The sequence below is a fragment of the Cibotium barometz genome, chromosome 34 (assembly GCF_041138505.1).
Source record: "Cibotium barometz isolate CiBa-2024 chromosome 34, ASM4113850v1, whole genome shotgun sequence".
NCBI lineage: Eukaryota > Viridiplantae > Streptophyta > Polypodiopsida > Cyatheales > Cibotiaceae > Cibotium > Cibotium barometz.
In genome coordinates, this window is record NC_141079.1 from 37591353 (window position 1) to 37735531 (window position 144179).

The 144179-nt window shown below is 41.9% G+C and overlaps 1 protein-coding gene across 2 annotated transcripts; it reads right to left on the reverse strand.

The window, feature by feature from the left end:
* Positions 1–21918: 21918 nt before the first annotated feature.
* LOC147618986 (uncharacterized) lies at positions 21919–75431 on the reverse strand. 2 transcript variants are annotated; one of them, XM_086774194.1, is made up of 6 exons: positions 75089–75431; positions 23320–23370; positions 23199–23246; positions 23049–23099; positions 22435–22966; positions 21919–22333 (listed from the first exon to the last, which is right to left on the reverse strand). In XM_086774194.1, the coding sequence occupies exons 1-6, from the start codon at positions 75161–75163 to the stop codon at positions 22023–22025; spliced, it is 1068 nt and encodes a 355-aa protein (XP_086630320.1). In that variant the 5' UTR covers positions 75164–75431; the 3' UTR covers positions 21919–22022. The 2 variants fall into 2 exon arrangements, with proteins under 2 accessions (XP_086630320.1, XP_086630321.1); XM_086774195.1 differs by lacking the exon at positions 23320–23370.
* Between the last annotated feature and the right edge of the window lie 68748 nt (positions 75432–144179).

A 144179-nucleotide genomic window follows, 5' to 3' on the forward strand; every position in this document is an offset into this window, starting at 1 on the left:
GTATGCATAAAAGTTGATTATTTTATTATAAAAGTGTTACTTTTATCACAATTGAATTTCATGCATAGAGGTATGCATAAAAGTTGATTATTTTATTATAAAAGTGTTACTTATATCACAATTGAATTTCATGCATAGAAGTACGCATAAGAGTTGATTATTTTATTATAAAAGTGTTACTTTTATCATAGTTAGATTTCATGCATTAGAAGTATGCATAAAAGATATTCTTTTTATACTAAAAGTGTGATTTTCATCATAAAGAGATTTTATGCATAACTTAGATGCATAAGAGAAATTCTTTTATTCTAAAAGTGTAATTCCTACCAAATTGAATTTATGCATAGGAAGATGCATAAAAGATTGATTCAAAAGTATCATTCTCATCTAAATTGAATTCATGCATATGAAGATGCATAAAGATTGATTTTTAATTCAAAAGTATCATTCTCATCTAAATTGAATTTATGCATAGGAAAATGCATAAAAGATTGAATTTTAATTCAAAAGTGTCATTTTCATTTAAAATGAATTTATGCATAGGAAGATGCATAAAAGATTGATTTTTACTTCGAAGGTATTAATCTCCTTAAATGGAATTTATGCATAAATAAATGTGTAAAGAAATCTTATATCAAATATAAGAATTCTCTTGTATTCTATAAATAGATATGAGATGTGATAGGATGTGATAAGAGGTATATAAGATGTGATAAGAGGTGATAAGATGCTTATGAAATAAGTTAAGAGGTCATAAGATGAATTAAAATGTGTTAAGATGTGTATGGGATGAGGTAAGAAGTGTATGTGATAGGATAAAATGTATATGGGTTGTGATAGGGCGAGAATGGATGTGATGTAAAAGATTAGATGTGAAGGCATATGGGGTTATATGAATGGGAATGTGAAAATGGATGTATGTATGTGGATGTGTGGATGTGGAGATGGAAGTGTGGATGTATGAATGTGAAAATGGATGTATGCATGAAGATGTATATGCATAGATGTGAATGTGGATGTAGATGTGGCTGTATAGATGTGAATGAGGAATGTGGATGTGGATGTATGTATGTATGTGGATGTAGATGTGGATGTATAGATGTGAATGAGAATGTGGATGTGAATGTATGTGAATGTGGATGTAGATGTGGATGTATGTATGTAGATGTAGATGTAGATGTGGATGTAGATGTGGATGTAGATGTAGATGTGGATGTAGTTGTGGATGTAGATGTGGATGTGAATGTATGTGAATGTGGATGTAGATGTGGATGTATAGATGTAAATGTGGAATGTGGATGTGGATGTATGTATGTATGTGGATGTAGATGTGGATGTATAGATGTGAATGGGAATGTGGATGTGGATGTATGTATGTATGTGGATGTGGATGTATAAATAAGGACGTGATAGTGGATGTATGCATGTAGATGTGGATGTATGGATATGGATATGGATGTGTATGTATGAATGTGGGTATGGGATGTGTATGTATAAATGAGGATGTGAAAATAGAGGTAAACATGTAGATGTGGATGTATGGATGTGAATGTGGATGTATGGATGTGGATATGGATGTGGATGTATGGATGTGAATATATGATATGTAATGTGAAGGAATCTGAAGTGAAGAGATGGAAAATGATGTGATTGGATGAGTACACATATAAATGGAATGTGGAATAAGTAATGTGGATTAATGAGGGATAATGTGGAAAAATGAGAGTTAATATAGAAATTGTATTTGTAAACTGTTTGTAAATGCTGTTTGTAAATAGCTGTTTTATGTCAAGAATGCTGGGGAAGCATTTTGACCGTCTTGTGATTATGGTCGTGGAGACCTAACTGATAAAGTTGCAACTGCTAACGGAGAGTCAATGGAGGACGTCTCGCGTAGCAAGGTCGGTCGAGGTCTTGACTAGCCTCGGTTCGATTAAAATGGTGAGCTTCCGGTACGGTGGATGAGGAGCCAAGGAAGCGGCCTATGAGTGAAGCGCTAGGTCACTTGCGAAGGATCCTAGAGGGTGCTGACCATACGGTGCTCGGGATCTGGGTCGCCTAGGATACCCACGCGTACGTCGAAGAAGATATTGGAACAAGGAGTAAGAGTTGTTTTTTTAAACCGGGCATGGATCTGGTTGATTGACCTTGCTGGTCTTCAATGGATGAGTCCATGGCTCTTTTTATGGATCTGTTGGTTGATCTTGCTGATCTTCAACGAGAGTCCATCTTGATTTTTATAAGTGATTATATTGCCGAGTATTATGGGCTAGAAACTATTGAAAAGGCCCCTGAGTGGACAGGTGGTGAGCGTTCTAGTTGCCAATGATGCCATAGATACTCTGATGAAGGAATGATGGGAAATTATGAATCAACCGGATACATTGGAAGATTGTGATCAGTGGTACTATGGTTTCATTAAAGGATTGTTTTAAAGTTAGCTGATGCTAAGAAAAAGGCAATTTCATATTGGGTGTGTAAGTGGTGTGGCTAGTTTTATATTTGCATGAATTTTCGGCTAGGGGACCTTGGAACTCTTTTCCTTGGTACACCCGGGACAAAACCTGACCAAATTCCAAATTGGATCCCATCACTACAGTGGTTGGCTAACCCATGGGATCGGATGGGGTTAGGCTCGACTGATGGATCCGTAAATCGAGACTCAATTTCTGTTATTTCGATAGATGAAGTAAGTCCCGGATAGTAATTGTTCTATGGATAGGAATCCGGCTGTGCCTCTTGATGGGGAAAAAAGCGTTGATCCCAATGATCCAAGTGCAAGTTTCTTCCTTGATCTGACCGAGTATCTTTATAGGTGCAGTCGGATCAGTTTGATCACTAATGGTCTTGACTACGTTAGAGTAAAAAGTTATCCTGGAGGAATCGCCCGTGCTTTCCAGATAAGGGAAGTTTTTTCGGGTTCGGTTGTTTTGGAAAAACCGACGGATTAGTCTTTTGTCCGGATATCCGTGGGGACGAGGCCCCCGAGTGTGGGACCCTGTCTCGCGCAAGAAATGCTACTTCCGCTGCTAGTACCCCGAATCCGTTGCGTGGTGGGAACAGGGATCTCACAGTCACAGTTGGTATCAGAGCGAATTGGTTAATAAAGATCAACTGAGAAGCCAAATATGTCAAAACTTTATCAAGAAGCACAAAAAGGTTATAATTGTGTGATATAATTCATACAATTTGATATTCAAACTGAAATTCGTAATTTGGTAATTGGGTCTTCAGATGGAAGTACCGCAATTATATAGAATCCCTGACTTGCTTGAGGCCTAGACATGATGGTATTTACCTTATAATTCCAAGGGCCGTGACTACCCGTATATACCGAGAGTATAACTGCAGCTCTTTACTGACAGTATATACGAGTAAATCTAAGACTTGAAATTATAAGCGTTAATGCTATCCAGAGGATGATTTCGAATGTGGTTGATATGATTTTTAATTCTGTTTGAGAATTGATGAATTGATTTGAAAAATGATGATCCCTGAAAATTAGTTGAAATGTAATAAGCTGAGCGAAACCTCAATGAGGAGGATGAATGGGACGAGTCCCTGTGATGATATTCATAACTGGAATGATGATAATGATTTCAGCAAATCACTATGAGATTAGTGGATTGTGCTGTCAAAGTGCTACTGTTAACACTTGACTCGGTATATCAAGTTAAGGGATGACAAATTGAGAACTTGCTTGACTGAAATTCCCGTAGAGGAATGTTCAGAAAGAAAATTTTTTGATCTAATGGACCATTATCATGTTAAAGATATGAATGATATGATCTGAAATGAATTGTTATTTAATGATGAGTTCTATACAAGGGATATTTATCCCCGTATTCTGTTGAGTTGACCAGAATATAAGGAACCCCAGAATAAATTGGATCTTAAGAAAAAGAGTTGACCTCTACTTTACGAGATGAGGACATCTCGCACTTTTTAAGTGGGGTAAAATGTAAGATTCCTCCCCCAGCCTTCGAGGTATGCAGGAGTAAGAACCTCCCTTTCTGATCTTATAATTATTCCCTCTCTAAATAAAAGAAAAATTCTGTTTAAAAAAGGAAGACCCTTTTCCCAGAATACTTCTCAAAAGTCCCACCTGTTTTAAAGATTATGAACGATGAGTTCAGAAGTGAGAACCGGTGTTTTGGATGCCAAGGTTTTGGTCATCAATTAAAAGACTACCCAGGATCGACAGAAGCAGTATGAAGATAAAAAGAGGGCAGTCAGAGAATTCAAAGAAGCAGATATGGTCTTCATTCGAGTACGGCCCACCAAAAGAAGTTCTTTATCTCTTAGGAAGTATAAGAAGTTATCTCCCAGAATTTTGTGGGCCATATCGGATTTCAATGAAAGTAGGTGACTTAGTCTACGAGCTTTTTCTACCTCATCATCTCAAAGTTCATAATGTATTTCATATGAACCTTCTATAGAAATATGTGTCAAACCCAAATCATGGAGAGACGGTAAAACTTCAGTGGCAAGAAACCCCGGTGGCTTCTAGGTTACGCTAGTTCCTTCTTTATATAAGTCATAACTCTTACTTGTCGCTCGCAGTAATCTTACTTCCATCGATCTCCTTTCTTTAATCTCCTTTATGCTTGGCAGCGGGAATTGGTTTTATCCATGATGATTTCTCACCTTCAAGACGCAAGTGAGTCTGTGAAGAAGGATTTTATAGAACTGTATGAGCACTCACTTTTTCCTCACTTGGGAACTTCTGTAGCTCAGACCAAATGGCGGACCTGTCGAGATATAACTAGGGTAACACCGTGGGGGCGACAGCACTTTCGTAATAATGTTTGCTTTGGCGATGGTTATTGAAGCCTTGGGTTTGGGTCCCCGATACTACTGCGTGATGAGATCAAGGCATGGTGGATTTTCTGAGCGGGTCTTCTTACCGGCGTGTTTTCTTCCTCATCAGAAGATATGCCTTTATCCCATTTTTGGCTTGCCTCTCAGAGGTCCTTTCAATAGGTCACCTCATACCAGTGAGATAGGTGCGGCAATAACCAGCCGAATTATTCCCATAGATGAGTTACCTTATACATGCGCAGCTTGTGTGAGTGCTGCTTTTGTGACCATATAATGGACGGGCTTATGGAAGTGTAAAAAGTTCTTCTATCTTTATTGTATATGTTCCAAGAATGAATAAAGTTAAAATCTTTGTTCTTGTCTTGAGTCTTGCTCTCTTTGAGACTTTTCTTGGTGGTTAATCTTAATTAAAAATTTTCTCTCAATCCCATATTCGTGCATCTTGCGAAATTACCCCCAATTTGCGAGATGAGGGCATCTCGCGTTTTTCAAGTGGGAGAGAATGTAAGATTCCTCCCCAGCCTCTCAAAATGTCCAGCATCTTCTCCTGTAATCAATCCCCTCTTCAGAAATATAAAAGATCTTGACTCTGTCTATTTTGACATAGAGAGAGAAAATATTCTAGAGAGAGAATATTCAGATTTTGAATATTTTTGGATAGAAAATTATCTCATCTTATTAAAATAAGTTCCCCTGAAACAGAAATTCAAAAAGAACTTCCAATGTGCAATTGGAATTAAATGGAAATGGGTATAAAGGACCTTACCCTAAGGGTCTAGATTTTCAGAAATTTTTGGATTATGGTCCAATTAAGGTTCCTATGGACCAATAGCATCAATCCATGTGTAGGGAGGAGATAAATCCAATTTTGTAAAAGAAGATACTCAAAAATGAGTAAATGCTCACATAAGATGAAGAGTTGAAAATGTACAAGGTTTATTAGTAAAAAACTATGAGCAATATTAAAAATATGAGATATTTTGGGTATCCAAAAATGAGTAAATGCTCACATAAGATGAAGAGTTGAAAATGTACAAGGTTTATTAGTAAAAAACTATGAGCAATATTAAAAATATGAGATATTTTGGGTATAATGATTCCATTTTGACACATATGTAAGGAAGGGGAGTTCTTTAAAGGAGGTGCATATTTCACATAAGATGAAGAGTTGAAAATGTACAAGGTTTATTAGTAAAAAACTATGAGAAATATTAAAAATATGAGATATTTTGGGTATCCAAAAATGAGTAAATGCTCACACAAGATGAAGAGTTGAAAATGTACAAGGTTTATTAGTAAAAAAAACTATGAGCAATATTAAAAATATGAGATATTTTGGCTATAATGATTCCATTTTGACACATATGTAAGGAAGGGGAGTTCTTTAAAGAAGGTGCATATTTCACATGCTTGAATGAGTTTTAAACTCAAAAATAATGTGATATTTTTATCTCTCCTCTCTCTTCAACCAAACCAAATCAAAATGAAACCAAACCGAATCAAAAAGTAACCAAACTAGGTCTAAATCTAGTCCAAATTCAACCAAACTGAATTTGGAAAATTCTAGAATTCAGTTAGCTTTGGTTAGAGCTTCCCTCTCCTATAAATAGAACATGAGTCCTTTGAAAAAAAAAGGAAAGAATTTTACTATACTAGAGTTATGCTGAAATAATGCTAATTTCTACTATTCTTTAAAATTCTCTCAAAATTGAAGAAATTGGAGCTTCCCTCTTTCTTCAATCCCCATTGGTGGCTCCATCAACATACTTAACCAATTGATTGGTTGGGGGCCTCTACCGTGAACAAAGAATCAAGCAAATTGTAAGGTAAATGGTGAATTTTGATCTTTCTATAATTTCTCAATGCTTCTCTCTTCTCAAACCCTCTCAAGCTTGAGAAGCTTAATTGGAATGGTTTTTGAATGCTATTGAAGTTAATTGATGAATGGTAGTGAAGAGTTACATAATTTGATGAATGCTATTGAAGTTAATTGATTAATGATAGTTAATCAATTTGATGAATGCTATTGAAGTTAATTGATTAATGATAGTTAATCAATTTGATGAATGCTATTGAAGTTAATTGATTAATGATAGTTAAAAATTACATAAATTTTCATTTATGCTTAATTCAAATGGTTTTTATGTAAATTCTCTCTCACTCAAGAAATGGTTATACTCATGACCCATTCTCAATCCAAATGAAGCTTTTCATAAAGCTTTTCCTTAATCCAAGATTAATCTATGCTTGAGGCCAAACTAATGGCTTTTTTCTATGCTTTTAGTTTATGTATATTGATGATTCAATCCATTATGGATTAATGATCCAATTAGGGATCATTCTAATTATTTCTTTAATGATAAGCTTTATCCCTTAGAAAAATTGAGATTTATCAGTTATAGCAGTGGAGCTATGGCAAAATTTTTATAAAAATTACGCATAAAATAATTTCATTCAAAGCATAAAAAGAGGACTTCCCTACCATATTCTAAGAATTATCATCCTAGATTAATTAAAAGATATTCATTGTAATCATAGAGAAATTGATTTTTATATTATGCATAATTGATTTTTATGCATAGAGGTATGCATAAAAGGTTATTATTTTAACATAAAAGTGTTACTTTTATCATAATTAGATTTCATGCATAGAGGTATGCATAAAAGTTGATTATTTTATTATAAAAGTGTTACTTTTATCACAATTGAATTTCATGCATAGAGGTATGCATAAAAGTTGATTATTTTATTATAAAAATGTTACTTATATCACAATTGAATTTCATGCATAGAAGTACGCATAAGAGTTGATTATTTTATTATAAAAGTGTTACTTTTATCATAGTTAGATTTCATGCATAGAAGTATGCATAAAAGATATTCTTTTTATACTAAAAGTGTGATTTTCATCATAAAGGGATTTTATGCATAACTTAGATGCATAAGAGAAATTCTTTTATTCTAAAAGTGTAATTCCTACCAAATTGAATTTATGCATAGGAAGATGCATAAAATATTGATTCAAAAGTATCATTCTCATCTAAATTGAATTCATGCATATGAAGATGCATAAAGATTGATTTTTAATTCAAAAGTGTCATTCTCATCTAAATTGAATTTATGCATAGGAAAATGCATAAAAGATTGAATTTTAATTCAAAAGTGTCATTTTCATTTAAAATGAATTTATGCATAGGAAGATGCATAAAAGATTGATTTTTACTTCGAAGGTATTAATCTCCTTAAATAGAATTTATGCATAAATAAATGTGTAAAGAAATCTTATATCAAATATAAGAATTCTCTTGTATTCTATAAATAGATATGAGATGTGATAGGATGTGATAAGAGGTATATAAGATGTGATAAGAGGTGATAAGATGCTTATGAAATAAGTTAAGAGGTGATAAGATGAATTAAGATGTGTTAAGATGTGTATGGGATGAGGTAAGAAGTGTATGTGATAGGATAAGATGTATATGGGTTGTGATAGGGCGAGAATGGATGTGATGTAAAAGATTAGATGTGAAGGCATATGGGGTTATATGAATGGGAATGTGGAAATGGATGTATGTATGTGGATGTGTGGATGTGGAGATGGGAGTGTGGATGTATGAATGTGAAAATGGATGTATGCATGAAGATGTATATGCATAGATGTGAATGTGGATGTAGATGTGGCTGTATAGATGTGAATGAGGAATGTGGATGTGGATGTATGTATGTATGTGGATGTAGATGTGGATGTATAGATGTGAATGGGAATGTGGATGTGGATGTATGTATGTATGTGGCTGTATAGATGTGAATGAGCAATGTGGATGTGGATGTATGTATGTATGTGGATGTAGATGTGGATGTATAGATGTGAATGGGAATGTGGATGTGAATGTATGTGAATGTGGATGTAGATGTGGATGTAGATGTAGATGTGGATGTAGATGTACATGTGGATGTAGATGTGGATGTGAATGTATGTGAATGTGGATGTAGATGTGGATGTATAGATGTGAATGTGGAATGTGGATGTGGATGTATGTATGTATGTGGATGTAGATGTAGATGTATAGATGTGAATGGGAATGTGGATGTGGATGTATGTATGTATGTGGATGTGGATGTATGAATAAGGATGTGATAGTGGATGTATGCATGTAGATGTGGATGTATGGATATGGATATGGATGTGTATGTATGAATGTGGATATGGGATGTGGATGTATAAATGAGGATGTGAAAATGGAGGTAAACATGTAGATGTGGATGTATGGATGTGAATGTGGATGTATGGATGTGGATATGGATGTGAATATATGATATGTAATGTGAAGGAATCTGAAGTGAAGAGATGGAAAATGATGTGATTGGATGAGTACACATATAAATGGAATGTGGAATAAGTAATGTGGATTAATGAGGGATAATGTGAAAAAATGAGAGTTAATATAGAAATTGTATTTGTAAACTGTTTGTAAATGCTGTTTGTAAATAGTTGTTTTATGTCAAGAATGCTGGGAAAGCATTTTGACCGTCTTGTGATTAAGGTCGTGGAGACCTAACTGATAAAGTTGCAACTGCTAACGGAGTCAATGGAGGACGTCTCGCGTAGCAAGGTCGGTCGACCAGCCTCGGTTCGATTAAAATGGTGAGCTTTCGGTACGGTGGATGAGGAGCCAAGGAAGCAGCCTATGAGTGAAGCGCTAGGTCACTTGCGAAGGATCCTAGAGGGTGCTGACCATACGGTGCTCGGGATCTGGGTCACCTAGGATACCCACGCGTACGTCGAAGAAGATATTCGAACAAGTAAGAGTTGTTTTCTGAAACCGGGTATGGATCTGGTTGATTGACCTTGCTGGTCTTCAATGGATGAGTCCATGGCTCTTTTTATGGATCTGTTGGTTGATCTTGCTGATCTTCAACGAGAGTCCATCTTGATTTTTATAAGTGATTATATTGCCGAGTATTATGGGCTGGAAACTATTGAAAAGGCCCCTGAGTGGACAGGTGGTGAGCGTTCTAGTTGCCAATGATGCCATAGATACTCTGATGAAGGAATGATGGTGAAGGAATGATGGGAAATTATGAATCAACCGGAATTCCAAATTGGATCCCATCACTACAGTGGTTGGGCGGTTGGCTAACCCATGGGATCGGATGGGGTTAGGCTGGACTGATGGATCCGTAAATCGAGACTCAATTTCTGTTATTACGATAGATGAAGTAAGTCCCGGGATAGTAATTGTTCTATGGATAGGAATCAACGGCTGTGCCTCTTGATGGAGAAAAAAGCGTTGATCCCAATGATCCAAGTGCAAGTTTCTTCCTTGATCTGACTGAGTATCTTTATAGGTGCAGTCGGATCAGTTTGATCACTAATGGTCTTGACTACGTTAGAGTAAAAAGTTATCCTGGAGGAATCGCCCGTGCTTTCCAAATAAGAGAAGTTTTTTCGGGTTTGGTTTTGGAAAAATCGACAAATTAGTCTTTTGTCCGGATATCCGTGGACGAGGCCCCGAGTGTGGGACCCTACCTCGCGCAAGAAATGCTACTTCCGCTGCTAGTACCCCGAATCCGTTGCGTGGTGGGAACAGGGATCTCACACTCCCTTACATTGAAGGAAGAATGGCACCACTACCCTTCTCAATGCCTTCCATCCCATCAACTTGAAGGGGAAAATGGTAGTACTACATTCAAGAAAGAATGGTAGTGGTGCCATTCTCAAGGCCTCCCATAACCTTGATTGATGGGGAGAATGGCACCACTACCGTTCTCCCTTGGGAATGGCACCACTACCATTCTCCCTTACAATCAAGGGAGAGTGGCACTACTTCCATTCTCCTCAAGGTAGTGGTGCCATTCTACCCTCCAAGAAATATATGCAAGGGAAATGGTAGTGGTGCCTCTCTCCCCCCTTACAACAATTTGATTATGAGGAGAATTGCACCACTTCCATTATCCCTTTATTATGGCTCACCCTAACCCTCCTTGAAACACATCCAAAAAGAGATTACTTGGTGAACCGTAACTATCGTGAGGATTTTTCAAATGGCCGAGCTCGTAACCCTTGAGATCTCCAAGCTCTACAACTCCTTGAGAAGCAATTCCACCGCATCTCTCCCGCAAGCGTTGTCACACCGCTACATTGCACTCTACGGTCCTCGTCCCTCCTCTCACCTCACTTCACTCACACACACTCACTAAACTAGCATGCATTAGGGAGAGAGATTAGCAAGAGGATTAGCAAGATCAAGACTCAATTACACAATGGGAGAGTATGTTGTATTATGAGAGAAATTCACTTATATACATGGCCACACTTACTTAAATTGTGGCCGGCTGGGTACTTTAGGCTCATAAGAGGCCTAATGCTATTACAATGACTACTCTCATAATATATCCATGAAGTACATCCTAACTTGCTACCACACACTCTTGAAGCGGAAATCACCATAAATACTCCGTCACACCATTACGGGCGCCCGCCTAAGTTGTAGTTTTGGACACTATTGCTTCATATCTTGAATGTATGACTCTTTGGTGTATCTACCATGACTCCTTGATGTAAAATAATGGCAGTAGATCTTGTTAATCCTAGAATTAGATTAACACCCTTTTAATTTAATGAATTCTTATCTTAAGAATGTTTATTGAATTTATTTGGGATATATGAGTGTTTTATCTAATTTTAGTTTTCCTTACAAAATAAACAGGGACCATGGCATTTAGAGGTGGGGACAAAATAAAGATTCTAGTAGGTAATGAAGTTGTTGCAATTGGTGCAGTATGTGTAACTAACCCAAAGGGCTATTGTAGTGGTTTGAAAATAGGGATAGACAATGTATCTCAGTGATAATGGAAAAGGGTATTAATAATGATGTGCTATTACCTTTCTCCACTATGGATGCAATGACAATTGGTGAAGCAATTTAGAGTGTTGTCAAATGGCCGAAGACCTCTCTCCAATGTGTTGGTGTAGCTTTGGATGAGGCCATGGGTGAAGAGACTATAGAAAGTGAGTCCATGCCCCCTTATGTTGAGGCAATGCCTGTTTCATCATTGGAAAATGATAACAAAAGTGAGTCGTGGTGGAGAGATAAAAATGTGACCTTGTGGAATGAGAGCATGATTGAGACCATTGGGAAGGGTGTGATCTTATATGTTTATCCCTATGATTCCGTAAACTTTGTTGTCTTGGGAGAGGATTTTTTAGGTGTGGTAATAAACAAGAACAACTAGAACCTAAGGACCTCAACAAGCACTATACAAGAGATTGGTAGTGTAAGCTTGGTTAAGTGGCCAATCAAGCAAACTACCATGATAGATGGAAGCCCATTGTGGAGATATGTGTCCATGGAATATGATGACAGTATACATAATGTTGTAAATGGTGCATTGGCAAAAGATGTTTCATCTTTAAGGAAACGAAGGTATACTTTCATTAAAAGAAAGCCCAAGCAAAGAGAGCCATCGACATCAATGTTCAAAATGTCAATGGAATCAGTGCTACAAGTTTCCTCGATTGATTGTTGTGAGTGCAAGTGTTGTCAGCATGCTGATCAAGATATGTTAATGAAAATGCGAAAGAATTTTTGGGGCAACTCTCTAGAATCTCACACAAACTATCCTCATCTCGCAAACTTGGGATAATTTCGCAAGATGCACGAATATGAGACTTAGAGAAAAAATTTAATTAAGATTAACCACCAAGAAAATTCTCAACGAGAGTAAGATTCAAGACAAGAACAAAGATTTCAACTCTATTCATTCTTGGAACATATACAGTAAAGATAGAAGAACTTTTTACACTTCCATAAGCCCGTCCATCATATGGTCACAAAAGCAGTACTCACAAGCTGCACACGTATAAGGTAACTCATCTATGGGAATAATTCGACCGGTTATTGCAGCACCTACTACCTCAGTGGTATGAGGTGATCTAACAAAAGGACCTCTGAGAGGCAAGCCAAAAACGGGGTAAAGGCATATCTTCTTATGAGGAAGAAAACACGCCAGTAAGAAGACCCGCTCAGAAAACCCAATATGCCTTGATCTCATCACGCAATAGTATCGGAGACCCAAACCCAAAGCTTCAATAACCATAGCCAAGCGGACATTGTTACGAAAGTGCTGCTGACCCCACGGTGTTACCCTAGTTATGTCTTGATAGGTCCGCCATTTGGTCTGAGCTACAAAAGTTCCCAAAAGTGAGGGAAAAGTGAGTGCTCATACAGTTCTATAAAATCCTTCTTCACAGACTAGCTTGCGTCTTGAAGGTGAGAAATCATCATGGATAAAACCAATTCCTGTTGCCAAGCCACCATGAAGGAGGTTAAGAAAGAAAGGAGATCGATGGAAGTAAGATTACTGTGAGCGACAAGTAAAAGTTACGACTTATATAAAGGAAGGAGCTAGCGTAACCTAGAAGCCAACGGTATCTTGGCACTGAAGTTTTACCGTCTTTCCATGATTTGGGTTTGGTACATTTTTCTTTCGAAGGTTTACATAAAATACATTATGAACTTTGAGACGAAGCTAGCGTAACCTAGAAGCCAACGGTATCTTGGCACTGAAGTTTTACCGTCTTTCCATGATTTGGGTTTGGTACATTTTTCTTTCGAAGGTTTACATAAAATACATTATGAACTTTGAGATGATGAGGTAGAAAAGGCTCGTAGGCTAAGTCACCTACTTTCATTGAAATCCGATATGGCCCACAATATCTGGGGGATAACTTCTTATACTTCCTAAGAGATAAAGAACTTCTTTTTGGCCGTACTCGAATGAAGACCATATCTGCTTCTTTGAATTCTCTGACTGTCCTCTTCTTATGTGCATACTGTTTCTGTCGATCCTGGGCAGCTTTTATATCTTTTGGGTTTAGGGTGAAGTCAAAGGACACTGATTTTGCTTGGTAATTACAAGTGTCTCTAATTGGAATGATTACTCATGGGCATGGTCATTATGGACACTTCACTGTAAATGGTTTGTGGCCCTCGGATCTAAATCTCACAATTGGCTCCCTTGCATTGTGTTTGCGCAACTTCACTGTAAATGGTTTGTGGCCCTCGAATCTAAATCTCACAGTTGGCTCCCTTGCATTGTGTTTGCACAACTTGGAGAGGATGGACATGCATGCAATTGGGGACCTAGCTACTAATGGGATCCAAGAAATGGTTTGTGGCCCTCGGATCTAAATCTCACAGTTGGCTCCCTTGCATTGTGTTCACTGTAAATGGTTTGTGGCCCTTGGATCTAAATCTCACAGTTGGCTCCCTTGCATTGTGTTTGCGCAACTTGGAGAGGATGGACATGCATGCAATTGGGGACCTAGCTACTAATGGGGTCCAGGAAAGCAACAATGTTCCATTACTAAATGCTCTAAACTCAAGAAGTGCCTTGGATTGTCATTATGCTTCAGAAGGTAAGAAACCTCTCCAAAGTGGTGGGTCTGTAGGTTTATTATAGGAAAGTGTCACTAATGCAAACTCAAGGGATATAAATGCCACAACTTCTACTACAGATACTATAGCAAGCACTGCCTCCTCATTTCGTAAATTGCCAGAGAACTTACTGCTACAACTAGATAATTGTGCATCAGAGAACAAAAGTCCGTACTTATTTGCATACCTTTCTCTACTTGTTGCAAGAGGTGTCTTCAAGACAGTTCAATTAGGCTTCTTGATGGTAGGGCACACACATGAGGACGTTGATGCAATGTTTGAGAGTGGGCCAAACATTCACGTTTCCACATCTAATGGATACATTTAGATGCTCTTCCGAAATGCTCTTCCGAATCCAAACCAGCACCATTTCTTCTCAAAAAGGATCCTCAAATTCAAGAGTTTCATTGACAATTATCTTAATTATGGGCAAGATATTCTTGTGGGTCATTCTAAACCATTGCAATTTCGTTTCTTCATGCTTGAAGAAAAACCTGATGATGCAATACAAAGTGCATATCCCAATTCACCTGACTAGATGCAATACAAAGTGAATTGGGATGATACAATACAAAGTGCATCCCAATTCACCTGACTAGATGCCTAGAGAAGGAGGCATTGAGTGTGGAAGAAAAATTCTGATAGATGGTCACTTCTTCTAACAGGTTTTCTAGACATGCTACCAATGGCTGAATTTGTAAGGGATCACTTTTGCAAGTAATGGCAGGTATAAAGGACTACATTAGGTTTTGGGAGAAGTGTGCAGATAGAAGGGGTGAGACAACATCATATGAAACCTATATAAGACTAGTCATAGATTATACTGGAAAAATGTGTTAGAGGAACTTGAGCATCCAATTTTATCAGAGACAAGTGTGTACTCAAATTTTTGGCCAAAGATACAATTACCAGATCATGTGGATAACTTTGATAGGCACAATAATGAGTTCATAGGGTATGAGGAATGGAACAATCACTATTGAGGTCCTTTAAGTGGTAAGCCAAGGGAAGAGTTTAGCCCAATGATAGATGTTAAGAAATGAAACTTTGTCTTGGTGAGGCCATCTGATCCAATTTATCATATATCACTTGGTGTTTCCCAATCAAAAATTGAGATAGATGAAATATCACCTAATTTCAATAAGGTACTAATTCAATATTGGGCACCTTGTGCTAAGAAAAAGAAAAAAGAACTAAGTGATGGAGAAGTTTATGAGAGGATTGTTGGAGCAAGTTTTGGGTAGAGAATAAGAAGGATCCCCAAGTTTGGGAATGTGTTGATACAGTTGTATGGTCATGGATGTCAAAAGTCACAAATACTAAGAGGATTAAGATTCCACAGAATGTGTGTACAAAAGCACAAGAAGGCTTGCTTAGCAATGGAGACTTGCAAAATCAAATGACTTATCTGGTAATGTGTTCTTACGTTTACATTTCTCAAATTCTACATAATTCTTGTATACATTTTAAAAAAAAGGATTGTCATTGATTTTATTGTTGGTGCAGGAAAGCATTGTAAACGCCTCGGAGAACATATATTAAATGGTGTTTATAAACACCACCCATTTGTGTAATTATCAACTTGTATTAAAACCTTTTGTGCCCCTAAATGGTGTGAAGAAAAAAATCCATTGTTTGATCATTCAATCTCCCAAAGTTGTAGAATTTCACCCAAATTTAATGAAATTCATCCAATCTCAAATTCCCAGAAGGCTTGCTTAGCAATGGAGACTTGCAAATCCAATTACTTATCTGGTAATGTACAAATTCTACATAATTTCTAGTACATATTTTGAAAAAAGGTCTTTCATTAATTTTATTGTTGTGGAGGAAAGCATTGCAAAACCTTGGGAAAACATATATTAAAAGGTGTTTATAAACACCACCCATTTGTGTGATTATCAACTTGTATTAAAATCCATTGTATCCCTCAATGGTGTGAAGAAAACCATCTACTGTTTGATTATTCAATCCCTCAAAGTTGTAGAAATTTACCCAAATTTAATACAATTCATCCAATTTCAAATTCCCAAAATGTCTCCATTCGTCCAAATTATCTAATATGGCCTTATGTGTGCAATAGATGCTAAGAGGCAGGCATTGAGTATATACTAACACCCCCCTCAAAGATGAAATATGTTGGTCCTTCCCAAGGGATTTAGTGAAGATGTTGCTACAATTCTACTTTGTAGAGCAATACTCCAGCTCTACTATCTCATCGTCAATCAAATCCCTGACATAATGCCCTAGATTGGGAGTCATGGAGAAAGTTTCGGTTAAATCAAATATTGGCAGACCATTAGCCCAAATAGCTTCCATGGTGCATATGCCAATGATCCATTCATCTTAAATGAGAGTCACATAATGAATGAGAGAGAGAGAGAGAGAGAGAGAGAGAGAGAGAGAGAGAGAGAATATCCCACCATTATTCCATTATGTAAGTGAGAGATTGCATGACTTCTTATAGGAGCTAGAGGATGCTTTAGATGACATCATTGATGAGGTTTTGACAAAAGAATCTCCTCCTAGCATATCTCCGTGATTTTGACCTTTTTGACTAATTTTACACTCGTAACTTATGTTATGCATGTGTTTACATCATGATTTTGACCTTAGGATTGGTACCATACTTTATATGTGCTTCTAGGCTAGTTAGGGCACAGATTATTGCTTGTTTTCATCAACAATGAAAGGTGGAAAAGCCTCAAGATTGGCTATGAAAACCTTGATAGTGATAAAAGACTAGAGGGGCCTTCACGTAAGTGCCAGAAGCCAGCTATGATCATTCATGGTACATAAGCTACCAACTTTAGTGTAGCTTGCTCTTGAGCAAGTTGAAGGAAGCATTCTTTTTGTTTTCATTCCCTTTACTATTTGTATTGGTTGTTATAAAAAACTAAATGAAGTTGTTGAATGTGAGCTAAAGACTATGAGGATATTTTGGCAATAAGAACTTTCTCAAACTCCATTCAAATTTATGCCAATTATCTTTCATTTTGAGGAGAATATTTTTCTAGATTTTTACAAGACTCGATTGTCTAGAAAAAGGTTTTAAAATAATCACTTATAAGTTTGTTTGCAATATCATATATATATATATATAAATTAATGCACATATGTAGTGGCGACCATATGTGAACTTTTAGCCGTAATTTCAGCCAAAACCCTAGAGTTACGATCTTATTTTTAGCCAATCTGGTGATATATAGCCAGAAAACAATTGCATTGTTTGAAGGAAGAACTAATAAGTGCACACTTAACTCAAGGTTCTCTTTCCTAACTCAAAAATAGGTACACTAGTCTTTAAGAGTTGAAAGAAGTAAGATTATTTTCAAAATCCCTTACATGGTAACATCAAAAGAGCATTCACTAAGACTAGAAATATCCTCAAATATTGGAGGTAGATAAGAATGGAGGCAAAGTGTATGTGGGGGGATAGTCATATTCTCATGTTTCTTGAAACCATTTATCAATTCCTTTTTCCTAACTCTTGCTCAATTTCTAATGATCATTTCATTTTTACATCTTGTTCTACAAATAACCTACATGTCCACTCTCTATACAGAAATTCACCATTCTAGTTTGTTGTAAAGCACTAGCCTAGCAACCACCTTTTGCCTATTGGCTCTACATTATGTTATTCTTCCCCAAGGCATGTACACAAAGTAAAGAGAAATGCACATATAAACCTCGTAATCCTTTTTGTTTCAGGAAAGTGCCCAAAAGGAAATATAAACAACTCGCAACACACCCACACTTAGGGCATTTTACACTCGTAAGGTTGGGCCCCTTGATTTTTTCCATTTTTTGCACTACGATAAACTTGAGCAAGAGTTTAAACCTCATAATCTTAAATAATGGATATTAATATTGCGAGAAAACAAATAAATAGCTTTATGATGAGACAAGATTATATAAATTCCCATTCATGGGCAAAGAAATTCTTATTCTCTGATGGATTCTAAAGGTATATGTGTATGCTTTTATGTTATATTCTTTGCATGCATGTAACACATAACTTTGCCCTAATCAAGACTCACAAGCCACTTACTTCAAACTTGAAATATTTAGTATTTTCTTGAATGGAAACTCTAGAATTATCTAGTTGGTGGACTTTTTATATCGTCAAATTTCATGTAATGTATTTGTCCAAAGTTTTTTTCTTCTTTGAATCCATTTCAAGATGGATTGATGGGGTGGTAGGGATGCTCTTCTTTTCCTTAGATCCTTCTTAATGCAGACTCTCCTTTGTTGCTTCCCGTTCTTTTGTTCCCATACTCAACGCAATTGGCCTTCTCCCTTGTCATTTTAACTATTTATTTCCCAAACTTTGTCTTTTGCTTAGTATGGTTGTGCATTATTTTGAGCTCCTTCAGTGGCTTTGCACATCTCTAAGTCTTTTGGAAATTCGTATTTTGATCTCTCATTCGTTCTTTGATATACCTCCTCATTCTTAGCCTCTCATCCTTGGCAAGCACTCTTGGTTGAGAAGTTTGGGTGTTCCTCTTCATGAGCTAACTCCCTAGTTGTCGTTTCACCTAACAAAAGATGTTGCTTTACACTCTCCTTGGCTACAAATGCAAATTTCCTTCATCTATTTTCCCCTATGTGTGCCAAAGTGGTTCCTTGTAGGCACACCAATCTAGATGTATCCTTTTTCTAGCATGTGTCAAATTTATGATTGTTACCAAGGTTGTCAATGATCTTGCAAAGAGGTTCCTTGTAGGCACACCAATCTAGATGTATCCTTTTTCTAGCATGTGTCAAATTTATGATTGTTACCAAGGTTGTCAAATTTATGATTGTTACCAAGGTTGTCAATGATCTTGCAAAGAGGTTGGGGTTAATTAAACATGTTAATGAAAAGTGGTAGAGGAACTAAAATTAGGTTATAAATAGGCCCCTCTGTGTATTGGAGCCTTACTTCTCCATGCATGGTAATGTAGGGGAGGAATTTCTTACATTTCAACATCCTTGCATATTTAAGTTGGAATGGGAATGGTGGAAGCTTGTTCATGCTTGTCGTTTGTTCACTTGTTTGTTGTTTATATTACAACATGACTTATGCAATACATGGCTTGTCGTTTGTTCACTTGTTTGTTGTTTATATTACAACATGACTTATGCAATACATGGCTTAGTAGAAGTAAACCATATGGTGTGTAACTTTGCCCTTTTTGGAAGCTTGTTTATGCTTGCCATTTTTTCACTCGTTTGTTGGTCTATCTATGGCATTTATGAAATATTCACATGCATGGCTTAGTAGAATTAAGAGATATGGTACGTAACTTTTCCCTTTTTGGTATAGTGACTAACCCCATGGAAAAATTCAACTAAGCCTACCAGTCTAAACGTGTAAACATAAAGAAGGCTTAGCTATCCAAAAATGGAAACGATAACTATGCCTTGTGTGTACATGGCTTCAAGAACTTATTGTTTAGCTTGTGGAGGGCTTCTTGAAAAGTCAGAGCGTCTCTAGAGGGCTTCCTAAAGAGTCAGATCATCTTTTTTTAAGTGGAATTATTGTCAGTGTGAATGATGGAAGCAATCAATTGGGTCTTAGCCACAAAAATGAAAGGTTAGCATATGAAAAGTACTCTTTAAAAATAAATGCCTTATTTATCATGGCTAAAAATGGTATTCTAACAAAAATGAGAATGGGAAGTGAGTTTGGAAAATAAAAAATTCACAATGACTAAACAAGTGACTCTTAAACTTGAAAAGCTAGAAAGGCAATACGCAAAAACCCTTACAAGTCCTTCTTTTGTCACGTTAGAATCGTGTGATCGTCCAACCTCCACCTTTAGAAATGAATGCATGCCACTCATGCATGTTTACATGTTTAATAAAAGATCAAATAGAAAGATGTTTAATATCATTCATATGACATTTCGACCAACCAAAAGCATATAAATATTTATATACCATAAGAGTGTTACCCTTATTCTTTCAACCATTATGTTAATCCAAAAGCATATAAGAAATTTTAATGTTTCTTTATTATAAGAGTGGTTCTCTCTTTCTTTCAATCATTAGGTTGTGTGTTCTTAAAGCACTCAATGCATGCCACCTATTCTTTGTCGCACATTGACATGTCTTATAGCAAATCAAATTGAAGGCATTTCAAGTCATTAGTTTTGACATTTTTCTACCATCTCAATTATTATGAAACAATTGAATGTTCCATAGAATGTGTTGCTTTTTCTTTCCATATGTTTTTGGTAGTACAACCAATTGAGAAATTTTGGTTGAAATCTTAAGAGGACATCCTTCTGTGGTGTCACCCATGCTAAGAGAGCATTTTTAACGTAGTAGAAATAATTTCAAGATGCCTTAAAGGCATAATCACAATCCAAGTTTTGAACCCAAGTGGACTAACTTGAAAATTTGAAAACTCTTGCACTAACCACATCCGCAAGCTAATATAGCATCACGCAAATACAATTTGAATATTTTAAATATGAAAGTGACATGACATTCGAAAAGAAAATTGTGCTACAAGCTAGCTAGCATTCTTGCATATGTGTATGCACAAGCAAGGTTGGAGAGAGAGAGAGAGAGAGAGAGAGAGAGAGAGAGAGAGAGCTTGTGGACTTCATGACATCATATCACAAGAAGCTTTGGATAGTTACCCACTTAAATTTCCTCTTCATAGATGACATCATCATCGTGAGTTGCACCCCATAAGGCACCGTAAACCTAGTTAGGTGTAAGGAGAGCATCACAATGAGGTAAGCCTACCCCCTCCCCGCAGCGCCACGCGCCCCGGGGTCCCGGAGGCCAAAACCTGGTCACCTCGACAATCCCTAGCCTCCATCACACCTAGTTAGGCATGTGATGCCTTTAAAAAGTTCATTAAGTTATATACCGAGGAGAGGGAGAAAGAGACAGACAGGTCTATTTTCCATAAGAGAAGATGCGAAAACCGCATTTACAAAGACATCAAGTTACATTTAGCATAGCTTACATTTTATGTAATCACTTGTGCATTCGATATGAGCACACAAGTGACACAACATATATACACATGCAACATATGTCAGCAAATTACACGTGTATAAATAAGAGTGAACATAAATATACATACATTCGTAGAGACACACATGTACCTTGCACATAGCACAAACATAATGCACACATGTATTTTACACACACGATGACAAAGCCACAAGTCCAAACACATAGGCATGGTCCTCATGCATCTAACTGAATACACACTATGCAACAAAAGCATGTGTGCACATACACATGCATGTGCAAATTATCTCATCTACATGTTCATAGCACGACGGAATGCACATGGACATGCACTACCTCGACACCTAAAAACAACTTGCAACAAAAGCATATACACACGTACATATGTTTACATGAAAGCTAGCTTGTTATGTATATTGCACAAGTTCATGGTTTGTAGTGATTGCTACCTACTATTCGTGCGAATGATTGGTGTAGATAAACAAACAATTACTTGTTTTGTGACCATATTCAACATGAAGCAACTTATAAATACATTAATAAACCTAAAGCGATCTAATTAGCATTTGTTTCAAAAAATAATCAACCTTCAACATGGCCACAAACCAAAGCCCACGATTATGCAATCTACATAGTTCATGTAAACTCTTTTAACTTACACAACTAGAAGCAGTCATGTGGCCAAAACCCATGATTATACAATCTACATCGTTCATGCAAACTGTTTACAGCAAATCACCTTACACAACTGGAAGATATCATGGTTACTAGCACTCTAAAAGTTCAAAATGGGATGGCAGTGCTATCCATTTGTATAGGTATGAAAAAATCAGGTAATGTAGATGACATAACTGATACAATTGCGATGACTTTCGCTACCTCTTCTATTGGGATAATGGCCACAGTCTTCTTTTCCACCCCACGACCACCTTGTATCATCCCAATTATTTGCAGGTTTTTATTCAATACCGGTCCTCCGGAAAAGCCAAAATCAGCCCTCGCACTCACTGTTGTACATAACTCCGAATTCGACTCCACTCGTCCCACATTTAACATGTTTTGTAGAATATGTTGAGCTTCGGTGTCCAACACACCTAAAAAGATAAAACACACTACACATGTTTATATTTCATTACACAAGCAAACAATTCATTAAAGAGAAGTTCACTATTTGTAAAGCAAGCGTGTCACAAACCTGCGGTAATACATTTCGATGTCCACACGGGCTTCCCAGCTTCTATGGTTGCTATTGGAAGCTCATTCATTGATGTTGATATAGAGGTGGTGCGGACATGTTTCATTTTCAGAATGGCAACATCCATCTTGTAGGACAAGATCAGTTTATCGGGGGAACATGAATAAACTATCTCAACATCGATCAAAACATGATTAGGAAGCTGAAGAAGAATATTCTTCTTCTTAGCTTGTATATTATGAATTACATGCGCACATGTGACTATGTAATCTTTGTGATAAAACCATGCACTCCCCGAATAGGAAAAATCCTCAGCGACTACTCTCCCAATTCTGTAATTCTGAGGCCCAAACAAAAAGTCTCTTGCAGCCATCACCCAATCTTGCACAGGACCTGATGAGTCCCCGCTAGTACTAGTCGAGCATACAAATGGAACATGTCCTGTAAAACTGTCCAAATAAACTGTCTCCTCCACATCTCTCAACCAAGCAGACGTTGTACCTCCACCCAAGATTCCTAACAAACTAATGGGCTGCAAAAATAATAAATAAATTAACCAACCTTTCCTACGAACGAAAAACACTCACAAACTTTAAAAATGTCACAATACTCACCTCATCACATCTCATTTTCTTTCCGATTTCTTTTGTAAACACGTCACTCACCTAGACATTAAAGAAACACAAATTAGTGTTTTTTGCACGTGCAAAAAAAAGATCTCTATTAATAAAAAAGACAGCCTCTAATAATGCCATGCTACTCACCTCATCATATCTCTTCTTTTCATTGTCTTTCTCAAATCGTTCACTCACCTAGACATTGAAGAAACACGTATTAGTGTAACATGCATCGTTTAGAGCATTTAAATAAACTTTTTATACTCGCCTCATCATATCTCCTCTTGTTTTCATTGTCTTTTTCACATAGTTCACTCACCTAGACATTGAAGAAACACATTAGTGTAGCATACATCGCTTTTATTAAATAGACTCTTTTATTAGACCATGATTAGACCCACATGTATATAATATACATTATGAATGTGTATGGTATGTACTTTAAAAGTTGTGAAGTCAAAAAATTTGTTTCACTAATTATTGCAAGTCCTGACATGTTTTGTCTTCCTCCGCCCATCTTGCAAACCTTCATGCCCTCTCCGCTCTCCTCTATCTCAAATCATCTCTCCAATATCCTCACTGCCTCTGTCTTGTCCTCTAACACCTCCTCACCTCCCTAACCCCCCTCCCCTCCAAACGTACCTCCTCCTCACTATCGGCACCCTCACCTCCCCTCTCTCCTTCGGCACCCTCCCAATCATACTTCCTCTCCCTCTCAGTTTGTCCCCCCCAAACACCTCTCAATCGGGAGCGTGAAACCCTCAACGTTCAATATAATTCCCCCTCCCCCTCCTCAATAACCTTCCCCTCCAGCAGGGAAGGTTAACTACAAATCTCCCAATCTTTAAAATTTCTCTCCTCCAAGCCAGATGAGTTCAACCTTGTCACCTCCACTCCGCTCGAAGTCTTTAAAAAAATAGAGAAAGGCATCCGAATGCTTTTCAAAAACACTTCCAATTCTCTATCAAAAATAAGATAGCCCAATAACCTCTTTACCCTCACCACCTAATACCACCTTGATTGCACGGCATCACATAGCTGATCTCACGAAATCCACCTCACCAACAACCTCAGATAATCCCTTGATACCTTCCCTGCCTTGAAGGAGCAACAGCTCATGGACCTCCAAGCTTGTCTCCCATCCCTCTCTCCCACACATCCCCCTACAAGAACAAAGCGATCTTTGGCCTAGTAGCTCACCAAGCTAGAAATCGAGCCCAAGACTTCCTCCATGAAGTAAAGCTTCCTCCCATAAAGAGATTGGTCATTGAAATAATTCAAATTGAAATAAAGGAGGACCTATTAGATAGGTCTCCCCGAGCATGCGTGTGCGCTACGCGCATGTGTGTGAACACACCTTTGTATGGGAACACACTAGGTAAGTGTGTGTATAAACACACCCTTACAAGATGCATTAAATAAAGGTCAAGAGAGTTGGTGTGAACTCTGGCCTATAAAAAAAGACCCAAACTTGAACTTGAATATCTTTCTTTTTTATCTTAAACATTAATAGAAATCTCTTTATGAGTCTTTCCTTCCTCTGCGCGTCATACTCCACGTATGACCGCGTGTCCCTCACCTCCAACAAATGATATGCAGAACAACAACAACCTCAACCTATGTAGCGTGTCACCCAGCAGCAGCACCGTCTTCTTCGTCCCCGTCGTGCCTTGTGCAATAAGTCTCCTCGTCCGAGTTGTGGCCCGGCCGCCTCCACCCAAGCCATCATCGTGCGACATAAAGAGGAGAACCCCGTCTCTTCCTCTCAACGTAGGCATAAAAGCTTGTCATCGTCCATAAGGACGACCCTTGTGGCAGCCCCATCATTTGCCCGTCAGCCCACGCATCACCTTGGGTGTCACCCTCGTGTGTAGTCGAGCGACCTCGACCCTCCTGCAGTAGCCACGTGACATTTTTCTTTTCTTTTCTTTTCTCTATTTTTTGAATTATATTTTCCCCTTTAAAAAGAAAAGAAAGAAAACGTCGCAGCGGAGCAGTAGTTTCTCTCTCTAGCCCTCCTCTCTCTCCCTCTCTCTCTCTCTCTCTCACATCTTCATCACTCTCCCAGCCAACACCGATATGCTTTTCTTCTCCTCCATCTCACGACATCGACACAAATGGGCAACCTCGACCTTGATGATTACCTTGAAAACATCGACTTTCTGGACTCACCATGCGCCTGTGATCTCAATGGTGGCTGGTCCAAGTCCTCATCCTCTACACTGAGGAACAAGCATTCGACTACCCAAACTTGAGATGGGACACCTTATACAAGTTGATCCCGAAGTTTCTACTTTATGAAGCAGCACACACGCATACGCAGGGAGACTTATATAATAAATATTAGATAGGTCTCCCCGTGTATGCGTGTGTGCTGCGCGCGTATGTGGGAACACACTAGGTAAGTGTATGTGTATAAACACGCGCGTATGTGGGAACACACTAGGTAAGTGTATGTGTATAAACACACCCTTACAAGATGCATTAAATAAAGGTCAAGAGAGTTGGTGTCAACTCTGGCCTATAAAAAAAGACCCAAACTTGTACTTGAATATCTTTGTTTTTTATCTTAAACATTAATAGAAAACTCTTTACGAGTTTTTCCTTCCTCTGTGCTTCATGCTCCACGAATGACCACGTGTCCCCAACAGGACCTCCACTAAGAGCTCCACCCTCCATCTAACAAACCCACATCCTAACAAACAAATACAACCCCCCCCTCCCCCCCCCCCCAAAAAAAAAACCCCGCCGCCTTGAGAAACGCCCTTTTGAACTCCTAGCTCCCCTCACATATTTCCCAAACTACTTCCCCCCCTTAAATCCTCTCCCTCTACCCCGCACAATTCCTCACCCCCTTAACCTATGTGTAGCCTATCCTCGATCAACCAACCTACAGCCTCCTCTATCTTTCCGAAGTCTTCCATAGCCCATCTCACCCCCAAAAAGAAACTACGGACCAAGCACCGCCCCTTCCTCCCAAAGACCCACCGCCTCCTCTTTTTGTACATCTTTCACCCACTCTAGAAGCTCCCCTCCCTCTTCAAAGAAAAATTACGAACAACCCCATTTAGAAAACCTACTACGGAGGAGAAAGGCTGTGATGAAACCTGCCATTTTTCCAGCCCAAAGATGGGCCCCACGAGGGCCCAAGGGACCCCACAAAGGGGCCCTAGTTGGGCCCCTTGGGGTCCAAGGCGGGCCAACTGGCTGCAGCCCCCTTGACCTTGATTTTGTGGGCCAACTGCCCTATAGTTTGCTTGGCCAACCACGCCCCCAGAATTCAAGCGACCTGTCTGCTCCTTGCCAAGCCGATTTGGTTTCACACGCTTGGGCTGGGGCTATTCATAGCCCCCCATGATCTGGTCTTCCCCACTGCAAAGCCTGCCATCGCCTCAGGATTCCAGGGCACAGTCCCACTCACCTGCAGCACTCCATCCTCACATCAGGCCACCTCCATCACAGCAGTAGTCCAGGGCATTTCTCTGCAGAACAGGAGAACACTTCTGCCCTGCACCATGGCCTCCATCAGGCACACCCATTGCAGCATTACCTCTTCCCTCTATCTGCAGCCCATTGCTTCACCTTGGAACACCATCTGCACACCACCATCACCTTCAGAGCTGAGCGGACGACCTTTTGGGTTCAGGTGAGATAGGGGGCAGCCCCCACTGCACCCTTGTTTTGCTTCACCATCGGAGTAGCGTGGGCATCACCGCTGACCCCTGCTCAGCCTCAGCATATTCAGGTGGCACATTGAGGTGACGTATCACAAAAGGGGAACACTAAGTAAGTCTTCAAATGCAGATAGCCCAATACATTCTTCCATCAAGACATGCCCATCGTGCACAGACACATTCATGACAATAGATAGAAAAAAAAAAGTCACAGCCTAGCAAGCATTCACAACTTGCGCTGATTTGTTAACTTCTTTTGGCTAGCTCTACAACCCTGCAGATCTGCATTTACCACTACCTTGACACCGACTACCTCCAAGTGCCACCGCATCACATCGCCAAGAGCCTTCAACATCTGACCGTACCTTCTGCTTTGACTTCGTCTACGTCATAGTCACAAGGAATGGGCATTTTTAGACTTGGGAATGTTGAGGATAGCAGCATCTTCCCGTTCCCATTCCCATCCCATGTCACTCTATAGTCACAAGGAATGGCCATTCTCAATCTTTTCCGTCCCCGTTCCCATTTCGCGTCCCATGAGACTATGGTCTACGCTTCACCAACGGTCTACCTTATTTGGGTTGCTTCATGAGAGTCTCATACAGAGCTCTCGTATTGGATCTCTCACGATTATATATCTATCTATCATTCACCTGCACTGTGCTCTATGTTACTCTGATCTCTCTTTGTTAGGTTGTTTGATCCTTATGTTCTCACATGGCATCAGAGCACTCCTGAGCAAGGGATTAAAGACCTCGAGAGCTACTCACTATGAAGTAACTTCCAGAGTATTCTGAGGAAAAGCCCTCGCCACCCTCACCAGGGTCTCCATCATACCAAGATCAAGACAATGGTTCCTCCTACCAGCTCAACAGCCCAGTGGCTTGACCCTAGGATACGAAGAACCTATCCAACACCAACTCAGAACCAAATCCCATTGCTACACGACTAGCCTCTTCGAGTCAGATGGACCAGCCATCAAGAGGGGGTTTCTTACCTACTTCCAGCGTGCCATATATAGGCATTGGTACTCAGTCTCATCTGGAGAGCCCAACCTCACTGTCTCAAGCGAGTCCGAGACAAAGGCTAGTTTTCAAACAAGTACTATTTCCATACCTAGCAGCCGTAGTTCACTCGTTAGCACCCCAACTGGTCGACGTGTCAGGTTCGTTTGTACCTTCAAGTGCATGTGTTCCTAACCCTGGTATGTTTTCCTCGTTTGGTTTTCAGGTCTAGCCAAAGCAGACGCCCTCAACCTCACAGTGGACAAGGAGGTAACAACAATTTCTCTTTTACTCCACCTTTTCTCCCCCTCCCACATTGCACTGGAATATTGCAACTGTATCACCACAACCACAAAACTCATTTCTCATCTAGCTGGAGGTGGGATGCACACTCTGTCTGCACCCACCCAGGGATCGATGTAAGGATCGTTTCCATCCTCAGGTTCCGCGAGCACTATTCATACCAGCATTGTGCCAGCACCCAGCTCACCGGGGTATCAAGTCCCCTACCCACACACCATGGGCACTGCACCAACAGCTAACCCTGCACCATCTCATGTGCCCCAACCAAACTACATGCCTCACCTAGGTCACATACCTATGCAGAGTACTCAACCCTATACAATACACTCAAGCTATGCTGTTGAGCCATAAATTCCACCTGTGTCAAGTCACCCGCCTTACCCACCATTGACCAACCCAAGGCTATGCATCTCAAGCAAGTTGTCATGTGCACAGAGTGTATCTAGTATCTACCGTGTGCAGCACGCACCACTAGCTTCGAGGCTTGGGGTAGCTTGGAGCTAGGCAGGCTGATTGATGAGCTGGGCTAGGGATGGACAGACGGGCAGGCGCCCAAGTGTGGACGCTCGGTGACCGGCCAAGAGCCTATAAAAGGGTCGCCAAGGGCAGTCAGTTGGTCAGAGTCTCGCGAGTCTTTGTGAGAAATCTACGGTCAAGAGCCTGGATCTAGTGCAGACATGCACCTGCTTCTTGCAGCCAAGGCCGGCAGCGGTCTCAAGGCCCACGAGGGTAGCTCGATGGCCGTATGGGACGTCATGGAGAAGAGATTGGTCGATGCACTTTGTTAGTTAGCTCAGCTCGTGGCTCGGTGGGGACAACCATGTCTTGTGGGTTTTGCCCACGGCTGTCATGGTTGGGAGGTGAGTCGGGCCTACACACCTCCTTCACGTTTTATGGCTTTGTTTTGCAAGTTTCGAGTCTCGTTTCAGGATTGCTCTACGAGGAGACCCTTGGGGATTTGACAGTGGTATCAGAGCGAGCCTCAGAGAGCATGCAAGTTGGTAGGTAGAGAAGAAAGAGGTCAAAGAAAGAGTTATGAGTTCAAGATGACTGTTGTTTTTTCATGTATACAGTTGTTTTTTTTTTCAGAATTCAGCGTTTGGTTTGTTGTTTGCATCGTTGGAACCTAAGTTGGGTTGTGGTTATGGAAAGAGTCGATTTGGACATGTGAAGAGTTGCTTTTTGGCAACAAGGAGAGATCGTCGGCTGTGAATCAGCAAGAGAGAGCTAGTCGGTTGTGAATCAACGAGAGAGAGAGAGAGAGAGAGAGAGAGCACTTGTCGGTTGTGCCTGAGAAACAGGAAGCAATCAGGCAGCAAGGCGAACAGTCGGGCGACAAATTTTTTTACTTCTTTGCTGCTGTTCGTAGGTGACGGAGGCGATCTTCCTCACAGTTGACAAGTGGCAAGCAGCCAAAAAACAGCGCTTTTTTTAAGCCTACGTTTTTATTTTAGCCCTTCCGTTGCTTTCCGTTTTTTTTTATAGGACCTTGCGTTTTTTTCAAAAAATGTAGCAAGACAACAAAACCAAAAAGAAAACGCATGCAGTGTGGGTTTTAAAAAAACGAAGGTAGAGTGTTTTTTCAAACACGACTAGCATGGTTTTTTAGTGTGGCTTTTCATGGTTTATGCATGGCTTTTACAAAAGCCCTCCCACGTGTTTTTTTTAAAACCAAAAAAGCAAAAAAACAAAAAGCTTTTGTGGGCTTTAAAAAACCAGCCTGGGCTTCAACGATTCAACACAAGAGATCTCCTCATAGCCAGCTTCTATCGTAGAAGTTATCTTGCACGTCTCAGGCTCACAACACCTTGTTTTCTCTCTTCCTTTGGCAGCCCACTCTCCTTCGCGCTACCCGCATTTTTTGTGAGCGGGTTATATCTTAGACTTTGGGAGCTCTTATTTCTCGAAGCGTTAGTTGCTCCTCATTTCTTCTCTTCCGGAATGTCAACCCAAGAATCGGAGATGGATCCCATTCCCGAACACGAAGACCTGCCGGCTCCTGATGCCGCCGATGGCAATCTTTTTAAAGATTTCATGACTAAATCTGATTTTCAGAAGTTTAAAGTTACTTTCAAGGCTTCTTTTACGGAGCATCAGGCACAGGTCACCGCGCAGATGCAGACTTTGCAAAATTCCATCTCTCTATTGACCACTACTCTATCTACTCTCTCAGGCATGGATACCTTGGCATCTGCTTGAGGCCCCAACATCACTCTAGAGCAATTTGGACGTGAGCAAAAGCAACGTACCAAAGAGATTGTGGACACGTGGCTACATAAGTGGCAGGTCCACTTCCGGTTTCATTGATATGGCGATGACATAAAGATTCAGTTGGCAGCAGGTTTCCTCTCAAGCAAGGCTTTGCTCTAGTGGAAAGAACTCAGACCTAAACCAACAACTTGGGCGCAGTTTGAAGAAGTCTTCAAGAAGGAATTCCTCAAGGAGGAGGATGACTACGACATAGTTGCCCAATTTGCCAGTTTGACCATGACGTCACAAAACCTCACTTATGAGGTCTACACCTCCAAAAATTTAGAGACTTGCAGATGAAAGTTATGAAGATGGATTCTACAACTCTTTTGGGTTTCTTCGTAGCAGGGTTACCCGACTCATAACATTTACAGGTCAAGAATAACAAGTGCAAACTTTGGACGAGGCCATTCACTCTCCGCGTATTTATGATGATACGATCGTCTCTTCCAAAACCAAGCCCATAACCGAGCAAGGGAACAAGCAAAAAAGGAAGTTCTCCCCGCCGATGACTAGCACGACAGAAGGAAAGTCTTCAGACCAACCTTCGAAGAATTCTACTTCGACTCCATCGAAAAAAAACCGTCTCCTCAAGGCTTTGAAGCTCAAGGAGAGCGGTTCCTTCATTTGCGGGGAAAAAGGACACATGCGTAACGAGTGCCCAAACAAGAAGGGTGCTAAGACCAACGCAAGACCCAAGACGAAGGCAGCCAACTAGTTGTCTTTGACAGGCAATTCAATCACTATACTTTCTCGCCCTAGTTCATGTTCTAGTCTATTCAACTCTTAAGGTTTTTGGCTTGCACGGTCTTCTTCGAGTTTATGGAGAAGTGCATTGCCATAGAATCCACATTCTTCTGGACCCCGGAAGCTCACACAACTTTGTTAATTACAAACTTGTGCAGAAATTGGATCTGGACATGACGCCTAGCGATCATTTCTACGAGGTACACCTACCTACGGGTCAGCAAGTGTGGGATCAAAAAGTGGAGAAGCTACCGATCCCCGGATTCAGGACTATAGAGATCTTCTAGAGTGCTATGTTATGCACCTAGAGCATGTAGACTTGCTATTAGGGATTGAGTGGTTTAAGACCCTTAAGGTCCAAATAGATTAGTCTAATCATTTTTTTTCTTTTGAACATAGGAACACCCAGTTTTGTATCCAAGGCGATTGTATACATCCCTCTCAAGGACCTCTTGTAAATACAGTTGCCTATATTGCTTTCCATTGTGTCTTAATTTCACTTTCTTCATTTCTCATATTGTCACCAATTGGCCGACCATTTGGTCCATCTCCAGTTTTTGCGTCTCGTTCACTTGAGGCCAGGCCGGTGTCTCATGTGAAGAGGCCAGTATTTTTGCTTGACATGGACGGGAGCCAGACTGGTGCCACCCGTGTGTTAGCAAGAAGGTGTCGTATGGACGGGAGCCAGACTAGTGCCACCCGTGTATGACCTGGACTGTGTTCTATCCATGGGATTGTCACACCATGGAAAAGCCAGTATTTGTGCCGTGTCTTACCTATGGGACTGTCACTCCATAGGGAGGCTCGTGCCTGGAACCGTGTTTTACCTATGGGACTGTCACTCCATAGGAAGACCAGGATTTATGTTTTATGTCGTGCCATTTTTGTGCCCGACAGATATTTTGTACTTGTTCCATGAACGGGAGATATGTCCATGATACTATTTGCACATGCACTCATGTTTTGCATGTTTTAAACTGTTTTCGCATGACTTGTATTTTTGTGTTTGCCTGCTTGACGTGTCACTTACTGAGCGGGGACGCCTGCCAACGAGTCGTGAAGTTTGCTCTGTCTTCTGACGAGTTTTGTTCCATGTGAACAAGTGGTAAGTGTATTGCACATGTTGGTTTAATAGTTTATTTTTCTAACCTTTTATTTTATAAGGTTGTATGTTCACGTTCACTTAAAAGTGGGCACCCACTATGGGCACCCACTTATGAGCCAAGGTGGGGAGCCACACTTAACCATTTGTGTGTGGGGGGTGGGTGCATGGCCACCTACCCACACCACACCATGGAACTGGCCGCTCCCATGCAACCTTGGGGAGCCGGCCAGTTGTAGTCGTGCAACTCCCCCTCCAACACCTACAAAGAGGTGACCACCCTTCTCTCTTGGAAAAAAAACGTTTTTTGTGTGCGCCACCTTCACCTCTTCGTCAGAACAGGCTGCGCTTCACCACCTCTGCAGTCAGCGACTCCCTCTGTCCAGCAGGCTGCGTTGAATCTCCAGCAGGCTGCCTTCTCTTCGCCTGGCAACCTTGCAGGAGGCTGTGTGCTTTCCCATACAGGCGGCACAGGCTGCTGTTCTTTCAGCAGGCGGCTGCTATCTTCAGCAGGCGGCTGCCACCTCCAGAAGGTTGCACTGCTGTCTCCACAGGCGGCTGTGTACCATCACTAGCAGACTGCGCTGCCTCTTGCAGGCGCCTGTGTGCTCTCCTATCCATCAGGCGGCTACACCACAGGAGGCTGACGGCTGCTTCTCCTACTCTGCAAGCGGCGGCTGTGCTTTGCATACTGGCAGTGGTTGTGCCCTGCATACAAGCGGCTCCTGCTCCATCTCTTTCAGGCGACTTCACCACTCACCCACTTGCAGCCACCACAGGCGACTGCGCCGGTCTACAGAGCTGGCGACTGCGCATGCTTCTCCTCCCATACACGCTTCTGTGTTCTTCACCAGGCGGGCTGCTGCCAGACAGTTGCGCCTCCTCCTCCACAGAAGGTGGCTGTGTCCTGCACAGAGGTGGTTGTTCTCTTTTGTAGGCGGTTGTGCCTCCTTTACATAGGCGGCATCTCCTTTCTTCAGGGGGCTATACTTTTCCCCAGGCAGCTACTCCTCTTGACATGCTGCTGCACCTTGGTGTCCCTCTCAAGTAGCTGCACACAGACACCATGGGTATTGGTCTTCCATCTGCAATCTACAAGTAAGTGAATTTTAGATTTAAGTAAAGAACTTTGTGTTGTAAATCTGATAAAGGATTCTCTCTCTACGGCTAACACCCGTTCGGTGCCGGGTAGTCCAAGCTTTTGGAGAACCACAGTCCAAAGGTGCCGAGATCGGGAGAGCTAGGTGTTAGTACGGGAGCGCCTATTTGTGCGTGGTCCTGGAACAGGGCGCTCTCCGCGGATTCCAGTGAAGGCATAGGACCGTAGAGACTAGACCACTCAAGTGGTCGCTCTACTTCGAACGTCGACTTCGAACCTCTTGTTTTGGTACTGTATTCATTTGTACATGGACATCATCTGGTTCTTTGAACCCATGGAGCATTGTATTTGTTAAATACTCCCAATAATATATCATATATTGAGGGGGGGGTCAGCCGGTTCCGGTCCATCTATTTCATTTCATTTCATTTCAAATTCCAGTTGTTATTAAGTTGTCCATTTCAAATTGTGATATTAAGTTGTGCTATTACGCGTGTGGGTGTCCAACGGAGTCTATTCCCACTTGACGGGATCGGTTTCATTGGTATCAGAGCACGGTTGCTTCCCTCTTCTTAGTGGGGAAACGAATCTGTGTATTGGACACCCCGCTTCTAGCACACTTAACACAATGGACAGCCAAGGCAACCCTTTGGAAGTGCATAATTTGAGGGGCCCATCGAGTGCCTCGTGTGGTTCTGATGCTCTACGAGGAAGGCACAAGCCCCTTGAAAGGGTTAATGATAGTGATTCAAAGGGGCAACTGTCTCGAGGAAAGACAGTCATGCTAGAAGAAGAGCCTGATGCAATGAGGGTTGAATTGGAGCATATGAGAAAGCTTTTGCAGGCACAAGAGCAAGAGCTAAAATTTTTGCATGAAGATCCCCATGTGCAAAGTGCCATTGAAGCAACGAAAGCCAATGCAATGGTTGATGTGACTTTTGAGTCCATGGCACGAGAAGTAGACAAGAAGCCAAGGGAGTTGACACTTTCCTACCTCCTCCGCAAAGGTGACATCAAAGAGGGGGAAGACGGAGAGCTGAAATTCAGAAATCCACCTCGCTTGAAGCATGGAGATCCCGCATCTCAAAGGTTGAGGTCTTTTATGCAAAAGGAAGAGGTGACAGTCACCTCTCGTCATGCGTCTTCTCCACAAGGCACAAAGCCTGACACGTATATGTATGCTAGTGCTCATGGAGGGCATGATGGTCATATGCATTCAAGACATGTATCCCATGGTAGGGGTGACAGATCTCCCACTAGAAGAACTTTACCTTCTGAGTTGTCTCATGGAGAGACATTGCCTTATGCAAGAAAGTCACATGCATTTGATTCTCAAGTTCGTGGAGCACATGCCACCGTGCTTCATGAAACTTCTATGATGGCCCATGGAGCCCATGCAGATAGGGCTGCCCGTTGAATAAGGGGAAAAGAAAAAGAGAAGACCATGAGCCTCATGCCAGAAAGCTCAACGAATTTAAAGTAGGTGACAAGTCTGTTAAGTTTGACGTCTTTCATGGAGAGCATGATGCTTCCAAAGTGTTAGCATTTGTGGCACAGTTTGACATTGCTTTTAGCGACGAGGACTTCACTAAGAAGTCTAAAGTACACCATGCTAGCATGTTTTTGAAAGGAACCGCTGCTCATTGGTGGATCACTGAAAAGATCACCAAGGACACCATTTGTACCTGGAAGGAATTTAAGGACAGATTCTATGCTCAGTTTTTGCCACCAAATGCAGAGCAAACTCTCACCCAAAAGTGGGATAGACTTAAGCAAAGAGATAATGAAAGCTTGCAACAGTATGTAAACAAGTTTTGGAAAGTGTTGCTAGAGGTAACTCCTTTTATGCAAATCACTGAGGATGAAAGAAAGAGGAAGTTTCGCTCTGGATTGCAACCAGCTTATCGTTCGGGCATTGAATTACACCCAAAACATACTTTGCAACAGCTCACAGCCTCTGCTCTTGCTACGGAGCAATTGGTGCTCAAAATTAAGCAGGATCAAGGCGGTTCAAAGGGGAAAGACAAGGCTGTCCCAAATCTGCAAAAAGGTGGACAGCCACCTAAAAAGAACTTCCAAGAGACCCACAAGGGAGGTAGAGCTGAAAATACCTCATCTAAAGATCAGGGCCCAAAGAAAAACAAATTCGGCTTTTGATCCCGGAGCAAAGAGAGCAATATGCCAAGGAGGGAAAATGTTTTTCTTGTGGTAGCAAAGAGCACATGTTTCGACAATGCCCTGACCGCAAACCTAAGCATGAAGACAAGCAGACCAAGGCTAATGTACATGCAGTTCCCGATGTGCAGAGAAACACAAATCATGATGCAAAAGAGCGAATGGTATGCAAGGCTTGGGGTCAAATCAAGGATCAGCCCGCCTTATTCATGTTTGATGACTGTGCAACCGATAACTTCATCTCTATACAAACGGCAGCTGCCATGGGTATTGAGGTTGAGAACATGAGACCTCAGATTGAAGCCGAAGCTGCATTTGTTGGTAAAGAGGTGCAGGTTACCCCGCTGATAGGGAAGTTGCGCATACATATCCAGGGCTACCTTGATAATGAACATTTCTTAGTTGCACCACTAAATGGATCCATGGCATCATAGGCTTGAGCCCCGCAAAGAGTACAAGACCAACATGATTTCTTTTATGCATAGAGGCCGCATGCATTTCAAAGAAGGAGACTCCATCCCACTTGTATCTCACATCCAAATTAATAAAGCAATGAAAAAGAGTCTTTCTGCGTACTTGGTTTTTGTTCGTGATAGCATTGTACCAAGTCATCTAAATGTGGATGCTATGACTAATGATAGGCTGAATTTTCTTCATGCATTCAACGACTGTTTTGCTGATACACTGCCAGGTGAATTACCTCCCCAAAGGCCCGAAGATCATCGCATAGATCTTGTGCCAGGTAGTTCTCCACCTAACAAACCCGCTTACCGAGTAAGTGCTGCACAACAAGAAGAGATCATGAAGCAGGTAAATGAGCTTTTAGAGAAAGGTTTGGTTCAACCCAGTTGCTCACCTTATTGCTCTCCTGTGCTTCTTGTTCAAAAGAAGGACGGATCATTCCGCATGTGTGTGGACTATAGAGCTTTAAACAAGCTAACCATCAAGAACAGATTCCCAATTCCGCGTATTGATGACATTTTGGATAAGCTTCATGGTTCGGCTTGTTTCAGTCGACTTGATTTGAAGAGTGGTTATCACCATAAAACTGCATTCAGGACAGCCTTTGGATTATATGAATTTTTGGTAATGCCTTTTGGTCTCACCAATGCTCCTGCCACGTTTAATCGTATGATGGATAGGATATTCCGACCCCATCACAAATTTACAGGAGTATTCTTTGATGATATCTTGGTTTTCTCCAAGAATGAGCAGGAACACAGAACTCATTTGGTCACAGTGTTCGAAGAGTTGCGGAAGCATAAACTTTTCATTAATGCCAAGAAAAGTGAGTTTTTCCTTTCAGAGATTCATTATTTGGGACACATTGTATCCAAGGATGGAGTTACAATGGATCCTGCAAAGATAGAGACCATTTGAAATTGACCAGAATTGAAAAACGTACATCAAGTACGTAGTTTTCTGGGATTATGTTCGTATTATAGGCGTTTCATAAGGCATTTTGCTATGATAGCCACCCCTCTACATGATCTCACAAAGAAGAAAACCACTTTCAAATGGACTTCAAAAGAACAGGATGTTGGGGTAAAGGCGTTATGCCCACCCTTATAGTGTGTACAAGCCCATAAGTTATAGTACATAGTACACTTAGTACTTTTAATGTACTAAGTGCACTATGTGTACTAGTGCAATATACATGTGTGATAGGGGAGTCACACACTCATGCCTCATGAGTTGACTTATCCCCACAACTCTCTCTCTCTCTCTCTCCCTTGTTGTTCTTCTCTGTGTATGTCTCCCACATGACCTAACCCTAATTCTCCCCATTCAACTGGTATCAGAGCCCTGGTTTAGGGTTTATTCTCGAGTGCTGAATCACTGGCTCGTAGGGGATTCTTCCTTCTCTCTCCACAACTTTGTAGGCTTGCAGCAAGGCAGCGCAACAGGCAGCAATCAAGCGCCTACAGTAGCAGCGCACGGCATGGTAGAAGCGATGACCATAGCCGAATGCAGGCGAAGGTGTAATAACTGGCGAGCGAAAACGAGCTGCAGGCGTGTTAGTCACCGGCGCTACACAACTGGAGTCGAAACGAAGGCAGCGTAGCATACACACAGGCGAAGGCGAGCTCATAGCGAACCAACACGGCGAAGCCATAAGGAAAGCAACGCTGACACGTGGCTGTGAGTGCGCGAAGGTGACGACGGCTGCAGGGTCGGCTGGCTACCGGTCATAGGCTGTGACGTCGTCACGTGCGCTAGCGAGGAGGCGAGCGAAGGCGCCAGCAATAAGCAAGAGTAGCAGCAGTCCCTGGCGTCGGCAGCAGCAGCACTTCCTCGTGTGGAAACGAAGAAAGCCCTAACATCGTCCTGCGGGCAGCCTAGTATGGAGCTGAGGCTCTAGGCAACATCGTGGCGGCATTCTACCCCAAGCCGTCCGTCTCTCTTTCCGACAGCGTCGATGCCATCCAAGGACCTCTCAGCCGGGATTATGTCGTACAAGCAGTGGTGGACGATTATGACAAAGGGTATTTTGTTACAGAGCATGTGGTCGGCCAGCCCAAGCCCAACTACTAATCAGCAGCAGCATCATCATCCCACACAACTGTGTGGGAGAAGCCTTAACCTGCAACCTGCAAAACCTACACAAAACAACAGGAGCATCAGCACCAAATTCATCAACCCGCCTGCGAATCAGAGAAAAATCAGAAAATTACAAGGTATTTTCCTCAATTTTTTTTGGGATTTGCAAATTGAGCAAGTACAATCAACAATTGAGCAGATACAGGTGTCGAATTGCTCAATTTTGAGCAAAATTGGCAAAATTGGGTGACATTGGTCACAATCAGGATCAATTTGCAGGACATTGGTCACAATCAGGATCAATTTGCAGGAAATTGAATGTCAAAATTTGGGGCTTTTGATGTAATTGTGCAATTAAGCACTCATACATGCTGTATGATGTGAAAAATCGCACATTTGGGCAAAATTGCAGCAAATTGCAGTGCAAATCAAGGGGCTTTTGTGCCGATTTGGTTGATTTGCGTGCAGGCAATCGCATTTGATGCTGTGGATAATGTGTTGATGCCTTACAAGCACTCAATGTGCCTGTAAATCAAGGGGCTTTCATGTATTTGATGTATATGTGGCCAGGGGGAAGCATCGTGAACACTCTGGATGCCTTCATGTGCGTCAATGTACCATGTATGATCAGAAATTGATCTGGAAATCAAGGGGCTTTTCAAGTTCGTATGCTTGTTGAGCTTGGCAAAGCAGCAGGCAAGACATTTATGCCTTGAATCCTCAAAAATCAGCTTGCAGTCAAAGGGCTTTTGCCCAATTTCTGTTCGGAACTGTTGTATGCAGTGTACAGGACTGTAAAAGTCTGATTTTCACTCATTTGGACAGCCAGGAGAGCATTTATTGCTACTGTACCTGCTGGTACAGATTTGGCACAGCTTTGTGCATGTTTTGGCATGCTGTACACTGTTTTGAGTGACCAAAAGGTTCAATTTCAGCTGCTGTACTTGCCGGTACAGGTTTGGTACATCATTGGTGAGCACTTGGTACTGCTGTACAGTACTTTGGAAGGGCAACACAGCACATTTAAGGTGCTGTACAAAATCTGCAGCAACCAGATTTTGGTGATTTCATCACAAAAAGTGGGAGAAAAGTTGCATTTGTGCTTCCGCAGTGGGAGATAAAGCTTGGGAGAACAACTGTGAGCACTTTGTGTGCTTTTGGTGCAGTGTTTGCACATTTTGCAGGGAGTCAGGCATTGACAGGTTGCATTTTGCTATGGCAACCACATGTGAGAGCTCTTCATTGCTTCACATCAAAAAGCTTGAAGGCTCGCATAACTATGATATTTGGCAAACCCAGTGCTACAATGTGTTGCTCCAAAAAAAGCAGCACAAGCCTATCAAAGAAAGGGGTGTGATGCCCGCTTCTCTTACTGCTGAAGAGTGGGAAGATATGGATGAGCTGGCAAGATCTACTATCATGTTGTCTGTGTCAGACTAATTACTTTTCAGCATTCGTGAAGAGAAGACAGCTTGGGGAATGTGGCAGAGATTGCAGGACTTGTATGCCCAACAAAGTGCCTCAAGCAAAGTGTATTGGTTGAAGAAACTCATAGGCCTTCAGATGAAGGAAGGGGCTTCTATGACAGCCCATCTAAATGAGTTTAATGGTATTGTCAGCCAGGTCATTAATCAAAAGTTGGCAATGGACGATGAGTTCAAAGCCACTTTTTTGTTATGCACTTTGCCAGAGAGTTGGGACACATTCAGGACAGCCACTAGCAATTCACATGCTATGCTGTCATATGCAGATGTTGAGGGTGCTCTTCTTCAAGAAGAGATGAACAGGAAAAACAACTCTGTTGGAAAGTCCAATGCAATGAATGCACGTGGGAGATCCCAGCAAAGGGGAAAAAGCCAAGAACGGGGAAGAAGCAAGTCTCGCTCCAAAAAGGATTTGGAATGCCATTATTGTGGCAAGAAGGGACACATTAAAAAGCAATGCTACAAATGGAAAAATGATCAAAAGGAAAAGGGGAAAGGCAAAGACAGAGAGAAAGATGAAGCCAAAGATGTAAAGCCAAAGGGCAAAAGTGGAGTCAAGATTGAAGAAATCAATGTGTCACATGCAGGTGGCAGTGAGGATGAGGTCCTCTTTACGTCTTCACTTGATGCCCATTCACTTCTTACAGGTGGTCATGGTATGCACTCATGGATCATTGATTCAGGTGCCTCCTTTCATGTCACAGGTTGCAGAGACTTGTTTGTCAGGTACACTGCTGGCAATGAAGGAGTGGTTTATTTGGGTGATAACCATGCATGCAAGATACTTGGCAGAGGTGATGTGAGGCTTGTATTTTCAGATGGCTCACAGCTTATGCTCCATGATGTCAGGCATGTGCCTGAGATCAAGAAGAATCTGCTTTCTACTGGACAGCTTGATGATGCTGATTATGTTACCACATTTGGTAGTGGAAAGTGGAAAATTAGTAAGGGCTCACTGGTTGTTGCCAGAGGCTCTAAGGTGGACACTCTTTACTTTATGCATGCAGGTGTTTGTCACCATGCTAATGTAAATGCAACCGAGCTGCCGGAAATCTCTATGTGGCATAGCCGGTTGGGACACATGAGTGTCAAGGGAATGGAGCAATTGTCTCGTTTGGGTTACTTGCCTTCTCTAAAGTTTTCAAGTTTTCAGTTTTGTGAGCATTGTATATATGGTAGGCAACTACAGTGCCCCCACAAGAAAGCTCTTGGACAGAAAGATGCTCAGTTAGAGCTTGTGCATACAGATGTATGTGAGATGCCTCAGCTTTCTTTGGGAGGGGCAAAATACTTTGTGTCTTTTATTGATGATGCCACACGCAAGGTGTGGGTTTATCCTCTTCGTTTGAAGAGTGATACATTCTCAGTGTTTCAGAAGTTTGTTGCTCTTGTTGAGAATCAAACTGGCAAAACACTGAAGGCTTTGCGTTCCGACAATGGTGGAGAGTATACGTCCAAACAGTTTCAGGACTTTTGTGATGCTAAAGGCATCAAGAGGGAGCTCTCTACTCCTTATGATCCTCCACAAAACGGGACAGCAGAGAGGATGAACAGGACCATACAGGAGAAGGTCCGTTCTATGTTGTCACATGCTGCATTACCTCATGGTTTTTGGGCTGAAGCTGTTATGACAGCCGTTCACCTTATAAACAGGTCACCTAACACGAGGCTTGGTGGGAAAGTGCCAGAAGAAGTATGGACAGGGAAGCCTCCGTCATACAAGCACTTGAGAGTGTTTGGTTGCGTTGCGTACATGCACATACGCAGGGAAATGCGCACCAAACTTGATCCTAAGTCTCACAAATGCATATTCCTAGGATATGGTGACAGAGGTGAAATGGGGTATAGACTTTGGGATCCCATGAATAGAAAGATCATACGCAACAATGATGTCATTTTTGATGAAACATGCATGTATAAGGAGCCTGCAAGGCAGCAGGAGCCTGGCAGAGTCATCTTTGATGATGATGGACATCATGGACAACAACAAAGGGCTGTAAATCAGCCATTACAGCAGGAAAACCAGCCCTTAAATGGTGCTGAAAATGGTCCAAATGGACAGCCAGAGATGGCAGAAGATATCCCTATGGATATACCACAGTTAGAGGAGATACCGGGCATGATTTTTCAGCCTTATGGCATGGAACAGGAGCCACCAATGGGTGATATGCAGGCTGGACAGCAACCTGCAAATGATGGTCATTGGGTACGGAGGTCCACAAGACCCTCCAGAGCCCCTGACAGGTTTGTTCCAGGGGTTGACTACTTGATGCTTACTGACTGTGGGGAGCCCTCATGTTATAAAGAGGCTTTACAGAGGGCAGACAAGGCTCTATGGGAGCGTGCCATGAAGTCAGAGATGGATTCTCTGCATAAAAATGGAACTTGGAAGTTGGTGCATTTGCCTGCAGGCAAGAAGGTTTTGCCATGCAAGTGGGTATACAGGCTCAAAGTTGCACCAGATGCAAAGCCAAGATACAAAGCCAGGTTAGTGGCTAAGGGCTTCAATCAGGAATATGGTGTGGACTTTGAGGAGATCTTCTCTCCAGTGGTCAAAATGACCACACTTAGAGCTGTGTTGGCTTTGGTTGCGCATGATGATCTGGACTTGATTCAGATGGATGTGAAGACTGCTTTTCTTCACGGTGATCTCCATGAGGAGATATATATGCAGCAGCCAGAGGGTTATGCAGTGAGTGGAAAGGAGAAGCTTGTATGCAAGCTGAAAAAGAGTCTTTATGGGCTCAAACAGGCACCAAGAGAATGGTATCATAAATTTGATACATTCATGAAATCTCAGAAATTCAGGAGAAGTGACATAGATCACTGCTTGTACACCAAGAAAGCTTTGGATGGCAGTCTATTGATTCTCATTTTGTATGTTGATGATATGTTGATTGCCGGGAAATCTCGTAAAGAGATGGATGCCTTGAAGCAGAGGCTGCATCAAACCTTTGATATGAAGGATTTGGGTGATGCCAATCACATCTTGGGTATGCGGATACTTCGGGACAGAAATCAGCATGTGTTGTATTTGTCTCAGAAGGAATACATTGGCAAAGTCTTGCAGAGGTTCAATATGGACGGGGGGAAGAAGACTAGTACTCCTTTGCCTCCATATGTGAAACTCAGTGCTATGGACAGCCCACAGTCGGATAGTGACAGGGCTGATATGGCCAAGATTCCGTATGCTTCAGCTTGTGGCAGTCTCATGTATGCCATGGTTGCTACTAGGCCGGACATTGCATTTGCAGTGGGAGTGGTTTCTAGATACATGGCCAACCCTGGCAAGAAGCATTGGGAAGCAGTGAAAGGTGTCATGAGATACCTGAAGGGCACACAGGATATGTGCATATGTTTTGGCAAACAGGATGCATTAGTGCATGGTTACACGGATTCGGATTATGCCGGTCATCCAGATAACCGGAAGTCTACTACCGGTTATGTATTTACATTCACAGGAGGTGCTGTGTCATGGATATCCAGGATGCAGAAGTGCACAGCCTTATCTACTACAGAGGCCGAGTATATTGCAGCCACAGAGGCTTGCAAGGAGGCATTATGGCTATCTCGGTTAGTGGTTGATTTGGGATATACAGGGGATATTCCATTGTTGCATTGTGACAGTCAGAGTGCCATTCAGTTGGCAAAGAACCCTGTTTTTCATGCAAAGACGAAGCATGTGGATGTGAAGTATCACTTCATCAGAGAGGTGATAGAGAACAAGCAAATTCAGCTTGTTAAGATTCATACGGATGACAACCCGGCTGATCTGTTGACAAAGAGTTTGCCTCCGGAGCGGTTTGCTCATTGCAGACACTTGATGGGCATTGGATGAGACCAGTTTCAGCCTTGATATGGCCTTGTATATTATCATGTACATGCTGATTTTTCTTTTCCTTTACTTAAGGGCACTTTGCCATTAAGTGGGAGGTTGTTGGGGTAAAGGCGTTATGCCCACCCTTATAGTGTGTACAAGCCCATAAGTTATAGTACATAGTACACTTAGTACTTTTAATGTACTGTGCACTATGTGTACTAGTGCAATATACATGTGTGATAGGGGAGTCACACACTCATGCCTCATGAGTTGACTTATCCCCACAACTCTCTCTCTCTCTCTCTCTCCCTTGTTGTTCTTCTCTGTGTATGTCTCCCACATGACCTAACCCTAATTCTCCCCATTCACAGGATGCTTTCTTGCAGCTCAAGCATGCTATCATATGTGGTCCAGTATTGATTCTTCCTGACTTGCACAAGTCATTCGTAGTTGAATGTGATGCTTGTGGTGATTGTATAGGAGCTGTCCTAAATCAAGAAGGGCATGCAATTGCATACGAGAGCCGTCGATTGCATAATGCTGAGCTTCATATGGATATCTATGAGAAAGAGCTCTTGGCTGTAATTCATGCCTTGAAGATATGGAAACATTATCTTCTTGGGGCTGAATTTGTAGTCAAGACAGATCATCAAAGCTTGAGATACTTTCTATCTCAAACAAAGCTTTCAGAGAAGCAGATCAGAATGGCAAACTTTCTTTCCATGTTTCATTTTCAGATTGTGCATACTCCAGGAAAGAAAAATGTGGTGGCCGATGCATTATCCAGGAGGCCTTATGTAGCTGCAGTCTCAGTGGCCTCTCATGGGGACTTATCTGCTATGCGAGATTTGTATCATTTGGATGCTGATTTTTGCCATATATGGACTGTTTTGCTGGCTGGTCATTCACATGCCTCTTATGTTATCAACGAGGGTTATCTTATGAAGGATAATTGCCTATGTGTGGTGAAGAATTTGCGTCCAAAGGTTATGGAGGAATGTCACGCTCCACCTTATGCTGGTCATAGAGATATCATGCCTACTACACGCATGATTGAGAGATATTTATTTTGGCCAAGCATCCGTAAAGACATTGAGGCTTATGTGCGTGCATGTATTACTTGCCAACAAAAGGTGAAATTTGACAGGCAAAAACCTCCAGGTTTGCTTCAGCCATTGCCTATTCCCTCGCAACCTTGGGAAAGTATTACTATGGATTTTATTATGGATTTGCCTAGATCCCAGCATGGGAATAATGCTATTTGGACCATTGTGGACAGGTTTAGCAAGCAAGCTCATTTCTTGCCCGTCAAGAAAACCATTAAAGTTGATCATATGGTAAAGCTTTTTCTTGCTAACATTTTCAAGCATCATGGTATGCCTAAATCCATTGTTGGGGATAGAGATCAAAGGACTACCAGCCTCTTTTGGAGGGCTTTATTTGATAACATGGGTACTAACCTTGAATTTTCATCAGCTTATCATCCCCAAACGGATAGCCAAAGTGAAGCTGCAAATTCAGCCGTGTTGGATTTATTGAAGTGTTATGTGGCAGATCAAAAGACTGCATGGGAGAAGTATCTTCCACTTGTTGAGTTTCCCTACAATAATACGATCCATGCCTCCACGGGAAAGGCTCCGTTCGAGATTATTTATGGCAAAGTGGTATTGCCACCCATCCTTCGTACAAAGGATGAGATTTTTGCAGCTGATGAATATGTTCGTGACTTGGATGTAGCCTTTGGTCAAGTACGGACAGCCATTGCACGGTCACAAGATAAGCATAAAATGGCTGCTGACAAGCATAGAAGGGACATGCAAGTCAAAGAAGGTGATTGGGTTTTGTTGAAATTTGAGAAGGCTAGGCTTCGGAAGAGGCCAGGACGAGAAGGATCATATCCTAAGCTTTCTCCTCGTTATTATGGACCCTTCAAGGTGATTCAAAAGATCAATGAAGTGTCATACAGGCTTGCTTTACCTAGTCATTGGCAGATTCACAACGCATTTCATGTGAGTCTTTTTCGAAAATATGTGGAGCCAGATCCTGACGAGCGTGTCACAGAAGATCCGCCAGAGATTGATAAGCTTGAGGAGATCCTCCAGGCTCCAGCCAGAACAGATTGTTTTTCACAAGGAGAGAAAGCTACCTGCAGGAAAGCTTTCCTGGAGATACCTTGTGAAGTTTAAAAATTATTTGCCTATTGATGCAAAGTGGGTAAATGAGGATTATTTTGTTGACTACCCACAGTTGTTGCAGGCATATCTTGAGGCTTTTCAGTTGAGGACAACTCTTTAGAAGCCCGGGGGGATGTCACCAATTGGCCGACCATTTGGTCCATCTCCAGCTTTCGCGTCTCGTTCACTTGAGGCCAGGCCGGTGTCTCATGTGAAGAGGCCAGTATTTTTGCTTGACATGGATGGGAGCCAGACTGGTGCCATCTGAGTGTTAGCACGAAGGTGTCGAATGGACAGGAGCCAGACTGGTGTCACCCGTGTATGACATGGACTGTGTTCTATCCATGGGATTGTCACGCCATGGAAGAGCCAGTATTTGTGCCGTCTTACCTATGGGACTGTCACTCCATAGGGAGGCTCCTGCCTGGAACTGTGTTTTACCTATGGGACTGTCACTCCATAGGAAGACCAGGATTTATTTTTGTGCCCGACAGATATTTTGTACTTGTTCCATGAACGGGAGATATGTCCATGATACTATTTGCACATGCACTCATGTTTTGCATGTTTTAAACTGTTTTCGCATGACTTGTATTTTTGTGTTTGCCTGCTTGACATGTCACTTACTGAGCGGGGACACCTGCCAGTGAGTCGTGAAGTTTGCTCTGTCTTATGACGAGTTTTGTTGCGTGTGAACAGGTGGTAAGTGTATTGCACATGTTGGTTTAATAGTTTATTTTTCTAACCTTTTATTTTATAAGGTTGTATGTTCACATTCACTTAAAAGTGGACACCCACTTATGGGCCAAGGTGGGGAGCCACACTTAAACCATTTGTGTGTGTGGGGGTGGGTGCATGGCCACCTACCCACACCACACCATGGAACTGGCCGCCCCCATGTAACCTTGGGGAGTCGGCCAGTTGTAGTCGTGCAACTTCCCCTCCAACACCTACAACGAGGCGCCACCCTTCTCTCTTGGAAAAAAAACGTTTTTTGTGTGCGCCACCTTCACCTCTTCGTCAGAACAGGCTATGCTTCACCACCTCAGCAGTCGGCGACTCCCTCTGTCCAACAGGCTGCGTTGAATCTCCAGCAGGCTGCCTTCTCTTCGCCTGGCAACCTTGTAGGCGGCTGTGTGCTTTCCCATACAAGCGACACAGGCTACTGTTCTTTCAGCAGGCGGCTGCTATCTTCAGCAGGCTGCGTTGAGCAGGCGGTTGCCACCTCCAGAAGTCTGCACTGCTGTCTCCACAGGCGGCTGTGTACCATCACTAGCAGACTGCGCGGCCTCTTGCAGGTGCCTGTGTGCTCTCCTATCCATCAGGCGGCTACACCACAGGAGGCTGACGGGAGCTTATCATACTCTACAGGCGGCGGCTGTGCTTTGCATACTGGCAGTGGCTGTGCCCTGCATACAGGCGGCTCCTGCTCCATCTCTTTCAGGCAACTTCACCACTCACCCACTTGCAGCCACAGGCGGCTGCGCCTGTCTACAGCTAGCGACTGCGCATGCTTCTCCTCCCATACACGCTTCTGTGTTCTTCACCAGGCGGCTGCTGCCAGACAGCTACGCCTCCTCCTCCACAGAAGGTGGCTGTGTCCTGCACAGCGGGTGGTTGTTCTCCTTTGTAGGCGGTTGTGCCTCCTTTACATAAGCGGCATCTCCTTTCTTCAGGGGGCTATACTTTTCCCCAGGCAGCTACTCCTCTCGACATGCTGCTGCACCGTGGTGTCCCTCTCAAGTAGCTGCACACAGACACCATGGGTATTGGTCTTCCATCTGCAATCTACAAGTAAGTGAATTTCAGATTTAAGTAAAGAACTTTGTGTTGTAAATCTGATAAAGGATTCTCTCTCTACGGCTAACACCTGTTCGGTGCCGGGTAGTCCAAGCTTTTGGAGAACCACGGTCCAAAGGTGCTGAGATCGGGAGAGCCAGGCGTTAGTACGGGAGCGCCTGTTTGTGCGTGGTCCTGGAACACCAATGGGGCGCACTCCGCGGATTCCAATGAAGGCATAGGACCGTAGAGACTGGACCACTCAAGTGGTCGCTCTACTTCGAACGTCGACTTCGAACCTCTTGTTTTGGTACTGTATTCATTTGTACATGGACATCATCTGGTTCTTTGAACCCATGGAGCATTGTATTTGTTAAATACTCCCAATAATATATCATATATTGAGGGAGGGTCGGCCCGTTCCAGCCCCAGTGCTGGTGTCCATCTATTTCATTTCATATCATTTCAAATTCCAGTTATTGTTAAGTTGTCCATTTCAAATTGTGATATTAAGTTATGCTATTACGCGTGTGGGTGTCCAACGGAGTCTATTCCCACTTGACAGGATCGGTTTCACATACCTACTATGGATGTTAATGAATTAAGTATATTTGAAAGCAAAGAATTAAAGAAGTTACTTGACTCGTTTCAAGATGTATTTCCTAAGGAGCTACCATCGGGCTTACCACCCGAAAGGCCAATGGATCATTGTATTGATCTAGTCCTTGGTGCTCAACCTGTTAGCATTCTACCTTACAGGATGAGCCAGCTGAGAAAGATGAGTTGACCAAACAACTCGTAGATTATTTGAGGATGGGCCAGATCCGTCCAAGTAAATCACCCCAGAGTGTATCTACCGTGTGCAGCACGCACACAAGACTAGCTTCGAGGCTTGGAGTAGCTTGGAGCTAGGCAAGCTGATTGACGAGCTGAGCTAGGAATGGACTACCGAGTGGGCGTCTATGTTACTTAGAAGAAAGAAGAACAACACCTGGCGAATGTGTGTAGCGTGTGCAGCACGCACACAAGACTAGCTTCAAGGCTTGGGATAGCTTGGAGCTAGGCAAGCTGATTGACGAGCTGAGCTAGGAATGGACTGGGCGTCTATGTTACTTGGAAGAAAGAAGAACAACACCTGGCGAATGTGTGTAGAGTACAAGAGACTGAACAAAGTCTATTGACCGTTATCAAGAACCGCTATCCTCTCCCTAGGTCAGATGACCCAATTGACCATTTAGTCGGAGCGAAGTATTTCACAAAGATAGATTTACGTACTGGCTACCACCAAATACATATTCATGAAAGGCACATCGAAAGAACTGCCTTTCGGACTAGGTATGGCCATTACGAGTTTCTCGTATTACCTATTGGGTTAACTAATGCTCCAGCCACTTTCCAGCAAATGATGAACGATCTTTTTCGTATACATTTGGGGAAGTTCATGGTTGTGTTCCTGGATGATATTTTAGTATACAATCGTACTCTTGAGGATCATGTTAGCCACCTCACGATTGTCTTGACTATTTTAAGACAGAATCAACTATATGCTAAATTTAGTAAATGTGAGTTTTTTATAACAGAAATCATTTACTTGAAACACAAGATCACACGAGACGGGTTGAGCATTGACTATGACCGAGTGCTGAAGATTTTGGCTTTGCCGATACCGCAGACGGTGAGACAACTTCGTTCTTTTCTGTGTTTCTTCGAAAATCTGTGCGGGAGTACTCTCAGCTCACACTATCGATGACCGACTTGTTGAAAGGTCGTGGACGTAAGTCGAATCAGTCTATCCCTTGGAATAACGATTTGGATATGGCCTTCAGACTTTTGAAAGATAAAGTCAAGGAAGAGTCTACATTAGCACTACCCAATCCTAGTCGGCCTTATGTTCTTGAGACTGACGTGAGTGCTTATGCGATCGGGTCTGCTCTATTCCAAGATAGTAGACCTGTTGCTTTCGAGAGTCGAAAGCTGGACGACACTCAATCTCATTGGCTAACCCTTGAGAAGAAGCTTTACGCTGTCATTTACACTCTCCAGGTTTGGAGGCATTATTTATATGGCTCCAAGTTTGTGGTATTGACTGATCATCAATCAATCAACTATGTGTGTAATGCGGATGATTTGAGAGGACCAAAAGCTAGATGGGCAGAGTTAATGCAAGATTTTGATTTTGAGATACGCTATCGCAAGGGGTCCATGAATAGTGTAGCAGATACGCTTAGTTGGATCAGAGAGGTTATTACTTTGTCGTCCACCGAGATTTCCACTGACTTATTTCAATCATTGAGAGGGCTTTGCAGGACTGATAGTTATTTTGGTCCATATTGTTAGCACATTCATCCCAAGTTTCTGCCCATTTCTGGTGTCCTTTTGGTCCCTTTTGCATGGCGCTGGCCACCCCTTTTTTCCATATTTTTCTAGGATTTTTCCCAGCTCATTTGGTATTTTACCAGTCGGCCAGCTCATTTGCTCCAATCGGCCAACATATTCAGTCCCAATCGGCCAGCACACCTCACCTATAAATAGGTGGGGCTGGCCTCTCACTTTTCATTCAGTCTTGTACATATTTTGCTCCCTCACTTATGAGACTATCTGTGTCTCTTGCTTGGGATTGCTTCAGTATATTCAGCATAGTTGCTCCATATCTCTCTCTCTCTTGCACTCTCTATTCAGCACACTCTAGTGCTCCTTTGCTTCCGCTCTGTGCACTCTTTCATGGTATCATCACTCCCGGTTCAGTGACTCCTCTGCTGCCCCAGATTCAGCCCTATTTTCAGCACCCTCTCCTCTGCGTTTTTCTCAGATTTGCATGATGGCTGCAAGCGGTGAAGCCAATCTGGAGGGAAAGTGATCAGCAGGTGCTGTCCAGAAAACGCAGCAACAAAGAGGCGGTAATTTTCTGATCAGCGTTTCTTTCCACGTGCAGTTTGGACATAGGCGGCCTGTTTTTTCAGGACAGCAGCCCTTCTTGTGCTGTGTTTTCCTCTCCAGTGGTCATTCCCTTGTGCAGAGGGGGATTGTGGTGGTTCGGGCTTTGGTGGCATCCTTGGTACCTGTGGAGGACACTTCTTCTTCTGAGATTGTGCATATTTCTGAGATTGAGCCCAAGCTTTTGTGATAGCTGCACCGACTTCTCTTCATATGTTCTCTGAGTCTGCAAAGTTGGATGGTTCCAACTACACCTTGTGGAAGGTGAAGGTGAAATCGGCCTTGCGTGGCGTGGATCTTTGGGATTGGCTTGTTACACTGGCCAATGCCACCCCTGCTTCCGGTGGTGCGACTCAGGCACAGATTGATATTTGGCAGGCGAATGATCGTCGCGTTTTCTCCTTTCTGATGTTGAACTCTCAAGATTCTGTTCTCTCTCATGTGCGTACAGTAAATGCTGCACATGAAGTTTGGAAGGCTTTTGCAGATCTCTATGAGATTAAGTCTCCGGGTCGGATTTTGGCGTTGGAAAAGCAACTTATGAACTCATCAGTTTCTGCCTTTCCATCTTTATTTGCTTTCATCTCGAAGATGAAAGATCTCCGGGACGAGCTTGCTGTTTGTGGCAAGGACATCTCTACAGAGGACATGGCTATTCGGCTTCTCTCCAAGCTTCCAAAGAGGTTTGATGCATATTTTCAGTCTCTTGTTTCTTCTCCTCGTCCTGTTCCAGTTACTTGGGAGGAAGTTCTCCCCTCCGTTATGCAGATTGAGTCTCGCATTGAGGAGCGGACTGGCACCTCTGGTGGCCCTGATGGAGCTTTGGCAACGTGAGATACAGGGAAGAATCAACAAAAGAAAGGGAAAGGGGGTTCTGAGAAGAACTCCAAGGATTTCGACAAGGATAAAGACAACAACAAATCTTCTAAGAACAAGGACATTGAATGTCATTATTGTGGCAAGAAGGGTCATAAATCACCCCAATGTCACAAGAAGAAGCGTGATGAAGCAGCAAGGAACTCTTCCTCTACAGCGGTGTCTCAACCCAAGAAGGATGATGACATTCTTCTATTAGTAGGTACTCGGCATATACTTGCTCTTGTGACTTCTCAGTCACGGTCTTGGATTGTGGATAGCGGTGCTACTGCTCACATGACACCCCATCGAGATTGGTTCGAGGACTTCACTACCAGGTCAGGCGAGATCACTTTGGGGGATTCTTCTTCCGTGCCAATACACGGTCATGGCACCATCCCCATCTTCCGCTCTTCCGAGGACAAGAGGTACTTCTCTGACATTCTGTATATTCTAGATTTGGCTCTTAACCTTTTGTCAGTGAGTGCTCTTACAGCTCAAGGTGCGGAGGTGATCTTTTCTCGTTATGAGATTACCATTCGTGATAAGGCGACTGGTAGCATCTTGGCTCAGGGAGTCCAAGATAGTGGTCTGTACAAATTGACCGCTCTGCTTTCTTCTGGTGCTTCTTCTGCTCCTTGGCATGCTCGGTTTGGCCATTTGAGCTATCAGCTTCTGCAGCGAGCTTCGAAGGATGAGTTGGTTGAGGGTTTACAGACCATCAAGGCTCCGTCTTCTGCTTGTTCCTCTTGTCTACAGGGGAAGCAACACCGAGCCGCCTTTTCGAAGGAGGCAGCACACAAATCTTCGACATCACTTGCTCTCATTCATGTAGACTTATGTGGTCCTATGAGTACTGCGTCTTTGAGTAAGGCGTTGTACATGCTTGTGATGGTGGATGATTTTTCCAGATATACTTGGGTTTTCTTTCTGAAGGCCAAGGATGAGGCTTTTCAGCACTTTTGTGATTGGAGAGTTGAGGAGGAAAAAGAGACCAGTCGTTCGGTCAAGGCTCTCAGGACCGATAGAGGGGGTGAATTTACATCCCAAGAGTTTCAGCAATATTGCAAGACCCATGGCATTCGGAGACAGCTTACTACAGCATATACTCCATCACAGAATGGAGTTGTAGAGAGGAAGAATAGGACCATTATGGAGATGGCCCGTGCTATGCTTGAGCATTCTTCATTACCTCGATGTTTCTAGGCTGAGGCGGCTTCCACTGCTGTCTACATTCAGAACAAGTCTCCTACTGCTGCTCTTCCAGATAAAACTCCATATGAGGCTTTCCATGGTGAGAAGCCCTCCATTATTCATTTCTGGATATTTGGGTGTGTGGCGTATGTTCATGTGCCTAAGGAGCATCGCTCCAAGTTGGACTCGAAGTCTCCGCGCATGACTTTTCTCGGATACAACACTGTGTCCAAGGCATATCATCTTTATTATCCTCAGGCCAGCAAAGTTGTTGTGAGCCATGATGTGGTGTTCGACGAGACTCCTACATCTTCAAAGGGGGGTGGTGAATAACACCTCTAGCTGTGGATTCTCAGTCAGATGATGATGACTCTACTCCTCCTCCGACGAGTTCAAGCAGATCTGTGCCTGGATGGTATTATCAGACAGTTCGAGATTCTGGGTTACGTGAGCTTCCTTCTGCTCCTCCGCCTTGTTCTCTCCGGCGATCTTCCAGAGTTAATAGGGAAACAAATTCATAAGGGCAACATGTTTGTTAACTATGCTCTTATGTCCTCTATCATCAATGGTCCTTTTGATCCCACTTCTGTTGACGAGGCTCTTTCACATGAGCCTTGGAGTCATGCTATGCAGGCAGAGCTGGATGCTATCGAACGGAATGGCACTTGGATTTTGGTGCCTCGGCCACTGCAGCATAAGGTGATTGGTGTGCGTTGGATCTTCAAATCGAAGTTCCGAGCTGATGGCACCTTGGACAAGCACAAGGCAAGGCTGGTTGCCAAGGGTTATGCTCAGTGCCCTGGAGTCGACTTCGATAAGACCTTCCCTCCGACGGCCCAGATGACTACCATTCACACCGTTCTTGCTCTTGCAAGTCATCATAGATGGCCCGTTTTCCAGATGGACGTCAAATCGGCTTTCCTAAATGGAGAGCTTACACAGGACGTTTATGTTGATCAGCCGCCGCCGGGATTTGTTGTTCCAGGCAAACAGGATCAGGTGTACCGGCTGAAGAAGGCTTTATATGGTCTGAAGCAGGCTCCGCAGGCTTGGTACCAACAGATTGATGAGAAGCCTGGCCTACGCCGCTCTCATGCAGATTCGAACCTTTATATCCTCCTTGAGAGGGGGTTGATTGTTATCATTGTGGTCTATGTTGATGACCTCATCTTTACAGGTTCTTATTCTGTGAGGATCCGTTCTGTTATGGATGCTTTGGAGACAAGAGTTTGAGATGACGGATCTTGGCCTTTTGCATTATTTTCTCGGCTTTGAGATTTGGCAGACCTCGAAGGGCATTTTCTTCTCTCAGCAGAAGTACACACGGGAGATTCTCGACAGATTTCAGATTATTGGGTGCAGACCAGTATCTTCTCCTATGGATATTAGTGAGAAGCTTTCTCTACTTGATGCTTCTCCAGGGATTAATGAAGGACAGTATCAGGTTCTCGTCGATTGTTTGGTTTGGTTGACCTTCTCCTGATCGGACATATGTTTTGCAGTCAATTTATTGAGTTCTTTCTCATCCAAACCCCGTCAACAGCATTGGCGGTGTGCTCTCAGAGTTCTTCGGTACTTGTGTGGCACTCTGCACTTTGATATCTTCTATGGCCAAGGATGCACTCTTGTTGGATGGTCTGATTCAGATTGGGCTGGAGATCCAGATACTCGGCGTTCGACCACTGGTTGTGTTTTTACACTGGAGTCAAGAGCCATTTCATGGAGCAGTAAAAAGCAGCCTACTGTGGTGCTTTCCTCTACAGAAGCGGAGTACCGTGCGGTTTGTTATGCTGCATGTGAGGCAATTTAGTTGCGGAGATTATTGGAGGAGCTCGACTGTCCTTCTACCGGATCTACTGTTATTTGGTGTGACAATCAGAGTTGCATCACCATCGCCAAGAACCTTGTGTTTCATGCTCGTACGAAACACATTGAGATTCAGTATCACAATGGGTTCTCGCTGGAGATTTGCGTTTGGAGTATTGTCCTTCAGCGGAGAATGCTGCAAATTTGTTCACCAAGCCGGTTTCTCAAGCTTCCTTGGCTCCTCATCTTCGGCTCTTGGAGTTTGTTCAACATATGGTGCTAAGAGGGGGTGTGGTCGTTCAGAGATCCATCATCATCCCTGTCGGTGACCGCGTCAGGTTCTTATGTGCCTTTTAGTACGTATGTTCCTAACTCTACCTGGGTATCTTCTTCTGTAGCACATGTTCAACAAACGGTGCCATCAACTACCCTCGATCCCTGGCATATTGTGAACCCAAATAGTGGAGGGTCTAGGAGTATAATTCACTCTCCAACTTCTGGTGTTCAAGGAGGTAACACTGTTTTCTCCTTTGGTTCACTATATGTTCCTACTCCTAATGTGTTATGGAATCCATTACTCATAGTCACAAGGAACGGGGAACGGTAACGGGGAACGGGGAACGGTAACGGGGAACGGGGACGGGGAGGGGACGGGGGACGGCCATAAGTAGGGAACGGGGACGGGGGAGGGAACGGCACTCAAAAAATACTTTTTTTTTTAGTTTTTCCACCCTCAGGTAACTACGCAGGCACCGGCTAACTCTACTTTGTGAGTCCCCCCTATATGAGGAGAAGGCATTTATGAGTAGCACGGGTCACCTGATAGGTCCCGGTTTAAACACCGGATGGTGGCCGATTGTGGCCAGATAGCATGAGACGATTCTGGAGAAGGTTGGCACACTGCCAACCAGGCTACATGCATATGCGGTGAGTTATTATACACCTACTGCATATGGGTTGTAAATTTTGAGTCCGTTGCGGCGCGCAGTTTTACACCAGCCTACTTGGGGGAAGGTGCGGAGGGGGGCGTGAGCCCCTCTCTGCAGGGGGTCCGGGGGGGACTCCCCCCCCCCCCGGCCCAAAGGGCCGTTTACGCTAAACTCCATGTTTGTAGCCTTGTAGCCTTGTTCTATATATAGATATTAGATAGGCAAGAGAGAGGAAAGGGCAAGTGAGAGAGAGAGAGAGGCAAGGGCCAAGGCCCAAGGACCAAGGACCAAGCCTCAAACTTAAGCCTCAAGGGCAAGAGAGAGAGAGAGGGCCAAACAAGCCTCAAAGAGCCAACAGCCATAAACGGCTAGAAATGGGAAGCGCAACGGCCAAAAACGGCAAGCGTCTCTCTGCCGTCCCCTCACAAGTCCGTCCCTCACCGGCGTCCCCGTCCCTGTGCCGTCCCCGTTGCCGTCCCCTGTGAGAAATGTGCCATGGGGGACGTCCGTCCGTCCCCGTTGTTCCTGGTCCGTCCTGAATCGGCGTCCCCGCGTTCCAAGCTGCCGTCCCCTCCGTCCCCTGTGACTATGCCATTACTGCCCAAATTCAAACACAAAACCCTCCCTCCCAACCCATCTCTCTTCCTACTAGTGTCATCACTACCTGCACCTCCTTTGGGTCCTGCGTATGGGTTCTACCCATCCCAGTTATCTTTCAACACTATGCCCTCTGGCACTACGGTACCACCCAAGGTATCAGATGGTTTACCAACCCATCTCTAGCACTGGTGTTTTTCCCAATTATGTGCCCTCTCCAAGGTTTGTCCCTCAACCTGGTATTCCACCTATGCTGAGTACCCAAAACTTTATTCCATCTTATGGAGCACCCTCGACAGGTCCTTCACCTATGCCTGGTCCTGGTGGACTCTCTGGTTTCCCTCCTCAACACTCACACTGTGGATATGGACACCAGCCTTCCTGGACTCCCCCACCATCTTCCTTTCATGTTTCTATGCCCAGAAATGCTTTCACAGAAAAGACTCGTTTTAACGGGTCTAATTATACAACCTGGGCGAATCTTATGGAACAAGTTTTCACTTCCCAAGGTTCCTGGAACCTAGTAAAGGGATTTGAACCAAAACCCCACCCTTCTCTAGTACCTCCTGAAGTCCTCAGCCATTGGGAAGCCAGAAATGCCACTGCTATAGTGGAGCTCATGCAAGGCCTTTTGCCCGTGTTCCATTCACAACTCCAGCAGTTCCCCTATGTCTCTGACAGATGGGCACACCTTGCAGAGAGAGATGCCACACGTGATCGTACGCGTCGCATTGATCTTGAGCATCAAACTCAAATTTTCTCTATCAAAGAAGGGGATGACCGGACCGTCAAAGTTGCTGAATATCGGCGCCTTAACGTCGAGTTTGCCACCACTGGTTCTCCGAGGAAGATCAGGTTATCACTTTACTAAACAAGTTGCCGCCTAGCTTCTTTACTTTTGTCACACAGACCATTAGTTTAGAACCTGTGCCTAACCTATATGAGTGTGAGTGCCAACTCTTGCGCTTCGCTCGGTTGCATGACCAATTTCATCCCAACAAGAAGTCATCCTCTTCCTCCACTCAAGAGGGGGCCCTTGTGTCCAATACCACCTCTACTCAAAAAGGACAGCAAGGGAAAGGGAACAGCAACTTAGGAAATCAAGGCAAACCTCCCGGCAACAACACTGATTCCAAAAATCCTGCCTCAACACCCATTCCCCACTGTCAAAATATTCCCAAAAAGAGGCCACTACTCCAGAAAAAAGAAGAAACAAAGGCCTAAACAAGGCCATCCGCAAGGGAAAGCCACTACCCTCATTCAGATTTGTCAGTTACCTGACAATCCGTCTGTGCCCATCATTGAGGCCCATCCAACTCTTCCCTGTGGTCATCCTGTCACTTGGGTAGTTGACAGTGGCGCTACTCACCATATGGCACGCAATGCTAACATTTTCATCTCTCAACGTCCCGTTAAGGGAGAAGTTCAATGTGGTAACAGCACAATGATGCCCATAAAATCCATTGGCACTGTCTTATTTGACACCAACACTGGCCCCAACCAAGCTACCTTGGACAATGTCTATCTTGTCCCTAATTTAGGTCTCAACCTTCTTTCTGTATCCCAACTGACCCAACTCGATCATGGTGTTTACTTCAACAAACGAGTTATTGACAGTTGAGGTAATTGATGAAACTACTGGTCTTGTTGTTGCCAGAGGTCAAGCTTAGAAGGATGGTTTGTACCGGATGTCTACTTTTCTAACTGAGCCATCTTCTGCTGGCTCAGAGTTTCATCGGGTTCGGGCCTATGTGACCCAAGCTCCCTCCGACATTGAACGACTATGGCACTTTCGCTATGGTCATCTACCCTATGCCACTCTTTATGAGCTATCTCGAGAAAAGTTAGTTCAAGGTATACCCAGCCTCACACTAACAAAGGATGTCTGTCAGCCCTATCAAATGGGTAAACAACATCGCTCCCCATTCCCTCAACACGCTACTCATTGGGTTTCGGGAATCCTCAGGTTGATTCATTTCGACTTGATTGGCCAATCCCCAACCCCTTCCTTGAATGGATCTCTCTACTACGTGCTGATTGTTGATGATTATTCAAGGTACATGTGGGTATATTTCCTAAAGCATAAATCTGACGCTTTCCAATACTTTTCCACATGGGTTCGGTTAGTCACCAATCAAATGGGCGTCACAATTGAGATTGCTCGTAGTGACAATGGTGGTGAATTTATCTCCCATCAATTTTCTCACTTCTTACAACATCTGGGCATTCAACGCCAACTCACCTCCACCAACTCTCCCTCACAGAATGGAGTGGTCGAGCGCAAGAACCAAACAGTCATGGATATGGCACGCTCCATGCTTTTTGCAGCTAAGCTGCCTCAACGCCTTTGGTTAGAATCGGTCAACACTGCGGTGTACCTTCTAAACCGTTGCCCCGCGGTTGTTGTTCGCCACAAGACCCCATTTGAGGCATTTTTTGGCGAAAAGCCAACCGTTTCCCATTTCCGTGTCTTTGGATGTCGAGCATATACTCACACTCCGAATGATACAAGGGGCAAGCTTGAGCCAAGGAGTGAGTTGCTCATTTTTGTGGGCTACTCTTCTAAATCAAAGGCTTACAAAGTTATTGATCCACAATGAAACAAAGTTTTCGTTCGTCGAGACGTTGTCTTTGATGAGCGAGACTTACTTCGCCTTCCGCTGCCCATACCAACTGAACAGACTGTGCCAAATGAACCCCATCAGTCACCTACAACTTCACCACTTGAGAAGGCTTCCTCCTCCCGACAACCACCCAGGGACCCTTTACCTCGCTGGTATCAACAAACCATGTGTGATTCTGGCATGCTTCCCCTTGATATCCCTTTGGACGGTCCTTGTCGATCCACCAGACTCGCTCCTCATGGGTCATTCGCCTCTGTTTTTTCCGTAGACTATGTGGCACATGATGAGCCAACATCGTGGAAAGATGCTATTAAAATTCCATCCTGGAAACAGGCCATGGAACTAGAACTCGAAAGCATTGACCGTAATGGCACGTGGTTCCTTGTGGATCGCCCTCATCATAAGGTCATTGGAACTAAATGGATCTTCCGCACCAAATTTAAAGCCGATGGTACCTTGGACAAATACAAAGCCCGGCTTGTTGTGCAAGGCTTTCGCCAAAAAGAAGGCATTGATTTCGACGAGACCTTTGCACCCACTGCTCGAATGACCACAATCCGTCTTTTACTCAATTTGGCTACCCACAACAAATGGCCAGTCTATCAGATGGATGTTAAGAGTGCCTTTCTAAATGGCATTCTTAAAGAGGAGGTCTATGTTGACCAACCTCCGGGTTTACCGCTCCCCGGCATTGAGGACAAAGTCTTTTGCTTACATAAAGCTCTCTATGGGCTTAAGCAAGCACCCCGGACGTGGTATCATCGCATCGACAAATTTTTCCACAGCCAAGGTTTTCAAATGGACCCCAATATCTACATTTACACTAATCAGGTGATGGTTTGCTACCTAGTACTGTATGTCGATGACCTCGGTCCTTATTATTTCAGGTTCACATCAAGCCAAAATGGCTGATATCATGGCACAGCTCAGACAAACTTTTGAGATGATTGATCTCGGTCTTCTCTCATATTTCCTTGGCATGGAGGTGATCCAACATCCTAACGGTATTTTCGTGTCTCAATAGAAGTACTGTCTCCAACTCATTACTTCCTACTTTCCTGATGGTGCTATCCCAGTGGCTACTCCATTGGATCCCACCGTTAAACTATCAAAGGAAGTGGACTCACCTCCACATGGAGAGCGAGCCTACCGACAAGTGGTTGGGAAACTTATTTGGCTCACAAATTCTCATCCTGATATCTCCTATTGCACATCCATTTTAAGTCAGTATTTCAATGCTCCCAAGGAGCCACATTGGAGTTCAGCAATGAGGGTTGTTCGCTATCTAGCAGGTACCTATTTGTATGGACTTCACTACAGTCGTGGGATCACCTTGCGTGGTTACATGGACTCCGACTGGGCTGGTGATCTCGATTCCCGACGTTCTCATGGTGGTTATTTGTTCTCCCTCGGATCTGCCCCTTTCTCTTGGTCTATCAAAAAGCAGGACACCATTGCAGGTTCTTCAGCAGAAGCCGAATACCGGGCCCTCTATGACGCCACCACTGAGGCTATGTATGAAGAATCGTCAACTTCTTTCCGACATGCGCGTCTCCATCGACACCGCCTCTACCATCTTCGTCGACAGTCAGAGTGCGATTGCCCTTGCTGGCAACCCTATTTTTTCTAACCGTACCAAGCATGTGGGTGTCCATTTTCACTTTACCAGGGAACAGGTTGAGCTTGGTACCATCCACCTCCAGTACATTTCCACAGCAGACAACCATGCAAACATCCTTAGGAAGTCCGTCAACCGTCCCATTCTCGAGCATCTTCGCAATCGAATCGGCATCGATCCACCACCATCATCCTCCGCACATTGAGAGGGGGATCTTCCTCTCCCTTCATATTTTTTACCATTTTTGTATCGGGCACATGAGTCAGTGAAAACCCCATGAGGGCACGGCTCATGTGAAAACCCACTGCATTGCATTTTTTTCCCCATCCTGCATTCCCTATACACAGCATTCTGTTTTTTGTGTTTGGGGCGCATGTATGAATGAAAACCCAAAAATGGGCATTCATGCATGTGAAAACACTCCGGTCTCAAATCACATGAATCCTCATCTTCGACAACCAAATCTGTTTTTTTCCCCTCATCTTCTCTCATGATCCCTTTTTGGTATGAGAGGGGGTGTGTGAAAATATACCCAAAAAGGGTATTTATCCCAGCCTAAAAAGAGCCACGTTTTTATAACATTTATCTTTGGCCGACCGCTCATGCTGGCCGACTAGCTCCTTGCCCTCATATAAATATGAGGCGCCTCTTAATCCTCTCCATCAACCAACATCGACTGGGCGCCAACTCTCATCAGCATTTCACCCCCTTTCTGCTAGACTGATCGCGGACAGCACTACAGCATGCTTCAGTACCATCTGTTGGCGTTGGAACAGGCCGCCTACAAACTGGGGAAACCCGTCACTACTGCTGCTGAACTGAACGTGTTCTCCTGCAGTTCTTCTTCAACATTTTCACATATTGCTGCTGCTCGTCCAAGGTGCATACATCTGCGTTTTTCACCACAGCACACTCCTGCGTTTTTCGATCAGCAGCTATTAGCTCGTAAGCGCTTACATCTCAGCTCAGAGATACATCAATGCTCGCTTCTAGGCGCTCACATCAGGCTTACTTCGGGATTGACGTCTGCGTTTTTGGGACAATAGCCTTCTCTGCTCATTCGAAGTCTCACATAGAGCTCTTGTACTGGACTTCATCCTTTATATACATATGCCCATTGCATGCTGTGTGTTTTTACTCTGATCTTTCATATATTTGGTCCTTTGGTCTCTTTTGCCCTCACATGCAGCATGTACTTTTTTGCGAGACATGCAAGAAATGTTACAAGTTGCAAAGGAATCTATTAGAAGCACTCAAGGCAGAGACAAATTTTATTCTAATAGGCATCGTTCACCGAGAGAGTTCTCTAAAGAAATGATAGTGTATTTGCGAGTTCCGAAAGATTCCGAGACTTTACGGACAAGCCAATCTCCAAAATTATCCCCTAGATACTGTGGACCATTTCGAGTTACACGACGGATTGGTTCAGTTGCATATGAATTGGACTTGCCTTCTCATGTGAAAGTTCATCCCGTATTTCATGTCAGTAGACTTAAGGAAGTACTAGGTGGCGCAGACCAGTTAGTTACTCCTCAAAAAATCATAGATGTCGAGGATATGACATTTGTGCCACATGAACCGAAAAAGATTCTTGGATTTCGTGAAAGATGTTTACGAGACACACTACTCACAGAATACAAGATTAAGTGGAAGGATCGTGTTGAGGAGGATGCTACATGGGAGACATTGACTACCCTTCAGAGGGATTATCTAAGTTTTTACTGAGCTCATGAGTGAGCTCTTAGAGGAAGGAGAGTATGTCATGTGCACAGAGTGTATCTACCATGTGCAGCACACACACAAGACTAGCTCCGAGGCTTGGGGTAGCTTGGAGTTAGGGAGGCTGATTGACGAGCTCGGCTAGGGATGGACTGACGGACGGGCACCCAAGTGTGGACGCCCGATGACCGGCCAAGAGCCTATAAAAAGGTGGCCCAGGTCAGTCAGTTGGTCACAGTCTCGCGAGTCTTTGCAAGAGCTCTGCGGTCAAGAGCCTGAATCTACTGTAGAAGTGCACCTGCTTCTTGTAGCCGAGGCCGGCAGCAGTCTCGAGGCCTGCAAGGGTAGCTCCATGGCGGTACAGGACGTCATGGAGTAGAGATTGGTCGGTGCGTCTTGCTAGTTAGCTCAGCTCGTGGCTCAGTGGGGACAACCAATTCTTATGGGTTTTGCCCACGGGCTGTCATGGTTGTTGGGAGGTGAGTAAGGCCTGCACCCCCTTCACGTTTTATGGCTTTGTTTTGCAGGTTTCCAATCTCGTTTTAGGATTTCTCTAGGAGGAGACCCTTGGGGATTTGACATAAGCATTCCACCTAGGCAAAGTGCACCGCTTTACTCTCCAAACCTCCACAAATCATCGTACCACAGCTATGTACCTTAGCTAGGTTCTCCACCTATGCAGAGTGTTCCAGCCTACCCACCCTATTCCAGCTATCAGCCTCAGCCAGGTATTCCACCTGTGCCGAGTGCACAGCTACATTATGAACCTACCATTAACTATCAGCCTCAATTAAGAATTCCACCACGACTATCAAGGTTGGGAGGTGAGTCAGTCCTGCACCCCCTTCGCTGTGCGCCGATGGATCTAAGGCAAATAGCTGATCATGAACATGATAGTCGTACACCTCGGCTAGGTCCTGAGTGAAGTGAAAAATAGTGCGTGGTGGCTGTATGATGGGTGGGTGGGTCTCCAATAAGCTCCTGAAAGTGAGGGATAGGTATGTATGATCCGCCCCAATGGGGCATGGTGGTACGGTGAAGTGAGACACCATATCTACTGCCTCCCGAGATCCCATCACATAATCCACTGTACTACTACCGCCTCCCACTGGAAAGCAAGTCAACCCACCTGAATCTGGCCACTGAGTCATCCCGTTATAAATAACGAGATGGTGTCGGGCCCCAAGCTCCAGCAAATGTTGCCCATATCCAGTGCTGTCAGCTCCTCCATCAGCGGAGATCCGACTGGTCCCTGTATCCTCTGTAGCTAGCGGCTCTAGTCTCAGGGGATCCTCAAAGTCATAGATCTCGCACTGTCTGCTCTGAGTCCGTGCATTGAAGTCCCCCATCAAGAAGACTTCTCCCAGTGTCGAATAGTGTAAGATCTCCTCAGATAAGACAGAGTATGGAGACTCACTAGCCTCTCCTCCACCCGGCTCCTCGGTGGTGGCAAACCGCGACCCCTTCGGAGGAAAGTAGCAAAGGGCGATATAAATCCATCTGGTCTCCGAGAGGCGTAAGCTAATCCACATGTATCTCGCCTCCGAGTCTCGTGCTACGACTCGAACATGCTCATGTAACCCATGCCTGAAAAGCACTGCAATACCTCCTGAACCTCGGGAGGTGGCCTGTCTCATCCCCTGTCGGTGAGCTGACTCCCACTGATAACCCTCAACCCGTGGTGGTAAGCCCCTCTCCGGGCTCTCATGTGTCTCTGTCATCAAGATGATATCCCGGCCCTCCATCACCTCCTCAAGTCTCCCTGGATGTGTCCATAGGACTCCATTACAGTTCCAGATTGCTATGTGTATCTCTTTGTCTTCATGTTGTTTCCTCCGTGTCTCATAGGCCAGATGGCGCTATTCGACCCTCTTCCCATCAATGTAGATGTGACCATCCCTATAATGTGCCTTCTTCCCTTCTTTGCGTGCCGCCTTGATCTTCGGCATGCATAATCTTCTGTGCTCCAGTTGCATCCATGTGAGGTCATCATCGAAGTAGATGGGGTCCCCTGGCAAGCTCCTCAAGATAGCCCGTCTTCTCATAAAGCTCATCCTACTCTCCTCGTCCGGGAACTGTAGCACTAAGGCCTTGCCTTTGGTGGAGTCCTTTGGGGTTGTCCTCCATACTCTAGTGAATGGGAGCGGCTCATCCTCCTTTAGTCCTACCTTGGTACATAGGTTCCGCCCGTCAATCTCGGGCGTGGAGGTAGTGCTCTCTGGTATCCCTGTGACTCGGATGTTGAGGCGCCGGATCCGTCGCATCTTCTCTTCATCAAGAGTAGACTGCATCATGTGTACATCTTCTTGTACCTCCTTCTTGATGTTCTTCTTCATCACTTGTACATCTTCTTGCACCTCCTTTTTGATGTTCTTCTTCATCACTTCTACCCATCCTTCGCGGGCCGCCTCCATTTTCCCCTCGATTGTGTGGGTGAGGGTTTTGGTGATCTCTTCTTTGATTGCCTCTTTGTCCACCTCAAGAGTCTCTCCTTCCTCCCGTGGACGATCGCGTAAGGATGCCACTTCGCCCTTCAAAAGGTTGATTTCCTCCTGCATGGCGAGCTTTTCCTTCTCCCACTCCTCTTGCATGGTAAGCTTCTCTTCCTTCCATATTTCGGCTTCGGCCTCCAGCTTCCCCATGCGCGTCAATAAGTCCTTCTTGATGGCGGTGATGGTGCTGTCCAATGTCTTCTTCTGGTCCTTAATAAGATCCCTAAGGATATGATCAAGCTGGCTGATTTTGTCATCTACAAACCCTCCCATTGTAGAGGGAGGGAATGTTTGAAACATAGTTACCGCGGAACGGGAACGTTCCGGGAACGTCGGATGCTAGAACGGGAGGGGAACGGGAACGGGAGCGGATCGGGAACGTCGCGGAACGCCACATCATATGACATGTCAGCATATGACACAAAAAAAATGTAACTTTTTGTATACGGATAGCCAAATATGCTTCATAATATTTGCTCCCCCAAGACATGAACATACATTTCTGCAAGTAAAACTTATTAAAAAAAAAACCCCGGAACGTCCCGACGTTCCGGGAACGTGCCTTCGCTCGGAACGGCGTTCCGACGTTCCAGGAAGGCGGAACGACGTTCCGTGGTAACTATGGTTTGAAAGGAGCAGGTAAATATGTGGGAGAGAGAGAGAAGAAATGGATGAAATTCAAGTCCCCATTATGTTGTTGCCTTGGGGACCTGAGCAAGGGTGGGTGGGAAAAGGGCGCAGACGAAGGGGGCGAATGCAGGCGAACAGTGACAGAGAGCGAATGCAGGCGAACAGTGACAGAGAGGCCTGGCGAAAGAGACGGGCTGAGAGGGAGCGAATGCAGGCGAACAGTGACAGAGAGCGAATGCAGACGAACAATGACAGAGAGGCCTAGCGAAAGAGACGGGCTGAGAGGGGGCGAATGCAGGCGAACAGTGACAGAGAGGCCTGACGAAAGAGACGGGCTGCACACAGAGGGGGCGAATGCAGGCGAACAGTGAAAGAGAGGCGCAGGCAGGCAGCGGGAGGGGTGGGCGCAGAGCGAAACGGAAGGGGTGGGCGCAGCGGGAGGGGGGGGCGCAGGCAAGCAGCGGGAGGGGAGAGCGAAGAGCGGGAGGGGTGCAAGCGGGCAGCGAAGCGGGCAGCGAAGAGCGGGAGGGGTAGGCGCAGGCAAGCAGTGGGAGGGGGGGCGCAGGCAAGCAGCGGGAGGGGAGAGCGAAGAGCGGGAGGGGTGCAAGCGGGAGGGGTGGGCGCAGAGCGAAACGGAAGGGGTGGGCGCAGCGGGAGGGGGGGGCGCAGGCAAGCAGCGGGAGGGGAGAGCGAAGAGCGGGAGGGGTGCAAGCGGGCAGCGAAGCGGGAGGGGTGGGCGCAGGCAAGCAGTGGGAGGGGTGGGCGCAGAGCGAAGCGGGAGGGGTGCAAGCGGGCAGCACAGAGAGAGAGAGAGAGAGAGAGAGAGAGAGAGAGAGAGAGAGAGAGAGAGAGAGAGAGAGAGAGAGAGAGAGAGAGAGAGAGAGAGAGAGAGAGAGAGAGAGAAGTAGCGATGGCTGTAACTGTGTGACGCCTGTGTGGTTGTGCAACTCTTATGAGCGAAGAAGCCAACTACAAGAATGTTGCACCAGTACGCGCAGGCAGGCGAACTGATCCACGCAAGTAGCCGGACTGGTACACGCAGCCAAGCGTATGCATGGCCAGACGAGTCTTGCAACAGTCGACCAGGTACGTGTACTCGCTGGTGGCCAGGTACGTTTGCAATCGATCAAGTATGCACGTATAACCAGGCGTAGGCAGGCGCGCAAGCGACCAACTGCACGTGCAGGCAACAGCCGATTGTTGCAGGCGGGTACACACGTGCAGGCAGAGGCGGCCAGGTACGTGTGCAAGCGGTGCACATAGGCAAGCGAACAGGTGGCGCAGAAAATAGCGAAAAGCATAGTCGGGTGGTTTTTTTTTTTTTGCTTTTGTTTTTTTATTTTATTTTTTTTAAAATCACCTTTGCTTTCATTTTTTTTAACATGCGCCTAAAGGTTTTATTAAACCCACACTTTAGAAGAGGGTTTAAAAAACCCACTTATTGCTTTGTAAGCGTTTTTTTAAGCAAACCAGAAAATATATATATATATATTACCCAAAAAATAAAACACAAAAGCAAAAGCTAAGTTACCTTTTATGGAAGCCTTTATATTCCCCTTAAGCGGGCTTCTTGCCACACATCTCTCAAACTCTCAAGCTCTCTAGCAACTCTCCTTGTGCAAGATAAATATTCTCTCCTCTTGCCCTCTTCACGATATCGACCCAAGAATCCGAGTTGGAGCCCATTCTCGAACGTGAAGACCTGCCGGCTATACGGAAGCCACCGATGCCGATCTTTTCGATGATTTTGTTTCAAAATCAGATTTCCAAGAGTTTAAAGTTGCTCTCAACGCTTCTTCCTCAGAACGTCAAGCACAAATCGCCGCGCAGATGCAGGCTTTACAGAACTCCATCTCTTTGTTGACCACTACCCTATCTACTCTTTCGGGTATGGATACCTTGGCACCTGCTTTAGGCCCCAATATTACTCCGAAATACTTTGGGGGCGAGTAAAAGCAGCGTACCAAGGAGATAGTGGATACTTGGCTACATAAGTGGCAAGTCCATTTTCAGTTTCATCCATATGACGATGAAAAAAAGATCCAATTAGCAGCAAGTTTCCTCTCAGGCAAAGCTTTGCTTTGGTGGAAAGAACTCCACCCTAAACCAACGACTTGGGCACAGTTTGAAGACGTCTTCAAGAAAGAATTCCTCAAGAAAGAGGATGACTATGATGTTGTTGCCCGGTTTGCTACTTTGACCATGACCTCGCAGAACCTCACTTATGAGGTCTATCTCCAGAAATTTAGGAACTTGCAGATGAAAGCTACGAAGATGGATACCACAACTCTTTTGGGTTTCTTCGTAGCTGGTTTACCCAACTCATACCGTTTACAGGTTAAAAACAATAAATGCAAAACTTTGGACGAGGCCATTCATTCTGCTCGTATCTATGATGATACAATGGTCTCTTCCAAGTCTAAACCCGTTACCGACCAGGGGAACAAGCACAAAAGGAAGTTCTCCGCACCGTTGGCTAGCACAACAGAAAAAAGTCTTTGGACCAACCTTCGAAGAATTCAGCTTTGACCCCAGCGAAGAAAAAACGTCTCCTCAAGAAGGAGGAACGTTGCTTCATCTGCGAACAAAAAGGACATATGCCTAACGAGTGCCCGAAGCAAAAGGGTGCAAAGACCAACGCAGGACCCAAGCCAAAGGCAACTAACCAGTTATCTTTGACAGGTACGTCAGTTACTGTACTTTCTCGCCCTCCTACATCTTCTGATTGTCTGTTCAACTCTAAAGTTTTTGGCTTACATGATCTTCTCCGAGTTTATGAAGAAGTGAATGGCCATAGAATCAACATTCTTCTAGACCCTGGCAGCTCACACAGTTTTGTTAATTACAAACTTGTGGAGAAATTGGGTCTTGACATAACACCCAGCGATTATACCTATGAGGTACGCCTACCTGTGGGTCGGCAAGTATGGGATCGAAAGGTGGAGACGCTACCGATCCGGATTGAGGACTACAAAGATACTCTGGAATGCTATATTATGCACCTAGAACATGTAGACTTGTTATTAGGGATTGAGTGGTTTAAGACTCTTCAAGTCCAGATAGATTGGTCTAGTCATATTTTTTCTTTTGAACATAGGAACACCCAGTATAGTATCTTAGGTGATTGTATACATCCCTCTCAGAAACCTCTTGTAAATACAGTTGATTTTGGTAATATAATGGATTCTTCTTTGTATACTGCTTTCCATTGTGTATTGATTCCACTTTCTTTATTTCTCATACCTTCTATGGATGTCAATGAATTAAGTGTATTTGAAAGCAAAGAATTACAGAAGATACTTGATTCGTTTAAAGATGTATTTCCTAAGGAACTGCCATCGAGCTTACCACCTGAAAGGGCAGTAGATCATCGTATTAACCTGATCCCTGGTGCTCACCCTGTTAGTATTCCACCTTACAGGATAAGCCAAGCTGAGGAAGATGAGTTGGCCAAACAACTCGAAGATTATTTGAGGATGGGCCAAATCCGTCCAAGTAAATCACCTTGGGGTGCACCTATGTTGCTTAGGAGAAAGAAGAACAACACTTGGAGAATGTGTATAGATTACAAGAGATTGAACAAGCTGACAATTAAGAACCGTTATCCTCTCCCTAGATCAGATGACCTGATTGACCGGTTAGCCGGAGCGAAATATTTCACGAAGATAGATTTACGTACTGGCTATCACCAGATACGTATTCATGAAAGGCATGTCGAAAGAACCGCCTTTCAACTAGGTATGGCCATTACAAGTTTCTCGTATTACCTTTTGGGTTAACCAATGCTCCAGCCACTTTCCAGCAAATGATGAACGATCTTTTTTGTGAACATTTGGGAAAATTTGTGGTTGTGTTCCTCAATGATATTTTGATATATAGTCGTACTTTTGAGGATCACGTTAGACACCTCACGATTGTCTTAACTATTTTAAGACAGAATCGACTATATGCTAAATTAAGTAAATGTGAGTTTTTCATGACAGACATCATTTACTTGGGACGACACAAGATCACTAGAGATGGATTGAGCATTGACTATGACCGAGTTCAGAAGGTTTTAGCCTGGCCTATACCGCGAACAATGAAACAACTTCGTTCTTTTCTCGGTTTTGTTGTTTTTCTTCGGAAATCTGTGCGGGAGTACTCTCAGCTCACACTACCGATGACCGACTTGTTGAAAAGTCGTGGACGTAAGTCAAATCAGCCTATCACTTGGAATAACGATCTGGATATGGCCTTCAGACTTTTGAAAGATAAAGTCAAGGAAGCACCTATCTTAGCATTACCGATCCTAATCGGCCTTATGTTCTTGAAACTAATACCAGTGACTATGCAATCGGGGCTGCTCTATTTCAAGATGATAGACCTGTTGCTTTCGAAAGTAAAAAGCTAGACGACACTCAATTTCGTTGGCCAACCCTTGAGAAGAAACTTTATGCTGTGATTCACGCTCTCAAGGTTTGGAGACATTATTTATATGGCTCCAAGTTTAAGGTATTGACTGATCATCAGTCAATCAAGTATGTGTGTGATGCGGATGATTTGAGAGGAAGGAAAGCTCGATGGGCTAAATTAATGCAAGATTTTGATTTTGAGATTCGTTATAGAAAAGGATCCATGAATAGTGTCGCAGATGCGCTTAGTCGAATTAGAGAGGTGAATACTTTGTCGTTCACCGAGATTTCTACTGACTTATTTCAGTCATTGAGAGGGCTTTGCAGGACTGATAGTTATTTTGGTCCATTTTGGCAGAAGATCCAGGACGGGAGCTCATTGATTGACCTAGACTCAATGACTGAGCAGCATAAAATTCAGGCTGCAGGAGGCCAATGGATGATTCGGAATGGTTTACTATTCCGTAATGACAAAATTTGTGTACCACAGATCCCAAACATTAGGTCCAAGATTCTTAAGGAGTGTCACGACGCCCCTTTTGCTGGACACCCTGGGGTACACAGGACATTATCGTTAGTGAAACACACTTTTTATTGGCCGAAGATGAAAGGGTATGTAGAAGATTATGTTCTCAAGTGTCAAGTTTGTCAAGCAAATAAAGCTGAACGCTTTAGACAGGCTGGGTTGTTGCATCCTTTGCTAATCCCAGGCAATAAATGGGAAAGTATTTCCATGGATTTTATTACCGGATTACCAAGAACACATCAAGGCCACGATTCTATTTGGATTGTCGTAGATCGCTTGACAAAAATGGCTAGATTTTTACCAACCCGAAAGACCATTACAGCTACGCAATTAGCAAGACAGTTTATCGAGCAATTGTTTAGACTGTACGGGTTACTGCAGGACATAGTCAGTGATAGGGACTCTAAGTTTACAAGTGATTTTCGGAAACTTGTTTTTGAGTTGGAAACAACTTTGAATTTGAGTTCCTCATATCAGATTTTGGAGGATATGCTTCGAGCATATGTATCCAAAAGGCAAAGTTCATGGGAGGATTATCTTCCTATGTTAGAATTTGCATATAACAGTACTAAGCATAGGAGTACGGGTTTTAGTCCTTTCATGCTTATGTATGGTTTTCAACCTAGATCACCTGTTACAGTGGGATTCTCAAGACTTCAGCATGATGCAGCACGTAATTTTTTACAAGATGTGGAAGAAATGTTACAAGTTGCGAAGGATGTATTAGAAGTGCTCAAGACCGAGACAGATTTTATTCTAATAGACATCGTTCACCTAGAGAGTTCTCTGACGGAATGATGGTGTATTTACAAGTTCCGAAAGATTCTGAGACTTTACGGACAAGTCGATCTCCGAAATTATCCCCTAGTATTTCATGTCAGTAGACTTAAGGAAGTATTGGGTAGAACAGACCAGTTAGTTACTTCTCAAGAAATCATAGATATCGAGGACATGACATTTGTTTCACACGAACCTGAAAAGATTCTTGGATTTCGTGAGAGAAGATGCTTATCACGAAATACAAGATCAAGTGGAAGGATCGTGTTGAGGAGGACACTACATGGGAGACATCCACTACTCTTCAAAGAGATTACCCTGGCTTTTTAGTGAGCTCAAGAATGAGCTCTTAGAGGAAGGGGAGTATGTCATGTGCACAGTGTGTATCTACCGTGTGCTACACGCACATAAGACTAGCTTCGAGGTTTGAGGAAAATTGGAGCTAGGCAAGCTAATTGGCGAGCTGAGTTAGGGATAAACTAACGGGAGGACACCCAAGTATGGACGGACGGGCGCCCAAGTGTGGACGCCCGATGACCGGCCAAGAGCCTATAAAAGGGTGGCCAAGGTTAGTCATTAGTTCATAGAGTCTCGCGTGTCTTTGTGAGAGCTCTATGGTCAGGAGCCTGGATCTAGTGCAGACGTGCACCTGCTTTATGCAATCGAGGCCGACAACAATCTTGAGGCCCGCGAGGGTAGCTTCGTGGCGGTATGGGACGTCACGAGGTAGAGATTGGTCGGTACGTTCATCTAGTTAGCTCAGCTCATGGCTCGATGGGGACAGCCAAGTCTTGTGGGCTTGCCCACGGCTGTCAAGGTTGGGAGGTGAGTCAGGCCTGCACCCCCTTCACGTTTGTTTGGTTTGTTTGCAGGTTTCGAGTCTTGTACCAGGAGCATTCTACGAGGAGATCCTATGGGGATTTGACAAGCACTGGGAGTCTAGGAATGCAAGTGCAATCGTGCAGCTCATGCAAGGCCTCATACCGGAGTTTCATTCGCAACTCTAGCAAATGGGCACACCTTGCAGAGCAACATGCAGCACACGATAGTTCACATCGCATTGACCACGGCAGCCAAGGAAGGATCGTTCACCGGAAAAATCTGGGACGTCAAAAGGCAACCAACCAATTCAATCCAACATCACTCCCATATCCAATGCTTCAAAGCTCACACCTGAACAGTAAAAATTACCAAGAAGCATCGATACTACACACATTGTCAAATATCGGGACATTTTGACAAAGAGTGTGGTCTAGAGGGGGCATCAATCCACGACCTAACACACAAGGATCCTCACAAGAAAACAAGCAAGGTTAGTGGCCTCGGCCTTCCCAGCAAGGAAACCAAGGACACACCATACAAGGTCCCCAACCATCTTACCAAACTCCTGAGGGTTTGACTAATTGGTCAGTCATCACTCCTCAGGGCCCTATGGTCAATGTCACTCAGACTGAGTCGACTCTTGGTCCTTCTTCCCAAGGGAAGAAGCATTCAAGGACACGACATGGCAAGAAGCCCATCATAGCTTCAGCCAATGTTCACGTTTGTGAACTACCCAATCAATCTGATGTGCCTCCCGAAGCCCACCCCTCCTTCTTTGTGGGCATTCCATACCTTGGACTGTCGACAATCAAGCCACTCAACACATGGAGCGCCATCCCAAGACTTTTCCTCTCTCAGCGTCCTATTGGCGAAGCTGTACAATGTGGCAGCAATTCCATGATGCCCATCCAATCTGTCGGAACAGTAATGTTCGACACCAATGCAGGTCCAAACCTTGCCACATTGGACAATGTGCTCTTTGTTCCCAAGTTGAGCATCAATCTGCTTTCTGTTCTCAACTAGCACAACTCAACCATGGAGTTAACAAACGAGTTGTCAAGGTGATTGATGAGACTACTAGTCTCGTTGTAGCCCATGGCAAGCTACCGAGAACGAACTCTATCTCATGACCACTTTCTTAACCACACCTACCTCTGAGGACTCTGAGTTTCACTAGGTTCGCGCCTGTGTAGCCAAAGCACCCTCTAACATTGAGCAACTATGGCATTACCGCTTTGGTCACTTACCCTATGACACGCTATACGAGCTATCTAGGGATCAATTGGTTGAAGGCATACCCTGCCTCACCGAGAATGTTTGCAAGTCTTGTTAGTTGGGCAAGCAACATCGCATGTCGTTCCCACACCAAGCCACTCATCGAGCTCAGGGGATCCTAGGTTGATTCATTTCGATCTAAGTGGACAAACATCCTTGTTTGGATCTCTCTATTACTTGCTAATAGTAGATGACTACTCAAGAAATATGTGGGTCTATTTCTTGAAACACAAATCCGATGCTTTCTTCTACTTCTCCATGTGGGTTCGGTTAGTCACTAACCAAATGGGTGTCTGCATTGGCACAGCCCACAATGACAATGGTGGTGAGTTTATCTCCCATCAATTTACTGAGTTCTTGCAAGAGAATACCATTCAACATCAACTCACATCTACCAACTCCCCCGCACAAAATGGGATGGTTGAACGCAAGAACCGCACTATCATGGAAATGGCACGCTCCATGCTATTTGCAAGTGAGTTGCTAGAACGCCTACGGTCAAAAACTGCCAACACGACAGTCTACCTACTAAATTGATGCCCGATAGTTGCCGTACCTGGCAAGACGCCGTACAAGGCATCCTTTGGCGAAAAACCCATTGTCAAACATCGACGTGTCTTTGAGTGCCGTACGTACACGCATACCCTGAACGATACATGAGGCAAGCTCGAACCGCGGATTACCCTTAGTAGTCTAAGGCTTATCGAGTCTTTGACCCAAGACAAGCAAAAGTCCTTGTTCATTGAGACATCATCTTTGATTAACAAGATGTGCTTAAACTTCCGCTGCCTACTACACCCACACCACCTACTGAAGAGACTCCTCCAATGTCAACTGAACCAAACATCCTGTCTGTACATTACACCGGGGCCTCTGTTGTGGGTGTTAGCAGTCATCTCCTTTCTGTACATAACACCAGGGCCTCTGTTGTGGGTGTGCCTGCCTAGTTTTGGTGTTCCCCCATTTCTCCTCACTCTCCATATATTTTTCCTATTTTTTCTGTGTGGGAGGCATGTCAGCTGTATCAGATGTTGGCCGATTGTTGAGTTGCTACCCCAACTGTCCTGGTTATCTGCTGGCTGCAGCTAGTGACCTAGCCGACTTGCTTTTTGCTAGTCGTGGGCTACTGTTGCTGGTCGTGTGCATATATGCTGCTGTCAGCCTGTTTTGGACTGGCCGACCAGTAGCCTAGGGCCATATAAAATGACCCCTTGCCCCCCCACACTTGCTATTGTATGATTCGGGATTTTCTTGTGTATATATGGCAGAGTTACACAGCTTCCCTCTCCCTCTCATCTGCGTTTTGCTCTCTACAGCAGTTGTCTTCATTTCCACTATGCATTCTGATAATAAGGGCATGGTGTGTTATCTTGTGCTCTATGTTGATGCCCTCATCATCACTGGTTTTCATGCTGAAAAAGTCAAAGATATCATGGCACAACTGCCAAGTACCTTTGAGATGACCGATATAGGCCTTCTCTCGTATTTTCTCGGCATGGAGGTGATTCAGCACTCTGACGATATATTTGTGTCACAGCAAAGGTATTGTCTCCAACTCATTGATTCATACATCCCTGAGGCAACCCCACTGGACCCTAGCATCAAACTATCTAAGGAAGTCAATTCTCCTCCACATGAAGAGCAAGCCTACCGCCAACTGGTTGGAAAACTCATCTAGCTTTCTCCTCAACCAACTATCGATGTCTACAGTGTTGGGTGCATCCACTCAGATAGCATGGGGAGGTCGAATGATTTCGGAAACACAGAAAAGATGATGTTAGAAGCAGCAGTAATTTCGGTTTCTCGGCGAATGACGTATCCTATAGCACTTCGGTGCTAAGTCAGTATTTCAATGCTCCCAAAGAGCCTCATTGGAATTCAGCGCTCAGGGTTGTTCGTTACCTAGCAGGCACTTACAAGGTTGGACAAATGTGGACTCATACTTCGTGGGTTCAACGATTCCGATTGGGCCGGTGACATTGATCTCCGACGTTCGCATGGTGGCTACATGTTCTCACTCGGAACTAGTCCCTTGTCTTGGTTGAGCAAGAAGCAGGACATCGTTGTTGGTTCTTCCACTGAGGCCGAGTACCGGGCCTTATATGACGCCACCACCGAGTTGATGTATCTTCAACATCTACTGGAGGAGATGCTCTATCTATGGACACCATGACTCTGTCTCTTGCTGTAAACCTTTCAGGTTTTCCTCAGGCTCCCCCTCAAACATCAGCCATATTCGCACCATGCTCCCTTTGCTTCACCTAACCCTGGCAGTTGCGCTTCTTCTACCCCTGGCAACAATACGGCTACAACAGTCTGTAACATCGCTTTGTTTTCTTTCACGAACTGCACGAATCCCATTTGCTTGGCATCGAGATAATTCAGACGCACCCCCTGCGCAAGGAGTCTCTGCAGGGAACACGACCATGGTTTAAAGGAAAAAAGAAAATAGGCTACCTATCGTGCAAGGTGGTTTAAGTCTAAATGAAGCAGCAACGTTCACATATTCAAAAACAGCTAAATCTGATGATTGACCAAGCCGTACACGGCGCATCAAACCAGATCTCACATTGAGTTATGGCGTCTTCGTTTGTTCAAATTACAGTTCTGCAAGAAGAGAACGATACACATACCAAATCACATGTCTACACAAGCGCAATGCAATGCCGGCATCTTCAGAAAAGCAAACTAACCTGGACAACCATGTCTGCTTGTGAGGGGTGATCTGTAGACGAGGGCGGCATCACAAGGGTCGCATCGGCCTCCATCGCTTCAAAATCAGAAGACCTGGCCGTGCATATAATATCTGTGTTGTTCGTGAGAAACCTTAAACGTTGTGGAAAATTAGGGTTTCTGGCGCCTGGGATACCAGATTACGGTTTCTAAGCGTTCTGCAGAAAGACTACGCTTTGCACACGATGGACAGTCCTTAAGGCGTTCGCTCGTGTTGAAGAAGAAAGACAAGTAACGTTAAGTGATGCTAGAATAAGTCGGTCCGAGACTAAACTACTCAACCAGAAGAAACCAGGAGCTTAGCAAATATCCGTCTTTCTCTTCCTTTTGTATTTATTTACACATGCTGAAAATACTAGGTATTTACACATGCTGAAAATACTAGGCCCACATGGCATCAGGGAAGCCTAATAAATACAGGGAAGTAGGCTATGATTGAGCATATAGAAACACCAAGCACGGTGACATCAGCTCATGTAGCGGTAACAATTCCGCAATCCCTATGCAAAAAGCAGCATAAGTCACATGGTACATAGCAGTGGGTGCCTAAGAGTCAACTTGGAAACCAACTACACAAGTATGAGAAGGGCATCAATAAGGAATCAACAAGAAAGGTTCAAAGAGGAGACAAGCGACAAAAATGGTCTTCACAGGTAAGCTGGCAGTACTCCAAACAAAACAGCACTCCGCAAAGCCCTCATAAGCAATGGGTTCGAAAGGACTTGCTAATGGCACAAGGTTATTACCATGGCAATACAACAGTATGGGTGCCCAAACTCCACCCAGTGGCCACTGTTGCAGATACCTCCAAATTCAAAGAAAAGGGCAGTAAATGCATTTAGAACCAACTCCCAACTTAAACAAATGCTAGGAGTGCACAAACACTGGTGTGGAGAAAGAAACCAACCCAACAGGATGGGTTAAAGATAACAAACCCATACCTGTAACCACCTTGATCAAGGAGCTGGATAAGGCCATTGAAAAGAAGAAAAAGAAGGTGTAACAAGTTGACACCAATACAAACCCCAATCCACAGGACTCACTAGAAACACTTTTCAGGACTCACTAGGGAAGAATCAAGCACTCTCACATGGAGTTTAAACACCTGCAACAACATCTGCTCAGAAGTGCCAAAATACCACCTTGGTTTCCATGGCAATAAAAAGATGAAGGTATCCATTACTCAAAAATAAATACAAGGTAAAAAATGGGTATCATTCACTTTATCCAATCATATGAGACATGGGTATCATTCACTTTATCCAATCATATGAGACATGGGTAGCCTTAGATAAACCGCACCTTGAAACCACCAACGCACAAGTACGCAGTGTGCACTTGACAACTACGAAAGTTTAGGGATTTTTAAGTGTTAATGTTCCCATCAGAAATAATTCCTTGGTTGGGAAGGTGTTTGTCATACCTGCAGGTTCCATGGAGGAGGAGATGATCCTAGGACGATCCTAGATTCGCGCCAGCAACTGTAATATCCAATGGGACATTAGCTTATGAAGCAAAAAAGGCAACAATTCCGCAATCCCTACTCAAAAAAGCATCCCAAGTCATAGGGTACACAGCATTGGGTGCCTAAGGGTCAACTTGCAAACCAGCTCTACAAAGATGAGAAGCACATCAATAAGGAATCAACAAGAAGGGTTCAAAAGGGAGACAAGGGACAGAAATGGTCTTCACAGGTAAGCTGGTGGTACTCCAAACAAAACAACACTCCACAAAGCATTCATAAGCAATGGGTCCGAAAGGACTTGCTAATGGCACAAGGTTACTACCAAGGCAATACAAGAGTGTAGGTGCCCAAACTCCACTCAGTGGCCACCGTTTGTAAACACCTCCAAATACAAAGAAAAGGGTAGTAAAGGCATTCAGAACCAACTCCCAACTAAAACCAATGCTAAGAGTGCACAAACAATAGTGTGGAGAAAGAAGCCAACCCAACAAGATGAGTTAAATATAACCAAACCAATCCAGGAGCTGGACAAGAACCTTGAAAGAAGAAAAAAGAAGATACAACAAATGGACACTGATACAAGCCCCAATCCACATGACTCAATAGAAACGCTGTTCAGCTGGGTGGAGGGAAGAATCAAGCACTCCCACAATTGATCGTAAATCAATTAAATGCCTTGGACTCAATAGAAACACTGTTTAGTTGGGTGGAGGGAAAATCAAGCACTCCCACAATTGATCGTAATCAATTGTGATCGTAAATCAATTAAATGCCTTGGACTCAATAGAAACACTGTTCAGTTGGGTGGAGGGAAGAATTAAGCACTCCCACAATTGATCGTAATCAATTAAATGCCTTGGACAAACAATGTCTTTGCATTTCAAACAAAGTTCTTGCATTTCAACAATGTCTTAAATTGTCGAACTGCTGCCATCATCATTCAGTGCATGGTGATCATCCTTACACAAAACTCCGCTTTGCGGTCTGATCCAATAATGCAATAAATGAAACCTAAAAACTTCACGGCCAAAACCTGCAAACTCACGAATATGGCTAAAACTTGCAACCTCACAGAAATCCATCTCACAGATTTCCATCTCACGGAAATCCATCACACGAAACTAACTCTCACGGAAATCCATCTCACGGATTTCCATCTCACGAAACTAACTCTCAAGGAAATCTATCTCACGGATTTCCATCTCATGAAACTAACTCTCACGGAAATCCATCTCACGAAACTAACTTTCACGGATTTCCATCTCATGGAAATCTATCTCACAGATTTCCATCTCACGAAACTAACTCTCGGAAATCCATCTCACGGATTTCCACCTCACAAAACTAACTCTCACGGATCTCACGAATTTCCATCTCACGGAAATCCCTCTCACAGAAATTCCTCTCACGGATTTCTATCTCACGGAAATCCATCTCACGGATTTTCATCTCATGGCTTTACCCCGTTTCATGTGATTACCCCTCACGACTTGCATTTTCACGCTACTTAATTTGACCTTGTCATATCCCAGCTAACATACCCCGTTCATTGCTCACACCACTAACACCCTTTCCATCACAATTAACCTTTTTACCATTGAGAAGAAGAAGAAAAAAAACAAAAAAAAACAAGGAGTGGCACATGCCCCACCAGTCTATGGACTGATCTTTTTTCCGTGTACAAATATCGACCTTAGATCCAAAAGCCGCAAAGACCCCCACGGTAACACAAGCCAGTGTGATGGGATCCCCGGTGAGCCAACTGAAGAGACCAACACAGGGCCCGAAGATGAACTACCTGGGTCCATACGCCCAGGCTTTCCATGGTGCCATCATCAGCAAAGAGATCCACACAACACATGGAAAGGTGGCCTTGCAGTATCATAGCGCAGAGTGCCTCTAGATTCTGGAAGAGGAAGAAGTTAAAGACAAGCTAGAGAAAGTGGGCCTTGGTAGGATGGCACAGGTTCTTCCCCGGAACATAGATACATAACTTTGTGCAGAATATATAAAGACGTATGACAAAGCCACCAAGAGGGGGATAGTAACAAAAGCAGATGGCACCCACGGAGCAAGTACTGATCACAAAATAGTTAATACGTGAGGCTCTGTAGCTCCCACCACCAGTCAAGATACATACACACACCTTTGACAAGATGCCCCTAGATGCCATGTTGAAGAAGAGCTCCTACAACTCTAATGGAGTTGAATACGAGAACATCAGGGATGAAGCCACAGAAAAGGCATGCAAGGCGATGTCATTAATCATGCAACTGAAGCCAGTGGACAGGTACAATAGGGTGCCATTGAACCGAATCGCAAAGGTGCATGAAGAAAAGGAGGAGGATTGGGCATATTACATCCACAGGCAAATGGAGAAATACCTTAAGGCCCATCAATCAAAGATTTGCAACCCGTACCTGATGACACAGGTACTGAACCATGTGGCTAAGAGGCCTCTCCCAGAACCAGAACCAGAAGAGCGAATGCAATTGGCACTCCTCACAAAGCAACCACCAGTGTTGAACGGCTGCCGAAATGCAAGAGGGACAAGCTATACTCATGGAGACTAAAGTAATAATGAAGGAGATCAAGAGAGGAAGGAAAAAGAAGACTAAAAAAAAAGATGAGAGGCTTCATACCAGATGTGGCTGAAGAAACACAAAGAATTGAGACTGAGCTCACATAGGAAATCAAGTCATACTAGGAAGTACTAGGGTAGCAAGAAGGAAGTGTCACCGAGGCCACACAAGAAGAGAGGACGGAAGCAAAGCAAATGACTCCTCCTTAAAGATTGCTCAGTTCATCTTCAAAAACCTGTCTCCCTTTAAGAATTCTACTGGCGTTGCAGCCAGAGCCTGAAGCAGAAGCAGTGCCAAACGAAAGAACCCCAAGAACTTAAAGAAGCTATGTCGCTCCTAGTGCAAGTCACAGAAGTGCCATTAAATACAAGGGCTGACGATACACCCTGTCCAAGCAAAAGGCCAAGGGCTGACGATACACCCAGTCCAAGCAAAAGGAGGCGTCTGGAGGATGAGGAGGTGATACTAGACACTTTATTCCTACACAATCTGGATTATGACAAATTCTTTCAAGAAACTGTGGAAGGATTGGATGAGCTACTGAATCTACCACATGCAAGATTGGAAGGAGTTATGGCCACAAGTGCTTCACTGTGTGGGAGCAGGAACAACAGGTATGGAGGTGCCATCTCCTCACAAGCCATATGCTTCATTATCACAATGCTACACTCTTGAAGCAAGTTCAAAAGGCAAACAACCAAGTACAAACCTTGCCACACTCTGGAAGCAAGTTCAAAAGGCAAACAACCAAGTACAAACCTTGCAAGAGCACCTAACAATGGCAGAGACCACCCATGGGGATGTGATCTTGAAGAGTTTAAAGGCAACCGAGGACTAAGAAGCCAGGTACCAAGCGGAAAACAATAATTTGGTTCTCAGCCAAACTATTTTGCAAAGAATTAAAGAGAATACAGAATTAAAGAGAATTAAATCCAATTTTGTAAAAGAAGATACCCAAAAATGAGTAAATGCTCACATAAGATGAAGAGTTGACTATGTACAAAGTTTATTAGTAAGAAACTATGAGTAATTTTAATAGTATGAGATATTTGGGTATAATGATTTTATTTTGACACATATGTAAGAAAGGGGAGTCCCTTCAATACTCACATAAGATGAAGAGTTGACTATGTACAAAGTTTATTAGTAAAAAACTATGAGCAATATTAAAAATATGAGATATTTTGGGTATCCAAAAATGAGTAAATGCTCACATAAGATGAAGAGTTGAAAATGTACAAGGTTTATTAGTAAAAAACTATGAGCAATATTAAAAATATGAGATATTTTGGGTATAATCATTCCATTTTGATACATATGTAAGGAAGGGGAGTCCATTAAAGGAGATGCATATTTCACATGCTTGAATGAGTTTTAAACTCAAAGATAATGTGATATTTTTATATCTCCTCTCTCTTGAACCAAACCAAATCAAAAAGGAACCAAACCGAATCAAAAAAGAACCAAACTAGGTCCAAATCTAGTCCAAATTCAACCAAATTGAAATTGGAAAATTCTAGAAATCAGTTAGCTTTGGTTAGAGCCTCCCTCTCCTATAAATAGAACATGAGTCCTTTGAAAAAAAAGGAGGAGAATTTTACTATATTAGAACTATGCTAAAATAATGCTAATTTTTACTATTCTCTAAAATTCTCTCCAAATTGGAGAAATTGGAGCTTCCCTCTTTCTTCAATCCCCATTGGTGGCTCCATCAACATACTAAACCAATTGATTGGTTGGGGGCCTCTACCGTGAACAAAGAATCAAGCAATTTGTAAGGTAAGTGGTGAATTTTGATCTTTTCTATAATTTCTCAATGTTTCTCTCTTCTCAACCCCTCTCAAGCTTGAGAAGCTTAATTGGAATGGTTTTTGAATGCTATTGAAGTAATTAATGAATGATAGTAAAGAATTACATAAATTTACATTTATGCTTAATTCTAATGGTTTTTATGTAATATCTCTCTCTCACTCAAGAAATGGTCATACTCATGATGACCTATTCTCAATCCAAATAAAGCTTTTCATAAAGCTTTTCCTTAATCCAAGATTAATCTATACTTAAGACCAAATTAATGGCTTTTCCTATGCTTTTAGTTTATGTATTTCATGAATGTTGATGATTCAATCCATTATGGGTTAATAATCCAATGAGGGACCATTCTAATCATTCCCTTAATGATAAGCTTTATCTTTTAAGATAATTGAGATTTATCAGTCATAGCAGCGGAGCTATGGTAAAATTTTTATAAAAATTACACATAAAATAATTTCATTCAAAGCATGAAAAGAGGTCTTCCTACCATATTCTAGGAATTATCATCCTAGATTAATTAAAAGAATTTTATTGTAATCATGGAGATGTGGATGTATGCATGTAGATGTAGATGTATAGATGTGGATGTGAATGTGGAGGTGGATGTATGCATGTAGATGTAGATGTATGGATGTGAATGGGAATGTAGATGTAGATGTATAGATGTGGATGTGAATGTGGAGGTGGATGTATGCATGTAGATGTAGATGTATGGATGTGAATGTGAATGTGAATGTAGATGTGGATGTATGCATGGAGATGTGGATGTATGCATGTAGATGTAGATGTATAGATGTGGATGTGAATGTGGAGGTGGATGTATGCATGTAGATGTAGATGTATGGATGTGAATGGGAATGTAGATGTAGATGTATAGATGTGGATGTGAATGTGGAGGTGGATGTATGCATGTAGATGTAGATGTATAGATGTGAATGTGAATGTAGATGTGGATGTATGCATGGAGATGTGGATGTATGCATGGAGATGTGAATGTATGCATGTAGATGTAGATGTATAGATGTAGATGTATAGATGTGGATGTGAATGTGGAGGTGGATGTATGCATGTAGATGTAGATGTATGGATGTGAATGTGAATGTGGATGTGGATGTATGCATGGAGATGTGGATGTATGCATGTAGATGTAGATGTATGGATGTGAATGTGTTACCCTTGATTTAATGTAATTTCTGGTAAAATTATGCTGATAAATTTGTGGTAATCATCATTTTGCATTTAACCCTTGGCTAATGCCTACAAATCACACTCAAATTTAAGATTATTCACAACTAGAGTTGCATTTGGGAATGTGCATAAGAATGAATGCTATATGCATTATGTATTGGGCACATTACATCAGTGTAAAAATGGGATCAGACACTGCCCTTGTCCAGAATAAGGCAAGAGGTAAGACCTCCCGCATAGATTTGGGTTTACATTGCATAATGATACAAGATAAACATCAACAAAAGCCCAAAAGAACTGTCAACAAAACATTTAAACATGTTGCTCACATGGAGCAAGAAGACCTGACGGACAAGCTCATGGCCCCAGCAATGGAAGAAGAAGAACATCTCTTTCCAAGAGGAGGATCCACACCAAGAAGAAAAGCTAAAGGAAGCATTGAAGGAAGACATAGACACGAGAAGAGAAGCTGCCACAACAAGAAGACTGAAAGAAGAGACGGACGCGTGAAGCAAAGCTGCCACGACAAGAATATTGAAGACAAGAGAAGATGTGAGGCTCCAAAGAGTGAGGAGCCATGTGAAAATCTCTGAGAGAGAGAGAGAGAGAGAGAAACCCCACAACCCAATGTAACCTACCCCAACAAAGTAAAACCACTTTTAGCCACCGATGATGTAGGCCACGTGGTAGATGTATGTGTGAGCACTTTAGTCAAGGTCGCGGGCACTTGTAGTAAGCCTTGGACACATAGAGAGAGAGAGTGTCAAGGACTATGAGTTTAGGGACTTGAGGCACTGGTCCGCAGACTATCAAGTAAGAGAGAAACTTGGTATAGGGTCCAGGTGTGCTAAGTTAACTTGAGGGGAGGTGTGCTAGACACTGATCCCGGACTATCAAGTAAAAGGGAAACTTGGTATAGGGTCTAGGTGTGCTAGAAGTATTCACTTGAGGGGAGGTGTTGAAATATACAAGTGAATAGGGTGTGTGCGAGAACAAGCCCTTGGTTAGAGGCTGTAAAAGAGAATTTGTAAATGTGAGAGAACCTGTGAAAGGTGAGAAGAATCTACTGGGAGAGAATAAAGGGTAGTATGAGAAGATTTAGGAAGTGTGGAGATATTCTGGGAGAGGTGGAGAGAATCAAGCAAAAGAGGTGGAGTGAATCAAGGAGAAATTAGTGGGATTAGATGCTTGGATGTAAACTCTATAAATTGAGGCATTGGCCTAATGAGAATTTGCTGGTTTTTGATTATCCATGCCTACATTAAGCTATTTGTTAATTACTCACTAATTACATCTTAATTATTTACTAATCACTTTGTTAATGATGTTGATTCTAGTATTTGATCCACCATAGCTCATCACATTGCTGTAATTTCAACAATGGCTTGACGCCATACTTGGATCATTGTTGTGTGCTAGCATTGATGTTTATTTTTATGTGCTCAATTTGTATTGAAGGGTGCTTGATTACTTAGCACATCCATTAGAATTAGCCTTTGGTATAATTTTATGGAAAGATAAGCTAGAGTAGCTTTGTGTGCATGGGTAAGCTTGAGATCTTTTCTATCTTATAAAAATTAGACCCCAACCTAGAAAGTAACTGACTCTAAGGGCTTTAAGTGCATGGATAAGCTTGAGAGATTTTCTACCTTCTTGTAAAGATAAGGTAGCTTGAGCCAAGGGCTATCTTAATGAAATATCACAAATACTCATGTGTGCAAGTGGAGTTGCATGCATGAGGGAGAGATTCAACCCAGTATCTTGTAACTATGGTGGTGAAGTATTTTTATATGTTCATATGGTTGCTATGGTTTCATGTTTACTTTTTGTGTAATTCTTATGCATATTTATGTTTTTTTTCAAGAAGAAAGGATTATTTTATTCCAGTCTTGATAGTGATGTTAGAGCTTGGGACCATGTTAAAAAGAGAGTCCCTCTTTAAAAAATTTCCACCTTTTAAAATCACTACTGTCTGCCATAAACCATAGCATGAATTCAAAAACACACTAATCCTTTTAGGAAAACCGGTCTCCCCACTCGTAAGACCACACTTTCACACCCAAAAAATGGCTTCCCTAATCAACCACTAACATAAATTTTTGTTTGGCTGGCCCTGCATGATTGTACAACCAGAGTATGGCAAGCACAACATATAGCTCTCAATAAGTGGATGTGTATCCACATTAGAATATGATTTTTACAAACATTTTTCAGTATAAATAAGCATGGACCTTAGAGATGTCTAGTTTTAGCATCAGTAGCTGTGTGGCACCCTCTTTTAGGAAAAGATGCATGAGGCTAAAGACGGAGAGTCTAATCATGGATTTTTGGGGGGGGGGAGGAGAGAGAGAGAGAGAGAGAGAGAGAGAGAGAGAGAGAGAGAGAGAGAGAGAGAGAGAGACTTTTCATGATTAGACGGAGAGTCTAATCATGGATTTTTGGAGGAGGGAGAGAGAGAGAGAGAGAGAGAGAGAGAGAGAGAGAGAGACTTTTCATCTTCAGCATATTGGTGTACTAGCTCTGAGATTTGTGATTATTTGTGGCTATGGAATACATCTCTTCCACTGCTGTTAAGTCCATGTTCATCTTCTCTACATGATGCTTCACGGACTAACCCTAACCCTAGCACTTATGGTTCTTCTGAGGAGGGCTCCAATTGGTTGACATAGATATTCTATTCTAATCCTAACCCTTGTTAACCCATTCTTAGGGTTAACAAGAGCTACCACCATATCTTACATCAAGGAGTTGAGGTAGATACACCAAAAGGTCATACATTTAAGATATGAAGCAATGGTGTCCAAATCTACAACTTGGATGGGCGCTCGTCTATGGAATACTTATGGTGATTTTCGCTTCAAGAGCATGTGGTATAGTAAGTTAGGATGAAATCCCAAGTGATGTAATTTATGTATATATTGTGAGAGTAGTAATTGTAATAGCATTAGGCCTCTTGTGAGCCTAAAGTGCCCAGCCGACCACAGTTTAAGTGAGTGTGAACACTTATGGCCATATATATAAGTGAATATCTCTCATAATACAAAGGACTCTCCCATTGTGCAATAGAGTCTTGCTCTTACTAATCTCTCTCTTGAATGCATGCTACTACTGAGTGTGTGTGAGTGAAGTGAGGTGAGAGGAGGGACGAGTACAGGTAGTGCAACGTGGCGATGTGACAACACTCACGAGAGAGACAGTGGAATTTCTTCTCAAGGAGTTGTGGAGCTTGGATACCTCAACGGTTACGAGCTCGGCCATTGGAAAGATCCTCAATCACGACAGTTGCAGTTCACCAGGTAATCTCTTGTTGGATGTGTTTCAAGGGGGGGTTAGGGTGAGCCATAACATTTTTGGTGCCACTGTCGAGGAATCATCGCTTGGCTTTTTTCATTGTTTTCCTCTAATCTACACATTACCCATTGCCCATTGTCTTGATTAATGGTTTCCCATGAAAGAGATGTGGTTTTGTGTGTGATTTGTGTGATTTGTTGAGAAATAGCTCTCTTTTTTGTTTTATAATAACGAATGGTTTTTTTGCTTATTTTTTAACTTATATTGTTGTTTTTGTTATTTTTGTTAATGTGGTTTTTAATGTTCCTAGGCTTACACATAGAGTGTGTTAGGATTAATTTGCATCCATTGCATCAAACAATGCAATAGAATGTAATTTTTAGTGATTTTTAGCTCTCTTTAGAGTTAAACAAAGAGCTAGAATCATTAATTTTTATTTGATTTGTATGTTTTTTGTTTTATTTATATGCATTAGACTGTTAGCAAGCATTAGGAGTAGTTTAATCCTTCAAAAAATTTCTCAAAATCATCAAAAAACTATTGAAATCGACTAATCTCTCTTAATTGACTAGTTTTTATCATTAAAGATGATTAATTTAGTTTAAGAGAGATTAGAAAATATATTTTTTGGGTCAAAATTGATCATGTAAGAAGTTAAAATTAGTGTTTTTGATTGTTTTGAGCATCTTAATTACATCAATTTCTTCATCAATTGGATGAATTTTTCTCTCTTTTGCTTAATTTTACATAAAGAGAAGAGAGTAAGATTAAGATCTTAATTAATTATGGATTAATTTACACATTAGTTGATGCACATAGCTTAGCAATTCCATGCTCTATCCAATGATGTGCTTAATGGTGTGAATTAGTTAGTGATTAGTGGTTAATTAGAGCCCTTGATTAGTCTAAAAGAGGGAAGGATTAATCTTTGACACTTTTTTTTACATAACTCATTAAGGCTAATGAGCATTGAATGAGAAGATGCCAATGAGTTGTCAAATTGTTCATTTTGGGGGTCATTTATGAAGGGTAAAAGGGGTGTCATAAAAAGGTTGACTTTTTTTATTCTTACTTGCCTTTTTGGAAAAATGCACATATCTCCCTAATTTAAAATTAAAAAAATATTTCCCCAAAAAAAAGAAATTTGAATTTCCCTCTAGACAAAAAAAAATCGACGTTTCATGCCTTAAGGTCTCACGTAAAAAAAAAAACTAAACATTTCATGTCTTAAGCGGTTCACGGTTCATGCCTTAAGGTTTCATATCTTAAGGTCGCATGCCAAATAAAAAAATAAAAAATCAGACGTTTCATGCCTTAAGTTCTTACGCAAAAAAAGAAAAAAATGGTGAACTAAGTGTTTCATGTCGTGAACCGTACCTGCTATTTCATGCCGTGAAACAGCCCCCCCTGAGATTTTTTTAAAAAAATAAAATTCATGAAGTTCGTTTCACTCCGTGAACTGCACCTTACTATTTCACGTCATGAAAGGGGGTTTGTAAAAAAAAAAACTCTAGAAATCAGCCCTATTCGGAGACCCATATCTCCTAAATCGTGAGTTCGATGAACTCATTCTAGTACTCATTCTAGAATGAATGAACTCATTCTAGTACTCATCGGAAAGCCAATATCAAGCTCTTTGAAATTGGTCTTGAGCGTCCGAGGGCAAAATTGATTATTTTGGCCTTCGATCAGCAACCTCATAATTCGACCTAAAATCGAGGCAAAAACAACCCTTGAAGCACTAAAAATAGTCCAAAATAAGTCGAAAATGATTGTGAACCATATTTAGGCTACTTTTTAAGGGTCTAAATGATAAAATCACAAAAAACTCAGAGAGACAAAGTTGTAGTACTCCAAAAGTACTACAACTCTATCAAATAGAGTTTTTCCAACTTCTTTTGGAACACCTTCAAAAACGGGCTGTAATACAGGAAAAATATTTTTGAAATTTTTATTATTATCTTAAGATAGTGATGGAAAATAGGTTTTGAGACCTCTTCCATCTGGGATGCTACTAGCATGTAGTTTTTCTGAAAAAATCTCTCTAAGGTCGTTCATGTGCGTGTAACGCCTAAGCTAATTAGGATAAATAGACACTGGTTTGACCCAACAAAGAGTACGCCAGACCTCCTGAGGCTATAAAAACGGGCTATAACAAGCTATCATAAAATCTAAAAAGCAAAAAAAAAACATGTGTACTTGCTCATTAAGGAATAATTGGCAGTGTCAAGACATGGCAATGATAGAGGGACTACGTGGGCCGACACCCCCACTGAACCCAATGGCTGACATCTTCGAGCCATTAAGATCCATGGCCTAAATGCACCTCCCAATACCATTTTCCATGCCAAGAACAAGCGTGTCATTTGGTTTTACACCCCCTGTCACATCAATCCCACCTGGATTTGGTCCCTTGCTTGGCACTCTCACAAGTCCTCAACCCTTACAAGCGCTGAGTACCAACCCTCTGCAACCCCTAGATGTCCACACCTTGGATATACTAACTAATCTAGGAAGGGGGGTTGCCCAAGGACTAAGTGAGTCCCTACCCACATCAGCACTCACATGCGGCCTTAATGACTCATACAAAAATACGTCCGTACAGATTTCCAAAATCATGGGCAAATATGATAGAACGACTGGTCTTGTTCAATTCATACAAATGTTTGAACAACAATGTGAAGCCTTTGGGAATCCAAACTACCCCACCTAGGTACATGCGTTGAACTTATGATTAGTGGGAAAGGCTAGTCGATGGTTCATCACATTGAGATGAAGGCGATCAAGACAAACTTCAAGACCTTGAAAAAAGTCTTTATCTCTACAACTTTTCAAGACAAGGTGATATGGAGTGCAGCGATAGAACTCTATTTAATTGAGTAGAAACAAAACGAAACCATTAGAGATTTTATCCTTCTGATAAAAATCTTGGACTCACGATGTGAGCCGCTGGAGAAACGAAATGATGCTCAATTGAAGAGATGTTTCATGATGGGCTTAAAGAATAACAGCTTACACAACTTGATCATTGTATCCAATCTGAAAACATTTAATCAATGTTGTAAAGAAGCAATACGTTTAGATGACAACATAATGGAAGATGATCATATACGAGAAGCAATGGCTAAAGAAAAATTGATCTCGGAATTGTCATTCCCTGAATTCTATGCAACCTTGCTTAAAAGCTTTGAACCGACATCTCTAAGAGAGGATGAGCTCCTTCAAAACCAAACATCCTTAATGCCTCTCCAAATGATGAGAGAAATGCCTTGTGTTCAGTGCAATCACTATGACCATCACAATCCCCATTGTGTGTACAAAGCACCTATTTTTTTGTATTGCATATATTGCATATATTGCAAAACCTTTGGCCACGACACACCCCAATGTCCCAATTTATCTACAATTAACTCAAAACCTCCATCTCCTGTGTCCCAAGTAGAAACAGTGCAAAGGGTAGAAACTCCTCACGAAGCAATTAAGTGAACACTTTAGTGTTTCTATTATCGTTGTGGACCACACAAAGTGGTAGACTGCATAGTTTGGAATACTTCCATGCCCATAGTGGCTGACACTTTGCAACCCATATGTGAACGATGTGGCATTGATCACATATTCCAAGATTGCCTAAGACAAGTTGCTTCAATATAACCTGTCTTGCAAAATACAACTCTTAACATCTTGAGTGTGCAAAATGGGCAATTGTCCACGGTGACGTTAAATGTGCTTATATGATTGCAAGCCAAGACATGAGAAACAGAATAAAAGAATGAAAAAGAACAAACTTCGAAATGGGTAGAAGAGCATGTTTTACAATAGAAACCAAAAGGAAAAGCAAAACCAAGGATAACAAGGGGCAACAAACTATCGAAACCAAAGCTGAAATAAAGGATAGGGAAAAAGAGTCTGTGGTGGAGGACATAAACCCAAAAGAGCCAAAAGCTACACATGATGCTGCAGAAGCATCCACCTCAAAGGCTACCACAAAAACCACAACACCCACACGTGCAACACAGGATACAAAAGCCAAAAAGAAAATTCGTTCTCGTCGCATGGGTAAACATAATGAAAACGTAACGATCCAAAAAAAGTCAGAAGATGAAACAAGTTTTAGTATGTGGTTAAGTGAGGATGATACAAGTTTTGATTCGTCCCTCAGTGCACCTTATAGACCAATTAAGAAACTAGAACCTGCCCAACAATCCCAAATTAAAAATCATGATCACATGACATAGGCAAAACGTAAAAAGTAAGCTCAGGAGAGCATGCTTAGCATTGGTGAGTGTCATACTACAGGATCACCGGTTATGATTGAACCTTAAAATGTGAAACTTAAAAAAGTAACCAAAACACAAGAATTGAAGGAATATTGCTTCCTCTTTCAAGAGGAAGACGTACTCGCATTAGAGACAGATTGCACAAACTATGCGGTGGAAAAGAACGTGAGGAATTCGATGAATCCCTTACGAAATTATGAGGAGTGCTCTTCTCTCATTGGTGAAGCCATTATAGCATCAGTACTTGCATCTTTAAAGGCTATACCAAGACATCAACAGCTACATAGAACAAGACTATGAGGATTCACAAGTCCCCAAACAGACCTCGGTAAGAATTATCAGAGGACCGACGAGTGTGCCATTGTACACATTAGGTACTATTGAAAAAGTGGAGAGACAAAAAGAGGATGAAAGTGAATGGGAATATGAAACTAAAACGAGATCTGAAAATGAAACAAAAATGGTTCCTCTTGAAGATTCTATCATGGTATGGTTGGATTTCCCTATGGGCAATGATGTTAAATGCAAATGTGCGTTGATTAGCCCTTGAGCTAGTCATAACATCATGACAATAGACACTTGGGTATCATTGGGACAACCCAAGTGTCTATTGTCATGATATGCAATGATGTTAAATGCAAATGTGCGTTGATTAGCCCTTGAGCTAGTCATAACATCATGACAATAGACACTTGGGTATCATTGGGACAACCCAAGTGTGCGTTGATTAGCCCTCGAGCTAGTCATAACATCATGACAATAGACACTTGGGTGTCATTGGGACAATCCAAGTGTGCGTTGATTAGCCCTCGAGCTAGTCATAACATCATGACACTTGGGTGTCATTGAGAAAACCTAAAATCATCCCTAAAGACAATAGTCTTGCAAGAGGTGCCAATGGACAGAACATTGAAGTTCCAGGTTACTTTACCTCTGCTACTCAAAAAATCAGTGGAAATGTGGAATTTAGATTCCATGTTACCCTAGATCCCCTCGAGTATGATGTTATCCTAGGTGGAACTTGGATACGTGACTCATTGTATTCAACCGATGAATCCATGTAAACAGTTACCTTGAACACTTTTACATGCATTGTGCAATTGCTCTTATAGGAGGAGAAGACCTTGGAGAGGAGCCAGAACTTCTAACATATCTTACTGAGAATATCCCAAGAATTATGGTTGGATTAGTACTTTCTAGTAAATTCACCACAATCCAAGCACAACTTTATCACAAAGAGAACACAATCTCATGACCCTCGAGTTATGGGATTTGTTAGGTTAACCAACACTCACGGCTCATCCTGAAAGAATTCCATTTATACAAGACTTGAACATGCCATGTCTGGGGTACTTTGAACATACAATGTATATTGAAACTAAACCCCTTACTTGTTGCAAGTTTTTGGGTATGTGTTGGAAGTAGATTTGATCTTGGGGTACAATTCAAGTGAGTGTGAACACTTATGGCCATGTATATAAGTGAATATCTCTCATAATACAAAGATGCCCATAAAATCCATTGGCACTGTCTTATTTGACACCAACACTGGCCCCAACCAGCACGCTACCTTGGACAATGTCTATCTTGTTCCTAATCTAGGTCTCAACCTTCTTTCTGTATCCCAGCTGACCCAACTCGGTCATGGTGTTTACTTCAACAAACGAGTTGTTGACAGTTGAGGTAATTGATGAAACTATTGGTCTTGTTGTTGCCAGAGGTCAAGCTCAAAAGGATGGTTTGTATCGGATGTCTACTTTTCTAACTGAGCCATCTTCTGCTGGCTCAGAGTTTCATCGGGTTTGGGCCTATGTGACCCAAGCTTCCTCCGACATTGAACAGCTATGGCACTTTCGCTATGGTCATCTACCCTATGCCACTCTCTATGAGATATCTTGAGAAAAGTTAGTTGAAGGTATACCCAACCTCAAACTAACAAAGGATGTCTGTCAGCCCTGTCAAATGGGTAAACAGCATCGCTCCCCATTCCCTCAAGCTCACTTCACTTACACACACTCACTAGCATGCATTAGAGAGAGAGAGAGATCAACAAGAGCAAGACTTTATTGCACAATGGGAGAGTTCTGTGTTGTCGCCACATCGAACTTCTCCCTTAACGGGCCGTTGAGAGATGAAAATGTCAGCATTGCGTGCCATATAGTGAGTAGCGCCACTGTCAACTACCCAAGTGATAGGATGACCACACCAGGGAAGAGTTGGATGGGCCTCAATGATGGGCATAGAGGGATTGTCAGGTAACTGATAAATCTGAATGAGGGTAGAGGCTTTCCCCTACGGCGGATGGCCTTGTTTAGGCCTTTGTTTCTTCTTTTTTCTGGAGTAGTGGCTTCTTTTTGGGAATATTTTGCCAGTGGGGAGGAATGAGTGTTGAGGCAGGATTTTTGGAATCAGTGTTGTTGCCAGGAGGTTTGCCTTGATTTCCTAAGTTACTATTCCCTTTCCCTTTGCTGTCCTTTTTGAGTAGAGGTGGTATTAGACACAAGGACCCCCTCTTGAGTGTGGAGGAAGAGGATGACTTCTTGGGATGAAATTGGTCATGCAACCAAGCGAAGCGCAAGAGTTGGCACTCACACTCATATAGGTTAGGCATAGGTTTTCTAAACTAATGGTCTATGTGACAAAAGTAAAGAAGCTAGGCGAAAACTTGTTTAGTAAAGTGATAACTTGATCTTCCTGGGACTTGGCAAAACCAGTGGTGGCAAACTTGGTGTTAAGGCACCGATATTCAGCAACTTTGACGGTCAGGTCATCCCCTTCTTTGATAGAGAAAATTTGAATTTGATGCTCAAGATCAATGTGATGCATACGATCACGTGTGGCATATCTCTCTGCAAGCTGTGCCCATAGACATAGGGGAACTGCTGGAGTTGTGAATGGAACTCGGGCAAAAGGCCTTGCATGATGTGAGATCCCTATCCCCACCACGCGACAGATTCGAATGCTAGCAGCGGAAGTAGCACATCTTGCGCGGGCCAGGGTCCCACACTCGAGGCCTCGCCCACACGGATATCCGGACAAGAGACTAATCCGTCGGTTGTTCCAAAACCGAACCCGAAAAAACTTCCTTTACCCGAAAAGCACGGGCGATTCCACCAGGATAACTTTTTACTCTAACGTAGTCAAGACCATTACTGATCAAGCTTATCCGACTGCATCTATAAAGATACTCGGTCTCAGATCAAGGAAGAAACTCGCACTTGGATCATTGGGATCAACGCTTTTTTTCCCATTCAAGAGGCACAGCCGTTGATTCCTATCCATAGAACAATTTCTATCCGGGATTTACTTTATCTATCGTAATAACAGAAATTGAGTCTCGATTTACGGATCCATTAGTCCAGCCTAACCCCATCCAGTCCCATGTGTTAGCCAACCGCCCAACCACTGTAGTGATGGGATCCAATTAGGAATTTGGTTAGGGTTTGTCCCGGGTACTAGGGAAAAGAGTTCCCAGGCCCCCTAGCCGGAAGTTCATGCAAAAATAAAGTTAGTCACACCACTTACACACCCAATATGAAATTGCCTTTTTCACAGATTCAACCAGTTTTAAAACATGAAACCATAGTATCACTGATCACGACATTCCAAATTGTCCAGTTGATTCTTAATTTCCCATCATTCTTTCATCAGAGTATCTATGGCATCATTGGGGCAACCAGAACGCTCACCACCTGTCCACTCAGGGGCCTTTTCAATAGTTCCTAGCCCATAATACTCGAGAATATAATCACTTATCAAGATGGACTCTCGTTGAAGATCAGTAAGATCAACCAACAAATCCATATAAAGAGCCATGGACTCATCCATTGAAGGTCAATCAACCAGATCCATGCCCGGTTTCAGAAAACAACTCTTACTCCTTGTTCCAATATCTTCCTCGACACACGTGTGGGTATCCTAGGCGACCCAGAGCCCGAGCACCGTATAGTCAGCACCCTCTAGAATCATTCGCAGGTGACCTAGCGCTTCACTCATAGGCCGCTTCCTTGGTCCCTCATCCACCGTACCGGAAGCTCACCATTTTAATCGAACCGAGGCTGGTCAAGACCTCGGCCGACTTTGCTACGTGAGACGTCCTCCATTGACTCTCCGTCAGCAGTTGCAACCCACGACCTTAATCACAAGACGGTCAAAATGCTTCCCTAGCATTCTTGACATAAAACAGCCATTTACAAACAGTTTACAAATACAGTTTCTATATTAACTCTCATTTTTCCACATTATCCCTCATGAATCCACATTACTTAAAACATTCCATTTATATGTGTACTCATCCAATCACATCATTTTCCATCTCATCACTTCGGATTCCTTCACATCACATATCATATATTCACATCTATACATATATCCACATCCACATCCACATTCACATCCATACATCCACATCTACATCCATGCATCCATTTTCACATCCACATACATACATCCACATCCACATCCACATACATACATACATCCACATCCACACCTACATCCATACATCCACATCTATATGCATACATTCACATCCACATTCATACATCCACATCCACATGCACATTCACATCCATACATCCACATCTATATGCATACATTCACATCTACATGCATACATCCATCTATATGCATACATTCATACATCTACATGCATACATCCATATTCACATTCATACATCCACATCTACATGCACATTCATACATCCTCATTCCTACATCTACATCTACATGCACATTCACATCCATACATCCACATCTTATGCATACATCCATATCTACATGTATACATCCACATCCATATCTACATCCATTCATCCACATCCACATTCACATCCACACATGCTTATTCATACATCCACATCTACATGCATACCTCCACATCCACATTCATACATCCACATCTACATGCACATTCACATCCATACATCCACATCTATATGCATACATCCACATTTACATGTATACATCCACATCCGTATCTACATCCATTCATCCACATCCACATCCACATTCACATCCACACATCCTCATTCATACATCCACATCTACATGCATACCTCCACATCCACATTCATACATCCACATCTACATGCACATTCATACATCCACATCTACATGCATACATCTATACACACACATCCATATTCACATCCATACATCCACATTCACTCATCCCATACTCAATCTTATCACATCTCATATAACTCTTAACTCATCCTATCACTCTCAATATCTATTTATAGAATATAAGAGAATTCTTATATTTGATATAAGATTTCTTTACGCATGCATAAATTCTATTTTTAGGAGCATAACACTTTCGAAATAAAATCAATCTTTTATGCATCTTCCTATGCATAAATTCATTTTAAATGAGAATGACACTTTTGAATTAAAATCAAATTCTTTATGCATCTATCCATGCATAAATCCAATTTAGTAGGAATTACACTTTTAGAATAAAAGAATTTCTCTTATGCATCTTATTTATGCATAAAATCCATTTATGATGAAAATCACACTCTTAATATAAAAATTATATCCTTTAAGCATATGTTTATGCATACAATTCTTTTATGATAAAAATCATTCTTTTAATATAAAAATTTATCCTTTATGCATATGTTTATGCATACAATTCATTTATGATGAAAAATCATTCTTTTAATAAAAGAATTTCTCTTATACATCTTTATTATGCATAACATAAAAATCAATTTCTCCATGATTATAATAAAATCTTTTAATTAATCTAGGATGATAATTCCTAGAATATGGTAGGAAGTCCTCTTTTCATGCTTTGAATGAAATTATTTTATGAGTAATTTTTTAAAAAATTTTGCCATAGCTCCGCTACTATGACTGATAAATCTCAATTATTTTAAAAGATAAAGCTTATCATTAAGGGAATGATTAGAATGATCCCTAATTGGATCATTAATCCATAATGGATTGAATCATCAATATTCATGAAATACATAAACTAAAAGCATAGGGAAAGCCATTAATTTGGTCTTAAGCATAGATTAATCTTAGATTAAGGAAAAGCTTTATGAAAAGCTTCATTTGGATTGAGGATAGGTCATGAGTATGACCATTTCTTGAGTGAGAGAGAGAAATTACATAAAAACCATTAGAATTAAGCATAAATGAAAATTTATGTAATTCTTTACTAACATTCATTAATTACTTCAATAGCATTATCACTCATCAATTAACTTCAATAGCATTCATCAATTTATGTAATTCTTTACTACCATTCATCAATTAACTTCAATAGCATTCAAAAACCATTCCAATTAAGCTTCTCAAGCTTGAGAGGGGTTGAGAGGGATTTACTTTATCTATCGTAATAACAAAAATTGAGTCTCGATTTACGGATCCATCAGTCCAGCCTAACCCCATCCATCGTAATAACAGAAATTGAGTCTCGATTTACGGATCCATCAGTCCAGCCAAACCCCATCCAGTCCCATGGGTTAGCCAACCGCCCACCAACCACTGTAGTGATGGGATCCAATTAGGAATTTGGTTAGGGTTTGTCCCGGGTACCAGGGAAAAGAGTTCCTAGGCCCCCTAGCCGGAAGTTCATGCAAAAATAAAGCTAGTCACACCACTTACACACCCAATATGAAATTGCCTTTTTCACAAATTTAACCAGTTTTAAAACAATCCTTTAATGAAACCATAGTATCACTGATCACAATCTTCCAAATTATCCGGTTGATTCTTAATTTTCCATCATTCCTTCATCAGAGTATCTATGGCATCATTGGCAACTAGAACGCTCACCACCTGTCCACTCAGGGGCCTTTTCAATAGTTCCTAGCCCAAAATACTCGACAATATAATCACTTATCAAGATGGACTCTCGAGATGGACTCTCGTTGAAGATCAGCAAGATCAACCAACAGATCCATATAAAGAGCCATGGACTCATCCATTGAAGGTCAATCAACCAGATCCATGCCCGGTTTCAGAAAACAACTCTTACTCCTTGTTCCAATATCTTCCTCCTCGACGCACGTGTGGGTATCCTAGGTGACCCAGAGCCCGAGCACCGTATGGTCAGCACCCTCTAGGATCCTTTGCAGAGGTGACCTAGCGCTTCACTCATAGGCTGCTTCCTTGGTCCCTCATCCACTGTACCGGAAGCTCACCATTTTAATCGAACCGAGGCTGGTCAAGACCTCGGCCGACTTTGCTACGCGAGACGCTCTCCATTGACTCTCCGTCAGCAGTTGCAACCCACGACCTTAATCACAAGACAGTCAAAATGCTTCCCCAGCATTCTTGACATAAAACAGCCATTTACAAACAGTTTACAAATACAGTTTCTATATTAACTCTCATTTTTCCACATTATCCCTCATCAATCCACATTACTTATTCCACATTCCATTTATATGTGTACTCATCCAATCACATCATTTTCCATCTCATCACTTCAGATTCCTTCACATCACATATCATATATTCACATCCATTTAATATATCCACATCCACATTCACATCCATATCCACATCCACATCCACATTCACATCCATACATCCACATCTACATCCATGCATCCATTTTAACATCCACATACATACATCCACATCCACACCTACATCCATACATCCACATCTATATGCATACATTCACATCCACATTCATACATCCACATCTACATGCACATTCACATCCATACATCCACATCTATATGCATACATTCACATCTACATGCATACATCCATATCCACATTCATACATCCACATCTACATGCACATTCATACATCCTCATTCCTACATCCACATCTACATGCACATTTACATCCATACATCCACATCTATATGCATACATCCATACATCCACATCTACATGTATACATCCACATCCATATCTACATCCATTCATCCACATCCACATTCACATCCACACATGCTTATTCATACATCCACATCTACATGCATACCTCCACATCCACATTCATACATCCACATCCACATTCATACATCCACATCTACATGCACATTCACATCCATACATCCACATCTATATGCATACATCCACATCTACATGTATACATCCACATCCGTATCTACATCCATTCATCCACATCCACATTCACATCCACACATCCTCATTCATACATCCACATCTACATGCATACCTCCACATCCACATTCATACATCCACATCTACATGCACATTCATACATCCACATCTACATGCATATATCTATACATACACATCTATATTCACATCCATACATCCACATCCACTCATCCCATACTCAATCTTATCACATCTCATATAACTCTTAACTCATCCTATCACATCTCAATATCTATTTATAGAATACAAGAGAATTCTTATATTTGATATAAGATTTCTTTACGCATGCATAAATTCTATTTTTAGGAGAATAACACTTTCGAAATAAAATCAATCTTTTATGCATCTTCCTATGCATAAATTCATTTTAAATGAGAATGACACTTTTGAATTAAAATCAAATTCTTTATGCATCTATCCATGCATAAATCCAATTTAGTAGGAATTACACTTTTATAATAAAAGAATTTCTCTTATGCATCTTATTTATGCATAAAATCCATTTATGATGAAAATCACACTCTTAATATAAAAATTATATCCTTTAAGCATATGTTTATGCATACAATTCTTTTATGATGAAAATCATTCTTTTAATATAAAAATTTATTCTTTATGCATAGGTTTATGCATACAATTCATTTATGATGAAAAATCATTCTTTTAATAAAAGAATTTCTCTTATGCATCTTAATTATGCATAACATAAAAATTAATTTCTCCATGATTATAATAAAATCTTTTAATTAATCTAGGATGATAATTCCTAGAATATGGTAGGAAGTCCTCTTTTCATGCTTTGAATGAAATTATTTTATGAGTAATTTTTTTAAAAATTTTGCCATAGCTCCGCTACTATGACTGATAAATCTCAATTATTTTAAAAGATAAAGCTTATCATTAAAGAAATGATTAGAATGATCCCTAATTGGATCATTAATCCACAATGGATTGAATCATCAATATTCATGAAATACATAAACTAAAAGCATAGGGAAAGCCATTAATTTGGTCTTAAGCATAGATTAATCTTAGATTAAGAAAAAGCTTTATGAAAAGCTTCATTTGGATTGAGGATAGGTCATGAGTATGACCATTTCTTGAGTGAGAGAGAGAAATTACATAAAAACCATTAGAATTAAGCATAAATTAAAATTTATGTAATTCTTTACTAACATTCATTAATTACTTCAATAGCATTATCACTCATCAATTAACTTCAATAGCATTCATCAATTTATGTGATTCTTTACTACCATTCATCAATTAACTTCAATAGCATTCAAAAACCATTCCAATTAAGCTTCTCAAGCTTGAGAGGGGTTGAGAAGAGAGAAACATTGAGAAATTATAGAAAAGATCAAAATTCACCACTTACCTTACAAATTGCTTGATTCTTTGTTCACGGTAGAGGCCCCCAACCAATCAATTGGTTTAGTATGTTGACGGAGCCCCCAATGGGGGATTGAAGAACGAGGGAAGCTCCAATTTTTCCAATTTGGAGAGAATTTTAGAGAATAGTAAAAATTAGCATTATTTTAGCATAGTTCTAATATAGTAAAATTCTCCTCCTTTTTTTCAAAGGACTCATGTTCTATTTATAGGAGAGGGAGGCTCTAACCAAAGCTAACTGATTTCTAGAATTTTCCAATTTCAGAATTTGGACTAGATTTGGACCTAGTTTGGTTCCCTTTTAATTCGGTTTGGTTCAAGAGAGAGGAGAGATAAAAATATCACATTATTTTTGAGTTTAAAACTCATTCAAGCATGTGAAGTATGCACCTCCTTTAAGGGACTCCCCTTCCTTACATATGTGTCAAAATGGAATCATTATACCCAACATATCTCATTTTTTTAGTAATACTCATAGTTTCTTACTAATAAACCTTGTATATATTCAACTCTTCATTTTTTTAGTAATACTCATAGTTTCTTACTAATAAACCTTGTACATATTCAACTCTTCATCTTATGTGAGCATTTACTCATTTTTGGATACCCAATTATCTCATTTTTTGATATTACTCATAGTTTTTTACTAATAAACCTTGTACATATTCAACTCTTCATCTTATGTGAGCATTTACTCATTTTTGGATACCCAATTTATCTCATTTTTTTGATATTACTCATAGTTTCTTACTAATAAACCTTGTACATAGTCAACTCTTCATCTTATGTGAGCATTTACTCATTTTTGGGTATCTTCTTTTACAAATTGGATTTATCTCCTTCCTACACATGGATTGATGCTATTGGCCCATAGGAACCTTAATTGGACCATAATCCAAAAATTTCTGAAAATCTAGACCCTTAGGCTAAGGTCCTTTATACCCATTTTCAATTAATTTCAATTGCACATTGGAAAGTTCTTTTTGAATTTCTGTTTCAGGGGAATTCATTTTAATAATATGAGAAATTTTTCTATCTAAAAATATTCAAAATCTGAATATTCTCTCTCTAGAATATTTTCTCTCTCTATGTTAAAACGGTTAGAAACAAGATCTTTTATATTTTTGAAGAGGAATTTAATTACACGGGAAGATGCTGGTCGTCTTGAGAGGCTGGGGAGGAATCTTACATTCTCTCCCACTTGAAAAACGCGAGATGTCCTTATCTCGCAAATTGGGGTAATTTCGCAAGATGCACGAATATGAGACTAAGAGAAAAATTTAATTAAGATTAACCACCAAGAAGTCTCAAGAGAGCAAGACTCAAGACAAGAACAAAGATTTCAACTTTATTCACTCTTGGAACATATACAGTAAAGATAGGAGAACTTTTTACACTTCCATAAGCCCGTCCATCATATGGTCACAAAAATAGCACTCACAAGCTGCACACGTATAAGGTAACTCGTCTATGGAAATAATTCGGCTGGTTATTGCAGCACCTACCTCAGTGGTATGAGGTGATCTAACAAAAGGATCTCTGAGAGGCAAGCCAAAAACGGGGTAAAGGCATATCTTCTGATGAGGAAGAAAACATGCCAGTAAGAAGACCCGCTCAGAAAACCCAATATGCCTTGATCTCATCACGCAATAGTATCGGGGACCCAAACCCAAAGCTTCAATAACCATAGCCAAGCGGACATTGTAAGTGCTGCTGACCCCACGGTGTTATCCTAGTTATGTCTTGATAAGTTCGCCATTTGGTTTGAGCTACAGAAGTTTCCAAGTGAGGGAAAAGTGAGCGCTCATACAGTTCTATAAAATCCTTCTTCACAGACTCGCTTGCGTCTTGAAGGTGAGAAATCATCATGGATAAAACCAATTCCTGCTGCCAAGCCATGAAAGAGATTAAGAAAGAAAGGAGATCGATGGAAGTAAGTTACTGTGAGCGACAATTAAAAGTTATGACTTATATAAAGGAAGGAGCTAGCGTAACCTAGAAGCCAACGGTATCTTGCCACTGAAGTTTTACCGTCTTTCCATGATTTGGGTTTGGCACAAATTTTTATAGAAGGCTTACATGAGATACATTATGAACTTTGAGATGAGGAGATAAAAGAAGCTCATAGGCTAAATCACCTACTTTCTTTGAATTCAGATACGGCCCACAATATCTGGGGGATAACTTCTTATACTTCCCAAGAGAGATAAAGAACTTCTTTTGGGCCGTACTTGAATGAAGACCAAAACCTTGATATCCAAAACACCGATTCTCACTTCTGAACTCATTGTTTTGAATCCTTAAAACAGGTGGGATTCCTGAGAAAGTATTCTGGGGAAAGGTTCTTCCTTTTTTTTAAACAGAATCTTTCTTTTATTTTAGAGAGAGAATAATTATAAGATAAAAAAGGGAGGTTCTTACTCCTGTATACCTCGAAGGCTGGGGAGGAATCTTACATTCTACCCCACTTAAAAAAGTGCGAGATGTCCTCATCTCGCAAGGTAGAGGACAACTCTTTTTCTTAAGATCCAATTTTATTCTGGGGTTCCTTATATTCTGGTCAACCCAACAAAATACTGGGATAAATATCCCTTATATAGAACTCATCATTAAATAACAATTCATTCAGATCATATCATTCATATCTTTAACATGATAATGGTCCATTAGACCGAAAAATTTCCTTTTGAACATTCCTCCACGGGAATTTCAGTCAAGCAAGTTCTCAATTTGTCATCCCTTAACTTGATCTACCGGTCAAGTGTTAACAGTAGCAATCTGACAGTACAATCCACTAATCTCATAGTGATTTGCTGAATTCATTATCATCATTCCGGTTATGAATATCATCATAGGGACTCGTCCCATTCATCCTCATTGTGGTTTCGCTCAGGTTATTATATTTCAACTAAATTTCAGAAATCATCTTTTTTCAATCAGAATCCAAATCAATTCATCAATTCTCAAACAGAATTAAAAATCATATCAACCACATTTGAAATCATCATCTGGATAGCATTAACGCTTATAATTTCAAGTTTTAGATTTACTCGTATATACTGTCAGTAAAAAGCTGTAGTTATACTCTCGGTATATACGGGTAGTCACGGCCCTTGGAATTATAAGGTAAATACCATCATGTCTAGGCCTCAAGCAAGTCAGGGATTCTATATAATTACGGTACTTCCATCTGAAGACCTAATTATCAAATTACGAATTTCAGTTTTAATATCAAATTGTATGAATTATATCACACAATTACAACCTTTTTGTGTTTCTTGATAAATTTTTGACATATTTGTCTTCTCAGTTGATCTTTATTAGCCAATTGGCTTTGATACCAACTGTGAGATCTTGTCCCCACCACGCGATAGATTCGGATGCTAGCAGGGGAAGTAGCACATCTTGCGCGGGCCAGGGTCCCACACTCGAGGCCTCGCCTACCACACGGATATCCGGACAAGAGACTAATCCGTCGGTTGTTAAAAAACCAAACCCGAAAAAACTTCCTTTACTCGGAAAGCACGGGCGATTCCACCAGGATAACTTTTTACTCTAACGTAGTCAAGACCATTACTGATCAAGCTGATCCGACTGCATCTATAAAGATACTCGGTCAGATCAAGGAAGAAACTCGCACTTGGATCATTGGGATCAACGCTTTTTTCCCCATTCAAGAGGCACAGCCGTTGATTCCTATCCATAGTACAATTTCTATCCGAGATTTACTTTATCTATCGTAATAACAGAAATTGAGTCTCGATTTACGGATCCATCAGTCCAGCCTAACCCCATGGATTAGCCAACCGCCCAACCACTGTAGTGATGGGATCCAATTAGGAATTTGGTTAGGGTTTGTCCCGGGTACCAGGGAAAAGAGTTCCCAGGCCCCCTAGTAGCCGGAAGTTCATGCAAAAATAAAGCTAGTCACACCACTTACACACCCAATATGAAATTGCCTTTTTCACAGATTCAACCAGTTTTAAAACATGAAACCATAGTATCACTGATCACGATCTTCCAAATTATCCAGTTGATTCTTAATTTTCCATCATTCCTTTATCAGAGTATCTATGGCATCATTGGGGCAACCAGAACGCTCACCACCTGTCCACTCTCAGGGGCCTTTTCAATAGTTCCTAGCCCATAATACTCGAGAATATAATCACTTATCAAGATGGACTCTCGTTGAAGATCAGCAAGATCAACCAACAGATCCATATAAAGAGCCATGGACTCATCCATTGAAGACCAGCAAGGCCAATCAACCAGATCCATGCCCGGTTTCAGAAAACAACTCTTACTCCTTGTTCCAATATCTTCCTCGACACACGTGTGGGTATCCTAGGCGACCCAGAGCCCGAGCACCGTATGGTCAGCACCCTCTAGAATCCTTCGCAGGTGACCTAGCGCTTCACTCATAGGCCGCTTCCTTGGTCCCTCATCCACCGTACCGGAAGCTCACCATTCTAATCAAACCGAGGCTGGTCAAGACCTCGGCCGACTTTGCTATGCGAGACGTCCTCCATTGACTCTCCGTCATCAGTTGCAACCCACGACCTTAATCACAAGATGGTCAAAATGCTTCCCCAGCATTCTTGACATAAAACAGCCATTTACAAACAGTTTACAAATACAGTTTCCATATTAACTCTCATTTTTCCACATTATCCCTCATCAATCCACATTACTTATTCCACATTCCATTTATATGTGTACTCATCCAATCACATCATTTTCCATCTCATCACTTCAGATTCCTTCACATCACATATCATATATTCACATCCATACATATATCCACATCCACATCCACATTCACATCCACATCCACATCCACATTCACATCCATACATCCACATCTACATCCATGCATCCATTTTCACATCCACATACATACATCCACATCCACATCCACATACATACATACATCCACATCCACACCTACATCCATACATCCACATCTATATGCATACATTCACATCCACATTCATACATCCACATCTACATGCACATTCACATCCATACATCCACATCTATATGCATACATTCACATCTACATGCATACATCCATATCCACATTCATACATCCACATCTACATGCACATTCATACATCCTCATTCCTACATCTACATCTACATGCACATTCACATCCATACATCCACATCTATATGCATACATCCATATCTACATGTATACATCCACATCCATATCTACATCCATTCATCCACATCCACATTCACATCCACACATCCTTATTCATATATCCACATCTACATGCATACCTCCACATCCACATTCATACATCCACATCTACATGCACATTCACATCCATACATCCACATCTATATGCATACATCCACATCTACATGTATACATCCACATCCGTATCTACATCCATTCATCCACATCCACATTCACATCCACATCCACACATCCTCATTCATACATCCACATCTACATGCATACCTCCACATCCATATTCATACATCCACATCTACATGCACATTCATACATCCACATCTACATGCATACATCTATACATACACATCCATATTCACATCTATACATCCACATTCACTCATCCCATACTCAATCTTATCACATCTCATATAACTCTTAACTCACCCTATCACATCTCAATATCTATTTATAGAATATAAGAGAATTCTTATATTTGATATAAGATTTCTTTACGCATGCATAAATTCTATTTTTAGGAGAATAACACTTTCGAAATAAAATCAATCTTTTATGCATCTTCCTATGCATAAATTCATTTTAAATGAGAATGACACTTTTGAATTAAAATCAAATTCTTTATGCATCTATCCATGCATAAATCCAATTTAGTAGGAATTACACTTTTAGAATAAAAGAATTTCTCTTATGCATCTTATTTATGCATAAAATCCATTTATGATGAAAATCACACTCTTAATATAAAAATTATATCCTTTAAGCATATGTTTATGCATACAATTCTTTTATGATGAAAATCATTCTTTTAATATAAAAATTTATCCTTTATGCATATGTTTATGCATACAATTCATTTATGATAAAAAATCATTCTTTTAATAAAAGAATTTCTCTTATGCATCTTTATTATGCATAACATAAAAATCAATTTCTCCATGATTATAATAAAATCTTTTAATTAATCTAGGATGATAATTCCTAGAATATGGTAGGAAGTCCTCTTTTCATGCTTTGAATGAAATTATTTTATGAGTAATTTTTTTAAAAATTTTGCCATAGCTCCGCTACTATGACTGATAAATCTCAATTATTTTAAAAGATAAAGCTTATCATTAAGGGAATGATTAGAATGATCCCTAATTGGATCATTAATCCATAATGGATTGAATCATCAATATTCATGAAATACATAAACTAAAAGCATAGGAAAAGCCATTAATTTGGTCTTAAGCATAGATTAATCTTGGATTAAGGAAAAGCTTTATGAAAAGCTTCATTTGGATTGAGGATAGGTCATGAGTATGACCATTTCTTGAGTGAGAGAGAGAAATTACATAAAAACCATTAGAATTAAGCATAAATAAAAATTTATGTAATTCTTTACTAACATTCATTAATTACTTCAATAGCATTATCACTCATCAATTAACTTCAATAGCATTCATCAATTTATGTAATTCTTTACTACCATTCATCAATTAACTTCAATAGCATTCAAAAACCATTCCAATTAAGCTTCTCAAGCTTGAGAGGGATTGAGAAGAGAGAAACATTGAGAAATTATAGAAAAGATCAAAATTCACCACTTACCTTACAAATTGCTTGATTCTTTGTTCACGGTAGAGGTCCCCAACCAATCAATTGGTTTAGTATGTTGATGGAGCCACCAATGGGGATTGAAGAACGAGGGAAGCTCCAATTTCTCCAATTTGGAGAGAATTTTAGAGAATAGTAAAAATTAGCATTATTTTAGCATAGTTCTAATATAGTAAAATTCTCCTCCTTTTTTTCAAAGGACTCATGTTCTATTTATAGGAGAGGGAGACTCTAACCAAAGCTAACTGATATCTAGGATTTTTCAATTTCAGTTTGGTTGAATTTAGACTAGATTTGGACCTAGTTTGGTTCCTTTTTGATTCGGTTTGGTTCCCTTTTGATTTGGTTTGGTTCAAGAGAGAGGAGAGATAAAAATATCACATTATTTTTGAGTTTAAAACTCATTCAAGCATGTGAAGTATGCACCTCCTTTAAGAGACTACCCTTCCTTACATATGTGTCAAAATGGAATCATTATACCCAAAATATCTCATTTTTTTAGTAATACTCATAGTTTCTTACTAATAAACCTTGTACATATTCAACTCTTCATCTTATGTGAGCATTTACTCATTTTTAGATACCCAATTATCTCATTTTTTGATATTACTCATAGTTTTTTACTAATAAACCTTGTACATATTCAACTCTTCATCTTATGTGAGCATTTACTCATTTTTGGATACCCAATTTATCTCATTTTTTTGATATTACTCATAGTTTCTTACTAATAAACCTTGTACATAGTCAACTCTTCATCTTATGTGAGCATTTACTCATTTTTGGGTATCTTCTTTTACAAATTGGATTTATCTCCTTCCTACACATGGATTGATGCTATTGGCCCATAGGAACCTTAATTGGACCATAATCCAAAATTTTTTGAAAATCTAGACCCTTAGGCTAAGGTCCTTTATACCCATTTTCAATTAATTCCAATTGCACATTGGAAAGTTCTTTTTGAATTTCTGTTTCAGGGGAATTCATTTTAATAATATGAGAAATTTTTCTATCTAAAAATATTCAAAATTTGAATATTCTCTCTCTAGAATATTTTCTCTCTCTATGTTAAAACGGTTAGAAACAAGATCTTTTATATTTTTGAAGAGGAATTTAATTACACGGAAAGATGCTGGTCATCTTGAGAGGCTGGGGAGGAATCTTACACATGAGCTCCACTATAGCAGTGGCATTTCTGGCTTCCCAATGGCTGATGACTTCAGGAGGTACTAGAGAAGGGTGGGGTTTTGGTTCAAAATCCTTTACTAGGTTCCAGGAACCTTGGGAAGTGAAAACTTGTTTCATAAGATTAGCACAGGTTCTATAATTAGACCCGTTAAAATGAGTCTTTTCTGTGAAAGCATTTTTGGACATAGAAACATGAAAGGAAGATGGTGGGGGAGTTTAGGAAGGCTGGTGTCCATATCCAGAGTTGAGGAGGGAAACTAGACAGTCCACCAGGACGACCAGGCATAGGTGAAGGACCTGTCGAGGGTGCTCCATAAGATGGAATAAATTTTTGGGTAGTACTGAGCATAGGTGGAATACCAGGTTGAGGGACAAACCCTGGAGAGGGCACATAATTGGAAAAAACACCAGTGCTGCCAGAGATGGGTTGGTAAACCACCTGATACCCTGGAATGTTGGGTGGTATCGTAGTGCCAGAGGGCATAGTGTTAAAAGATAAGTGGGATGGGTAGAACCCATACGCAAGACCCAAAGGAGGTCCCAAAGGAGGTGCAGGCAGTGATGACTGCATGCCAACACTAGTAGGAAGAGATATGGGTTGGGAGAGGGAGGATTTTGTGTTTGAATTTGGGCAGTATTCCATAACACATTAGGAGTAGGAACATAAAGTGAACCAGAGGAGAAAACAGTCCGCAGCCTAAATGGTAGGTTGGTCAGTCAGAGTCTTGGTCAATCAATGAGCTCCCATCCTAGATCCTCTGCCAATATGTGAAAGAGTGCATAGAGTGGAAGCAAAGGAGCACTAGAGTGTGCTGAATAGAAAGTGCAAGAGAGAGTGAGAGAGATATGGAGCAACTATGTTGAATATATTGAAGTAAAACAGTCCCAAGCAAGAGACACAGATAGTCTCATAAGTGAGGGAACGAAATATGTACAAGACTGAATGAAAAGTGAGAGGGCAGCCCACCTATTTATAGGTGAGGAGTGCTGGCCGACTAGGACTGAATATGCTGGTTGACTGGAGCAAATGAGCTGGCTGACTGGTAAAATACCAAATGAGTTGGGAAAAATCCCAAAAAAATATGGAAAAAAGGGCTGGCCAGCCCACAATCAAGGGCTATGCAAAAGGGACCAAAAGGACACCAGAAATGGGCAGAAACTGGGGATGAATGTGCTAACACCGCCTCTTAGCACCAGATGTTGAACAAACTCCGAGAAGCCAAAGATGAGGAGCCAAGGAAGCTTGGTGAACAAATCCGCTGAAGGACAATACTCCAAATGCAAATCTCCAGCCAAGAACCCATTTTACGAACATAGTGATACTAAATCTCAATGTATTTTGTACGAGCATGAAACACACGGTTCTTGGCGATGGTGATGCAACTCTAATTGTCACACCAAATAAGAGTAGATCTGGTAGGAGGATAGCCGAGCTCCTCCAGTAATCTCCGCAACCAAATCGCCTCACATGCAGCATAACAAACCGCACGGTACTCGGCCTCTATAGAGGAAAGCGCCACAGTAGGCTGCTTTTTACTGCTCCATGAAATGGCTCTTGACTCGAGTGTAAAAACACAACCAGGAGTCGAACGCCGAGTATCTGGATCTCTAGCCCAATCTGAATGAGACCATCCAACAAGAGTGCATCCTTGGCCATAGAAGATACCAAAGTTCAGAGTGCCACATAAGTACCGAAGAACTCTGAGAGCACATCGCCAATGCTGTTGATGACGGGGTTTGGATGAGAAAGAACTCAATAAATTGACTGCAAAACATATGTCCAATCGGGAGAAGGTCAACCAAACCAAACAACCGCTGATGAGAACTCGATACTGTCCTTGATCAATCCCTGGAGCAAGTAGAGAAAGCTTCTCACTAATATCCATAGGAGAAGATACTGGTCTCTGCACCTAATCATCTGAAATCTGTCGAGAATCCCTGGAGCAAGTAGAGAAAGCTTCTCACTAATATCCATAGGAGAAGATACTGGTCTCTGCACCTAATCATCTGAAATCTGTCGAGAATCTCCCATGTGTACTTCTGCTGAGAGAAGAAAATGCCCTTTGAGGTTTACCAAATCTCAAAGCGCCGAGAAAATAATGCAAAAGGCCAAGATCCGTCATCTCAAACTCTTGTCTCCAAAGCATCCATAACAGAACGGATCCTCACAGAATAAGAACGATGAGGTCATCAACATAGACCACAATAAGGAGGATATAAAGGTTGGAATCTGCATGAGAGCGGCACAGGCTGAGCTTCTAAAAGAACTCATCAATCCGTTGGTACCAATCCCGCAGAGCCTGTTTCAGACCATATAACACCTGATCTTGTTTGCCTGGAACAACAAATCCCGGTGGTGGCTGATCACAACATAAACTTCTTGTGTAAGGCTCTCCATTCAGGAAAGCCGATTGCTGTTGTCTTTATCCTTGTCGGAATCCTTGGAGTTCTTCTCAGAACCCCCTTTCCATTTCTTTTGTTGATTCTTCCCTTTATCTCGCGTTGCCAAAGCTCCATCAGGGCCACCAAAGGTGCCAGTCCACTGCTCCTCAAAGCAAGACTCAATTTGCATAACGGAGGGGAGAACTTCCTCCCAAGTAATTGGAACAGGACAAGGAGAAGAAACAAGAGACTGAAAATATGCATCAAACCTCTCTGGAAGCTTGGAGAGAAGCCAAATAGCCATGTCTTCTGTAGAGATGTCCTTGCCACAATCCCCCTTTGTACAAGGGAATTTCATCTTCGCGCAGATATTTCATCTTCGAGATGAAAGCAAATAAAGATGGAAAGGCAGAAACTGATAAGTTCATAAGTTGCTTTTCCAACGCCAAAATCCAACCTAGAGACTTAATCTCATAGAGATATGAAAAAGCCTTCCAAACTTCATGTGCAGCATCTGCTGTATGCACATGAGAGAGAACAGAATCCTGAGAGTTCAACATCAGAAAGGAGAAAACGCGACGATCATTCGCCTGCCAACAAATATCAATCTGTGCCTGAGTCGCACCACCGGAAGCAGGGATGGCATTGGCCGGTGTAACAAGCCAATCCCAAAGATCCACGCCACGCAAGGCCGATTTCACCTTCACCTTCCACAAGGTGTAGTTGGAACCATCTAGCTTTGCAGACTCAGAGAACATATGAAGAGAAGTCGGTGCTGCCACATCACAAAAGCTTGGGCTCAATCTTAGAAATATGCACAATCTCACAAGAAGAAGTGTCCTCCATAGGTACCAACCACAGGTACCAAGGATGTCTCCAAACCTCAAACCACCACAATCCCCCTTTGCACAAGGGAATGACCACCGGAGAGGAAAACACAACACAAGAAGGGCTGAAAAAATAGGCCGCCTAAGTCAAGGATTATTTTAAAGCCAGCCAAATATGTTATAAATGGCAATTTCATATTGGGTGTGTACGTGGTATGCCTACCTTAATTTTTGCATGAATCGCCAGCTAGGGGGCCTGGGAACTCTTTTTCTCGGTACCCGGGCAAAACATAATCCATGGGCCGGCTGGATCGGAGGATTCTTGCAAAACAATTAACATGCGATTAGTTATGTTAGTTAGATTGAGTCCTGAGAAGACCTTGTTCTGTGGGAGGGGATCAGCGGGGCTGTGTCTCGTTAAATGAGGAAAAAAGCGGTGATTCCCATGGACCAAGTGCAAGTCTCTTCTTGATCTGACCATGTGACTTCAGGTTTGATCAGATCAGTTTAACTAGTTAAGACTTTGACTCGTTAGAGTAATTCCCCCGTTAGAAGATTTTCCCATGGTGGAATCGCCCGTGGCTTCCGGGGGCGAGGGGCTTAAACCGTGAGATGGTTAAGTCGTGAGGCTGTTAATACGTGAGATGGTTTAGCTATGAGATGGCTTAAACCGTGAGATGGTTCAGCCCGTGAGGCAGTTAATACGTGAGATGGTTCAACCTTGAGATGGCTTAAACCATGAGGCAGCAAGGTTCTATTCCCATGAAATTGCAGGTTTCAGACCCGTGAGTTAGCAGGGTCCTAATCCCATGAAATTGCAAGTTCCAAACCTATGAGTTAGTAGGGTCCTAATCCCGTGAAATTGTAGGTTCTAGACCCGTGAGTTAGCAAGGTCCTAATCCTGTCTTTGATTTTAAAAAGTTTAGATGGGTCAGCATTTTGTGAGTCAAATTGTGTGCTTCTTTCTAAATAGCTAGGTGGGTGCCGTGAACTATTAGGTGGCCAGTTTATAGGAAAATCAATCACAACGAGGGAGTCAAATTGTGTGCTTCTTTCTAAATAGTTTAGATGGGTCAGCATTTTGTGAGTCAAATTGTGTGCTTCTTTCTAAATAGCTAGGTGGGTGCCATGAACTATTAGGTGGCCAGTTTATAGGAAAATCAATCACAATGAGGGAGAATTTCATGCACATTTCATAAATGAATGTATGCACACATGCAACAATCAGCCCAAGATAGAGCACTTGCAAAATGGTTTCACCGATCATAAGACTTAACATGACATGCGTTTTGCGTGCTGCCAAATCACAAAGGAAAGAAAACATTAAAAAGAAAGAAAACAAGGTGAAGGCACAAGCTCCCACCTCAAGTCCCCACCTCAAGTCGATGTTGCACACAATGTGCGGGTCAAAGATGCCTTGGGAAAAATTGTGAGTGATAAGCAGCCACTCGAGAGCGATGCAATCGTCGAAGGATTCGCGCAAGCAAAATGCACAAAAAAGGAAAGAAGTCAATTTTATGGAGCAGCCATCTTAATGAGATATGCCATGTGGCATTCTATGATTGGCGGAGAGAATGTAACCATTTCACGACGTGAAGCATTAACGGTCTCACAAAGTGGACCATTTTAGATTAGTTCATGACGTGCAGCATTAACAATCTCATGACGTGAACCATTTTGGATTAGTTCACAATGTGAAGCACTAATGGTCTCATGACGTGAACCATTTTGGATTAGTTCACAATGTGAAGCACTAATGGTCTCACGACATGAACCATTTCTGATCTAGTGCATGCAAGGTTGATACCCTATGCTCTTTACATGCTCAAACACTCAATTCACAATACAATGCATTCAGAGAATGGTTGAATACACATGAAATGAATGAACATGTTTCATGGTATGAACATCAAACATTTTTACCTTGTACCCATTGTTAAGAATCGGATACCTTTTGTACTTCATCTCTTGTTATTGCCATGGAAACCAATTAGGTACCTTGGCGCTTGTGGACATATGTTGTTGTAATCGCTTCAGTTCAGAGTGGGAGTGCTTGATCTTACCCTCCATCCAATTGAAAAGTGCCTCCACTGAATCCTATTGATTGAGTTATGTTTCTTTTACATGTGGTTGCATGCTTTCTCTTTTCTCCTTCTTGGTGGTTGCGGTTGGTGGCATTGCTATCTTCTGTTCACTGTGTTGAATGGATTTCTTTCTCCAAACCAATTTTTGTACCTTCTCAGCCTTTGCTTTAGCTGAAAATTGGTCCTATTTATTTTCATTATCCTTCTGTGCGCTTTTGCTGCACAGGTTGTAGCTGGGGGGGGGACTTGCCGAACACCGTATGCGAGCCACGAATGGCTGCAAGCATACAACCAGGAAGGCAAGCTCAAACAGAATGCAAAAAGGTGTGTCACTCACCGCTTAGCTGCCGCCTTGAAGGATTTCCGCGTCGTAGCCGTGAAGGAGGAGCCGCCGTCACCGCTCTACTGCCTCGCCGTCGCTGCCGTGCCGCTACACAGTGCTCGATCGCTCTCTCACTCTCTCTCTCTCTCACACACACACACGCAGGAGAAGGAAACCAAGGAGATAAGGCAAGAGCACTCTTGTATTCACAACACATGAGAATGAGGATTTTAGGGTTACATTTGACTCTTATAGGTGACTTGGCCGTTCATACTTGGGCGTCCATACATGGCCGGCTGATCCTAACCCTTATCCTACTGATATTCAAGGTGCGCCTCTCATCGGCGATCACCCAATCCCTTCATCCTTAACATATGGTGCCGACAAGCCCGGCCCATGACTCAGAATAGTTAAACTAATTACATGACGTAAAACATAGTACGTCTCATTGTCCATCATAGGTTAACATGCCCCCCTTCCTGATGTAGATTCCGTCCTCGGAAGCTATGGTATGGTAAGCTCGAGAGGGTTGTTGTGGTAGACCGTCTGCAAAACAGGGAAGTAGAGTGAAAGTATGCTGGAATTCAAAAGATATAAAGTGTATAAATTCAAGCATGTTAGACCACAATGGATGTTGCTATGAGGTGACAATTTTTACACACAATGGCGACCTTCCTAAGGCAAAACTAACATCGATCCTGGTACCATGTTTAACACAAAGCATTCTCCAAGAATCTATTAGTTCACCTTAGGCAAGGCTACCCCCTACCAACCAAGGCATCAGTCTGGAGTAGAATACTCCTCACCTACCAAGTATCAATAAGGCGATAGGCCAACATTAAAGCACATCATAGACTTGCATTGCCATTTATTGTAGGCTTTAAAAAAAAAAAATTTAAATTTCTTTTGATCTTCGCTCCTGAACTAAAATGTGTTCTTACATCCTTTCGACAAGGGGTAAAAGCTATGTCCTAGAGGTCAACACACACACAACCAGGTGTCAAACATTAAGATGGTTTGATCCTAGAACTAAGTAATCGTATTTCAAGGTTAACTAAAGACTGCATGCATTTTCAAGAATATATCCAATAAGGTTAAACTCATTAATGATTCACACTAGCACGTCAGGCAACTTCAAAAACTAAGTAGTACATTGACAATTTTCATGTGGTCATGCATTATAGTTCATGCAATTAATTGAACAGTAAAAAATTAAAGAGAGTGGGCATGGAAGAATTACACCTGAAATTGGAGATCTCCTTGATTTGACGAGACAGCTTGCAATGTGATATAGATATATTTTGATGAACGTTGCGGCAGTCTCAGGACTTGGAAGCGAACCCACCTCAAACTTTTTAACCTGTACAATCAACTAACAAGCACTATACCTCGAGAGGCACATCAGTGTGAAAATTTCAAGACTCGTTTAAGGAATCTAAACTAGAAAAAACTTGAAAATACTAACCTACCTACCAGTCACCACACTACTACTGAGGATACGGTAAGAGGATGTTGTAGAGTCCTGGCTCTAGCCCTAAGGCTAAGCCTCTATCCGCATCATCCAAACAAATAAAGTCAACCTCAGTGGTAGTGCCATGAGTTTCATCCGTCCATTCATCATTGTCAGATATTTCCTTTTCATTTTCCCATCCACATAAACTCATCAAGAATGTAACCATGCGAGGATAGTCATCTTGTGGAAAAGGAAAGCATTGGGCTATCAGGGATATTTCCTCTACGGAGTAGGGGTCAGTCATGGTCAATAGGCGAATTAGCCATTCTAATTCTCAACATTTTCCTGTCTGGCTAGTACATCTATATGATCCCATTCAGTTTCAATTACAGGATAACACATGTGAAATATCTGAGAAAGGTACAGATGATACCTCTCACCAAAGGTGGGAGTGGATGAAGTGTTTGATGATCATGCATCTGCCATATCTACAAACACAGATATAGCATCAGTAGGTTTGTGAGACAGGTCAATCTAGTTCTTGATTGTATACGGATATTTCTCCTCTTTTTGTGCTCTTGCTCTTTTTACTATTTTTTGTTTTTCTTTTCTTTCTTTTTGTTTGTTTTTGTTTGTTTTTTAAATGTATGAAGCTATATATATACATCCCCTTGAATTTGGCAATTGCATGGTCAGGGAAGAAGGTTAAGGAGGAAGCATTAGAATGTCGAGCGTGAGTACATGCTCCCCCTTTCCTTGGGTAGATCATATTATTTGCAATGATGTTGCAGCATCTTGGAACCAATTTGTTCAGCGGGTCATAGGTTGTGATGTGGGGGCAGATAGCTTTTTATGACCCTTGTGGCCACATCCAATTGTAGAGATGGTAGTGTACGCTCCCATTGACGAATGGAGGAAATGGTTTCCGACGATACTATTACAAGGGGAGATGTAGACTCATCGGTTTTTTGTTGGGTGTTGACAAGAGTAGGTGTAGAGCATGTAGAAACTTCTATATGAGTGTGTGTCTGGCATGAGGAGCTAGAAGCTTCATGTGGCTCCCCCCTTCTTGAGCTAGGTGGTAATGATCGATATCGTTTGGGAATCCAAACTAACTCTGGAAGAAGTGGTGCGGAGCACTCTGTTACCTTTCCCTTACCATGGTCTTGAATTGTCATTGGGGTGGCAACAATTGGTTTGCAAGGTTTTACAAGTGATGTAGAGGGATTCAGCTTATGTTTAGGGACCCAAATCTGGTCATTCCCCTCGTAGTACCCTTGGGCTACTAATAATTTTTTAGGGATCCATCGCGATGTTACATTGCCCTTTCTTGGGTGGGTAGCTGCTTTCCTTTTACGAGGCTTCTTGGTGGTGGCTGAACGAGATTGAGCAGGGGAAGTAGCTATTAACGAAGCTTTCAGGACCCATTTGTATGTGTTTTTTGGCATAGTAAGCGAAGCTTTAGAGATCATCCTGCATGTTTCCACTCTTGGCGTTGAAGCGTTAGAGGGGTGGCAAACAATCAAAGATGGTTTTGCCACTGGACTTTGTGATTTTTCATTATCTAACATTTGAGTGGATGACTTAGGTGCGGGATTTTGAGCAGTCAGACCTAGTGTTGGTTCTTGCGTGGTGACTCGTCTAGTTGCCCAATCGATATTGCACTTGGTGGCCATCATCCATTTGCGCCCTAAGTTTATAGTCCCTTCCATGGTAACCGCAGGCATAACCAAAAAGCTTTGAATTACGGTCCCCTTGTCATAGGCCACCGGAGTGTGTAGAATTCCTGAGACAGGGGTTTTCTTCTTGTTGATACCTTTAATTTGGATAGCACTCTTGGATAAAGGTGGTTTTCCAAGTTGACACCACACGCCATATGATAGCAGATTGTGTTGAGCTCCTGTATCCAATAATGCATTATATAGCACCTCCCCGTAAGGACTCTGTAACTCAATTGGGTATCTTAGAGGTGGGTCAGATTCCAGTGCATCCTCCTCTGCTTCCTCAAAAAATACTTGCGTAATTCCCAAGTTAGCTTCTCGTTGTCGCCTAGCATGCTGTTGACGTTCTTTGGCTTCGACTCTCGCTTGTATCTTTTTAAGCTCAGCTTGTTCTTTAGCTGCCTTCTTTTGATGGATTGCATGTAACTCCTCTTGGCTTAGGGGGTCAGGCAATAGGGTTCGCATTCCTTGATTAGCTTTCGAGCTAGATCTTTATGAAGCTCCTTGGGTGGAAAGCCATTAACCAAAAAGTTAATAATCTTCTCACCCCATTCAGGCATTGTCTCCACCATGAGAATAGGGAAGTGTCAGGTAAGTCATCATCAACCCCCGTAGGAGCCTCGCCATTAGGTATGCGAGACAAATGATCAGCCATAACATGTTTTTTGCCAGGTCTCACAATAACAGTGAAATTAAACTCAAGAAGAATCAATAGCCATCGTGTGATTCTTCCTGTGGAGCATGGTTTGTTTTTACCAGATACAACAATGCTTGATGATCCACATAGAAAACAAACTTGGTGGCAAGGAGGTAATAACGAAATTTCCTTACTGCATATATCATTGCCAACCCTTCTCGCTCTGTAGTGGTGTAGTTCATCTCAGCATCGTTTAACTGGCCACCACTGTCAAAGCTAATGGGGTAGTCTAGCTTGTGTTCTCCAGGTTGAGTTAACACACACCCAATAGCAAAGTTTGATGCATCAATATGCACATGGAAGAGTAAATCCCAGTTAGGCATTCTCAAGATTGGAGCACTCGCTAAGGCCTTCTTTAATAGCTCATAGGCACGGTCACATTCTTCGGTCCAAATAAACTCGATGAGAAGCTTATACAATGGTCGAGCTATCTCGGCGAAGAATAGAATAAACCTTCGATAATAACCAACGTGGCCCATAAAGCGTTGGACTCCCTTGTAGTTGGTGGGTGGTGGCAATTCCAGAATGACCTTGATTTTACTCTCGTCCGTGGAAATCCCATTTTTGGACACTATATGCCCTAAGATAACTCCGTGTTTAACCCAGAATTGGCATTTGAAAGGATTCAAGGAGATGCGATATAATCTACACCTTTCAAATATTTTTCGTAAACACATCAACAAGTGCTCATCCCAAGAGGAATGAACACAAAGATCATCTAAGAAAGCTTCACAGAAGTCCCTTAGATATTCTTTAAAGGCCGTGTTTATCAATCGTTGGAATGTTGCAGGTGCATTGGTCAAGCCAAAAGCCATGACGCGGAAGGCAAACACTCCAAACTCCGTGATAAATGCTGTTTTAGCTTGGTCCTCGACTGCAATTGTGATTTGATTGTAACCCGAGTACCCATCTAAAAAGCTATATGCCTCCTTGCTTGTTGCCACTCTTTCAAGCACATGTTCAGAATATGGCAAGGGGTAATGATCTCTTCTAGTGGCTGCATTAACCTTTTTGAGATCAACGCGCACACTCTGAGTTTCCCATTCTTTTTTGGTACGATGACTATCAGAGAAACCCATTCTGAGTGCTCAATAGGGTATATGAATCCACATTTTACAAGCTTTTCAATTTCCTCTTGTACAATCTTTGCGTACTTAGGATTCAATGGGTAGAGACATTGCTGGACTGGTTTAGCAGTGCTAATCATTGGAATCGTGTGTTGCACCACCGAGGATGGAACACCCTTCATATCATGATATGTCCAAGCAAATATGTCCTTGAATTCTTTAAGAAGCTTCGTAAGTGCAGCTTCTTCCGCCTTGGTGAGGTCTTGAGCAATAAAAACTGGTTTAGACTCCTCACCCGGATCTGCTAAGTCTATCTCCTTAACTACCGCAGGGCCATCGTAGACACCGCTACTCCCATTGGGGTAGGCGTTCGTTGGGCTTTTGTGTAGACCACTTTACGTTCCCCTGTGGTAAATGATTTGAAATGCTCGGGTGCGGGGTGTAAGTCTATTAGTTCTTGTTGTGCCAGGCTTTTTTCTTTCAATTTCGCTTCCTTTTGTTGCTGAGCCAACTCTTGGTTTTGCCGCCTTCTTGCAGTACGACTTAGTTTCGGCTTCTCTTCGATTTCTAATTAGGCGACGTCATGAGGTTGCGGAATACACCACATGACACTTTGGAGATATTGTCCCCAATTATCAGCTATCTTTCGATGAGCATCAATGGCTCCTATATAACTGAGCCATTCTGCAGCAGTGGATCTTTCCTTGTTTATTGCAGTGCGTACATTAGCTCGATAGCGTTGGCACTTATGTCTCGTTTTCTTCTTACCAAGTTTTTGATTTTTGTTTCTATCAGATTCAGATTCACTTGGTCGATCTTCACTTGTGTCCCCCTCACTTTCGGATGAACTGCAAGAGGTCACTGTCCTAGGCCTTGAGCACCTTGCTTCCACATTTGGGTGAATATTTGATTCATCCCCCCCATCAGAGTCAGTTTGTTCTTGAGATTCATACTCAGAGTTACATTGGTCAGAGTCTTTCGTCGCTACTGTCAGTTGAGTTTGCCACTTTCTTGCCATTAGGAGTCAAGTGCATAACACCTATCATGTTTATTGGCACTAACGGTGGCATATCTTGCCCCTCAGGTGTTACCCAACTTGTACCTCTATTTCCCCATGTGTCTATGGTTGCCGCTAGGTGTACCCAATCCACGTTATCCGACTCAGTCATACCCGGTAGAACATCCATATAAGGAGAATCTTTCCCATCATCAGTCTCTTTTTTGCATGTATAGCAATACCTTAATGGGGCGGAGTGAATAGTGGCATCTGATCGATTATCAATGATAACCTTGCTTCCTAAAGGATGTGCACGACCATTCTCAAGATCAACTCGAATGATAGAATCCTGGAATTGTAGGTAGACATGGTTTTTTGACCAGTCATGCACCATTTGTGCTTCCCTCATGAAAGGACGTCCTAAGATCATTTGACATGACATAGGATGCTTGGAGAAATCCATTATAATGAAGGTATGTTTTACCTTGTATCCCAGAACCTTGATCTTAAGGTCCCTTAACATTCCAATAGGTTTAGCAATGGTTCCGTTTGCCATCTTAACCACTATGTTTGTGACTTCGAGGTAAGGTCTTCCCATAGATTCCCAACAGTTTTTAGTCACAATGCTCACGCCAGCACCACCATCAAGGATTCCCTTTAAAGTTAATCCCTTGGTAGTAATGGGGAGGGTTGCATTAGATTCGTCACCTTTAAAGTACTGTCCCAACTTGTTCACAGGTATTTCAACGACCGAGTCTTCCTCTAGGTTGGGTTGTAGATCCCAATGTTCCTCTTCATCTTGAAGCGTGTCAGGTCTATCCATATTTGCAAATTGTGGTAGTAGCCCCGCCTTTAGTTCTCCATTGAGAAATGCCCGAAGAGCTAAGAATAGCTCAGGATCTTCGTATAATTTGGATATGATCGTGGTTCTGATTTCAGAGGACATGAAATCCATTAGCTCGGACACATTCAACGGTACTTTTCGAGATATCGCCCCTTGACTAGGGACTGGTGAACATGGAATCACTTCCTCTTCGATGGGGTCAGGCATTCCCTCACTAAACATTCTTTCAAGCTAAAAGGGTGTTTGCCCACTTTCTGATGTCCTATCCTCACTTTCTTCCCGAATGATACTAGGTATAGCTAATGGTTTATGGTTCCGGTGAGGCTGAACTTGCGTAGGAAACACTGTGTCTCTGGAATTTTGATTTTTCTCGGGTTTGGCTCCAGTTCTCTTTGTGTTTCTTCCACCAAACCCCTTAAGTGTTGCACTTGTTCAATCTCCTCAACTGGGTTTGGGTAAGTTCCAATCTTTTTCTTGAGGGTTTTTGGCCCACGTGGCTTGTCTTGGGGAGTCTCAGTCAATTTGGGTGGTCGAGAGGGCATTAACTGACTTGGTTGTTGGGCCAAGAAAGTTTCCTTTTGTTTCCCCTTATTTATGTACTCGCTTGATTCTCCTTCATTGAGCTCCCGAGTGGGTTCCTCCCTTAAGGTAGTGGCTTTGGTCCCCATGGTTTCTATTGAATCAGAATCATCTTCAGGATCATTCATATACACGGGGTCGTGTCCTGTCCCTATGTTAGTCTTTGAACTGGGCTTGGAAAGTTTCCTTCTGTTTCCCCTTATTTATGTACTCGCTTGATTCTCCTTCATTGAGCTCCCGAGTGGGTTCCTCCCTTAAGGTAGTGGCTTTGGTCCCCATGGTTTCTATTGAATCAGAATCATCTTCAAGATCATTCATATACACGGGGTCGTCTCGTGTCCCTATGTTAGTCTTTGAACTGGGCTTGGAGCTCGTGGCATTAAGCGATCTCTTTCGCCGTGTTTTCTTTTTCTTTGCCTGAGCGATTGATGCAGTATCCCTCTTCAAGAATGTAGTTTTGATTTTGAAGCATTGACCGTGTAACTACATTCACGGGTACAATGGGTGTGGTTTCTCGTGCTTGGTTGGTGACCTCAACCAAATTCAATGGCGTAATCTTGGGTGCATTAGGATTATGTGGACATTGAGCGATCAAATGATCTATGCCACAATGATTACATACCGGCATTCCCGATGTGCTCCCTTGATTTGGTTGCATTTGAGTAGCGATCTTCTGTAGCCTATTAGGGCACTCCGCTACACGATGCGGTCCACCACAATCATAGCATTGAAGAGGTGGTCTCCTCGCCAAGGTATTAAGGTTTTGCCCTCTTGTGGCGAGAGCAGCCACTTGATATACAGGCTTGACTTGCCCGAAATGATCCTTCATGTAGTACTGGGGAATCATTTCAAACGTATCAATCCCGTATGGAGCAGTGGGGTCTATCTCCTCTTCATAATCCCCACACGCACTATGTGACTCACAACCCATCTGGTTTATTGGGGTAATCCTTGGATGTGGAGGTTGTGGTCAGCACTGGCGGTGGTAACGGCACAGACTGGACTACATTCGGATTCCTTGGACTATGTGCAATACATGCAAAGAGGATTACCATATCTGCCAAGGACATGTAACTAGCTCGGCGCTTTCGAGGTGAGCAAGACACGATCTAGGGATCTTAGATGTTAACCTTCTTTTTGAAGCAACTCTTTTGTTTCAAACCCCCCTTTATAACAAGCCTATCTGGCTTTCATTTGTAACCTCTTGATAATTAAAATTTTAAGTTTCTCTTACAATGTCTCGGTGTCATCATGTTTGTTTAACATGGAGTGTCCATCATGTGCTAGTTTGTTACCCAAGGCATCAGAAATGCTCCTAGAGGACTGAGGAAGCTGTGCCAGAACAGTGCGAATTAGACCTCTGCACGACGATGTAGGCTCAAAATTCGCACTGTTCTGGCACTTCTCCCCTAGTCACTCAAGATAATTTTTGATGCATTTATAATGAAGTTGAGCACACTAATTATGAGAAACAGTAGTTTACAAGATAAAAACACCTTTAATCATGTGTGAAAATACAGTGTTTATCATCCAATGCATCAGAATTGCTCCTGGATGACTATGTCAGAACAGTGTGCAAATTTAGGCTCTGCGGGGCGACGATGCAAGCTCAAAATTCGCACTATTTTGGCACTGCTCCCCTAGCCACTCAAGATCATTTCCGATGCATTTATAATGAAGTTGAGTACACTAATTGTGAGAAACAATAGTTTATAAGATAAAAACAGCTTTAACCATGTGTAAAATTACATTATTTGTCATCCAATGCATCAGAATTGCTCCTGGAGGACTGGGGAAGCTGTCAGAATAGTGCAAATTTAGGCTTTGCAGCGACGCTGTAGGATCAAAATTCGCACTGTTCTGGCAGTGCTCCCCTAGCCACTCACGATCATTTCTCATGCATTTATAATGAAGTTGAGTACATTAATTATGAAAAATAGTAATTTATAAGATAAGAATACCTTTAATCATGTGTAAAAATACATTATTTGTCATGCAATGCATCAGAATTACTCCTGGAGGGTTGGGGAAGCTATGCCAGAACAGTGCGAATTTGGGCTCTACAGCAGCAAAGCGGTGCAGGCTCAAAATTTGCACTGTTTTGGCACTGCTCCCCCAGCCACTTAGAATCATTTCTGATGCATTTATAATGAAGTTGAGTACACTAATTATGAGAAACAATAGTTTATAAGATAAAAACAGCTTTAATCATGTGTAAAATTACATTATTTGTCATCCAATGCATCAGAATTGCTCCCGGAGGACTAGGGAAGCTATGCCAGAACAATGCGAATTTAGGCTCTGTAGTGGCACTGCAGGCTTAAAATTTACACTATTCTGGCATTGCTCCCCCAGTCACTCAGGATCATTTCTGATGCATTTATAATGAAGTTGAGTACATTAATTATAAAAAACAGTAATTTACAATATAAAAATACCTTTAATCATGTGTAAAAATATATTATTTTTCATCTAATGCATCAGAATTGCTCTTGGAGGGCTTGGGAAGCTATGCTAGAACAGTGTGAATTTGGGCTCAGCAGCCGTGCGCAGGCTCAAAATTCACACTATTCTGGCACTGCTCCCCCAGCCACTCAGAATCATTTCTAATGCATTTATAATGAAGTTGAGTACGTTGATTATGAAAAATAATAATTTATAAGATAAAAATACCTTTAATCATGTGTAAAAATACATTATTTGTCATCCAATGCATCAGAATTGCTTCTGAAGGGTTGAGGAAGCTCTGCCAAAACAATGCAAATTTGGGCTCTACAGCAGCGGTGCAGGCTCAAAATTTGCACTATTTTGGCACTCTCCCCTGATGCATTTACAAAAAAATTGATGGTACAAGCTAGAAAAAGTAATGATATACTTGATGAAAATAAGTTTGCAAAAACTGTATTGTATTCATAATAAGAAGTGATACATCATTTTGACAAAAGCTTTCTTACAATATTGAGCTTCCTTCTCTTGTTATTGGCAGAGTGTGCTCAAGGAGTGATTGGGCTATTTCTTCAGGATCCTCTATGCCTATGCTTTTGGCTATACCTATACGAGCAAGAAGCTTATCCCTAAATCCAGAACCAAAAACATCGAAGGCAAGGGATTTTTTAATTAGAACTATACATTTGGTGCTCTGTGCCATAGAGGCTACACAGAGCACCTTAGAGACGGCTTTCAAAAAGAAGAGAGTGAGGGGTGTAGTCCCTGTGGATAATGGCGATGCCATCCACAAGAAGCCGACCAAGATAGTGTGCCAACGCAACATCATGTCCATGGACCTTGGCCTGGTCTCTGCTACTACTGCCGCCTCTCCCTACAAATGCGTCAATTTCAACCACCCTCTGTAATCAAAGGAAAAATCAAAATATTTTCCTATACATAATTCCCATGGTTGTCCCCTCCTTACGCTTCCCAATCTGTAAAAATATAGAAAGTGGCACAATAACCAGAAAGTGTAAGGGTTAATTCTAGACATGTAGTGAAATCAGATATACCTTTCTTCTCATCAACTTGAAACTTAACTCTTCCACATTGTCAAAGTCCATGATGCTAAAGTGTTGACGTAGGTCTGTTAGGTGCTCCAATGCTTGCTTGCTGCCACTCGCTCAATCCATCCATTTTGCATCATCACAGCTACCTCAATAAGCATAATTTCTTTTTGTGAGGCTTGAAGTGGGATCCATGTCCCGTGCTTTTGCATTCATCTTTGGTAGTGCTGCAGACGTATGTACAAAATAGAGCATGCCTTCAAGAACCTGCAAGACACTGTAGAATCTACTACATTGCACTTGTACACATCACCTTGATGTGACCCCTCATTAACCTCCCAACCCTCTCCTAGTAATCCTTGAATTTGGTCAGACCATACCTCCTTTTACAATATACATTGTTTTTGTTTGGTGCATTGGCATGGAATTGAACATGTGCACAAAAATATGTAAAGAACAAAACCAATTTAGACCTATTGACCTAGATGCCTTTGAAAACTTGAGTGATGTCTTGATATCACTTACTATCTTAAACTTTAAGCATAAGATGGTCCAAGCATATGGTTTGGGCCATTCGGGATTGTTAAGAGGGGGGTTGGGGATCTCTTCTACGTTGCCAAATAAACCTGGTTTTTTATCTACAAAATATGAGTGAGAAAAGAAAAAGATATTGTTCTGTACAAGATCACTTGGGCTTTGAGATACAAACATTGCCTCTCCAATGGATACATGCATAGCATAGAAAAATCCAGTGAGGCTTTGGAGTGGTTGTTCCTCAACATAATTAGAGGGGAAAGTATCTGCAGAGAGACATAAGAAAATTTGAAACAAAAAATCCAATATTAGCATGATGTTAAAGCTGTGTTTATGTTACACTGACAATTTGAAGGAAACCTTAGTCGTTGGCCTTGAATGTACAGGTCTCCAAGGGTATACACATGTTGCACTATGGCAACCAGTCCTTCCTTCTTAGTATGCTTGAAGCTTTGTAGCCGCCCCTTCCAATGATGTAGCATATTCCCTAGTTGACGCACTCGATGTGGTCCCTTAGAGCTTGGGTGCATGTAGACCCAAGCCCCAACCCCCTGAATCTTGTTGGAGCCCAAACTCCATTCTCATCTCTTGTGTTATGCAGCACAAGCTCTTCCACCTTCTCCCTAGGTCTTCTCACATTACTGGAAGAGGCCATGGTGGTAAGAAAAGAGAAGAAGGGAAAAGAAAAGCTTGTTTTTACAATAGACGAGTGGAGAGGAGAGAAAGTTCAGGGTTTTCAGTGTAGCAAGCAATGGAGAGGGAGGAAGCTTGAGAGAGAGAGAGAGGGAGGAAGCTTGAGAGAGAGAGAGAGGGAGATTGAGAGGGAGGGAGCCTGAGAAGGAGGGAGAGCTTGAGAGGGATGGAGTTTCTGCGCAGCAATGGAGATCTTAGAAAAGGAAGAAAGAGGAAGAGGGAGCTTGAGACTGAGGGAGCTTGACAAGGAGAAAGAGCTTGAGTGGTATGGAGTTTCTACAGCAATGGAGAGCTTAGAAGAAGAAGAAAGAGGTTCAAAATGAGCTTTCCAAACCTAGAGTATGTTGGGGGGAAGTTTGAGAGGGAAAACACACTTTTGGGAAAAAATTAAATTTTTTTAAATTTTTAGGGTTTTAAATCTGCGCGATTCTAGGTGGGGGGACCTCTAAGTTTGGGCCCAGGAGAGGTAGGGAGATAAGAGTAGTAATTAGGCCCCATTAGCAAACCAAAGCCTAGGCCCCCTAGGGTCAAAGAAGTTAAAAATGTGCACCCACCAATCCTCCTCCTATTGGTCCATTCCTAATCAAAAGTTAATCCAAGAGGCTCTATTTGGGTCCAAAAAATTCCTAATGGGCTAACACAACAAAATACATCAAGCGGTGTGATGAATGCCAAGCGGTGCGATGAATGCCACGAATGCCACGAATGGCAACCCCCTCTTTAGGGATAACACAACAGAATACATCAAGCGGTGCGATGAATGCCAAGCGGTGCGATGAATGGCAACCCCCTCTTTAGGGATAGCATGCCCCTAAACCCTGTTGTGTCCTTGTAAACATTCAAAAAATGGGGCATTGATTTCATTGGTCCTATTAGTCGCACGGACAGATACACTCAAGCCAGATATATAATCATTTCCACGGACTATTACACCAAATGGGTTAAAACTTGGGCTATGCATAAAGCTAAAGTAAAAATCCTATATGAGTCAGTTCATCACATGCTTCGGTTTTCCTCTTGAGTTTATGAGCGATAATGGAATGCACTTCATTGATACGCATAAAGCTAATGCACGGTTGACTGGAAAATTCCTATATGAGTCAGTTCATCACATGCTTCGGTTTCCCTCTTGAGTTTATGAGCGATAATGGAATGCACCTCATTAATGAGTTAATCCAATTCCTCTTACAAGAATTCCTTTTCACTCATAGTAGGAAGTCCTTCCCATACTACCCCCAAGCTAATGGCCAAGCTAAAAGCACTAGAACAAGGTTTTATATGTCATTCTCACCAAAACTGTTGAGGCCAGCTGTCCGCAACGATTGGGAACAAAATTTATTGGCAGCACTCTAGGCTCATGGAACTTCCTACAAGGTAGCTACCAATGCCACACCCTTTAATTTGACCTATGGTATTGAAGTAGATATGCCAATGGAGTTCTTGGTCCCCAGCTTACGCATTGCTATACAAGAGAAACTCACGGGGAATGTCTTAGGCTGTTACCTTTTTGAGCTAAAAAGCTTGACAAAACATGACTTCTAGCTATATATAGCATGATTATTAAGAAGCTAAGGCATAAACAATGGTCCAACAACGTGCTGAAAGACAAACAAATGAATAAGAGTGACATGGTCCTCCTATTCAGCACAAAAACACACAAAAAGAAACTCAAGCTCAGAGGTTTAAGACCCTTCCTAGTCCACTGAGATAACCCTGCAAAGTGCTCTGCACATAGAGACACTCGACGGTGTCGAAATGGTGGGATATTTCAACGATAGCTTATTAAAATGATACTATGGCCCTTTAACCAAAAATACCCTAAGGGTGATTCACAACAAAAAACAAAGAAAAAATAACCACCATGAAGAAATGAAAATCGTGGCCCAACAAGAGGCTAAAGCCAGGCAAGCCAAGCTTAGGCTGAGAAATATAGTGGTCAACATGGCCCAAGTGGTATACTTAAAAGAGGAAGAATTGGAGGTGAAGCTTGATCGGTTATGGTTAGGAATTACCACCCCGACGAGCTTCTCCCAAAAATTAGCTCTTGTAGACACAAGGGCTAATTACAATTGGAGGTGAAGCTTGATCGGTTATGGTTAGGAATTACCACCCCGATGAGCTTCTCCCAAAAATTAGCTCTTGTAGACACAAGGACTAATTACAATTTAATTTCTCATGAGACATAGCGTTCCGTCGAGGAACCTGTACTGAAAGATACTGCTGCCACAACAATGGCAGCTCAAGAAGTTCATTGCTTAGGCACAGTCACACTTTTGTTCCACATTGGAAATAATCCCTTGGAAGGGAAGTTTTATGTAATGCCTGTAGGAACAATGCATGAAGAGATACTCCTAGGAAAAGGAGTTGGATGGGACACAACCGGTGCAACATTGATTGGGATGCAAGGATGGCTACCCTACAGTTGGCCTCTGGCCAGCAGGCCTCTGGCCAGCAGGGCCTCTGGCCAGGCCTCTGGCCAAGTTACTGTCCTCATTGACAAATGAAGATTTTGTACCTGCCACTGCTCCCCCATGCCAAGAAGTCACTCCTCCACTCATCACCATCATTCATGTTCAAATATGCAAGTGAATGGGTGTGTGCGGGAACAAGCCCTTAGCTAGAGACTGTAAAAGGGAGTCTGTAATTGAGTGGGTAGTAGTGAAAAGGTGAGAAGAATCTATTGATGAGAGAATCAAGGGTAGCATGAGTGAATATAGGGGTGTGGAAAGATTCTATGAAAAGGTGTCCCCAGGTGGCACAAATCAGATACTTGGCATCTTGTGGATGTAAAATCTATAAATTGAGGCATTGGCCTAATGAGAAATTGCTGGTTTTTGAGTATCCATGCTCATCACATTGCTACAAAATCAACTTGGTATCAGAGCCATAGCCTAGGATTCATCTAATTGTTTAGCATAATAACCCTGCTCATGATTAGGAGTTAATCTCTTTTTTTTTTAAAGTTCTTTTTAACTAAACCTCTACACCCCTAGTAGCTGGTGGAGGGGCTTGATCTCCCTCCAGCCATCAAATTAGGCAAAAAGCTTCTAGCCATAGCTGTCTAGCTTCTCCATGCATCAACCCATCAATTCAAATCGCAAACCGCCAAGGGATGCTACAGGAATTCACGATTTCGTCGGTGCGTTTTTTCTGGAGAAAACCCTAGATCTACACTCCCATAGGTGAATCAAGCTAATTGCGCTTCGCCCTAGGGGTTTTCAAGGGTGCTCTACAAGCCTATGATCTCATATTTTAGAAATTCTTTAAGGAGAAGTGGAATCAAGCTCTGCATCAAATCTACAAGTGACTTTGATGCCCTTGAAAGGATTTGCGCTCATTTGAACTCTAGGCACCAGATATGGCCTCCTCGTACACTCTATATTTTGCACACAAAATAGGGGATTAATTTTACTAATCAATGTTTAATTAGCACTAATCACTACATTTTGGTGCAATTGATGGTTCAAACTTACCATTGGGTATTTGATACATATCTATATCACTTTAGATTACAATTTAAAGTTGGTTTGATATCCCAACCATCCAATACAAATCAATTACCCATTGGCTTTATACAGTTTTTGGTGTATTCATGCTTGTAAATCTGTTATAATCATCATCCACCAGTACAAATCAATTACCCTTGGCTTTATGCAATTTTTGGTGTATTCATGCTGTTGTAATCAAAATGGAGCTATACACGGGTAGACACTGCCCTTGAGTCTTGAATTGGATCAAGAGGTAAGACCCCCTTCACATCATCATGATGAGCAGTGGACAAGAAATAGCTATACATGGAGCTATAAACGGGTAGACACCAAAATGGAGCTATAAACGGGTAGACACTGCCCTTGAGTCTTGAATTGGATCAAGAGGTAAGACCCCCTTCACATCATCATGATGAGCAGTGGACAAGAAATAGCTATAAATGGAGCTATAAACGGGTAGACACCAAAATGGAGCTATAAACGGGTAGACACTGCCCTTGAGTCTTGAATTGGATCAAGAGGTAAGACCCCCTTCACATCATCTCATGATGAGCAGTGGACAAGAAATAGCTAAGTTCAACATGGAGTACTTCCATACATGGCAAACAAAGATAAATTATTTGCTCATGAGGAAGAATCTATGAGGGCTAATTGAGGGAAGAGATGAATGTCTAGTGGAGAATGAAAAGAATGAGTAGAAGAACATAAATGAGAAAGCATTAGGGCTCATTGCACTTAGCTTAAATGATGAAATCATTCACCACGTTGCAGGGATACAACAAGCTAAAGATGCATGGGATGAACTTGATAAATTATTTAGCACTCAAGCAAAGAATTCAAATATAAATTTGCTAATGCAATTCTAAAAACTTGACACATGAAGGAAAGTGATCCTCTAACCACACACTTGAACAAATACAAAAGCATCAAACAACAATCTGTAGCCATTGGGAAGAAAGTAGAAGATGACGAGGCACTAGCAGTTCTTCTAAAGAGTGTAGACAAGGGAGAGTATGAGAACATTGTGGCAACCTTAAAGAATGTACCAGCTTTGAAGCTACATGAGATATAAGGAGCTCTATACCAGAGCAAGAGAACAAGGTCAAAGAGAAGAAAGGATTGGAACAAACAACTGGAGAGGAGAAAGCATTCTATACCTAAGAAGGCTTCACACGAGCACGAGGACAAGGAAGAGTTAGGGAAGGAGGAAGAACCTTCACTTGCCTCAATTGTGGGAAGCCAAGACACATGGCTAGAGACTACTACAACAAACCAAATGAAGAAGGACCGACATCGGCAAACTTCATGGAGACTCCTAAGGTAGAGGAGTCAAGACATCTTTTCTGAGAAAGAAAGAGAGAGAAAGAGAGAGAGAAAACTCACAACCCAATGTAACCTGCCTCAATAGAGTAAAACCACCTCTGAGCCACCCCGATGATGTAGGCCATGTGGTAGATGTATGTGTGAGCACTCTAGTCAAGGTCACGGGCACTTGTAGTAGCCTTGGACACATAGAGAGAGAGTGTCAAGGACTATGAGTTAGGGACTTGAGGCATTAGTCATGGGCTACCAAGTAAGAGGGAAACTTGGTATAGGGCCCAAGTGTGCTAGAATTATTTACTTGAGGGGAGGTGTTGAAATATGCAAGTGAATGGGTGTGTGCGGGAACAAGTCCTTAGCAAGAGATTGTAAAAGGGAGTCTATAATTGAGTGGGTAGCACAGTGAAAAGGTGAAAAGAATATAATGAATGAGAGAATCAAGGGTAGCATGAGTGAATATAGGGGTGTGGAAAGAATCTAGGAAAAGGTACCCCTAGATGTAGGGGAGGTGGCACAAATCAAGGAGAAATCAATGAGATTAGATGCTTGGCATCTTGTGGATGTAAAATTTATAAATTGAGGCATTGGCCTAATTGCTGGTTTTTGAGTATCCATGCCTACATTAAGCTATTAGATTAATTGTGCACACTAATCTTATCTTAATCACCTCCTAATTACTTTTACTAATCATGTTTATCCTTGCATTTGATCCACCATATCTCATCACATTGCTGCAAAATCAACTAAAACCCGTTCCAACTTCTTGACCTCCACTATAGGGACGGTCTACCTCAATCTGCTGTAGCATAACATCTTCATCGAGAGGAACCAATCTCTCGTACCACCTACCCCAACATCGTCACCAAACTCCCCATCCATAGCATCACCCTCCTCCCCTAATTCTTTTTCCAAGACCACATCTCCTTCACCCACCCCCGCATCTTCTTCAAGGTGCCAAAGAGAACAAGGAAGAGGTAGGGAGTGAGAATGAGTAGCCACCATGAAGGTACAAAGCCTAGCATAAAGCCACATGAGCAAAGGGATTTATCCCACAATGATGTACAAGCCCAAGTGTGTACCTCCTCATATAAAAGGGCACCATTTCAAGCAACCAATTATAATCACCCTCCTCCCCCAATTCTTTTTCCAAGACCTCATCTCCTTCACCCACCCCCGCATCTTCTTCAAGGTGCCAAAGAGAACAAGGAAGAGGTAGGGAGTGAGAATGAGTAGCCACCATGAAGGTACAAAGCCTAGCATAAAGCCACATGAGCAAAGGGATTTATCCCAAAATGATGTACAAGCCCAAGGGTGTACCTCCTCATATAAAAGGGCACCATTTCAAGCAACCAATTATAATCAGTTTCTCAAAGCTCAAGTCTCTCTATGAGTATAATTTTCAATCTTGTAACCTAATTGTACTTGAGTTCATTAGCACTACTCACTCATCATGAGCACTCTTAGGCTCCATCCACCTTAGATTAGTCATATTAATCATGCTTAGTTAGTTTAGCTTAGTGTCTAATTAGAAAATTATTTTATCATTAGGAGAGATCGATCCATACTCTTAACATGGTAGAGCTTAGGTCTAGTCCTCCTAGTTTAGGTTCAGTTTATTAAGCAAATGTTAGAGATTTTATTGTGATTAGCAGTCTTATTAATATTAGGGTTTCTCAAATTCATTCTTGTCCCTTCCAAATTATTCATTTTATTCCTTATTTTCATCTTGAAAGAGAGAGAGATTGTGGGAAATGAAAAGCTAAATTTTTTAATCTCAAAAGCAAAGCAATCAAGTTTGGAGAGAAAGAAGACCATCAGAGGGCTTTGTAAAAGCAATCTTATAGGCACATCCAAGTCAACTCTTGTGCAAAATAACAAAATAACTCTACGGTTCACAAGCATGAACAATGACTTCAACAATCACCAATAGCCAAACACCACGGTATAGATCTTGAAGGGTAAACTCAAGCGTAGCAAACCTCTTGCTCTATAGAAAGTGTAGGAGAGCAATAACTCCAAAGAAAAGAAAAGCATAGCTAGTTGAGAAGAAGAAGGAGGCGGCCAATAAATCAACAAAACAAATCATCTCAACGGAGAGTTTTCACAACTACAAAGCCAAGCAACACGAGCAAACTGCAGCACGTCTTCATCACTTCTACTAGCCCACAATATGTTACTGCTACATAGATGTCATCTCGCCAGACACAGTAGCCAATCACACCAAGCAGTAGTAGCAGGCAGTCTCGCAACTACTTCAATATCTCAACCAGCTCACGTAGCACACAACGGGCCAAAACATCAGCAGCTCTATGACATTTGTAACATAGGCAACTGCTACAACAAGCGAAGGAGATGACATTTGCCAGTACAAAATCATGCATGGGCATGGTGAAAATCTATAGACTAAAAGAAGAGAGGCAAGATCATTCAACACATCCACCCAACTCAGCAAAACAAAATGGCAACAGTAGATCTCAGGTAGCTCCTTCATTGAAACAATGTAAAAAAATTCGAAGATAAGGTTTTGTTTTCAGTAAGGTGTAAGAACTGTAAGGTATAAAACCCTTAGTGTGAATGGTTTGTTCACATGAGGGTGTTAAAAAAAATGGCCTCAATAAGGACATGATCAAAACACTATGTTGTGGGTTTTAAAATGCGTGTTTTGGGCTGGTGACAAAGTCCTTGATGGCATCAAGCAATGTGATAAAGAAATCATCTAGATTATCATCATTGATATCATCAACAAAATTATCCACCAACCACACTTTCATAAAAAATAATATTTTTGAAATCTATCGTAAAAGCGACCTTTATGAGCACGCATCCAAAAAAGGGGCAACAAAGCAACACCTACGAACTCCTCCACTACCCTAGCCATGTGTTGTAAAAGAGGGGTCACCATATGAGTAGACACCCATCTTAGCATTTCATCTTATTTGTTAAGTGTATCTACCCGACGTAGCCATTTGAGCACCCATAGGGGGTAATGCTTATTGTAACCCTACTCTTAGAAGAGACCTCTAGATCTCAAAGATAGGTCAAGTCTCTATCAAGGGGGTTACCTCACTCTTAGAGATGCCCTCTAAGCCTCAAAGATAGATCAAGTCACCATCAAGGGGGAGTGAAGATATTCTGAACACGTTGAGTAGCCCAAAGATTTGGCATCAAGGAGGGGTGTTGAGAAATGTGGTGCCAAAGAGCACAAGGAAGAGGTAGGGAGTGGGAATGAGTAGCCAAGAAGGTGCAAATCCTAGCATGAAGCCACATGAGAAAATCCTAGCATGAAGCCACATGAGCAAAGAGATTTATCCCACATTGATGTACAAGCCCAAGGGTGTACCTCCTCATATAAAAGGGGCCCATTTCAAGCAATGAATTATAATCACTTGCACAAATCTCAAGTCTCTCTATGAGTACAAGTTTCAAATTTTTAACCTAATTGTACTTGAGTTCATTAACATTTCACTCATCATGAGCACTCTTGAGCTCCATCCACCTTAGATTAGTCATATTAGTCATGCTTAATTAGTTTAGATTAGTGTCTAATTAGGGAGTTATTTTGTCATTTAGGAGAGCTCGACCCATACTTTCAACATGTTCGTGGTTCATTTCAATTTGCCATTGACAGATGAAGACAATATTGCTGAAGATTGACTCTAAATCCTACACAAGAGGAGCAATATTGACAAATGTGTGGGTATAAAGAGAGTTTCAATCATGGTAGATGAGGGTGGGGATGATGGTGGGCCTAGAAAATGTGTATGTCAAGGCTTTAATGATAGAGAATTCAAAGCAAGCAAAGCAATAGAAAAATTCTGGACTCAAAAGAGGGCTGTTTCAATAATAATATAATAATAGACACATAGATTGAGTGACATGAAATCTAGCAACGATATTCACCGATGGTGGTGGGACCTCTATACAAACCCACCTAAAATGTGGAGAAACTCTTATCTTCATGAAATATTAAAAAAACCATCACCTTGTCTTAAAATATTTTAAACCGTTTTTTTTGTTAGCACCTAACACAATAAAAGAATGTTTTCCACATTCCTGTGTTAGACGTGGAGTACTAAAAAATTCTTTCCACCACCCCTAGAACTAATGATTTTGAATGCTTGGAATAGATAGATACCCAATCTCCTGGTTATTCCCTCAACTTGGTTCCACTTTTGAAACTCGAAACATCTTGGCGCCCAAAAGGGCACACCATTCCTCATTTCTTCTTCCCTCCTTGATCCACAAAAGTGGTTAGCTCAGTCATCCACTTTCTGCTACTTCTTCTTTCTCATACGTCTGTTAATCTCTCATGGCAACCGAAAGTGGACTGAAACGAGCAAGGAGCAGTATCTCATCTGTTGTGTTGTATATAACATAAAAGACGAGAACGAAGAATGGATTCCCCAACAAGTATACAGGAAGTACTCTTGGGTCACTATGCAGCCAGGAAAACGTGGCCACTACCGAGTGAAGGGAAAGGCATCTAAAGACTTGGCCAAACATTGGAAAGGAAGGATCCTTGACTTCAAGATGGCATTAGGAGGGAAAACTGTCAAAGAAGTGTTGATCCAGCATGTATTCATGCAAAAAGAGATCAACGTGGGACCATTGCCAAGACACAGACCACATTGTAAGTGCTTGTGTTTTGTATTCCAATATTACAAATAAGTTGATTGATATACATTTTTTTTCCTTGCACAGATTTGTACCCATCCAATCTCCAGGCCTGCACAATGCTTGACGGGATTCTTGAATGTCGTACATGGTGAGGTAGGAGAACTTCAATATGAAGGTCGTGCACTAAGTGATCTCGCAAGAAGTAGAACATATTTCTATAACTTATTTTATACCTTGTCTAGTCAATCGAGTCGACGTGGAAAGTTGGAACGTATTCCTTTACCTGCACTTGATAGTCCTGAGTGGCCATTGCTTGATACAGAAGTGATAGAGTCATACAGGACCAAAATGTTTAATGATATTAAATGTGCTATGAAGCCTAGCATTGGTGCAAGAAATGTCCACTTAAGTTTGTTTGTTTCAATTGCATGCTTTGTTGATTTATTTTCTGATTGTAAACAATTGAGAAAAACTAGAACAACTTTTATGTGCAAAGATATAGATGAAGCAGCCTGGCTTGATCATTTGTTTGACAAAGAGAGTGAAATCATCAAAGGGAGATGATTTGATCGAATGTCGATTGAACACCTCCGACATTGCATTTCGGTGAGTGTTATAACATTCAAATGTCTTTTGGTGAAACAGTTACAAAGCTTATTTGATTATACTTGGAAAATTATCCTAATGATATTTTGGAATCAGATACTATATTGCTAGGCAACATCTGTGCATGTCATTTACTTATAGAAGGTGGCGATGGATCAACAACAACTGGGAAAGCATGGACCAAGATACAAGAGATGGCAGCCACTCTTGCTTGATAGATATAGTTATGATTCGACAGGGTAACCCATCATTGACATTGGAAGTGGAAGAGAATTGGACTCTTGAATATGTTAGGAAGGAATTAGAAGTAGCTATTTAGAATCCTCCAGATCAATTTTGCTTCAAGCTCGATGGTCGGAAGGTAAGTAGAAGAAGAGAGCATCAGTAAAGATGTTGCAGCCCCACATGAATTGGAGGCACTAGAAGATATATGATGTAATCACGTATATGTATACGGTGATAATGTATTTTCCATATGCAATAAACTTATCTATTCAGGACATTGCTTTTGTAATGCTTTATTGTTTAAAACAATGTATTGAAGGTAAAAATTTCCCAATTGAATTTTTATGTACACAAAAAGGCCTAAAGTAAGAAAACAAGAAGTAAAGGAACATAGTAACAAATTTGATCCTCTAATTTCAAATTAAAAGTACATTTACAATTGATATTCTCTCTCCAATAACACTAAATATGTGTAAAAAAATATAAATGTACATGTGTAGTTGCATATTTACAAATAGCATGTTACAGAGTGAAGTACATTTGTTGGAAGAAGCAATCCAACAACACCATCGATAAGGAAAAAACTATATATCACTGGAACCTGGAGGCAATGCTTCTGCGACCTCGATCATTTCTGCAATCGTTTCCTCCCTAAACATTTGGACGTCTAGGTCCACGTAACGAGACATGGATGGAAACTGCCATCACAATTCATCAAGGCATAAGATCAACATGACAATATAGAAGAAGATAAACAAGAGTACGCATGCGTATGGGAGCTGAAAAATGCTTACATCCCTCTGAAGGGAGCTGAAAAATGCTCCGTAGTAGAAGCAACAACAATGCATTAAGAGCAACCCTCCACCCATAGCTATAACCATCATCTTGTTTGGACACACTAACCCTTCGAATGGTCGCTCGCTCCAGGGTGTCGATGTCCATGCTCAAGCTCTCATAAGCGGCCATTAGTTTCCTGACACCACTGCAAACAAAGACCAATCAATATCCTGATCAATCCGGACTTCTAACTTAAACAATAATATGTATTGTAATGATTTTAACTCACAGCAAAACATTGCCGTGGGTGGACACCAGATGTCGAATTTGCAAGGTAAATAACATTGTCTTGCACATCGACTAGAACAAGACTCCAATGGGCACTACATCACATCCAAATAGATTTCTATTAGTTTCAAGCCAGATGAAAAACAAAATGCCTCCTCGCATTGTGGTGAATCCATTCACTATGAAGCGAGAGCACGTGCCAAAGGAAGCACTATATAACTCGTGTATGGTGATTCGTATAAACATCATGCAAGAGAGATATAGAGACAAACTCACTTTTCATGATATGCCAAAAAAATTACTCGAGCATCATCCAGCTGGACATCCAGCTGGACCTCCCGAAACCAGTTCAGCATATTAAGGTAGGGAACTGACTCTACTAGCAAAAGTGTTGACACTAGCGAATCAATCTGGAACACCCGATGCTGTACATCCTCGGGCAATTGCGAAATAACAAAACTTCACAAGAAAACATATCAAGAGTTAGGCATAAACTTTTAAGAGCCAAGAATGAAAAATTGTGAGAGGATAGAGAAAAGAGTATACCTTAAAACACATCTGAGCACTTTGTCGTGGACTTCAGTTCTAGGATCAAACAAAATGTTTATCTCCTCAGCATGAATCGAGAAATAACATCTTTGCCCTCTAATGATTAGCATTTTAAGAATTTCACTAAACGTCCAAATTAAAGGGCCCAAGAAGACTCCATTGAGTTCCTAATGTGATCAGAGTTCATATTTGTGTTTTGCATGCGCTGGTTAGAATAATTGAGAAACTAGTCTACATGTACATCGAATTTGCATGGATTATGAAACCGACATTAGAGAGTGAAAGAACTATTAAAAAAATAGAGCAAGTGCTTTCAGATGCAGGTTTACATTGTGGTCAAGTGAAGATTGAATAGGACTTGAAAAGATCAGGGAAGACAGGAAATGTTCCTAGCAAACCATGTTTTGGAGGTGCAAAAGCCAGAAAGTTCTTATCTAATCATACCCAGAGAGGTCACAGGTACAGATTTTGAGGTGTGGAGCAAGCTTCATGCAGCTGTACCTGATCGAGGACAAGCAAGGGTGACAAAGGCCAAAGTGTGGTTGGCACTTGATCGCCTAGCAGCTTTGTTGCAAAAAGCCAGGTTAGTTTGAAGATGGGGATGTTGAGAAATTTGAGGCAGTTGTGACATAGTTCTACACTAGCTATGAAAAGGCATGGGGTGCGACAAACTTGACACAATACATGGTTATTACTTGAATACCTACAGCTTTGAGTTTTTATTGTTGTTCAAAATATATTGTACGACGATACTAAATGTCTTGTTGTTGTTGAGCATTTGTAGCACATTTTGCATGCACATGGACCCTTTTTTGCAGAAGAGTGTGGAAGCCTTGGGATTTGGTCTACCCACGGCATGGAAAGATCTCATTGGCAAGCACGTTGTGTCTATCAAAGGGCCACTCAACATGGAGGAGGAGTGAAGAAAAGTAATCCCATGAAGCAACTATGTCAGTGGTGGTATAGGTGGATTCAAGTGAGGGCTCGTGTGAAGATCAAACAGTCTAAATCAGCTGTGTCATGTGCAATAAGAGAGATGCAGGCTGAACGAAGACGATCAATATATGTCTCCTCACACAAGGGAGGCAGAATCATGCTGAATGGCTAAGACAACGACAAAGACAGGGCAGAGTGTGGAAGAAAATTGATCATTGAAATACATATTATAAAACAATGATGTAACTTCAAAAGATTTTAAAAGAACAAGAGCTTTCATCTATGTCCCATACAAATGTTTTCAATATATATACATTTCATAGTTTTTAATGGTAAGCAAGAAGAGTATCGAGAAATTTGAAGAAACCTCTTAACAACTGGAAGAGTCTAAATCGATTGTTGTGGAGCAGAGACATCCCCCAACTGAGCCCTTTTTGATGAAGTTTCTACAACATCTTCTTCTTCCTCTACCAATGGCACAACAGGGACCATTGGCCTTGCTGTTCTAAGAAGAGGCTTCTTCCCGCAATCACTCAACAGATTAGGATCTGTGATTCCACATGCCAAGCCGTAAGCAGTATATGTTAACTAATATTTACATCTCAATGAATTTACTCCTGGTCCCTCCCCAAAAAATCGAACAGCTACTTGCCAGAAGTATTGCCTTGTTTGCATTCAGCCTTAAGTGATAGCCACCTAGATACCTGGATAGAGTCTTTATCGCCATCAAAGGAAAACTTGCATTGTCCTTGGAGAAGCTAGCATGAAATATTATAATTTGAGGGAATTTTAGGCGATGTATATATGTTCCTAGTGTCGAATCGTGGCGCCCAATCCTGCCATACGCTTGCCTGAAGCACGTTTGAGGAATGTGTCTTCATATATTTCCAACTGAAAAAATAAAGGAGCATTAGCCCAGAAACAACATCACCAAACAATCCAGGACAAAGTTGATAAAGCCAAATCCGCAACAAAAGTACGAAAACACAACAAAAGAAAATAACCTCTTGGTTCTCATCTGCTTCAAGCAAGGCGTCTTGCCATAAATTAGTGCTCGAACTAGGAACGGTTTTCGCTGTCTTACTTGGCACATCCCTAAAAACTCCCATGTTGGTAATATTCAGTCTTTCCCTTGCTTCTTGTAGCTCTTCCTCTGTGGCATCTTTTCCTTCATATTTAAGGGCATCAGCATAGATCATCTTTAGTGTTGCTGCAGCAGATAGGAACTCGGTGTCTTTCACATGGCTATCCACCACTAGTAAATACTTATCTATCCCATCATCATCTACAAAATTGTCATCAACCTCCAAATTTTGGGCTATGAAGGCTATGCAATGGTCCTCCCTTAAGTTAAATACATGTTGTATGTCTATCAAGAATATATACTCTGAATCTCCTACTTGGTAGGAGGGGAGCAATGGCATTGGAATGGGGGAGAACTCACAGGCTGGCCTACGTCAGTGTTTTGTTCTCTCAATGCCTCAATATCAAACGCCACACTGAGCTTCCTCTCTTCTTCAACATTGAACTCCTCAATCACATGAGGAGTGTCCTCCTCTTCAGCAACATCCTCAACAATAGGACTAGCCTGACGAGAAACCGTGTCTTTACTTTCATTTGTCGCATGCGGCTCTGTACATTCTTCATCTGTTAATTGCACGTTCATGTGCAAGAAGCATAAGAAGGCATAAGAGTATTCCATCAAGCGGCATTTTCTTTTGTGAAAAGGGCATGGCAAAGCTCTCTTCTTATCACATGGTACCTTGTGCCAATCCCTGTTTAACCTCTCTGCTTCTTCTCCGGTGACACCTTGAGATTAAAATGAATGTAGTTTTTCCCATCAATCATCACTGTATCTTTATTTGTGAGCTCATCAAACTCTTGCTTTGCCTCTTCAAAGTATTCGGGATGGCTAGAAAGTGTATCCTCCAGAGAAAAATCGCAATTGAACATCAACGAAATCGAAGGGTGCAAATCATGACATCCACATTTGTAGAGGAAGTCATACAACCGAGTTGTAGGTATTTCTTTAATCTCTTCGTCCACATCAAACTCGACTTGAACTTGCACCATGGCTAAATTCAAGGGTGTAGATAAGACATGGAAATTATTAGTTCAAGCAATGAATCAAGAGACAATCTTAAACACCAAATCTCTGTGTGGTGAATGGATTCAACATAACGCGAGAGGAGATGCCAGAGGAAGCCAGGTATTCCTCCTCGCATTGTAGTGAATCTATTCTCCCTAACGCGCCAATAAAATTACAGCTTCGTAGGACCTCTTCTCGCGTTATGGTGAATCGATTCACCATAATGCGAGGAGGCATATTGTGCTTCCTATGGGACCTTCGCTCGCGTTATGGTGAATCAATTCACCGCCGCTACATGAGGACTTTTGCATCCTTTGGCGCCGCCTCTCATGTTATGGTGAATTACAAATAAAGATATTTCTCATGTACGCATACTGAGAGAGGAGGTGCCAAACGAATTAAAATAGTCTTCCTCGTATTGTGGTGAGAGTAAATTCACCATAATGCAAGGAGTCATAGGTTTTCAATTCACCATAATGTTTCTATCATGTAAAAACAAAGCAAGGAGTTCTGCAAGAATGAAACCAAGAGAACGAAATAACAAAAGGAGAAGGAAGCACAAAAGAGATAAAAATACCAGGAAAACGAATCAACGTTGGTCGCAGGAGATGGAGATGAAGGAGGTTGTCATTATATTTGATGGAGATGAAGGAGGTTGGAGGTTTGTCTTTGTCATTTGATACAGGATGATGAAGGAGGATGATTGATGAAGGAGGTTGGCGGAGATAGTCGTTGATTGAGATGAAGGCCGTTGGTGGGGAGATAAATGAGAATATGACCGGATGGGTATCCAAGAGAGGCAATTAAAAACCATTTTTAATGCTATGCGACATGTCAGCGTCGCCTTTTCACCTGCCATTCCATGAATGCCACGTGTGGCAGCCTGCCATGTACCTAACACGTGTACACGCTATAAAGACTAATCAAAGCCGTTAATCATGCCACCTTTTCGTCCTCTTATCGATTTCGCCTTGTCCGTCCTCCTGTTTGCCTCCTTCCAACTTTCGACTACCCCCACACTACTGAACCGATATTCCACCTCCTACACGACAGTCTCCATCCATTCCACGCATGAAATGTGAGTTTTTGTATATTACTTGATTGTTTTGTGAGTTTTTTGTATATTCCTTGATTGTTTTGTTTATTCTTCGACTGTTTGCCCTCTGCCATTGAATCTTGCTTTATGGTGATTCGATTCAGCTTAAAGCAGACGACGGGCCATTAGAATCTCAATACGGCTCCATGTGTTATGGTGAATCAAAAAATAAGAAAAATGAAAAAAAGGAGATCTTCTTAGATCTGGCCACCTAGGTGACTTTAAAGCTTACTTTTGGGATGTCAGTCAGTTATCATAGCCTCTCTCTACCTTTTCGAACTCCAAACATTCCAAAAATTTGTCACTTTCTTCCCCCCTTTTTTGTGTGTGCACCAGATCTCTTTCTCTCTCTACATCCTCTCTCTAAAATGCCCTGCACTCCTTCTCCATGGAAAAAAGCTTCTTTCTCTACTCCAAAAGCCATAGCTAGCAGATCTGTACTCCTAAATGAGCCTTCTCTCTCCAAACCCACAGTAGTAGCCATGGCTTGCAACAAGGAAGAAGCTTACCATGAGCATTCTCTCTACACAATACTTGGTCCTCTCTCCATAGCTAGCAGATCTGTACTCCTAAATGAGCCTTCTCTCTCCAAACCCACAGTAGTAGCCATGGTTTGCAAGGAGAAGAAGCTTACCAGGAGCATTCTCTCTACAATACTTGGTCCTCTCTCCAAACCCACAGTAGTAGCCATGACTTGCACAGAAGAACCTTTCCATGATGTATTCTCTCTCTATATTGCTTAGCAGCCATAGCTTGCACTAAAGAAGCTTCCCATGATGCATTGTTTCCTTTGCATTTCCTTCTCACCATTGCCAACCCTCTATGTTTCTTTGGCTCCCTTTGCGGCTTCTTTCTCTATCCACAATGCAGCTCTAGAGAAGCAACCCTCATCTCCATTCTTCCCATTATTTTTTGATTCCATATCCTGCTCCTTCCACTCCTATTCAACCCAAGCTTACAAGCCTACTTTCTTGTAGATGGCACTACAAGACATCACCAATAAGCCTTCTAAGTTCTGCCTTCTTCAGGTTGATTTGGAGACAGAATACGCAACCCTACGCAGTAGGCATGTTGCACCCAATATTTCATACGATCAGCTTTGAATGCAAGCAGAAAAGGCCATTGATCTTTGGATTGATCGAAATCTTTATCTATCAGATCCAATATCTGGTGCTCCTCCACCATATTCAAAAGCATTACAAGTTTTTTGAAGTTTGTTGGTGATGGTTTCAATGGGCTTCTTGGCTATTGTAGGAGATTACACATGTTGTGGCTAGATGAGGCAGCTGGAAAGAGGCAAACACAATTTGCCTTCGACCAGCTTCAAGCGACGTCGACTAAGCAGATCAATAGTTTGATGCAGAGGATTAAAGAGCTCTCAGAGGAGCTTGAGGTGCAGAAGAATAATTTAGCGGATCGTGCGCATAATAAATCAATTTACCGCCGATAATTATGTTTGTCTTCAACACTCCACTCGTAATCTTCGACGTCGTGTTCACCATTTCATTCACCTTCCCATTGGATATCAAGCAAGACAAAGAAAACGTAAAGCTGTTGGGTTACTTTCTAAGACAACAGGCGCATGCAAGAGGCGTATTCAAACAACCAGGTAAAAAATTTTGTAGGAATTATAGCAACTTTGAGAAGAAATTAATGAATAAAGCATCTCTCATGGGTGACTCTTGCGATTGTAGGGCATGTGCAACAGCTATACTAGGATGTAACAACGCTGAGGACAATGTTAATGTCTCCCTTCTTCAGCATGTCCTTCTTCAGGAGAAGGATATCATGGAAATGATAACAGGTTCTAGTAATGATAAGCTGCGGGAGACCCTTCGTCGACATTTCTTGAAGGAAATCAAAGAAATTGTCACACCCAAAGAGATGCTTGATATATGTGACTCAGCAAAGTATTAGCCAGCAATGTACAAGTCAATCACTTTAGGGTTGCGAGCAAAGGGAGTTACGCAATCCTTGCTTCCAACACTTTATAGCTTACAGATGGCAAAGAAGTGTGCTAATGGTGATATTGCATCCATGTTTAATGGGTACAAGTGGGTGGAGGATATTATGCCAATGCCAACAAACAAACCCTTTGAATACAATGCATATAACAATGTCTACATTGACATGGAAGTGCTACAAAAAGCAATGATTCAGTACTATGGTCTCACACTTAAAGAGACAGGTGGAAATGCCGTGTTTGTCTTGAAGCTGGATGAATGTCAAGTGGTTAAAGGTCAAAGGACCGGAGCGTGTTAGTTTAACCTTGATGAGCCGAGCACTTAGAGGAAAGCCTTTAGAGACCCAAGAGTTAGAAGACAGCAATAATAGGGGTCAAGGGCATAAGCAAGACTACTACGGCATTCAATCAGAGAAGAACATCTGGTGGTAAAAAGCAGCATGGGTCCTCCCAAAAGAGAACCATGATACCTTGAGGTGGTACTTTGAACGGTCCGGCATTTAACATGTCGTCTCTTGTCACACCTAGTCATGACCAGGAGGAAAATGCTTGGAACCCAATCTTGGACATTCCATTATGTCAAGTGCATGTGTGTACATTACATGCAAGACTCAGGATTTTGGATAAGCTATTGATGCTCCACATAAACTATGTCTGGAACATGGAGCCCGAAGGTCGACGAGAAGAGTCAATACTTGCACTAGAGCGTGTACTTTCCTCTATTGGACTACATGCTGGAGCAGTGGTCTTGACAAAGGACAGAAAATCAAACCCTACACAAGACAACTCTAATAAAATTTGCACGGGTGGATCAAAGGCAAGACACTTGCTAATCAAATCACTTGGGTTCTCATAGCCACACTAACTTTGAAATTTGGAAGAAGATATGTGATGTTACAACATATCGAGGAAATGATGCCAGGCTTGGCCTAAAACGTGCACGTGTATGGGATGCGTCTGATAAAATGGTCGATCTTCTACAGCGACCTCACCTGGATGACCATGGTATTGAGGCACTTAAACAAGCCACTTGTAGATTTACAAAAGAAATGGTCGAGGCATGGGGAGAAACACACATTACTCACTACATGGTAATGTTATATTTCTTGTGTCCTTGTAGTATGTTCTTCATACTGTTTGTTGACTTTTTGTAATTTTCTATGCAGCATATATTGTATGCACATGGGCCATACTTTCTCGATAGATATATTTATAGACATATTTAAGTCATTTTTCATTTATAACCACCACATTTCATTTTCTTCTTTGTGCTCTACTCTCTCTTGCTCTCCCACTATCTCTC

What these genes read in the sequence shown, in the direction of transcription:
- LOC147618986 (XM_086774194.1), bottom strand. Translation starts at nt 75,163, where the DNA reads ATGGAGGCCGATGCGACCCTTGTGATGCCGCCCTCGTCTACAGATCAC. An exon ending in ACAAGAGGAGATATGATGAG is followed by an intron (nt 23,247 to 23,319) that starts GCGAGTATAAAA and finishes TTCAATGTCTAG; the next exon opens with GTGAGTGAACGATTTGAGAA. An exon ending in AGAAAATGAGATGTGATGAG is followed by an intron (nt 22,967 to 23,048) that starts GTGAGTATTGTG and finishes TTATTTTTGCAG; the next exon opens with CCCATTAGTTTGTTAGGAAT.